General features: G+C 40.9%; 4 protein-coding genes across 4 annotated transcripts; 1 reads left to right on the plus strand and 3 right to left on the minus strand.

The window, feature by feature from the left end:
* Positions 1-3,820: 3,820 nt before the first annotated feature.
* Positions 3,821-53,721, minus strand: pdzd8 (PDZ domain containing 8). The gene is made up of 5 exons (XM_079168469.1): positions 52,764-53,721; positions 43,556-43,681; positions 34,557-34,659; positions 8,866-9,028; positions 3,821-8,760 (listed from the first exon to the last, which is right to left on the minus strand). The coding sequence occupies exons 1-5, from the start codon at positions 53,651-53,653 to the stop codon at positions 6,401-6,403; spliced, it is 3,642 nt and encodes a 1,213-aa protein (XP_079024595.1). The 5' UTR covers positions 53,654-53,721; the 3' UTR covers positions 3,821-6,400.
* Positions 53,722-56,075: 2,354 nt separating this feature from the next.
* On the plus strand, positions 56,076-72,718 carry edaradd (EDAR-associated death domain). Its single transcript, XM_079168473.1, has 6 exons — positions 56,076-56,233; positions 65,980-66,038; positions 66,446-66,488; positions 67,690-67,760; positions 70,263-70,311; positions 71,627-72,718. Exons 1-6 carry the CDS (start codon positions 56,176-56,178, stop codon positions 72,013-72,015), a joined length of 669 nt encoding a protein of 222 aa, XP_079024599.1. The 5' UTR covers positions 56,076-56,175; the 3' UTR covers positions 72,016-72,718.
* A 3,929-nt stretch (positions 72,719-76,647) lies between these two features.
* Positions 76,648-84,902, minus strand: LOC306702786 (uncharacterized protein). The gene is made up of 5 exons (XM_079168470.1): positions 84,809-84,902; positions 82,738-82,829; positions 82,527-82,644; positions 82,209-82,384; positions 76,648-80,811 (listed from the first exon to the last, which is right to left on the minus strand). Exons 2-5 carry the CDS (start codon positions 82,738-82,740, stop codon positions 77,485-77,487), a joined length of 3,624 nt encoding a protein of 1,207 aa, XP_079024596.1. The 5' UTR covers positions 82,741-82,829; positions 84,809-84,902; the 3' UTR covers positions 76,648-77,484.
* A 9,900-nt stretch (positions 84,903-94,802) lies between these two features.
* Positions 94,803-113,079, minus strand: exo1 (exonuclease 1; the record flags this gene model as incomplete). Its single annotated transcript, XM_079168471.1, has 14 exons — positions 113,021-113,079; positions 111,266-111,462; positions 108,945-109,064; positions 106,682-106,805; positions 106,031-106,168; positions 104,419-104,631; positions 102,921-103,108; positions 102,680-102,782; positions 102,376-102,589; positions 100,530-100,716; positions 98,766-99,315; positions 98,540-98,629; positions 96,921-97,102; positions 94,803-94,914 (listed from the first exon to the last, which is right to left on the minus strand). The coding sequence occupies exons 2-14, from the start codon at positions 111,424-111,426 to the stop codon at positions 94,803-94,805; spliced, it is 2,382 nt and encodes a 793-aa protein (XP_079024597.1). The 5' UTR covers positions 111,427-111,462; positions 113,021-113,079.
* Positions 113,080-113,527: the final 448 nt, after the last annotated feature.

Raw genomic sequence — 113,527 nt, forward strand, 5'->3', positions numbered from 1 at the left:
AACCAGGTTGTTCTCTGAGCCTCACTCTGCAAGGTTGTTGATTTACTTCTCATTGTTGTTTGTCATCCGGTCGATGACGGTAGTGGCATCTGCAAACTTCCCAAAAGAGTTCTCTTCATGTTTGGGCTTGCAGTGGTGGGTGTACAGCGTGAACAGGAGGGGCCTGAGTACACAGCCCTGGGGGGCTCAGGTGTTCCACTCTAGAGTGGAGGAGGTTTGGCTGCTGATACAAACAGCTTGGGGTCTGTTTGTGAGAAAGTCCAGAGAGCTAAGTTTACCAGTTCATCAGTTCAGGGCGATAATCATCTAGACTGGACATTGCAGAGGTACAGGGTCGATAGTGGCTGTCTTGAAGCAGGTGGGAACTCTCTCCTGTGACAGTGAGATGATGAACATATCAGTGGTCAGTGCTGTTGTTAGTGTTGAGGTCTCTCTCCAGTCTGCTGATACTTTAGCTTTGCTTAATTGTTGCCAGCAGTGCTGTATGCCTCCTCGTCACCTGACAACAGTGGAAGCAGCAGTAAACCGCATTTTGATTGACAGCTCGGCGGATCTACCCACTGGCTGCTGTGTGGGGGAGGTGTCAGCGTTTCTTGGCAACGTTGTCACTTCCTGTGTGTTTTTGCCCCAAGCCATCATTAATGTTATTACTGACTTGTTTCCTCTGCTATGACTAGTCCAAATGTCAGCTGTGGAAAAGGTTTGCTGCCTCGTGTGCCAAGTGTTTTGTAGTGTATTTATTGAGGTAGTTCTGCTTTGCCAGTATATATTGTATTCCATTCACATTGGCTTTCACCAATATGCATTAAAGGAATAGTTTGACATCTTGGGGAACACAGTTATTTGCTTTCTTGCTGAGAGTTAGAGGAAAAGACTGATCAACTATTCCTTTAAGTAAAGGTCCTATCATGGAATATTGTGTTTATATTCAATATTCTGACATTTACCAATCCTACCAAGAATAAAGCCTCTCAAACAGTGTCAAGACACTGAGATCTAATACTCTAGTAATTTATATTAAGGTTTTTTGTTTTTTTCAGACAATCACGACCATTTGTTCAATCTTTTTTTCTGATAACACTGACCTGAGACCTGATGATTACTAAAATACCAATATCCGCCTTATAGTTCGGTTTAGCACAGCTGATGCCACTGGTTGCCTCTTATTCTCAGAGATAAAACATTTTCAAGGCCAAAGGTTTTGATCATGTCCTTCAGTCAAATAATCACTTTTCTACAATGGATTTGGGAAAATAAATGACAACACTGACTCTGTTCACCAATCATTTTCTCTGTTAACACCACTGATACAGGTAGACTAGTCGAAGGATATAAAAAGGCAGTATATCAATCAGCATCTATTTCTCAAGTATTTACATAATATGTGTTTACCATGCCTTAAATTGTTGTTGCAGTTATTGTACAATCATTAATGAAACTCCTGAATAACTGGACAATGAAGTGCTTGACTCTCAAATGGACAGCTAAAGGGTATTTATTCAGTGTTCCTGTTTTGAAATGTCTTTAAATAATCTCAGTGGTTTACCCTCAGTGGACAGAGCCAACAATCTTTAGAACACAAAAGACACAGCAGAGGAAGCAGAGGCTTCTACGCTGCACTGGTAAAACATTGTGAACATTTTAAGATAATTATTATTAAAGTATTATAATTATTAATAATCATTCAGCTAACAAGGTGCCCTAGTAGCATCAATGTATTGTACTGTATGTTAACTGCTGTGGTCGTGATTGAGTGGAAAACAGCTATGCCGTTTTAATGTTTTTCAATTATAGAAAATGTTTTTTTTATTGTTTATTTGGCTCCGCCCCCTGAGATTCAACTCAAACCATGAGATAATTTCCCCCCCGATTACCTTTCATACATTTGTTTTTTTAAATATTCATGAAAGGTTATCAGATTCCAAATATTTGGAAAATTCTACACTAGGAACTGATTTATTGTTATAGTTTAAAGAAGGCTCCTGTAATGTATTCAATGTTTATAATATACTAATGTTTCACTGTTTTGTCACATGTAGTATTTTTTGATTTTCTCGTAAACTTGCTGATGGGTTGTGAAAACTACTTGACTGTGTTGGTAAAATAGCATCATGATTCTAAAAACACCAACTGGAGCAGTTCATCCATTAATGTGGAAGTCAACTCGCTGGTCTGAGCTGCGACTAACACTCCATCTCTTCTCATCAACCTGCTGAGTATTGTGTGGATATTCAAATGTTGTGTAGTTTTGTTCACCCAACATCTATTGCAAATATTCAAACATTCATATGTGTGCACATGTCAGTATGTGAGATTTCCTACATGTATTTCCTTGGCTGGATGTTTTTTTCTTTTTGTTACATGTGGGAACCCCATATCCTCTATTAAATGTGGTATACTCTAAAAAGAGCAGTTTTCTCCTCAAAAATGACACATGAAATGAAAAAATATAGAGACAGATGGATTTTCGGCACCGTTGCGTTTTGGTGCGTTGAAAACACGGAGCATTCAGTCCACGTTTGGTGTTAATCTAAATGCTTCTTTCTATTCTTGACATGACTGTTTGTGAACAGGAGTAACATGTACAGTTACCCATGGAAATATGAAAATGCTCAGAACATAAATGCGTTTCAGTTTGGTAACAGAAATGCTGATGTTGATTGCCTGTGCTGGGTGGTGGAAGACACAAGTTGCTGTGATGGGGAAATGTGAGAGCAGCCTGTAATCAGCCTGTCCATCTCAACACTGGGCTTCAATTACTTTGCGGATCCTCACACTATACCTTCCCTCTGTTCCACTCTTCACCCAAACAACTGTGGTTCTTACAAAATGTCATTGTATCAGATCGACACCTATGAAGGGAAATATGTCATTCTGATGCAATGTACTCAAAATATGTAAAGAAAAACAAGACACTTTCCTCCGTTTCCTCTGTAGGAGTGCACATGGCGACATCCTCTTCAAGGCCAACAGTGGAGTTATCAGTAAATGGACTGCAGTGTAGGGAGACAGGACATCCCATCTAAAGAGAGGTGATGGATCCTCGAATGAGTGACATTTCTACTTTATGTCGCTTTAAAATGAAATGTCATTGACTTAATGAAATATACTGATACCATGGTAAACAAAGATTAGAAGTTCACAAAAGGCTGTTAGTGTTAATCTCTGTCCTAATTTCACACTAGACTCATTCTGAAAGGTCACAGCTGGTGATGTACCACATTTTTAATACCGTCAACCCTTGCAGTTTTTTTAACGCAGTGCTGTTCAGTCTGAACACCTGGTGACGCATTGTTGGTTTTGGTAAGAAAAATATAGCTTTGTTCATTAAATGTGTACTATGTAGATACTAAAGAACTTTGTGTTGCTCGATGTCTGCAGAATGCAATGCACAACCACTGTGCCCCAATTACACAAATTCAGATGGACTTCTGAATGCACACTGAGGTTGTGCACATACCAGTATGTAAGTGTACATGGAAGTTACAGTACAGTGATAAATCCTTAACCAACTGAGTAAATGTGTGATCACATACTGTACACGCAAGAATGCCTCAAGTTGCAAAATAGCCATGAGCTAATATGAATTGAAAGAATTGGTTTGCCTTCCTTGTGTGTTGGTTTTATGTAAATAAAGCTCTAACTTAGATTCAGTGGTTGTCTAGTGTTAGTCCCCGTGTTTGGATGTAATAGAAGGTTCAAGTCTTGTTTGGATGATTGTGGTGGAGGTGGTTCTTGGTTACATTTGGATCACAGACTGCCTTCAAAGTTCTTCTGTGTGAGCAGATCAAACCACAAAACAGAGTGATGGGAATTCATTTGAGCTTGTTTATTTAGGTTATGTACAATAAAGCTTCATCACATGAGCCTTTTGAAAACTGTGTGCCAGTGCCTCACATACACAATGAGAAACAAACACCATCTCGACCTGCTGAAAGCCGTGGTGGGCAGTCCTATTGTAAGTGCAGTTTCAAAGGTTAGGGATGGGATGGGGGGGGGGGGGGGGGCAGAAGCATTTGTGGAAGAGCACATTGTAACAGATGCAGCAGCAAAAGCGGCACCTATCAGGCCAAAGGAGGGGTTTACGGAGTGAACGCCTCCTCTCGGGTTCTCATTGGTCCCCCTCAGGTTACACTACCAGACCGGTGGGCACACACTGTATGTGTTTAAAGAAAACGGAAGAGAAATCACAGACATGGGGATTCATTCCTGATTATCAGCTTAATTTCCTACAAAAATATTGCACAAAAATCTGGATATACAGGGACAGAGAGATTGACAAGTATAGCAGCCAGCAAGCCAATATCCACATGAGCAACATCTCTCTGACACAGACAAGAACAGGAAATGTGCGGTTGCTTCTTACAGATTACTTCTCTTGTTGCATTAGCTTGGATAAGTCCATTTGGAGTCTCCTTACATTTATGGAAAAATCTACCCCCAATATCTCAAGAAAACCGTAGTCTTAGCCCTAATGCAGTCCTTTCCCAACCCCCGGTACTGGTACCAGGCCAAGGAACACCGTCTATCGGGCTGAAAGGAAAGAAGATGATACTGCCAAAAAAAAGTATACTTTAAAAGAGATATATATCTATCTATATATAGATATATATATATAGATATATATCTCGTTTGAAGCGTACTGAAGCCTCAACTTAAATACTGTTCCACTTACTTTCAAAGCAACGTTGGCCCTTTACTTGTTTTTTAGTCCTTCCCAATTCTGACCGACTGACCAAAACCTGCTCCTGACTGCTGTTGATAGTTTTAGACTCAACATGTACTCAAAACAAACTCATTTGTACATGTGCTGGAAATATGTCATGTAAACAAAAAAAAAAGGACATCACCTCCAAATTGTTTTTGAAAATGTTCAATGTTCAATGTTCAATGTTCAATGTTCCAGGGCAGATTCTTTCAAAGATATGTAAGAGTAAGCTGTTCCCTCCTCAACGATTCTTACCATTGGTTCTCTGAAGGTGTAAACGATAAATGAACAGCATAGCATTGTGGAGCTGTAGCTGGTCATGAGAGAAACACTGTCACAGGCTACATTAATTCTTGATGGTTAGCAAGGAAATGGGGGAAGGCAGTGCCCAACAACTGTGTATGTACACAAAACACAGAAAGGGCTGAACATACATTCATTTGGGCATGAAAACAACTCATGAAGGCAAATAATCTGCACTAAATTACATCAGAGCTGCTTGAAGCATGAAAATCATCTTCATACACACACACACACACACACACACACACACACACACACACACACACACACACACACACACACACACACACACACACACACACACACACACACACACTAAACCAATTTAAATACATGTTGGGAGAATTTTTACATCATGAGAGCTCCTGGATAAGATTCATTCAGAGATTAATCAAAAAAGTCAATTATGTATCAATATGTATTTCTCACATTGCCCCCATGAAGTTTTGATTGAGTTTCAGAAGTTGATGGGATGTAAAAAATGTGACTTAGCAAGACATAACAGAAATGGTTAAGAAATGGATTAATTACAACGCAGGACAATTACCTCCTTAACCCCTCCGAGGGAAAAGACAAAACACGGGTAACATGTAAAACATGTTTGGCCTTACCAAGAGAAACAAATACACCAAAAGAAAGAGTCAAACTAGATAGAAGACTCACTCCACTAATGATTATGCAGCTGAAATCCCAAAGAGGTTAGTGAGCAGGGAGAATTCAAATATATTACTGTAAAAAACAACGAGCAAAACTAAAAATATGTATGACAGCTTGCTTAATAAAACGTAATGTCCCGTTCCACTGAGGTGGATGTCTAAGCCTGCTTTTCCCCGGTAGTATTCACACTGTTATTTACTCAAATATTTCACCTTCATATAGGTTTGTTACTCACAGGAAACAAATATTAAACAATTAATTTCCTTCCCCAAAGTTAAGATGATTCAGACGAGTGGACCACAGACATGTGTACATTTTCTTAAGTCCTTATGTCAAAGCAGTTATAGACAAGAAAGCAAACTGAATTCATTGCTTACAATGACATTTTGAAGTTGCAGAAAAACAAAACTGGAGGACACACATGCAGCACTACTAAGGGCAGATCATAGCTCTCAAGCTTCCCTTAAAAAACCAAGAGCATGGAAACGGCATCATATTGTGCAAATCAAAACACCAATAACATGAATCTTTAGGGAGGGAATTCCTTTACCCAGACTGTCTTTTTCTCGTGAAAATAAAAGACGTGTGAATCAAACACCGGACCCCAACATACCCAATATTTCAAATGGACTGCTGAAATTCCCTAATCTCCATAAACAAACTGGACACAATGTAATTTGGAGGCACGAGCCCCAAGTCCATTTTTCCTCTTCTTTCTCCTTTCTAGTCTATTTAGTGGAGTGCCTCCACACAGATCTGCTCCTCCGTAATGTCATCCAGCAGTTGCACCTCCACGGGGCTGCATATGTCACTGTCATAGACCTCTGTCCCCATCAGGGCCTCTTCCTCCAGGCCTTCTCCTTTGCCTTTAAAGCCTTGCTGCTCTGAAGGAGAGGTGCTCTCCACTGACTCCAGGTCCTCAATTCCTGCTCGGTAGTGGATCATTAGCAGTGTGAGGGCCTGGAGTCTCTCCCCAGACTTGGCCAGGGCAGTACTAATTAGGGCCTTGCGCCGGGCATCTGTGGCCTCCCTCTCCTCCAGCAGCAGGGCGTTATTGTGCTCCAGCTCCTGGTCAATTTCCTGCTGCAGCTTGTCCAGCATCAACTCAAGCTTCTGAGAGCGCTCATCTGTGGGCAGCCCCCGGTACAGGTCGCGGCCTATCTCCTTCACCGCAATGAACACACTGTCATCTAACCCACCTTCCTTGCGTACAAGTTTATTACTGCCACCACTGCCAACAGGCTGCTTTGAGGGGCTGGCACCACTCGTGTAGGTCTCAGTATCGCTGCTCTCATTGTCTGAAGTGTTAGGTGTATGCTTAGGTGAGGGCTCCACCGCTCCAGGCACCACATCAGCCACCTGCTCAACTAGCCGAGTCTTGGGCACCTGGCGGAGGTTAAGCAGGCGGGAGCTGGTGTTGATAATATGACGCGTGAGGCCAGTGGTGGCCCGGTTAATGGTGGATTTGGCTTCAGGGTCAGCTCCGCGACGTTCAGTTGCTGCCACACAGAAGGGATTTTCAGCGAGGCACTTGTCCTGGCATTTCTTGTGGCAAACGTAGGCGCAGATCATACACTGAGAGGCTGCCTTGGTCCAAACCTTCTTCTTGCAGTATTCACACCACGTGGGGTTCTGAAACTGGGTGTCCTGGAAATTGTGACGAAGCTCCGCCAACTGCATGGCGCTGTAGGACAAGTCATCGCGCTGTGCAGTGGGGATATGCTCCCTCTCCCTTAGATCCTCATCCTGGAGACTCCCCTCTCGCTCCCTTTCTGCCAGCCCTCCTGGATACTCAAAGTCACCTTCAGCTACGTAACAGAAGTTCAGAGTAACATCTCCATAACACAGCTTCTCATTGAAGCCCTTGTGGCTGCTGAGGCTCCGTAGCGCAGTGCGACTGACATTAGCTCTGGGCTCTGGAGGCCCCAACCTGAAGGTGCTCTGGTACTCAGCTGAAGATGTGGCCATACATTCCAGGGCTATATGCTCCAGCTGGAGGCTGACATGACCCAGGCACAACAAACTGCCCAGCTTAAAGGGATCTTTGCACCACAGAGCTACATTAAGGTACTTATGGTTGCCCTCTACCTCAAACAGGACAGAGGCCTTAGGCCATCGTGCTGTCTGGTTACGAAACATGGTTTCTGGGGATTCCCAGAGGGAATGGTCCTCTAGACTGTCCCGTGTGCTGCAGGAGCTCTCTGATGCTTTGTCCTTTGCATGATCAGCTTTGTTGCTGCTGGTCACAGTGGAAGGGACTGGCAGCTCATCACTGGACTCTGCCAGCCTAGTAGACTGCTTTGCCTCCACCTGTTTGACACATATTCTCTCCGTGCTGATCTTATCTTCATTGGCTCCAGTGAGAGGAGATTTTTCTGGAGATTTTTCAGTAGTGATGATGGTGTTAGTCATAGTAGGAACAACAGGGACATTAGTAGTTGTAAAAGAATCAATGCCTTCCAAAATACTGGTTTCTGAGGAGGCTGATGTCAACCGTATCTGAGGTCTTGGCGGCACTGGGGGGCGAGAAGGAGGAGGTGGGGGAGGGACAGTGGGGCGTTGCAGACCCTCCATTGGATCACTATGGGATTTATGTGGTGAGGGCTTTGGTGATTCTTTGGGCTGGGGCTTTAGTGGTGACTGGAGACCCACCAGGTTCAACTTGCGGTTAAGGATGGGTGATATGGTACCAAGGGGCTTCGAGGCCAGGTTGGCCACAGTCCTTTTGGGGCTTTGGTTTACTGTAAGTAAGGAATCCTCCTTAGTATCACTGGTATTTGTGGTGCTGCTGTTAGGGCCACCAGTCTGGCTAAGTTTGGAGTCTACAATCAACTCTTCAAACTCAGAGTCCATGTCTTTGCTGTCGGATATGTCAGAAAGGGTGGTGATGGGGGCTGGGTCTTCCTCAAAACCCCCTGGCTGCGAAATAAAACCAGTTTCCTCCAGCTGACCAAACCCCTCCTGAAGAGTCCCAAGGCTTCCAAAAGAGGAGGGAGTCTGGTGACGAACAGGTCTCTCATAAAGTACCACCACCCGCTCTCCAGCCTGCTTCAGCAGTTTGGGCACTTGAACCGAGGATGTTACTTTGACACCTGTCAAATGTTCAAGAACAGGAAAAAAAGGTTTCTATCAGTAGTGTGAAGAACAGACATTTTCGAAAGAGTTTGGCTGACTAACAATTATCAAACATTTCAAACCTCCTATGGCGATGAGACGATCACCCCTCTGTAGGTCTGCCAAGGCAGCAGGAGAGTTGGGCGTCACCGTCTCAATGCTGACATGCACCGCATCCCCCTCGCTGGCAGGAACGTGCCTGAACGTCATCCCGACGCTGCCACACGGCCCCTTGATAACCTCCGTCTGATGCATACATGTAACAAGAGAAAAGTTACGATGAAGACTGGAATTCATTTAAAGGTCATAGGCCAAGTCCATAACTTATCTACTTGATGTAGTGATGGGATTGTGGTGTGCAAGAACATGAATAATGTATTATCAAAAGCAGTACAAAGCAGCACTTATTTATCCTAATGTTTCTAACTTTATTCACATTTATGGTATATTATAGATATTAAGAACTGGAGGAGATTTGGTGAACGGTAAATTTGTATAGTGCCTTTCTAGTCTTTCGATCACTTAAAGCACTGTACATTACATTAGATGTCATCACACTCTACCCCTGAGCCATAGCAGCAGAGATCTGAGTATACTGTGTTTTGAAAGACTGTATTTGGTCCACGGGATTTCAAAAGGGTGGTTGTAACATTGTTTGTTTGGTAGTTATGATCTTCTATCATCAACTTGTACAGTTTTGTATCCACTAGGTGTAATCTATAAGGTTGTCATAAAAGTTTGGTGAATAAAGCATGGTGTACTGGTGAAGGGTTTTCCTTACATTTTGGATTATTAACGATTTGGTTTTTATTAATGAATATAAACGATTTACTTGTTTGAGATGTTTGGTAACATATCTGGGTGAGCAATGCATCAACCACAATGACTGTCCATTCACACTTTGGCTCAATTCAATGAAGATGCTAGTAAACGGAACACAGATTTAGTATTCTGACAGAAAGAGGAAGGCACATACACAGTTCCATTATTTACACATATGTCTCAAGGTTATTATTTTAGTATAATGTAATAGCTTAACCAGAACAATTTGCATTAACTTCATAGACATACCGTATGTCTTTATGAATTTCTTCATGTTAAAAGGTCTACAAACAAACAACAAGCAAATCTGTTTTGCCCAGATGCAAAATAATAAGAATGAAAATAAAGCTTGACTTGACAAATGCCTCAAGTGCAACACTGACATCTGCCTCCAGCATTTTGACTCAAACTGAAAGCAGCAATTCTGTGGTAGAAGAAAGAGCTGCAATTAAACCCTCACTCCCAGCTGCCTTAATAACAGCCACCGCACACAGTCCAAGTCATATATCCCCCCACACACCTGTTGTGATGTGGAGGTGACCTGTTTTACGCCTGACAGGTCCTCTATCAAAGGACAGCTTATTTACAGTAGCAAGACATTCGTGCGTCATATGCTGGTGATCAGCGGCGTATGGAAACCCATGCAATTTTAACTGTGATTGGGGGAAATTATCAGGAGGAAGAGGAGGAGGAGGAGGATGAAGATTGTACAGGTGTCCTGGTTTAGAAGACAGAAAGGGGGGGCCAACATGATGTGGGTAGACGGAGACGAATGACTGTAATTTCCCCTGCTGTCATTTGTTATGGTTCTGGTGGAAGGCAGTGATTGAGTTAGGACTGGCTATGAATGAGCAGATAATCTACACAAGCTGGCACATGGGATGTGGGTGGGGGTGCAAGTTCACTATAGTGTCAGTGTTCCCCAAAGGATTTTGAGATACTTTGGTAGGTGGAGTCCAGGAGGCTAGATAGAACGTTGTGCTCATAAACTGTTTAGTGTTCTTGCAGTGGTAGAATGTAACTAAGTACATTTAGGTTACTAAAGTACTGCAATTAAGTACAATTTTGAGGTACTTGTACTTTACTTGAGTATTTCCATTTTATTTTCCACTCAGAGGGAAACATTGTACCTTGAACTTCACTACAATTATTTGACAATATTAGTGACTAGTTAGGCTACTTTGCAGATTCAATAACTTAGAAATGATAAGGATGTATTCAGTAGTATATAGCCTAAATAAAGTAGTTAAAATGAGCTACAGCTTTACCAGCTGCAACATTAAAGTGACAAACACATTAATGCATCAATAATTATATTCCAATGTCATCGGCCTTCCCTAAATATAAATTGGCCATTTTGCATCATGAGTATTTATTTTTTGGCATTTTAAGTATATTTTGATGCTCATACCTTTGTTATTTTACTTAAGTAACATTCTGAATGCAGGACTTTTACTCAAACAGTATTTTTACACAACGCTCTAGTAAATAATTGAATCATAAACACATCGGTTGAATGAATATCAATGGGGATGACATGGCAAAAAAGTCAGTTAACAGTCACGCCGGGAACAGGGGGCTCCATCACTCCAAGCAGGAAGAGAAGACAAAGCAAACACTAAGTTCACGACCCCTGGAAGTGGCGAGGTCCAGGAGGAGGGTGCTGTACAGATGACTCAGCCGGGACCACGAGCCACTTTCCCAGCAGAACTAGTAGCCTAGTTATTAGACATAAAGTGACATGGCCTGGCTAAAACTATGGTTCATCTACACCTTTGTACGTGTATCATCAATGATGTGCAGGGAGAAAAAAATAACGCTTGACCAAACAATGCTGCCATGTTAAAGTTACCGGACTAAAACAAATCAGAAATCATAACAAATAAACATTGCATTCTGAAGCCTACTGGTGTGTTTCTCCAACCCAGTGTATGAATGGTTCAAATTGGTGTCAACACAAAGAAAGATTGTAATCTTCTCAAACAAATATCTTGCCTTGGATGTTGGGATTGTCTTGCTAACAAAGCCATGTAGCGTGGTAAAACATGACATTATGTTATGATTGAATGGAATGGGCCTTGTTTTTCTATTCTAAACTTCATAGTGTTTTTGTGACGCTTGTTCGTACAAATTCATCAAGCTTTCTTAACGGCCAGTGAGAATATTATGCAGTTGGTGATGTCACATTGTTGGTGCAACAATGTGACACGTACAAAGAGCCTGAGGCAGCTGTCGGAGTGAGAGCATTTTCAAATCATATATCAAACTACATAGGTTGCTATGCTGAAACATGGCAATAAAAAAATTAAAAGCAAAGCAATTTATGGTGACATTTATTCTCCACATTCATTCAGATTAAGGCATGATGATCTTTAAATCAACATGTGTTTGAGTAAAAAGGCAGACAGTCCTGGACTACTTACTAAATTATAATTTCGAGAAAATTGGTGAATATGACAAATAGTCACTTGTACAAGCCTTTTAACAACAAATCGGTTTGTATGAGTAGTTCTTGCTATCCAATGACTTTGCATGTTCTCAGATGTTTTAAGTACTCTCGTCTCGTGTTTTGAGTTTGAGAGTGAGTGAGTGAGTGAGTGAGTGAGTGAGTGAGTGAGTGAGTGAGTGAGTGAGTGAGTGAGTGAGTGAGTGAGTGAGTGAGTGAGTGAGTGAGTGTGTGTGTGTGTGTGTGTCTCAAGTTAATCTGATCTGCCCATGTTACAGCTCTTCCACGAAGACGATAACAACATTGTAGAGGCAACAGGTTGCTCTGGGGGAGAGCGTGAAGGCTGACCATTACTTAGTGTGGAGGAAGGTTCTGGTGGCAAACACTCTGAATCTCAAGGCTGTCTGCAACAACAGGAGATGACTATAACATTGACCAGGATATTGAAAGTGGAATAGCACGCTTATCCACAATATGCAACCATCAATTCAGTCAGTCTCACAGGATTATCAGTCCTACATGCAAATATTTAAAGCTCTACATTTCAATGTGTTTTTAAAACATTTACACACACGGTGTACATACACTCATGTGCCACTATATTAGGTCGAGCTGTCTTCATTGGATAGGGCCCTTTGCCCGTAGATTCAACACAGTGCTGAAAACATTGCTGAGAGAGTTTGGTCCACATTGAGATGACATCACACAGTTACAGCCGATTCGTTGACTACACACATTCATGCTGAGAATCTGCTGGACTGATATCTGGTCTGCTTTTCTCCTTACACACATTAGAGATTTAAATATGTTTCGTCAAACACAATAAGCAATTTTGGACTATTGTAAATTGTAATATGGAAGTTGCCTTTATTCTTGACTATTTTCATTATTCCATTCATTAAGTGAATTACTGTATATAATCATTAAATACTGGAAATAGTTCTGATGAAAAATGATCTCGACCATATTGTCAAGTTGGTCCTGTGGATCTAAGAATGCAACATTTTGGACTTCTAGTTTCAAACACACGGAGACTCATACAGTAGAAATATAACTCAATGGAAATTGTAATTTACTTCAACCCTATTTTTGAAACAAACTTAATCAAAATATATCAGTCTCATGTCTGGTTGGTATAGTTATTTATCCACCACATAGGTCACTGGCACATGTCAGATCCAGTGCTGAGTCGGTCAACTTCTGCTTGGCTACTCAAGATTCAGACTTTAAGATCAGTGAAATTGTGCCCATTGAGTAACAACTGCTGTAAGGTGAGTGTAGGTGATGAATATCCCTACTATCATTGGAGCAGCACTGTAGCTGTGTGTATACAGCTGCACCTCCGGCTGCAATGTGGTAATTGTGCCGATAATAGATTTACAAAGGTGAACATACGAGTCTATTCTTCTGAAGAGCAAATAATGGCAATCTCCCTTTTATGCAAACTACACCACCAATATATGCACACAGTCACAGACACTCTTATGTACCTAATTATATGTCAGTGCACACAGAACTCCAGTGAGACTACTGCTCTCCAGCAGCACCACTGGTTTCAAAGATATAAAGCTGGAGGTTTGAGCACTACAATAAACCCACCTGGGTTTTATATTCATTCTGTTGGCCATCATTCCTATCATTATTTAAGACATTTTGGGGGCATATTACGCTTTACGCGATTGTGAGAAACAGACGGGAAAGGCAGGAGAGAGAGGGGATGACAGCAAAGGGCTCTTGGCCGGACTGGGACCCAAGCAGTAGGGAGTCAGCCTTAAGGTCTACCCGTCATTCCTATCAATATAAATAGCATGTTTAATGGTGGAGAGTGTGCCCAGGAAACCATGCCTGGCAGCATAGCATAGTTTAAAAGGTCCAGAGACAGACCATGAATTTTAAAACAGAACATCACGTCTTACAACCTGAAAAAATACTTCTTTACCTAAATGTTAAATAAACTCTCTTTGTTAAAAAGTAGTCTTCCAGTGTGAAAGAAAGGAGCCTGTACAGTTTCTAAAGCCCTTAGTGACACATTTGGGATTGTAATAAAGGCCCTCTCCACTACAAGCATTTGGAGCACTTTGTATACAGGACTGCTTCAAGGAATGAGACACCCACTCAAAGGGTTGAATGTTTTATTGAAATGGGTTTGGATTTAAATTTTGGTATTGGGATATTCAAGTGGTTTTTTTTGCATTTGTTTTGGAAATAAAATGAAAGAATCCTTGAAAATGAAAGCCTTTAAACTGAAAGAGCAGTCCATCTCAGCAGAGAAGCTTCTGTCATGGGGACGAGCAGAGCAAGAGCCCTCGTCACCATTGCATAAGTCAGAGTGTTCCCCGATTCAATCCTAGCCCTAAAAATACAGACAAAATGTTTCTGTTATTTCTTGAAACTAAACTCGGAGAGATTTGCGAAACATATATTTCAGGAATATGCCACCGTAGATTTTGCAGGTTAAGCTGGAGTACTTATGGCATATGACAGAATACACTCAACATTGGACAAGGTGCAGCGCCCCTTGAGACGCCCACGGCCGACCACCTAGCCAGACCTGCCGGACCAAACGCCACCGGACTGCCGCAGGGAGGTGAGGGAGGAGAGCCGTGATGGAAGCTAAGCTAACCCAGCTAGGACCTGAGGCACTCCACTACCCAGCCTACTTGTAGCAGTCTGAGGTTCGGTCGCAGGAAAATAGGATGGATGAAATAAGACTTCTGGCTAACCCAGCGACGGGAGGCCAGTGACTATTGAGCCCACATCTTTACAAAGACCTGGATCTGATCTGATCAAGCAGCACTTGACGGACAACAGAACACAGCGCAGGACTCTGGTGGGACCAGAGGAGGTGGACTCTGTGTTTACATCATGATGCTTGGTGCTCAAACACAGTCAGAGTTGATTGACAATGTTTTCCTCATGTCGAATTATAAATGTGAAGATGTCGGCCATATTATCTGCCCAGAGAATTGTTTTTATTGCTGCCGTTTACATTCCTTATGACGCATAAAAAAAGATGCACTACAAGAACGCACCACTGTTTTAGTTTTGTCTGTCATGTTTCTCTTGTGTTGCAAATGGGCTACAACTGCATTTCATCGTACATCCCTGTGTTACATAATGACGATAAATGATCCTTGAATCCTTGAACCAGATGACTGCAGTCTTAGACTTCAGACATTAGCAAGTTAAAACTAACTGTTGAGCAGAGGTTGAAAGACAAGTTCATACAAAGGGGAGTTAAAGTATGTCAGTGTGTGCTCTTTATATTCTAGAGCTCAAACTGAACACAGAATCCCCTCAGTAGCTGCAAAATATAAAGGTTTGGAGAAGGATCAGAGGGTTTGGAAAGATTATTTAAAAAATTATTTAATAATGACAGTTTGGGAGACGAGTACCATATTTCCTTGAAGTAACAGAAACAGTAAAATAGGACTCTTTTCTTGCCTGACTTTCCTGAGAGAAAGTAGCTATGTGGGGCTTCAACAAATTGTTGTGTAGAAGAGTTCTCTCTCAGGGCTGAGCAGCAGCGACTGGACTAACCTCGTTAACATCGACTAAGACAACAAGCAGCTCTCGGTTCCTCGACTCTGATCAGGAAAGACGAACAAAGAACGTAGCAACCCTGAACTGGCCAGATGTAAATGGAGTAATTCACTATATTTCAGCAAATCCAGTCTCTTTTATCTACACTGCCACAGAGAACAAATGAAAGGTTAATATGTTCAAATGGCAGCTATCACTGCTTTAAAGTTCCCTTTTTTACCTCCGGGACCAAAACCCAGACAAGTCTTCCTTTGATCCCTGAATAAAACACTCAATGCAATAAAACCATCAATTTCCCTTTCTGTTACACTTTCACATTAATGGGCTCCCACACAAAAAATGAGATACCACACACAAATAAACTTGATGAAACGCATGGTCTACTCTGTCAAACAAGAATGAAATAAACACAATGTTTATACATACATAAAGTCCCGCTGCCCCAAAATACTCACAAGAACATTAAATGTGGATTAATCCCAAACTGAAAATAGTCCCAAACAAATCAATCTTTCCCCCTGTTTTGAGCATTGTTTGCTAAAAACTACTGTGGCCAGCTGTTTTAAGAAATTACTGAGTCTTTTTTTGAACATATATTTCTGGGGTGTGTTATTAAAATTATATTTTCCACACCCATCTTTGAACGCACCCTTTATTTTGATCTCAACCACATAACCTTGAAGTGTTGTGCCTGCATCTTGCACAGTTATGATGCTTTCACATTGACAACATTTGTCCACAGTATGAAAAACAGACGTTTTTTCATGATGACACGCAGACTCATAGGCAGAAGAAATAATAGGTTACAATCAACTTTCATGAACTATAAACACACGGTGAAAGGGTTAAAAAGTTATATGAGGAAAACATGGAGGACTACCAGACCGGACAATGCCGGTGGTAGAGACCTGTCAATCACTAACATTTCCAAATTAGAACTTAACATAAAGTACTTCTGAGGCTGATGAGAATGCCATTAGTTTTGCAGGTATTCAGTTATTAGCCAAAGTATTTCGATACTTATGATATGAACCTGATGATGGTGAAGTCACAGCATCACTCCAGTTATTACAATTTATTATCAGGAAAGTAAAAATGTCTGAAACAACCTGCATGGCAATCCACCCTGTAGCTGTCGAGACATTTAAAACCAAACAGTAAACCTCATGGTAAGCTAGAAAAGGTCAGGGGATCAAAAAAGTCAGTAGGATTCATTCTTTGGTGAAAATAAATGTCTCTGAACATAATTTGGATTTTCTAGAGAACATAAATGCGTTTGTACATAATTTCATGGCGCTCAAAGCTGTTAAAATAGTCCAGTCTCGACATGGGTTACATCCCAAATCTCTTATTTGTCATTTCCTCGCTCCTCGCTTGAACAGGAAGTTGTTCTGTGCCGCCATATTGACGGCCGCCCCAAAGCTCTTATTGCTGCTCTGAGGAGCGAGGAGGGATCTCTGAGGAGCCATGAGCAAGCACGCACGAGATCAGCCTTCCATATTATCTGGAATCTTTCATTATAAACTATAAACCCTTTTACTCCCCCCGTGAGTTTGCTTCATTCATACTGGTGCAAGAAGCACAGCAGACACTCGCCGAACAGATACGGTGTGTGGAGTGGACCAACCCGGACTCTTTGGTGATTGTCCTTGGTGACTTTAACAAAGGAAACCTCAGTCATGAACTCCCTAAATACAGACAGTTCATTAAATGCTCAACCAGAGAGGAGAACATTCTGGACCACTGCTACACCACTATCAGCGGGGCCTATCACGCCGTCCCTCGTGCTGCACTGGGACTCTCTGACCACGTCATGGTCCATCTGATTCCTGCATACAGGCAGAAAATAAAGCTCTGTAAACCTGTGGTGAGGAAATTCAAGAAGTTGACCAGTGAGGCCATGGAGGATCTTCTGGCGTGCTTGGACTGTACAGACTGGGATGTCTTCTGGACTGCTACCAACAGTCTGGATGAGTACACAGAGGCTGTGACGTCATACATCAGCTTCTGTGAGGACAGCTGTGTTCCATCAAGCACCAGGGTGAGTTATAACAACGACAAAACCCTGGTAAGCTGCAGCCACTGCCAAGGGCAGGCTGCAGCGCATCATTCGTTCTACTGAGAGGGTGATTGGCTGAAATCTGTCGTCCCTCCAGGACTTGTTCGCTTCAAGGACCCTGAAGCAAGCAAGAAAGATTGTAGCCGACCCCTCTCACCCTGGACACAAACTGTTCATGTCCCTTCCATCTGGCAGGAGGCCGAGGTCCATCAGGACCAAGACCTCACACCACACGAATCAGTTTCTTCCCGTCGGCAGTCGGGCTCATTAACAGAGCCCGGGACCCCCACTGACTGTCATCCCAAGGACAATTTCCTACCGATCACTCCCCTGCACATCCCTTCATATTTAAATACACTTGTCACATTATACTTACATTATAATTGTTTAAAGTACTGTTATCCGTTTGTCTGTGCACTTTATTTTATATTCTATTGTAAATTTTAATATGTTTCTATTTCTTGTACTGTGTTGATTGTTGTTGATTGTTTAATGTTACTGTCTAATGTTATGCACCACCGGCCATGACAAATTCCTTGTATGTGAAACATACATCGGCAATAAACGGTTCTGATTCTGAAGTGTTTTAAGTTACGACACTCCCCCTCATTGTTCGTCAGTTATGTGATTGGACGCTGCAGCCGATCGTACTGATGTGGTTTTTTTCAACATCACTGGAGTTTAATACCAGCGTGATAGACAGATCAGATTAAACTCTAGTTTTATAGTTGATTAGTTTTATGATTCACCGTCTGGTTTAAATATGTTTATTGTAGACTGAACAACAAAATTATCATTTATCATTTATTAGAAAGATTAGTCTTTTCTTGATCTGATATTTACCTCAATAACTTTTATTATGGAAACAATTAAAGTCAGAGAGCTGGAGAGAAGAAACACTTTTTACATCATGTATCATTTCATTCAGTCACATGAGGCTGATCATTCCTGAGTGTCGGGTTTGATCATTTAAGTTTAACCTGAAACATGGAGCCTAATAAATCAATTCCAGTGTTCAAGAGAAACCATAATCATATTCTGTGTTATTTAATAATGACGTCACAATCTCAAAACGTACAGACGCAAATAATTCATAAATAAGACGAACGCATTCGGCCGTAGAAATCGATCCTGCGCTCATAAACAGAACACAGTTTGTTAAAGAGGTAACAGGCTACAGAGAGAAACACCTCTAATCTGACAGTGAAGTGTCTCTATTAGTTATTAGTATTATTAGTTACTATTATTAAGTACAGTGATCATGTGTACAGACACAAACTTCTCAAAAGTCTCTTCAGCTGTTAAAGCCGACTGACACAGCTGGATCACGTGACGCAACTGAGGAAAGGACGTCTCGTGTCTCTTAAAAAATATTTCCTCGTTTCCTCTCTCCTCGCATGGAAAGGATGCAAGTGAGGGAAACAATTAAGAGACTTGGGATGTACCCACAGTGATGGGCCGGCCGACACTGCCATCCCTAGCCTGCTAGCATTGCTAAATAACATCAATTATAGAGCAGTAACCTAGCTAATCCGTATAGAGATCCAACAGAAAACTGCTACTTTCATATTTGATTTTTGGCTTACAAGGCTTTTACAATTTCACAGCTGAAATGCTGAGCTAAAAAGAAATAGCTGCCAAATTGACCTGAATGACTAGATTTGACCTGTTTTAAAAGGGCACAGTGACCTTTGACTGCCAAAATCCGATCAGCTCATCCTTGTGTCCAAGTGGATGTTTGTGCCAAATTTTAAATCTCGGTGTAAATCTCAATTTCAAATAAAGAGACGCTGTAGCATTTTCTGAACGACGATTGTCAATACATTACTTAATTTTGATGAGTTATAACTCCCAAAAGGTAAAAAAGTTTGTTAACATACAGCTGATTTTGAAACACTGCTCCTCTCCAGTATCACTATGTATCCACCAAATGTTTTCAACCAGGGTGCACCACCTGCTGGGTTCATTTTGATAAACTTGCATTGAAGCTCACACTGGTCGGCACCTCACTGTGTTTGTGCTCTCGAAGAAAGTTTGCTCTGGAAAAGTTTAATTTTAAAAATATCCTTATTCTTGTCTAGAAATCTAAAATCAGCTTATGTGAAGATGTTAAAAATGGGGTTTGTGGCCAACTGACATGTTCAGAGGTTTTTTAATATTTCACTTTTTTAAGTCACATGTCAGCAATCATTCTGCAAAATATTGCCCATAAAAATGTCCAGAGAGAAATTTAAATATTTTCTAACAATCTCAATGCAATGTGTCACATTAGATAGGTGATTTGGCAGGTGTCATAATCAATTGACTGCTCACTACACAGGAAACTACTGAGGGTCTATTGTTACAAGGAATGGTGAACATGTGAACAAAAGGACTGATTTCAGACAGTTTCCATTCCTGATAAAAAAAAAGCAGATAGCAGCTAAAAAATAACAGTACTAGGAAAACACTCTACTCATACTGTGACAGCCCATACCGGAGAGAGGTTGTGATGGCTAAGCGGAGCTTCTGTTGACCACATTCTGTTTTTTGTCTGCTGCATTCCCTGATCAAAACCAGCTCCGACTTGACACAGATTACAAATGACTAGTGAATGTGATCTAGCTTGCAGCTGTAATTGACATCCCAACGGAGTCTAAATGTAGTAAACTACCGTTGTCTATACCAACAGTTACACTTGTAAATATACAGGCGTTTTTGAGTGGAATGGGTTGTTCTGGCCTCCATGGAATAAGTCATCAGAGGGTTATGTGTATACTGAAAGCAATCTCCAGGGAGAGGCGGCTAGCTGCAGGCTGGTCTTAAACCGCTGCTTGACGGATAGCTCGGATGGAGCAGCATCTCCTGTTGCTTGGCTGAACATCCCTCTGCTCTCCAGCTGGTCTGGGAGGGTGTGTGTGAGACGGAGAGGTGGGGGGTTGAGCAAATCCTTTTCCCTGTCACTGCACCGCTTGGTAATTGAATATAATACCACATGTCAGATCGATTTGTGTATGGTTATAGGGTACAAGTCGCTGCAAGGCAAGTGCGCCGCAATTCCCTGCCACATCCAATTAGCGGCCCCAGTGGTGATGGGGGTGGAGTGGGCTGAGGGGTGGGATGCAGGGCCAGTAGCTCAGGTGTTTACATGGCTATATCAGGCTGGTTAACAGTGACGCATATTCTGTGGTATGTGTTCTCAAACACAATATCACAGACACGGGTTAAGTTACAGTATAAAGCATTGGAACATTTTAGGTCTCTTTCCTTTAAAACTATCTGGTACACAGCAGGACTATCAAGATACCATCTGGATGTTTCCATGGAATATTACTCCATTAACGCAGTGCTTGAGCCAGTGCTTGAACCAAGCACAAGTATTATCAGTACTTTACTTCAAAGAACAAAGAAGATTTCATACATGTATCTAAAAAATGAGTGAGATATTACTTAATACCTTTTTTAAAAAAAATAATCATTACATTTATACAAGAGTCACTTATGACAATTACAGATGAGGACAGCAGATATCCCGTACGTTGATCCTGTTGACGGCTATCTGTCTCACTCTGGCTGTGAGCTAACCTTACGTTAGCTAATAATATAGTTTCACTGATTGAGCAGAGGAGTAGCATCTAACGCTAGATCATTTATGGTCACTTTCCTATCTTTTAAAATACCAGAACGTCAGTTTTTCTTTGGCTCAGCAAACAGAAGCTGGCTTGCAAACATTCTCCAGATAACAGCAAACACTTTAGTCTGGTTTAGTTTTAACTCACTGAATTTATGTTAATTGATTACGCTGATAAAATCTAAAAACATGAGAAGCCTGCTTACAACATTTATCCTGCCCTTGATTTCATGGGGACTAACAGTGACAAGACATTTTATGTTTAAGGCGGTTGTTGCATTGCACACTGTGGACCGACCCCTGTTAAAGAAACTGAATACTACTCATTAGTGACCCCATCATTACTCACTTAGATTCTCTTTTCTCCATTTATGATTAACTCAATAATATGACAACATCCATGGACCACCTTTGTAGCAGTGGATTTATCAACTAAAATCACTATGAAGTTTAGTTTACACTCTCACACGCTCAATCTGAATTTTCAAGTTGCCTTTTTATCATAGGAAGCAGGTTTCAAAAGCATTAAGAACAAAGGAGTCGTCATGGAGACACAGGCTAACAAAAAGGTGCGTTGCCTAATTTGCACTTGTATAGATAGCAACAGAGGTTTGGTCGCCCACACGGTCCTTTTTTGTAGCTGTCATTGGGATCAAAAAATAACGATCTGTCATGACTATTACATCATCCTAGAGTAAGAAATGACAACTAAATTGAAAACTACAAGCATCGGTTTAGAAAGGAGAAACACATTATTTCCCTTTTTATCAAGTTGGCATTTTTAGTCTTTCCTCTCCTTTGAACACCACCGCTCGTCTGTCATGCAAACGCTATCTCCCTCCTCACTGAGCTCACCAGCTGCTGTAGACGATGAGACTGCACAAGTGAAACCCACAGGGAGAAATCTGACCACATACCATTTACTTATCAATCATTTAACATTTGCACAGCTTTACACCTAATCTCAGTCTATTGCCATGTTCACACTGCATTCGACAAAAACAACAGAACGGACAAGCGTGGCCAGCTACATTGTCGGCGAGTGACCGTTGAAGTGTCTCATTTGTTTTGTACAAATGGCACTGAGAACTGGCTAATGGTATTTTTTTTAATGGAACAGAAAAGAGTTAAACAAAAATATGATTGGAGCTCTGAAAAAAATGGAAAGCTCAACTTTGATTTGTAACCCGTTGCTGCAGCATATAGGTCTTAGTCTTTAACATCTGGTCTCTGCTGGCCCTTTAAAAACCTATGAGCTATTCAAAACAGCCGACTTACACAAACCCTCAGTGATTCAGGGAGGAAGAGCACGACAAAAAGAAATGATTTTATTTCATTTGGCTCAGCTGCTGCTCAATAGATCCTATATAATATAATTTCTGTTAAGGACAAGTACAAACAGAAAAATAGTCGTATAAAAATAAGTGACATAGTTGAAGAAAAACAGACAAGCATACGTCATGTCAGCTGTCAGATCCTTCTAGATGGAAAGAACGGGAGTTCAGAGTGATTCCACAAAGATTAGAAGATGAATTTATCGAGTGGCTTACACTGATGTCTTCCAAGGCACATACTAAAAAGGTCAAATCCCAGACAAAGTGTACATGATACTGAAATTCAATTCATTTTTGTATAGCTCAAAATCACAAATCACAAATTTGCCTCAGAGGGCTTTACAATCTGTACACATGACATCCTCTGTCCCGGAACCCTCACATCAGTACAGGACAAACTCCCCCAAAAAAACCTATTACGGGGAGAAAAGAGGAAGAGACCTCTGGGAGAGCAACAGAGGAGGATCCTCTATCAGGATGGACTGAAGTGTGATAGATGTCATGAGTACAGAATAAACAGCATAACAGAGTTACAACACATATGTTTGGTGATGCTTCATTTTTCGACTTGACAATTTCCTATGAATTTCATTCAGGGTTTCCCAGAAAGATAGAGGTACTTTGGTACCAAGTACAGGGAATATAAAGCCAGGGTTTAATTGGTACTCTTCCAAATTTGAATGATAACAATTCATCTCAAACAACCGAAGCCCTTTTCATACAGAGATTCTGTAACACTGAAGAAGATCCGCCGTTACACCAGCTTTGTTTATTCCCACTGAACCAAACATCAGCAGCATAATGTCGCCTCGGTGTGTGATTTCAGATAGCATTTTATCTTCCCCTCATAGGCTCCGGAATACAAACAGGGAGTCAATTGAAAAAGTGCGTTGGTCCAAGCATATTATTATTTACACTTTGTTAAATACTGTATCTAGATACAGGAACATGCAAAAACCGGATGTTTGAAAACTTTAATGAAGTCTGGCTAATGACTAATCAGTGTGGGCATTGTTTGGAGTTCTGTAGACCTATTTTGACACTCTGCAGTGAGTAACAGCTCATTTCTTCTCTAATGAGAGACCATGCCTGCAGGACCAGAGAAATACATTCCAAATGAAAATGGCAAGAAAACTGTAATATGGCTGTGGCTTTGCCTGTCATGCACATAGCGGCTGGTCTATTGAGTGAATTGATCCATGGAAGAAGCGATTAGAAACAAACAGCTTGTGGGACCAACCTCTCATGTCTTTAATCTGCTTTCTGCTGCGCGGCCAGCCGTTGTCAAACAGAATTAGAACAGGCCATTTAATTGGCCCGGCAAGGTGGAAACGAATGGTAAAGGTGTCACCCGCCACAAGTCAATGTGTGCATTACAAAAACGACAGAGGTGATTGGCTCCTTTAGGTACCATTTGATTATGTGCTGAATGTGGATGTTGACACGACAAACAATGCCATTGTAGCCTCGTTTATTATGTTGTTTTTTTAAGGAGAGACGAATCATAATCACATTGTCTAGTTTCCAGATTTAAAGAAATTTACAGAGCATCCAACTGTTACATTTAGTTTCCACATTCGATTTATTTAAGTTAGAATTTAATCCTATTTTTGTAAGTTTTAATTCCTAACATGAAGGTCTAAATGCCGTTTTAAATTGCATGAGATGTGTCTGTCACATCAGCATATGTAGAAAAGTCTCAATGTATTGAAAGTTGGTATTATATATATATATATCTCCTTATATTTATGTGGACAAACGTTTTATAATGAACACTGATGCATCGAGCAGTTTGACTTATTTTTTCAAATAAAAAAAAGGGTCTGTATGCATTTGAAAGTTGATTTTAAAAAATGGTTACAAAATGTATCAGGTTAGGTGATGTATACACAGTTCTTTATGCATTTACTTTTGTCTGCCTAAAGACTAGTCAAATTGAAATTAGCAAAACAATTTATTAGATTAGCCAAAGCCAGATGTTTATATTTACTATTTGATCAACTGAGTTTCCAGAAAATGTCTTGCATGATAATTTGATGTTGATAGAAAATCAAATATACCGTGATGATATTGCCCACTCCTACTGTACTTGGACTCCAAAAAGTCCTGAATGGAAAGTGAAGCTGTGGCCTCTCTGGTGCTTGAAGCACCAAATGACTCATTGTTGTAGAGAGTGTGTGTGTGTGTGTGTGTGTGTGTGTGTGTGTGTGTGTGTGTGTGTGATCGTCTTTCATCGGGTGTTCGGGGCAGATTAAAGACACCCTAAGTGGAACATCAAACAACCACTGATGGGGAAGGTGTGTGTGTGTGTGTGTGTGTGTGTGTGTGTGTGTGTGTGTGTGTGTGTGTGTGTGTGTGTGTGTGTGTGTGTGTGTGTGTGTGTGTGTGTGTGTGCGCGCGGTGCGTCAGAGATGCTAAAATCACCTGCATAAAATTGTCTGTTCTCCCTCTCCGAGCTTGACTGGTGGGGTGTGCGTGAGTGTGTTTGAAGTGAACATTGACTATAGTGAGAGAGGATCACAAATAGTGCCATGGCTGATCCTGAGGTCTTAGGTGACGGCTGTGGACTAGACTCTTGAATGGTTTCAAGATGAACTGAACAACAAAACCTCTGTAGTAATAGTTACAATATTTTGAGATTGCTGATTATTATTTATTTTTTTATCACAAACTGCTGTCCTCACACAAAAGCCAAACACTAAACGACAAGTTTCACTGCTTACTACTAAGCGTACCGATCACTCAATCAATGAAACGTGTCTCCACGCACTTTTATTTCTTCCTTTTAACCACTAAGCCTATTTTGAGCCCTCCGCTCGAACATTTCATACCCACACTCTAAGGGGCTTATCTCGCTAACTACAAGGTCTATTTGAATAATTTCAATGGAATTATAACACTAACACTTGTGATAGTTTGTTAATAAGTGTACATATCAGTGTATATATTATTGGTTAATGCTGAAGAAAAGCACTTTTATTGATTTGAAATGATGCAGTCGAAGGCTTAAACTCTCTCAAATCATATCACAACATGTCAGCAGTCATTTTAAAAAAAAAATTGGCTTTGATAGAGTGAAGTATGCCTGAGAAATCAATGCCGGTGTACAGGTCAGCTGAGGTCAGCCAACGTCAATTCTGATTTTGGAAGTAGCCGATATAGCTCTTGTATTGGACTTTTAAATACTATATAACTCTATATTTCACTTCTTTTATCACTAATAGTGTTCAATCTATCTAATACAGCAGTTTGGCATCATTTTGAGAGCCTGTGCTATATAAAAACCTGTAAAATATGGCTAATTTTCGTCAGAATTTCAGTTTTACGGGATGTATTTGAACCTAACACAGCCTGTGATTGGCCGATTTGCGCAATTCTTACAGTTCTGAGCCCGTAAGACTCTGGGCAAAATAGGCTTAGGGGTGTAGTGATTCGTTATTTGAGTTGTTTGACAGAATTTTAAGCCAATAAAATAATCGAAAACTGTGATCCGCCCCCATGGGTCAAACCCATTGGCCAAAACTGAAATTATTATTCATTCGTCATAGTACGTCGTAGAAACTCAGTTGTTTTGATGTGGTAAAGAGATAGAGCAGCAGCGATTGCAGGAAATGCATTCAAAATATTTCAGGCCGATTTTCTTCCAGAAAAACATCTAAAAGGTACGAAGCGTTTCAATATTTATGCTGTTAGGCTGTGTGTTGATCCGTGGTAGAATAATTGTAACTTTTTAACGGTGAAAAGTAGAAATATTCTGAAGCTATAGTTCGATGCAGTTTGTTGTGCTCGTGCTCCTGGATATGAAGTGTGTGTGTGAAAGTGCCGTAGATCGCGGCTGGAATCGATAACGGAGAACATTGCTCGCCTTCTCCTGGTGAGAAATAGGTGAAATTGTGGTAGTACTTGTAGTACCTTGAAGTACTTTGTGTATATATATGTTTTTGAGTGATTAAAATAGGTTACATGGTTCATTTGATCAGAATCTCTTCGTCATGTACGTTTTTTAAATATTTTAAAATATCATTTCATTCGTTCTCAAAAGTGATTTGTACTACATGTGTACACTCTTCACCCCCCCTCTAGAGCCCAATTGGGCTCCGCTCGGGATCTAAAGGTTTTAAGAAGACAGAGTGAGCAACATTGCAACCAAATTGGCAATGACTTCATTACCGCCCCCATTTCAAATGTATGGCACGGAGTGTGTGTTACTGGGGTTTAATGTCATGTGCAGTATTACTGTAGCTCACTGGATTTAGGATGATTCAAATCACAAGTGAATCTAATGTTTGGAATAAAGACCAACTTTGCGGTTGATAAAGAACAGAAAGAGTAAACTAATGCAGTAAGTACAGCCACAATCATCAATTTTCATGTGTATGAATCATTTACTGTAATCTGCCATCAGACTGTAGAATTCATTATCTAAACAATTATAAAATAAAAGTTATGAAAAGTCATCCTTACTTCAATTTTATTTTCAGATTCTTACATCTGCATAAATTGCTTCAGTCCGATTTGGTCTGGAAACTGTCATTTATGAATAGAGTCGTTTAGATAATATACTAGGATTAGAGATGCCTCCGATACAGCCTGAAATGCTGGATCAGGGATCGGTCAGTCAAAGTCAACACACTGATCTGTTATATCAGTTATCAGCTCATTTGTGCTACATAGGAACAACAACAACAACAACAACAACAACTCATGTCACTCGCTACCCGGTCCGTACATCCTGCCTGATTCCTGCTGCGCATGAGCAACTCAGGTGCTAGTGGTGAGTGTAAAGTTTACAGCTTACAATATTTTATACTTAAAAACATGTCAAACTATATTATAAAAGAAAGTGCTACGGCATTCATTCTCTGTATGTACAGTATTTGTTTTACAAAAGGTCTAACCATTCAACATTGACAGAAATCATATTTTTCCTAATCCTCGTCATCGGGGTCACCAGGTTGGATTCCGTGCAAAATCAGAAATTAGATACAAATAATTCAGGTTCCGCTGAAATACCTTCTACTCAGACTACAGCAGCCCACCATGGACAGACCCAGATCCAGCTTCTCTGCAGCCTTCTACCTACAGTCAGAGCTAAGAGCCTTGCAGCAGCGTCTCCCCCTTCAACCAGGAGCTGAGCTGAGCCTCGCTGCTCCACCGGTCCCCACTAAGAGCCAACACCGACACCATGCTGCTGGAGTTGCTGATATTGTTTGGCCCACTGGAGGGAAGGGAGGCACGGGACAACCCGGCCCAGGACTGAGCGGGGCAGACTGTCAGACCCTGCTGCAGTAGAATTTAAAGGTTTACTAAAGGGACTCACATTCATCCACAGGGACCACTAGAATCAAGACAAAACGAAAGCTCCTTGAAGTGGCTTTAATCATTTCTAATGACAAGTCCATGTCATAGAAAACTGGATTTGTCTCTGAATGAGTCTTCACTGTGCACTCTGTGCTTTGGATGAAGAAATATATTAGCACTTTTGAAATTACGCTGACAACTTACTGTATGTAAAATAAAATGCAGGCACAAGGTAGCAGCGTTCTTACTGCTGCTGTGGGCAGGAACTGAAAGACAAAGAACTTCCTTTTTGCTGAAACACATCGGTCACCCGCATTGTGTTAATATTCTCCATTTTCAAACTCTGTTGTGAAACTTGATCCAAAGCTGTTGTTAAATACTGTAATACAAATGCAAATAAATTAAAAGAAAAATGCAAATAAATTAAAAGAAAAATCTATAAATACATTAGCAAATAAATGATCTAATTCTTACAATGTTTAAATTAAATCTGTTGTAAAAAAAAAATTGTAAAAAAAAAAAACATATCAGATGTCTTCCAACTGAAGGCAAATGTCTGGCTTTAATGGTCTAACCCTTGAAAGTGCTCTCTGACAGAGACCCTAAACAGATCAAGATGTCTGTCGGGAAGACGTCCACATTTCCTGACTTGCTAATCACTGACGTTACATGTTGCTGTGGAGAAAACCCTGTGCCTGGGAACAGTCTGGGAAACTGGATGATTTTGGGCTTCGGGCCATGAGACTAATCACACACACACAACATCCAGCGGAACATTTGGCCTCATACAGCTGTAAATATACACACTCTTTTCATACAACACAAAGCCATGCACCGAGTGCAACCAACTGTTGTTACACAACAAGACGTTGAGCCGTAGTGTTCCTGCGTATGTCCCGGTCAAGCTGTCAGCAAGAATCAGCTTTCAGGGCCGACGATGGAATCGACAGGGCAGATGTGCAAACACGCCTGACAGAGCCCCCACCCCCCGACCTCAACACACCATAAATGAGTGCGTGTGCGTACACACACACACACACACACACTTACCCAGTTCACAGGTGGTCTGTGTTGTACAGACGCAAGCGCACACAGTACAATGAAGTGGCTGAAGTAAACATTGACCAATCGGAAGCGGCAGATATAAAAGGGACATCTTTATTTGCTTTGTATCATAAATATATGATGGAAAGAAGAACCCATCCACAGCTACAAGCATGGTGTCACCTCACACACACACACACACACACACACACACACACACACACACACACACACACACACACACACACACACACACACACACACACACACACACACACACACACACACACACACACACACACACACTTTTATATGCCCAAAATGTTTTTGCAAACAAAATTCTAGTCCAATTTTTTCGGACTAGTTATTCGTTTTGCCTGGAATACTGATACTTGAAAGATATCGCAATACCGTGACATTAATAGAGGAGCAATAACCCATTTATGAGCACCGATACTTTAGGAATGGCGTTTTAATAACCTATAAATTGTGTAGATCTGCGACAGCGGGAGAGAGTGTGTGCAGCGCTCTGCTTTAAAGGACAACATTGGGACTGTTGAAGTTTCCAAAGGGCCTTTATTTGGATAAACTGATCATATATTGGGAACCTAACTGGGTACTTTCTCACCTGAAATCATCATTAAATCAATAATCAATAATCATTAAAACTTAATAACAGCACTTTTAAGAGCTTAAAATGTTTTTCGTTTCAACCGGTATACCAGTTTACCAGTTTTAATTTCCCGTATGATGTGAATTTTTCACACACCGTCATACCGGTGCATGGCCGAAACAACTGCTGTCACTCTTCAACTGGCAGCAAAATATATTGTTCGCCACTAAGAGCACAACAGTCATAACTAGTTGTCTTGAGAGGGACACCTAATCATGGTTATAACTTTATAACACAACAATTAATAACCCACAACTAACGCTCTTTAACAGGGCAAAACACTACGACACAACCGTTTGTGACACATAAACAATTTGTAACACTAATAATTGTAATACATTTAATAAAATTACACCACCGAGCTGCATGCTGGGTACAGCTCGCTCGCTAGCTAGCCCGCTAGCACAAAAGTCTGCTAACAGCTGTGAGAGCCTCCGTCGCTACCGTAACGCTACATGAACAAACAGAAAAGAGCGATGCAGGATGAACAACGACAGACCGGAGATGCACCGATAGTAACGGTAACAGTAACGTTAGCACGAGTGAAACATATTAAGCCAAAGGGTCACACATCGCTTGAAGAGGCATTTGCTCGAGGCGCTGCAAATGACAAGAAAATCAAGCGGTGGAGCGACATTACGAACGCAATAACGATCCAGCTATGCAAGGACATGGTCGATTAAAACACTGGATTCAAGGTATGTTTTACCTTGAATCCAGTTTGGCTGAAGCATTGCGACAATACTTCAGCCAAACTGCTATCCCAACATTATACAAACAAACGAGCAAACCCTCTAGTAAGCAAAGTCTTTATACATGATGACATTAAAATGTTTTTATATTCTATGTACTCCTGACAGTAGAGTAAGCCACTATAAACCTATATAAAAACAAAGTCAAGGAAAATAAAAAAATACCGTGATATACTGTGAAACTGCCAGAATCTTAAAAAATACCGTGATACACATTTTTGGTCATACTGCCCAGCACTAGTGACACTACGCCGTATATTTATGCAAGCCTAAAGCATACTATATATATTTGGTTAGCAGTACAAATTAAACCCTGACATTTTGCATTAATTCATAACATACACCCGTTTTTGATAAATATCATTACACTTTCTTACAGCATTGTGACAAAGACATGAACTGAGCAGCATATTTCAAAATAATAAAGTCTGGTGGACAAACTATGTAATGGCAATACGGATTCTGAATGACCTGGAATTTCTGTCGAGACTGTTCTTCTTAGTGGCTATGTAGGCAAATACAACATATCTGCAATAAGCTAATATTGTCTGATGTATCAACCCAGCCTATTTCATTGTGTGGAAGTGTTTCCAAACAAAAAGACAGAGCAGCAAGTTTACAAGCACACAGCAGTAAACTTGACAAACATCCTGTGAACTCGAATAGCTCGTTAAGAACCAGCCTGTGTCCCTCGGGCCCATTCAAAACTGGTACTGTGACTTTCTATTCAGGGTGGAACCAGAAAGTTAACAGTGATGGGCGATGGCATGTTCAGATCCAGCAGCCAGCAGCTTCAATAGACTTCGCTACATTTCTGACAAAAATACATCGGACACAAAATCGTTCGACCGCTCAGCCGACTGGGTGTTTACATCATGATGCTTTGGTGCTCACACGTAGTCGATAGACAATGTTTCCCTGATGTTGAATTTTTAAGTTATGCCATGCTATCTTCCCGATGCATATTCCAAAAAATGCACAGCAGGAATTGTATGAGGTCATCAGCAGGCACATGACAAACCAACTGGATGTTTTTTTTTATTATAGCTGGTGATTTTATTCAAACATAACCTCTAATTCCACCAGCATGTCAACATCTCCACCAGAGGACCATGATTACATGTATATTCCTGGTAGCTACAAAGCCCTCCCCCGCCCCCACTTTGGACAATCAGATCATATTTCCCTGTTGCTGCTGCCTACATAGCCCCAGCTAATTAAACGGGCTAAACCATCAGAAGAAACTATGGTCTAAGTGTGAAGCCCCAGCTGTTCTTCAGGACTGCTTTGAATGTACAGACATGTTCAGGGATGCCGCCACCCAGGAGAAAGTCATCAATCTGGAGGATTATACACGGAATTGTATTTATATAGCACCTTTCCAGTCTTCTGACTCAAAGCACAGTAAACTACACTGTACAGTGTTTGGAGTGGAAGTGAAACTGATAACTTGGCACTCTGGGACGGAGTACCTCACTCTGCAGCTGGTTATTAGACCTCATAAAACAGACCCCATCCGCCACTCTCCATATACAATATAGTCGTTTCTTGGGTTTTTTATGTGTTTTTGTCATGTTGTAAAATCTGCAATTTATTGTGCAATGAAAATGTTTGGAAGATAGAGACATTAAACCAGCTAAAAACATGCTGAACACAGTTCCTGATAAGAGTGGCTCATCCCTTGGGAAGACAGACACATGGTACAGTGAAAAGCAGGAGCATGTGGCTCACAGTGGTTAAATTGAGGGGATATGCAAATGTCAGGAAATCCATTAACATACACGAGACAAGCGGCTGTTTTCATAAGACAAGCGAGGGAAGCTCATATCTGGCAATCATCAGGGGAAAAAGAGAGAGAGCCAGAGAGATGGTGAATTGACCTTTTCCAGATGGTATAGCCTTTAATCTGTACTACAGAGTCCTGCAGGGGACACGCAGACTGGAGAAGTCTGATAAAGCAGGCTCAAATGCCACTGTGAATCTGCATTTCTATGCCTATATTAACAAAAAAGGGATGCAAGTGCTTTGAAGTGGGTCCACTTGGAAAGGGCTGTGCTGATGTCTGTATTGGTCGAGTGTTGGGGAGGAACGGTTCACATATTCATTACTTACTGGATGCTGGCTGCACCTTACCGACCATGAGCTCAGTTCTGGAGAAATATTATTGCTAGCTACAATATTTATTCTTACACTGTTGAACGGCATGCTGGGTACTCTCTCCTTCACATGCTACAATATTGACCGACACATTTGATTGAGCGCCCTCGTTTCTCAGGGATTAAGACGCTGGACAGTCATGTCTCTATCTACCATCACCATCTAATAAAGGCATAACACGCCCCAAAATGCTTTTCAAATGTTACATAAACAACTTAAATATAAACTAATGTATGATTAAATTGATAATTGAGAAGCTATAGGTCGAATGTCTGCCTTGTTCATGACAGCCAACAATCAATTCAATGGAAATCCATCAAAGATGCAACTTGTGAGAAAACAGAAAACAATCGTCTTCCTCCACAACATTGCTCTTCAACTCACCGCTCCAGGAATTGTCAAATAAGTGTCCTGTTATTACAGAGCGTTCATGTAATAGAAACCTCTGTCTAGGCATGGGAAGATATGAAAATTGCATGTCACGATTATCCTCGCCAAAATAATTGTGATTCACATTTTCATCTTGATAATCATCCAAATATGCTTAAAACTCCTATAAATGCAGTAAAGCCTACTGGAATCCAATGTTTTTATTGCATCCCATATAAGACACATGTTTTTTTATAGTGAACACTGTTTTTAGTGAAAAACAATCAAACAATCTTAAATAAGGTAATCTTTCATTTGACATCTTCTTATCAGGGCTGTCTAACATTCAGGAGAATACAGTAAAGTTCTTCTCCGTGTGATTACTGGATCTGGAACCAGAAATATCACAGAACTACTCGATCTGTAGAAAAGGTGATAAACAATATCCATATTATGTATTTCATGTGTGAAAAGGTCCTTGTTTTTACACAATAAATAGCCAAACTGTGAGCCAACATTACAGAAACACAACTATCCTCGTGTAGTATTTGATTTCACTTGGAACCTGACCAAATGTTTCCTGACAACAATTTTACGCATAAACTTATTTGTAATATTTTTTGTTTGTATTTGCAAAGGAAATGTTAACTCTGAACTCTAGTACTACAAACAGAAACCCAGAGCACATATTTTGTAAAAGTACAATGAACTGCTGCTTTGGGATGAAAGAAGTGGAGTAGGATTATGTGCTTAGCAATGAGAGGGAGGCCTGATATTTCACTGCCCCCTGCTGGACGAGGAGCCAACGTCATTAAAAATGATATGAAAGCACAGCGCCGAACAATTACTGTTCAACACAATACAAATCTTTGAGCCATTGCAAATGCCATTCAGAAGCGTGTGGCAAGGATAGCGGCAGCATAAGGCTTTGCTGGAGCCAGAGCCGGTGATTACAGCTGACATTTCACTCTAAAACTGTCATTAGTCACTTCCAAACCAGCCTGATGCGATAGCTGTAATATCTCTAAATTGCAGCAATTAGAAAAGGTTTGCCGGAGGGGCCTGAAAATGTTCTGTCCCGCTCAAAATGTCAACAATGGGACAATCTCATCAGTGCAAGGATGATGAAAATAAGCTTGTATTAATGTGTCAATAAAACAAAGTGTCCAATATGTGTCATTAGAGGAAGCGTCTGTGTTACACTTCTGAGCGTTTGAAAAGCTCTGGTTTTGATATTCACAGCATTAATATAGCAGCAAACACTTATTATCTATGTATAGGTATAGAGGAGTAAACCTGAGCTCCCTCTGTGTTTCTCCTTGCTTTGTTCACAGTTGGCCGGATGCATGCCTTTTAGTGCATGTGCGCTCTGCACTGCTCTCCTACAGTGTAACAGCTGATAACCGTTGATGAAGTGTAGTGCCCCCCCTCAGGTGAACACTGTTAGGGTCTTTGGGGAAATGTGTAATGTTAAACATCTCTAATGACACATAAGCCAGTCCCATCTCGACACTCCATCAATGTTCAAACAAACTTTCAATCTGGTTCCTTTATTGGGTGGAACATGGTAATGCTGATTTGTATTTTCATTTCGGGTTGAGGCGGAGAGAAAGTAAAGGAGTAAAGAGAAGTAGAGTGGGATGTTAACAGGGAGGAGAACCCACCCGTTTGATGGAGCTGCGAGTCTTCTCCTTCCACTGGTGGCTGCTCAGCTCCAGAGTGCAGTGTACATAGGTTTCTCTGTCATAGGAGCCCAGGATGAACAGTCTGCAGGGACATAGAGACAACCGTGAGATTCATTTAGAAGCACCAATTAAGTCAACTCGAGGTGCAGCCGTTGCTTTGTGCTTCTTAAAAAAGAACAGTGTGTAGGATTTAGCTGCATCTAGTGGTGAGGTTGAGATTCTATCTGATTATTAAAACTGCATACCCCTCCGCTCACCCAAGCGTGTAGAGAACTACGGTGGCCTTGAGGTAACATAAAAACCCAAAAGGCTCATAGAGCCAGTGTTTGGTTTGTCCGTTCTGGGCTACTGTAGAAACATGACGGTGCAACACGACGGACTCAGTGCAGAGGACCTGCTCCCTCTGTAGATATGAAGGGCTCATTCTAAGGAAACAAAAAACATTCTTAGTTTCGGGTGATTATACACTAAAGAAAGAATATTTATGAATATTAGATAAATCCCCTTAAATGCTACATACTGTTCCTTTAAATGTTTGGTCTTAAAGGCCCTGAAAGTCCTGAGCATTGTCATATTCTCTGTCCTCTCCTCACTGGTTTGACATGGAATCAGGATTCAGCAACATTTGACTGTTATACTTCAAAAAGTACTATTGCTTCAGTAGAACCAGAGTTTGACTTTGATTGTTGCCCATTTATTAAATACAATTTAGTAAATTAATATAACTAATAATTTTAAATGTTTTCATGGGCTTTAATGCCTTTGTATGTCATATGAAAAGAACTTTGATTTGACTTTCTGTTAAAAGGAACTTTACAAATAAATTTGCATTAAACCTGTTTTTTTTAAAGTATTCTTTTCCCAAAGAAAGTTTGTTTAATTTAAAATGAAACAATTTTAAGTTTGTACTAAGAAGAATCTAAATTGTAAAGCACTAGTCTTTTATCTAGAGACCACTCTAAACACTGCAGTATAGTAATGAGACATGCAGTCGTAAAGAGGATCCGATCATATTTCACTCTTAACGCAACAACCTGAGGTTATAAAAGGCTTTATTGATCTTCATCCCCTGGAGCTTAAATCTGCCCCCGCATTATGTGAGAGGATTGATGACATTCTGCATCAATACAGGACATCATTATTTATCCTATATCCTATTTATTGCTAATCCTCAGACATCACCTGCCACTGATTTGAGACATAAAGATCAGTTTACTGGCCATTGCTCGTGCATCTCAGCACGTGGGCACTGCAGTAAAATGTCTTCTGTGGCTCTTGAGGAAGCTTTGTCAAATCTGAGAAAATATTCGTGATGCTGCCATGTCATCTCGTCATCGTTTAATCTGTCTCTTTAAGTCCAACAACTTTATGGAAGAGCAAAGCTAAATCACCATTTGTGGCCAAAAATGACCCAATTTGCAAAACAGCAACTTTCCCCATCTGTTTTCTGTCAGAAGGTTACTTTATATGTTCATCATCTGCTCATCGGTGGAAATTGTGTTGGTTAATCAATTGCATGTTTGGTCTATAAAATATCAAAAATACCCATCACAAGTTCAGAGAGCCAAGCTTGCAAGGTTTTCATTTTGAGATCTTTACATTGGAGAAGCTAGAATGAGCCATATTTTGGCATTTCTGCTTGAAGAATGACTCACAGATTTACAATTACTAAAGTTATCATTTTTTCTCATGCTTTCCTTTATAGTCCACTCCCAGCAGTCACTCCTTAATTCACCGCTGTATTAATACTGTAGTTACAAAGGATAATGCTGGACTTGAAGCAGTACACAGGACCTGCTTGTGTACTGTGACGCTGGAAAGAAAAGCTGATATATGGTTGGCTACTGCTGCCCCCTGCTGGGCAGAGGAGATCAATGCATCCAACACTGTGTGTGTCTGCAGACAGCAACTAAAGACAAAGCCATACTTCAGCAATACTGTGATACCAGTATGATCATCTTCAGTGACATGATGCTGATTTACCTCAATAAGACTAAATACTTTAACTATTTCACATTTCCTGCTAAATGGGTGGATACTTGCCTCTGCTGGACATTTACGGCATACAACAGTAAACCTCTAACAATCACTCATTGAGCTGAGGTGTGATGATCTAACTGACCACTCAAACTGTTAGGCCAGGTGGAAAACAGGCTCCGAACTTGCTTATATAGAAGAAGGTGATGTAAGAGGGTAGGGGAAGAAGAGAGTGTACGATTTTAATGGGCAGGACATGAATTTTTAATGGATGAGCCTGATCTGATCAACCACATCCAAGCATGATTCAACACACACACACACACACACACACACACACACACACACACACACACACACACACACACACACACACACACACACACACACACACACACACACACACACACACACACACACACACACACCCCATATGTCTCTCAAAGGCCGCTCTATCAGGGTGAGCCTGGGCGAATTGATTTGACTGTTTGGTCAATTAAAATGTAAACATGCCAGCTTCATCTCAGTAAGGAGAGCCTGGTGATGAAGAGGGTGGTCTGTCCAACATGATGGGGTTTGTAGATGCTAGGGTTAGAAGACAGTATATAATGGAGACTGCCATTGGCACAGAGATGATGAGGAAACAGGTCATTTCTAATCAGCATTTCCCCTCTGTAGAATACAGTGCCTTGCATAAGTATTCACCCCCCTTGGACTTTTCTACATGTTGTCATGGTATAACCCAGTGGCGGGCGTGCATTTTATACCTGGGCCTTCACTGCTGAAATACCACCTTTTAACCACATGATGGCGCCACAGCTAGGGTTATTATTCGTTTCTTGGGCTGTAACTATATAACGTTATGTATTCGTATTAAACCGTTTGGTGCGAGGCTTACAAACCGAACAATACGTTTGAATAATACTAGTGCATTTGGAAAATACAGAAGCTTAAATTGTAGGAAATATAATGTTTCCTGCGCTCACTAGGAGACAGCGGTCTGTGTGACCTCTGAACCGAAACAAAAAGAACCACAACAAAAAACAGCTGAGTCTCCGCAAGTGTTCCGGGAGCCTAGGCTAACTAGCTTAACGGGAAAACAACAGCAGCAACACGCATTCTGCTACACACTCAAGGGCCATTCAGATATTAGATGTAAAAAAACAAACCAGTTGACTTACCAAATGCTGATCACATCCTCTTTTCTTTGTTGACAAAGATTAATCCCACGGTTAAATCCCAACTCACAAATCCATTTCTCCTCCTTCAGCCATTGAGTGTTAAAAAACAAAGCTAGGTAAAAAAAAAAAAGTAAATCTACACCAAGCAAAATGCAAAAAATATCATAATTTCATTCATATCTTTCAATATGAACTCTCACTACTGACGAAGTCTCTGCTGTTAAGTTTCGTTTCATGACAGTCACGTGCTCGCCCACTGACCAATCACAGCACAGAATCTCACTGCAGCGCTGCTGCTAATGCTGACGTAGCTGTAGGCCTGCAGGCCGCTCTGGTGCGTCTAAGAAACTCAAACTAAAGATCTGATTGTTGAAGACTATGACAATCAACAATATCGTCGCCATTCACTTAAACTGCTCATGGATTCACTGGTGAGTCTGCAGGCCTGGGGCCTCTCTTCTACCTAGAGACACAGAGGTGAAATCTGATTGGATAAAAGCTCTACTTAAAACAAGCTGCACTGGAAGCAGAGCAACTGAGGAACACAGTAGCTGTGCAATGAGAAAATAAGATAATGGGAAAAATATTTTTATAAATTATGATACATGTAGTGTACTTAAGAAAAAGTATTCAATTATAAAATAGCTATAACTTTGTGATTCTGTTTAGGTCAGCAGAGAATGCTTTGCAGGCCCTGATGGCCCGCCACTGGTATAACCACAGATTCTAATTTATTTCAATGGGATTTTGTGTAATGGACCAACACAAAATAGTCCATCTGGAAGTCGGGGGAAAGTTTACATGGATTTCAAAATTATTTACAAATAAAAATCTGAAAAGTGTTGAGTGCATATGTATTCACCCCCTTTACTGTAAAAACCCCTAACAAAGATCTGGTGCGACCAATTGCCTTCACAAGTCACATTTGCAAGTCACATAATTAGTAAATAGGGTCCACATGTCTAAAATGTAATCTCAGTATAAATACACCTGTTCTGTGAAGGCCTCAGAGTTTGTTAGAGAGCATTACTGAACAAACAGCATCATGAAGACCAAGGAGCTCACCAAACCGCTCAGGGATAAAGTTGTGGCGAAGTATGAATCAGGCTTAGGTTATAAAAAAATATCCCAAGCTTTGAACATCTCACGGAGCACCATAAAATCTATCATCAGAAAATGGAAAGAATATGGCACAACCGCAAACCTACCAAGAGAAGGCCGTCCACTCAAACTGACAACCCGGACAAGGAGGAAATGAATCAGAGGAGCAACCAAGAGGCCCATGGTAACTCTGGAGGAGCTGCAAAGATCCACAGCTGAGGTGGGAGAATCTGTCCACAGGCCAACCATTAGTCGTGTACTCCACAAATCTGGCCTTTATGGAAGAGTGGCAAGAAGAAAGCCGTTGTTGAAAGTGAACCACAAGCCATGTGGGAGACACAGCAAACATGTGGAAGAAGGTGCTCTGGTCAGATGAGACCAAAATTGAACTTTTTGGCCTCAATGCAAAATGCTATGTTTGGCGGAATCCCAACACTGCCCATCACCCTGAGCACACCATCCAAACAGTGAAACATGGGGGTGGTAGCATCATGCTGTGGGGATGCTTCTCTTCAGCAGCTACAGGGAAACTGGTCAGAATTAAGGGAAATACAGGGCAATCCTTGAAGAAAATCTGATGCAGTCTGCAAAAGACTTGAGACTGGGGCGGAGGTTCATCTTCCAGCAGGACAATGGCCATAAACATACAGCCAGATCTACAACAGAATGGTTTAGATCAAAGCACGTTAATGTCTTAAAATGGCCCAGTCAAAGCCCAGACCTAGATCCAATTAAGAATCTATGGCAAGACTTGAAAATTGATGTTCACAGACGGTCTCCATCCAATCTGACTGAGCTTCAGCTGTTTTACCAAGAAGAATGGTCGAACATTTCCATCTCTAGATGCAAAGCTGGTAGAGACATACCCCAAAAGACTTGCAGCTGTAATTGCCGTGAAAGTTGTTTTTTTTTACCAAGTATTGACTCAGGGGTGAATACATATGCACTTAACACATTTCAGATTTTTATTTGTAAATAATTTTGAAATCCATGTAAACTTTCCCCCGACTTCCAGATGGACTATTTTGTGTTGGTCCATTACACAAAATCCCAATGAAATAAATTTGAATCTGTGGTTATACCACGACAAAATGTAGAAAAGTCCAAGGGGGGTGAATACTTATGCAAGGCACTGTATATATGGATGGCAGGTTCAACTAGATGTTTGTATTTTGTCATTTTCCCTTTGAAAAGTCTGCTTGGAACTCCATTTTCAAATGCTGATTCAGTAAATCACATGCTACCTTGAGATCCAGTTCAGAAGACACAGATCCAGAAGCAAAGATGCACCGATACAGATATCAGATATCTGTCTGATACTGACTCAACTAGCTGGATCTGGTGTCTGTGACAATAAGCCGTTCTGGCATCAGATTCCATTATTTTAATAAATACAAATTTGGTGCATTTATATCTTTGTATTTATTTGTTACATTGTATTTAACAAACTTAGGAAAGCAATGTTTAAGTCAAGTCTGATATAGACTTCAATATCAAAGAATGCAGCTTATTAATTAACCAACAGCATCAGGTACAGGGTATTATGGGAATAACTGGCAGGTCATATTCACTCTCACCTCAAGATATGTGAAGGAAAATGAGTTTGATGAGTAGTTTGGAGCCAAACCATGCAGTTTGACTGGAAAGCTGATACTCTAGTGGAGCTAAAGAGCCCAGTTGTATTTGCGTGATGATCGACTATTTCGAATAATACTTGAAGAAATCACAAAAATGTCAAACATTTTTCATACCAGACAGCATGTTTTTCCTCAAGTTTTTTTTTCTGGAAATTAATTTGCATGTCAGTGTAGTTTTTCGAACAGGCTTTGTCATGAGTACTTTTACACAGAACGTGAATATTCCATGTTGAAATTGAGTAGTTTTTCTTTTTTCCAGAAACAGGTTGATTTTCTGAACTTTCATACCGCAAATAAAAGGCATCAACCCATCACGTAGTGCAAATTGGACATGTTCAAATTGTTCACGACTGCAGAACTACACAGAGGCTCCGTAGTGGAAACAAAGACCTTGTTGACCTTGACAAAGGCAGTGCAGAGTCGTTGCACTCCTTCCGATCGTACCTTTCACAATAAAAGCCCTAGACATATGCACTGCGTAATTGTTTACCAAAGGCAAATTCACTCTTCACACATTTTGCTAAGAGGAAAAGTTTAAGTTATACACTATTAACCTCAAGCAGACTGCCAGAAACAGATCTGGGTCACTCGGGTCTTGGTAGGTCCTCTGCCTGCCCCAATATATTCAAACCTTTTATTGAAAACGTGTGGTACCCGTCGCAAATTTGCATCGCTGCCAGTGTGAATAGTTTCAAAGTTAATTTGCATTTTTGTATATTTGTCACGCCCCTGGCTTGTAAAGGCCTATGTTTGGTATTTTGGAAGGACTTCTGATCATTTTTATCAATTCAAACAACTCAGGAGACATACATGAGCAGGGGAATGACCATCATATACCTCCTCCATCATAATGTTCTACGCCCTTGTACACTCTAAATCAGGGGTCACTAATAGGCGGACCACGGTCCTGGGCAGTCGCCGTTGTATCCGGACCTGGACCTTCAACCAATAGATAACTGACAATTATTACATTTTGATGTAGCGCTTCTATTTTAACCGGCGCAGCTTTTCTAGTCTTTACGGCACTCGTTCAGCGGTCCAGGAAACACACCGACCCATTACACACAGACGCACGAGAGACCCAACAGTCGGAGAAGTACGTGAGTCAGAGAAGTTATTTCACATGAAGTTCTCCAAAAAGAGAAAAGTGGCCAGGGCCTTTAACCAAGAATGGACAGACTATAATATGTTCATTCAACCCAGTTTAAAAGCAGTTTGTCTCATATGTTCAGAGATCGTGGCGATTATTAAAAGCAGTAATGTGAAGCGCCACTACGAGACAAAGCACAACTCTTTTGAACAAACTTACCATCTCACATCTGACATGAAGGCACCGATAATAAATGATCAGAAACCTAACACATTAACAGAGAGCGATAGAGCTGAAACAAGTGGTTTAATAACCACAGATAAAGTCCCTGCACACTAATTTCTCTTTTTAGAAGATGAGGAGAATATAATATCGTAGCTTTTTTGATTGATATCACTTAACATCTGAATGAAATTAATATAAAGCTGCAGGATAATTTAGTTAAGTTATATTTTTCTAAAATGAAGTACTTTATTTTAAGATGAACATTTTCAAAAGCTTTCGTTATGTAATCTATTCTTTAATCCAGCCCTTATTTTACTTGAAACAAGAGGAAAAAAATGATTTATTGTTAGATTATCTATTATTTATAATTCATCCAGTTCAGTTTGAAAAACTGACAATAAATATTGTTGAGATATTATTCAATAGAACTTTCTTTATTTGATTTGACAGTCAGTTGTTGACTACATATGCAGATTTTAATACAACTGTTGGCTACTTCAAAATATATGGGACTAAATCATAGCAGAAGTTAAACATTACTGTGATGTTTAACATGAGGAAATTCTCTTTAGATTTAAATTTTAAAATATGTAATATTACATTACTTTTTATTTGAGGGTTTTAAAGGAAAGTTTAACGGTGCTAAATGCTGTCCTTTATTGACAAGAAAACCCAACTTGTTTTGGGAAAAAGTTAAACCCAAGTAAACCAGTAAACAGGTGATGGTATGATGATTGGGTATGAAAGCGACATCCTCAAAAGGCTCAGTCGTTTACAAGCAAGGACGGGCGAGGTTCACCACACTGTGAAAACCGTGTGGGCCAATGGTCCCAACTGTTAAAGAACAAAACGTTAGAACGTTTCTCAAATATGCAACCGCCAGCAGTAAGAAGCTAATGTTATGAACAACCTACACCATGGTCACGTGACTTCACGTCACCACTAAGCTAAAGGTAGACGAGAGCCTGGTGGGATGAAGTTTAGTAATCTGATTAAGCCCCTTTTCTAAATTCACCAGAGGGGTACCTAGTGATGTAATTTAAGTCGTAGAACAAACTTTAAAGTTACTTGTGTTAACCACAGAACTTATTTCACACTGACTCAATTTCAGGTTTTAGGACTCATTCCTCTAGCGCTCTATACCAAGCCACATACTGCCTGTGTTACTACAGCGTGGCTTTGTAGGTAAAATAGTGCAGGTACTAGACTGGCCTCTTTAAGTGGTGCATTATGAAGTGCAGAGTGAAAAACAACAGAGACCACAGACTGTTGAGCAACTGAGATTGTAAATAAAGCAAGAATCAGAAAGAATTTAGCTTTTTTCAAAACTTCAACAATTAGTGTCATCAGTTCCCAAATGCTTGCTGAGTGTTGTTTAAAAAGTGGTGATGTAACACAGCGGCAAACACGCACTGCAGGCATCGAATTCCAAATGGGTGTATTTACAAAAATACTACAGTTATCAACATGAAATATCTTGTCTTCGTACTGTTTTCAATTGAACAATAAATTATACATTTATTATAAATAATAAATTGCATTCAGCTTTATTCAAGCTTTGCAAAGCTGGGTTGTGGTATTGCGATGGGGGGATTGTCATTTTTAAACAATAAAAAGGCAAAATCGGAAGTACACTATTGTCTAAAATATCACAGTATGATGTAGCATTTCATTTTCCCAAAATGGAACAAAGGGGCCCCAGACTAAAACACATATCGGTATGTGGACAGCGGTGCCCCGATACATTCAGTGTGTGGGAGGTCTCACCTGCTACATTCATTGAGGGTGACTTTGAGTCGGCCTTCCACCAGCCTGCTGTCCTGGACGGACAGGTCCAAATCACAAGCCGAACCCAGCAGAGGCTGCACTTGGAACGGGAAGAAGGGCTTGTATCTGTAGAGAGAGACAGGAAACACCCTTTCAATTCAGGACCTCCACGATGGCACGGATACAAACTACCTGTATCAGAAAAGAATCTCTTAACCCTTACATACTGTTCGGGTCAATTTTGACCCGTTTTGACATTTGACAGCAGTAACAAACACCCCAATGCCATTCTTTTAGCCTGACATTATATGATGGATGGGTTCAGTACGGCATGGTTTTGCCTTTCCATACTCTTCCAACGTTTTCTCACTAAGCAAACACAGATAAGAGGAGAAAATGGAAAACTCTGAAGAGCTTTGAGAATATCAGTTGATTGTTGTCAACTGACCGGCCGATCAGTTTCATATATATATATATATGGTCCATTTTTGCAGGTCACATTTGTTTTATGCAAATATCCCCTATAGATGACAATAACAAAGTAATAGGTTGACATTTAGAAGTTTGGACAATATATACTGACTTTAGAATGGTTGATATTCTTTAGGGGGAAAAACAAGTTACTCTGGAGCCTTGCTGTCAATATACTTGATTGGAATCAGCTAAAATGGAGAGGTATAACCGAGGCTTTATTGTCCAAGAGGTCATAGAGTGTGTCATGGATGAAGACTTTTTGTAGGCCAACCCAGAAGTTAGTGTCGCCCTGGTTCCCTTGACAAAAGGCCAACGGGATGCTCTGTGGAAAACAAACATTTAAGATACAAGAAGTCAAATGTTGGCAGTCACTCAATGAACAAGATTTAATTAGATTTGAGAAACCTGTCCACCGGCTTTGAACAGTGTGAACCCACACAGTGTGGAAGGCATCAGCACTGGTTTGCAATAGGTTATTTGTGAAGAATGTAATGTGTAGGCGGGGTCACAGTGAATGCTGGCCACACTGACTACTTCTGCAGGGTGTGGTGCCCGGTGGAGAACTTTGTGTTAATGAATACAGTCATTGTAATGTATAAACATGATGTCTGAGAGCACACACCCGTCCTTTGCTATTTTGGGCTCTTGGAGCTACTGTTGTTTGCCTGAGGCTCTCGCTGTTCTAAATAGTCGACTTTGTTCAGGCAAATTATCCACATCACTGGTGAAACTGATGTTACCGTCTGTCCATTCAAATACTCTGGTGGCCACAAACACACAGTCACGGTTTTGTAAACCAAAAGGGGGTCAATTCTTACGCATAAGATCCGTTGACCAGACCCAGACAAACAATGGCCATACTACTGCATGTGAACCACCAATCTTCCAATTAGAGGACAACCCGCTCTACCGCTGAGCCACAGACGCTGAAGAAATTGGCAACGTTTCCCTTGATTCACTAAAACCTCAGCCAGTTCTAGAAATTAAAAAGAAGTATTTTTTCCACTGATATCCAAACACACTTTCCATATTGCTCTGTTAGCTACTACGATCGGATGTATTTTTGTAAACTTGGTAGAGAGCAGACGTTTGACGAGCACACAGAAGCAGCCTGAGTGTGAGGAGAAGGGCTGAAGTTGGAGCGCAGTAACAAGCACAGTTTGAGCAGAAGCTGAGCTGATCAGAGTACAAGCAGTGGCTATTTCAGTGTGAGGACAGAGTTTTGATGGAAGCATTACAAAATCTAAAGGTGAAACTAATGAGTCATGCTTTCTAATCTAAAGAGCAGGCTCTTAATTAAAGATAGCAAAAAAGCTCCATGTGAGTGCAGGATGAGTCATCGAACATTTAAAACCATTTTACAGGAGAAAAGACACAGATACCGACTTTTTTCATTTCACTGGGTCTTTATAGCAGACATTGTACCACTGAATGTTAAAAGCAGGAGGAGACATACAAATCACTTGTATATAGGTAATGGATTAAGTATTGGGCCAAACAGTGTCTAACACTTCTATAAGAACAATGTGTACTTGGCCACAATTAATGAGAAATATGACCAGTGAACTGAGAAGAGTTCAAACAGAATGACCCGCAGGAAAAGATCTGAAGTCTTTATCAAAATGACGAGCATTAAAAAGTGGCTTCTTGGCGCAGCATGCAGTCTAAAAGATGAGTATGAAGTAGTGGAAGGAGAACTTCTAGACTCTCTGTGTCATGTGGCCTCTACGGAAAACAAGTGCTGCTAATCACCTTTAGCATCTACTCTAAGTTGCATTTGAAAACTATTGATCTGATTTTTAGCACTTTTGTATCCATTGATCAAAAAGTAGCCATGTGCAGTAATATAGAAAACTGAGAATGAGACACATTTAGATTCATTGAGATGCATCGCGAATCGTTTGTAATCGCATTGTGGGAATGCGAGTGGTTCTATGCGAGTGGTTCTATGCGAGTGGTTCTATGCGAGTGGTTCTAGGCAAGTGGTTCTATGCGAGTGGTTCTATGCGAGTGGTTCTATATGTGTGAATTTTAAGAACTCACTTCCTCATTGATTATACACTTTCTGGACCCCTTGTAGGAAAAGGAAAAGGTAGTAGATATGAGACATTTAGCAGCACATACATAATATGCATAAATAGCTCAATTGTGTTCTGTTGTTGGAATTTGCGTGTATATATATATACAAATATATATATAATAAGAATAGATATGGGTAGAATAGTACCAGAACAGAAATCTTCATATAATTCCTTCGGACTTGTTTTCTCTCAATCATAACATATTGAGGACACAAAATCCACTGACTTTGTTTTTGGTCAATTCATCATTAGACTTTTACAACATCAACATGCATCATCTTTAACCATCTAACCGATTTACCAGCCCTAATCCAATGATCTGCAATCAATATAAAGTCATTTCCCTGTGTCACCGTTCACTTTCCTTTCTTGAAAAGACAGATTCGTATTTGACTGAGGGGCTGGGGGGGCTGATATAGGACATCTGGCCGTGTGGTAGACTTAACTGGCACTATTTGCCGTGACACTGCAAAAAGAGGTGAAAGTTCCATTAAAGAGCAGTTCATGTTTTTAAACCATAGTACTCCTTCCAGCTCCAGGCTATTACAGTAGTGTTGTCCTACAAACATCATCTCTGGCTCCTGGGCCGTCAGCCAAAACAAGAGCTGAACTACAGTGACAGTCCAATCAATGCACCAGTCTCCTTCCGTCTTTGGGACAAACTGAGAGGCTGCAATCAAATTAGTGAGCGACAGCAGATTAGAGTTGGGTCGATTTCTGTTTATTCACGTCCGGTCCGGACTGGTGTAGGAGCTTCAACTGGTTTGATTTTATGCAAACTGGCTGAGCCGGCATTTGTGATTATGACACATTCTGTCAAATTAAAAATATTGTTGATCAACTCTGACTAGGTATGAGCACCAAGCATGACCATAGGGCTGTCAAAACCTAAAATGACATTAAAATATTTGTACATACATTTTAGAATAATTTGAACCTATTTTTGCACATCATGTTCATGGCACTGTGGCTCAACTAGTTGCCTGGTTTCTATTTATTCCTGTCGCTCGATTTGAAAGCGCTGCGATGGACGAGGAAGAGCTGATTCCTTGTTTCCTACTTGCTGTTGGCTGTATTGCATGTAATTTCCAGTAAATATAACAGTATAAAACGTGGGGTTTTTGTTTAGAAAGTACAAGCGAGTAGCTACTGCTCACCCATCTTTTAAGTGGTTACGTCTCCAGGCGTATCTCGAGCACAGCTGATAGGTACGTGCTTTATTTACATGACGTGAAACAACTACAGACAGCAGCAGCGTTATTAGTGTTAGAAATAAGTCTGATAAACACATTTTGAGTAAGGAAAAGTTCATTTGTTCACATTATACTATATCCAGCATCCAAAGTGAGCTGCGGCAGTCATGCGGCGGCGCTCAAGCTCCGCCCCCGCTGCTACACAGAACGCGGCACATTTTGCGTGTCCCATTTTGCACCAGATTTGCCAAAGCACTCCTTTAGGTCCCCAGCAATGCGTCAAATGTGAAGTAGATCAGATGAAGGGTTCTCGAGACATGTGAAGAACACACACACACACACACACAAACACACACATGCACAGACAGATTTTGCAACACTTTCACATTCTAATAAACAGAGCACAGCCTTCCCTTCCATACTGTGCTACATTCCTGCTGATGTAAAAATATTTGCATCAAAATAAGACGGGTATTTTTTTCAAAGTGCATCTCCAGGAAGCAAGAAACAATTGTAACAAAACCGTTTACCAAAAATGAAATCAACAGAGCACTGTTGTTCTACATCCATGCTAACGTAGGAGATTTAGAGAGCATTGAGTAGTACACAGTACATTACTCTTCTACTCTGGACTGCAGCTGCAACATTCAGGAAAGTTTTCGCCGGCTGCAGGGTGGGTGCGTGCGCGCAGTGGGCAAGACAGCTCCCCAGAGGTGAAGCCAAAACATCTGGACTGTGCCCTGAAGCGCTTACTATGAGAGGAGCACACATTTTAAACAATATCGTAGCCGATCTATACCGTTTAATTGTGGGAAGTCAAAATTGTGAATGCGATGAATATTCTATTAATTGTGCGGGCCTAAAAGCTAGCACACGCACAAGCCGTTTCCCAGGCTCCTCTGCTCTCCCCTCATCTAAGCTTCTGCAATGCAGCTTCCGGATGAACACAAAACAAATTCATGGAGCTGGAATGGTGATTAGGGCAAAATAAGACCATCCCAGATTAGGCTTTCAGCATCGTATACCCCCATAGCTGAGGTTGGGACTCTACGTGGGTGCTGTAATGCCTGGATTACCTCCAGTGGGCCGCGGTCCCAGCCCTGCCCTCCACAGAACTACCATCTGTGCCACTCAGCAAATCCCAAGGTCCAGTGCTCATTCTCTGAGGCTGCTCTTCATTACATCATCTCATCACGCTCACACACTCTGCATGGTTGTGGGTGATACACACTCACACACGTTTAGAGTTCTTCTGTTTGCTGCAGATCTCTCCCAGACAACTCAAGGGCAATAAATAAGTGTTTAATAAGGCAACACGGATGCTTGGAGTTTTTTTTTTTAAATATAGGACATCAGTGTCAATGGTCAGCTATAATTGAGGCGAGTAACAAGCTTTCCTGCAGTGTTTCACCGTATAGTCGGGTCACGCCGCCTCATCGGAGATAAAGAATCCCTCCACTAATGTCATAAGAAATGATTACATTTTTCTGATATACAATTTTAAGTTTAGGGGGAAACAAGCAGAGGCCCTTCATCCCACAGTAGAAGACCACATATTCAATGGTTGAGGAGAGCGTTCAGTAACTATAGAGACGATTACTTAAGAAGATCAACGAGGTTGTTGCATTATTCAAGCATTGTGCATACGTTAGCTACTTAAGGAAAAGGTCCTCAAACTATAGTTGTCGAGCTACATTCTGTTCCGTCACTTCTTTTACACATTCAATTCAGTTCTATTTGTGTAGTAGCCCAACATCACAAACTGTCCTCAGAGGGCTTTACAATCTGTACAACATACAACATCCTGTGACCCCGCGCTGGGAAAGGAAAACCTTCAACAGGGAAATAAAAAGGAAGAAACCTCCAGGACATCAACAGACCTTGTCCCAGGGTGGACAGAAGTGCAATAGCTGTAATTAGTTCATATGAACAACATAATAAAAATGACTACATAGTCGATCTATACGACAGATATATAGCAGTAATAATAGCAGAAAGTATAGTATAAAAATGATTACTACTACAATAACAGCAGCGGTGGACAGACTAGAATGACAATGATAAGCAGTGATAGTAATGTTCAGTGATCCTTGTTATTGTAAATGAGTAAAATTAGATTAATAATGATTTGGCGTAGTGTAGCGTTATATAAACTGTAGTTATTTGGTTCATATTTGTTGCTGATTTTTCAGACTGTCTCACTATAACACCCATGGAATCTCCTTCATAACAAATATCCACAAATGTTTGTGTACTGTAACAGATCTAAGCTGCCAGTCTACCTGTGCGTGAGCAGCTTTGTGCAGCCATGTGGCAGCACTTTAGTAGCAGACTGAACATTATTCACAACCAAAGATCAACTCACAGCTGCACAGACCGACCAGAGGTGGAACAAACCAAGGACCACGGTAACGGACTTACTCCAGCAGCACTCTGGGATGTGCCCTAATGATGCGTAGACAGTATTAAGAGCATGTACTCATGTTGTAATGATACTGGCCTCTGAAGGTCCTGAGCTCCTGTCTCCCCCTCACACTGTCAATGCTTTATAGAACCTGTAAAAACAAGCAACATCGGAACATGTTGGTGACATGACATCAGCCATGAGGATGAGTAAACAGGATGTTTTTGATGAAAGGTTTAAGCTTTGTTATTGTGACAATCAGGCAGTTTTCCTATTTTTTTTTATGATATCACTGAATAAATCATCTCTTCCATCATTTGTTTAGTCATGTGCTACTGTGAATCTAACTGCTCTGTGTGTAATGATCATAATTGTTATATACATAAATGTGTGCATAACTGCTGACTGTTATGCCAGCTGGTATTTTGCATGTGATTGAAGTGAGAAGTGAATTGAACAAAACATCCACTTTGTGGTGGTATAAACTTTGACTTTTACTGAATCAATTAATAAATTATGAAAAATATTTGATTAATCTTAAAAGTTAAAGTTAAGTATTTAAAAGTTGCCACACCATATGCACCTGTAATATTAATGTGATGTATACAATACTGCATCAATAATTAGTATCAAGCAATAGTACTACGAAGTACATTTTTATTCTAATACTTTTGTAATTTCAGTTCAGTAAGATTTTGAATGCAGGACTTTTACTTTCAACAGAGAGTGGTGCTTTGGGTTGTGTGTAGCATGTCATTTCTTTTTGATTTGAACCTGTGGTTTCTTTGTGAGGTGGTTTGATATGTTTGATAGGCGTGACTCAATAGTTTCATATGTTTGGCCCAACACAATTCCATGGCTGGAAAAAAAAAGTAATGGAATGTATGATGATAAGGAAGAGCTCCTGTGCCTAGAATGAATACGGTGGTTGTTGGTGGTGTGACAGGATGTGAGGTTCTTCTCTTGGCTCTAATGTCCAATCAAACTTCTACGGCGTGCAGTTACATTTTTCAGGAGGCAATATATCACTAGGCATCAACTTAGCGCGCGGTTAATCCACCAGTGTTAGCGTCCTTTTGACGGCTCTGGTGTAGACAAAGCTAAAGTAAATCATTAAAACCATATTTGGTAGAAAGGATAAGACGTTAGACTTTAGTTTTACACCATTAAATGAACTATTGTATGTTCACAGAACGTGGTGGTGGTAAGGCTGGCTTAGATCTAACCGGACGTACGTCACCTCCAACTTCTGCATAGAGCCTACTGACTGATCTAATGTCAGTGTAGCACATCGTAATGCCATGAAAAAGAAAACTGAGTTTTTTTCTGGAAAAAACGAGGACCTCAGATCGTAAGTTTCCGTTTAGTTTAGCTTTCTCTCTCAAAAACGTTCTACTTCCCTTTTCTCTCCGTCTTCTGTTTGTCTCACTTCTTTAAACTGAATTCCCATCCCAACAAAATATGTTCTAAAACCTGTACTCAAAAACGTGATATATTTCATAATCTACCGAAATGTTGCTTGAAATGTTTCGATCATCTGTTGAAATGTGACTGCAAAGACAAGTCTCTGTGTTCAGGCAAGTCATGAGAAGATCTACGTTTAAAAAGGAACTGAAAGACATCCTGTGGATTTTTTTCATGAAAACAAAACAGTAAATTACACACAAAAAAAAACTCAACCCGAGGTCCATTTAGTAGCTTCTTTCCAGAGCTTTCAACTGCATCTCACAGTCTTCAGTATCTACATCCGCAGAACAAGACTGTGAGGTATGGTTGAAAGTTCTGAAGGACAAAACGTCAATAAGTGGACTGTGACTTAACATCATTTTTGGGTCACACTACCAGTTCCAAGGTCAATAATTAGCTTTCAATCTCCGCAAACATGGACACAAAGAAAAAAAATGGAAATCGGATCGACAGTTTGCATGACATTTGGACAAACTCATGAGCTGAGGAAGATCATTGTAATACACTTGAAAGCTCCAGAACAGATCGGACCTTGTGGTGAGATTGATTTGTGAAGAAAGATCAGGTTTACATGTCCTGTTGATTCCATCACCCAGGTCCTCCTCCTCATACACACACAGTTAAAGGACAAATATGATATATGCCATGTTGCCCTATTAAATACTAATTATAACTGTAGCACTACGCAGTGTAGTCACGGTAGAGAAATAAAGTCCCTGCATGTGGAGAAAAAAAACTCTTGATTGTTCCACAATAGAACTCAAATGGAAATGAATGAGCTATTCACTGCTATTCACTGCAAGAAATGGACAAGAGTGGGAGGCAGAGCAGCTCTAGTGACAGTTCAGACAACAAAGAATAAAAACAGAAATCCTTCATTTTTACTTCTTTTCCAATCAAATTAAGCAGTACTTTAGTTTTTCAAAGGTTTTGCCATTTGACATCGACCATTGTTCTGACAACTTGAGCTGCTCTCTCTGGATGAACTACCAGTGGAATAAAAGTGTGAAATGGGTCATGAGTTTCTTAAATGTCATTTGCAAAAATGTAAGCACTTAAAGCTGACTGAATGAACCCACTTTTGTACTTTGTTTCAGACAAATGCACTTCCAATTGTGCCCTCTGGCTCCTGCTCCTCATTCTATAAGATGGGGAAATGCTATTAATCTAATATGATGTTATTGTTACCACCAGTGGTATGGTTTTAGAGAAAAGTAGTAACAAAGTAGTAACCAGTTCGTAGTTCATTGTAATAGCCCTTAACCCACATGAGAGAAAAAGACACTTCATATTTATTTGGTAGTCATTTTACACATTGAATCTTCTCTCAAAGAAACCGGTCATTGGTTTATGTTGAATGCCAACATAACCCCGTCAATGCACTATAGAATTATTACTATTATTATCATTATTCTATTCAGGCCTTATCTCCTTATCCTTAATAATGGAGGTGTTTGTTTGCTTTTGAAATCATTCTGGTCTCTTTTAACAGCTGTTGTAGGCCTCTGTGGGTTTAACGTTTGGTGAGGACTTTGTTCAGCCCACATTGCTGAAGTGTGATCACATAAACAGTGTTTGCTGGAGTTTACCTGATCTTGTAGTTCGGTAAGGTGTGTTTCTTTTTGATCACCCGTTTCAGCTGGTTCACTATGATGGAGGTGAGCTGAGGCAGCGGCCTTCCCTCAAACTGGGACTTCACCTCAAAGTCCACCAGCGGGTCCTCGAGGAAGGAGAAGGACCAATGGGAGAAGGGCATGCGCGTGAACTGCAGCCTCAGTCTACCCACCACGCGTCTCATCTTGACGAACAGGTAGGCAGACTTCCCAAACACCAGCTCAACGTCGATGGCGAGGTGAAAGCCGCCATTGTATTCGATGTCCACCTCGAAGTCGAGTTCCTCGGGCATGCCGTCCTCGTTCAGGTGCACCGGCTTCATAAGTTTGGCCGTTTTAAAGACCGGCAGAGAATTGCCCAGGGAGATATCCCTGAGACTGAGACCCTCCAGGAGCCGACCTGCCGTCTTGGTCTGCAGCAGCTCCTCAAACTCCACCTTGATCTTTTTGGTGAGCCAGTGCCTGACTGCAGGTGTGTCTCGGAGCTCTCGGAATAGGAACAGAAATATAGCATTTAGGAAATTGCACGTTTCGGGTCTGGCCGCATCAGCGGGCTCGCTGACAGAAGGCGGTGGCGGCTGTTGTTTGGGGCTGCCGCTGCTGACAGCGGTTTCCTGGTGCCTCGCGGAGGCGGCCTCTTGCTGTTTAGTTGCGCTAACGTTCGATGCCGTGCTGTCCTGCTGCTGTTGGCCTGGTTCGGCATGTTGGGTATTAAAGTAATCCTTCAGTGCGTTCTCAGGCACTACTTTGACATACTGCACTGTCCTGCCTATGGGCTCGGGGCTTCTCCGGTATATCAACAGAAACTGTAATATCAACGTAACGACCGCCCCGGAGAACGCGGAAATCAATATTACGTAAATCATGTCGAGCGGCTGCTGTCCCGAGGAAAACGCGTTTTCATAATCAAAGGTTTAGCCGCGTTAACAAAGCAAGTTCCACCTGGTCGCTCTCAAAGCTGCCATATCATCTGCTTCTTTCCTGAGCTTCAGGCTCCTCACCTGATTGGACGAACGGATTACGTCGCTGTGCGTAATGACGGAGGCAGAATGTGTTTCTTTTGATGCGTTCATGGTATGTCGGATTTACCAGTTATCCACAAGGAAGACCGGTTTAAGTTGACCTTATCCAGGAGGATACGTCATCCGTTTACTCCAACTTGCCAAACGTGTGTGAGTGCAAGCGACTAATACTAATACTGCAGCAACTCTGTCCGATGTTCTCTAAGATGACGTTAAACAAGAGTAGAATTCATAGGTGGAAAAAACGCATTTTTGTCGCACGTTAAGTGTTTCCTGGATGATAAAGAGCTACGAGCATGTGTCACCATTTACTGCAAAATGAGCTGATTTTAATTGTTTTAACAAGTTATTTTAATGTTTGAATGATTTTCTCTCGCAAATATTGCGTTTCAAGTTATTCCATTCCATCAAACCACATATTATCAAATCAGGAAAAGTCCTCGCTATTGTGCAATACCAATGTATGACATTTAAACAAGAAACATACACAAATGTGATGAGCTTGTATGTTGTTATGTGAAATATCTATGTTTATAATGGAGACAAGAACAAGGCAATGCTTACACAGGAAACATTATAGCCTGCATTGGCTTTAGACAGAGTAAAAGTGTCTTATCCCCCTAAATCAATACACACACACACACCTCTGAACATAATGGTCCCTTATTATTTTTACTTTAATGCCTCAGTTTTACCTAAACATGTCACCATAAATCGAGTAGCAACATTTAGAGGTTGCCTTATAAATCTAAAAGGTAAATGAACACTAAACCACATAGGGCAATAAACAAGAAAACATGCATTGCCCTCTGTGGGTTCAATTTTGCAAGTCTTTTACAATTGTTATAAAACAATATTTTCCATCATGTATCAACTAAATGGCTTGTTCACTGGCAGCGAAACTTTGCCTGTGTCCATTCACAACGGGGACATAATAAAGTTGTCCAAGCCACACCAGTTGAGCCCTGTTTAGACCTCAAAGGTCATATCTTGTATCTAAATACACCTGCGTCACCATTTCTCGACCTGACCTTTACAATCAATTTTGGATCAATAGGTAGACATAGTAGAATAGCCACCATTACTTTAGAGGACATTTTACAGTCAGCCAGAAGAAAATGTGACCTTAATGTAACAACCAGCAGCTTTTGGAGGCAGTCACATGCACAGACTTTTTAAGGGACAATCAAATGTAAAAAGAGGAACCTCTTTTGGGGATAAAGAATGGTCATGTAGGCCTCACAGATGCCTCTCTGGTGTGATATTAGGACAACAATTAAGCAGGGTATTGCATTAGAGCACCAAGTCCAGCACTTTTTTTGGAAACTTGGGGGCAGCAGGTTCATAAAACATCTGAAAATCTGTGAAAAATGCACAATATCATAGAGAACAAGGTGAGGTCATCCGACGTATAGTTTTGTCTGACTACCAGTCCCAAACCCAAATATATCCAATGTATTAAGTAAGGTAACTTATATATTGCAAATTCTCACATTTTAGAACCTGGAATCAAACGTTTGGCATTTCTGCTTCATTCTAAAAAAAAGTATTTTCCATGCAGACCTACGGTTATTGTTTGCAGTAAGTAAACTGTATAAGTAGGCATCGGTCAGTTGGTGATTCATCAAATTCAACTGACTTTCTTTCCCTCAGTCATAAACCATATATATATATGTATAAAGTCAGTTGAATTTGATGAAAGGGGAAAGAAACTTTTCAAAACGTCTTACCTTTGTATTTACAAGTAGCTCACAGATGACTTTCAAAGAGAAATAGATCTTTAAAACAAGATTTTTGCGGCATTTCTATTTTCACATCTTCTATTATGAGATATAACTTTAATTTATAAAAACAAGGAGGCTGTTTTGACTTGAACTGACCAGCTGGTGGCGCTGGATGCAAGTCTAGGAATGACCAAAGTCATACTCTGGGTAACACTAAAGTTCCAAAGTTCATGGCAATACATTCAGTTTTTGTTGATATATTTATGGCCACAAGTATGTGGACAATAACGTTACACTCTGAATCAAAGTGGCGTGGCTGAAACATGTGCATTGTCAGGCCTGCTATTGGATTGAATGGTTCAAAGCTGCACTTCAAGCTGCGAGAAGGTGTGCAGCGCTTTTACGTATTCGCCCATTAACGACTTTCGAAATGAATATTATTACATTTCCGAGGGGACTTTGAAGGCGGCATTGGTCCTTGTGGGCTACCTTTTCATCACCAAGGTGTTTCATTGGTGTGAGCTGCCGCCGCTGGGCTGCTGTCGGTGCGTGTTCTGACTTCTGAGTGAAGGATTACAGTTAGTTTTGAACCTGTTAACGTTACATACGGACTTTATATTTTACCTTGATACATTCCGCTGCATGGCGGACGTCATAGATTCAACAATGAGCAGTCTGAGGGCGTTTAAGGAACCATTTGGTAAGTCAGATATTTCAGTGTCTTCATAGACTCACTATCTATATTTTGTAGTTTAAACATACAGTATGTTACAGCGTTAACTATTTTATTCAACTCCGCTTTTCATTTGTTTTACATCTTAGTGAACGTTGAAAACTGCAGGCTAACATTGAGACCTCCTAAGTGGATCTTGTCGTGCTGTATCTCGTATTGTCTTTTTTGTAAAATACAAATCATATTTTACCATTTGATTTTACCATTTGAAATATTTCATTTTATTAGCTTAATTAAGATATATATTTGTAACATTATAATTCGTTATTTTTAAATTATATTTAGTTAGTTTGAGGGAAAACAGTAGGTGTTTCCTGGTTGGCCATCTGCAACCACAACCAAGAAAGTTTCCACAATGTAAAAATTCCCTCAATCTAATTGTAACATTATACCGTTACCGTAAAGATAAGGCAGATGTGGTGATAAAGGAGGGTCGATAAAGAGTTTGTACTTAGCTATGCATAAAAAGTCCATGGTTCCCCCTACACTCAGCCCACCACGGACCTTTCTGACTAGTCATCAAATGATTTGGTGGTATCGCATTTTGATGCACATGTACGTTATTTGCACAAAGCTACAGTACTGTTGCCGTGTTTGTATACACCCACAAACAACTGAATGTGCTTGTTCAGACGTTAGCTGAATGCACGGACTGTGTGTGGAGACCATTGTGTCAATCACACTTGTTTCAAAAGCTCTTCCATACTGCCAATTATGTCATTGTTTTGGAAAATATTAAATTCATTGATCCCCTTTATTCAAAGTTTTACTAATACAGACTAAAATACACAGTCATCATTTTTTTGTAATGTGATCATACATTAATGACCACCTCAGGTCATTAAACCCCCAAATTCTCCCAAATACCTTGCTGTCCTCACTGGTAGCTACAACCCAGGTGGCAGATCCCAAACTTGTTGTCAACAGTGCCTTATAACTGGTATATAAAGCATTAGTACATTCCATTAATAAGGATATTAGTTACAACCTTTAGCTAAACCCTGCCAAAAGGGTGCTTTATTATTTCCTCCTCAGCAGAAAAGACATTGTCTGCATAGGATTCAGTGAGTCATATGAGACAACACATCTATGAGCATATGATTGTACGCTTTCTATTTTATTCTTGTTTTCAGTGACAATCGGGCAGAAGCTCTTGTCTGCTCTCCAGCATGTTGTTTTTGATAGGAGCCAAATGCATTAGTTTCTACAGTAAACTCACTACTCTGTAGGCCTTGTTCAGCTGAAGAACTTCTTTGGTACATTTTGATTGTGTTCTATACACACATTCATGTTTCCATCAAAGAAGTGTGGCTTTCCAACACCTGCAGTCAGCTCAGAAGCACACATGACCTCATGGCATGTGTATATGAATGTACTGTATCATTTCCTTTAGGTGTAACCTTTTCCTGCCTCTAGTTACCTAAACCCCTTTCACACACTGTTTGGATAATTAACACGTCTTTAGTCGCACTGCAGGTTAATGGCTGTTTGTCTGCAATCCTATATGATCCAAGTATACACTGTAGTTCCCTTCCCCACTAAACTGTAATTCATTGTAGACCTTGAGTTGATCTAAAAACTATAAGCCAGGATGTGGAGTTTTAGCTCAGTTAAAAATGGCTGCTATAATATTGAAACTGGAGATTTCAATTGGTTTAGTTGTAACTTACCTGTTTATTGGATTTTCATTTGTTTATTTGGAGACTTTATGCATGAGAAAACATTATATTCTTTTTATCAAGTGACAAAGATTGAGAACAGGGAAATTAATGGTATAGTCTGTCACCAAAATCAGTTTGCTTGTAGTAATCCAAGAGTCAACTTGCGATCAGTTTTTAGTTATTTAATAGCACGAGACTGGTTATGGACCTTTCATACCACAGCTGAGCAAAGCCAAGTCAGAAAACACACTAATGCATTTACACTAATTGCAGCTGTGACACTGGTGAGCAGATGACATGTCACCTTTCTTTTACTGACTTTTCGATGTGGCTGGAAACTGTTGGACCTCATGTGAATAGCTTTGTGCCTGCAGTTGTATGGGTTGACTAATATGATTTTTTATTGGCTCGCATTAATAGAGATATGTGTGGTTTAAAGTTGATCTCTTTACTGAAACTTGAAAGAAGTATTTTCTATCGGCTTTGTGGGTGTTTTTGAAAGGTTTGTTCACCCAAATGACACACAAACATATTTTGTCATGTATCTAGCCATGCAGATAGTTTTGGATGCTTTGTCCTGGGATTTGGGTTTTCCCCAAAACAATGAAGGGAAAGGGAAATTTGTTTGTGGTGCTCAAAGATTTGACAATAGTGCAACTATTTCTTTGGTAGAAAGTAGTTCCAGTGAAAACTATTGACACATTGTTTTGGGATTATCTTGAGTAACAGGAAAATCTGCTGAAACAGAAACAAAAAATTTAAAATGTCTAATCGTTTAATGGTTTAGTAAGTGTTTAGTTTTTATTTCCTAACTGGAACTATTTTTAAAACAGTTTAACCAATCCACCCAGCACTTCATCTTTGACTGCAGCATGGGTTGCCATATTTGATCAGGGATAGGGTTGCGTGATATGGCGGTATATAGAGTGTGATGGTAGAAATGTGTCCACCAATAGAGATTTGGCAATACTGTTTCCCCCGCGGTAGAATGTGATTCTAGCAGACATGGAGGAGAAGAGGGGAGTAGTAAATACAGAGCAGGAGGAAGCATCCCAACCATAGACTGTATATAAGAATTGGACGTTGTCACCGTGGCATCACCCATTGGTTTGTGGACTACGGTTTTGAGGTCTCGAGTTTGGCATCTTGTTCATCTCCATTTTGGTTTTTGATTGTTGCCATCTTGTTTTTATTGTGGTAGCAACCTGTCAATCACAAGGTAGTCCCGCCCTAAAGCATATGCTTTATGGTCTATTTTACTCTAAATGGACCATAATTTACGAAATGAACATGGTCAATTATAAATGGACTGTACTTGTATAGCACCTTTCTAGTCTTCCAACCACTCAAAGCTCTTTAACACAAATGTCATAATTCACCCATTCACACCCATCTACACACTGATGACAGCGGCTACCATGCGAGGTGCCACCTGTCCATCAGGCCTAAGGCACGTCCACATTACTCCGTTTCCATTTGAAAACGCATATGTTTTGCTACGTTTACACTGAGCGTCCACACTACACCAGAGTTTTAGAGCACTGTAAACGGATACGTTTGAAAACGCTCCCGAGGACGGATACGTTTCAAAACTCTGGGGTTGAGTTTTCGTGTGGACGGTCGGAAACGGATACGTTTAGAAACGATGACGCCCACACCCACGTTCGCTACTTGATTGGTTCTTAGCAGTCATGACGTCTCCTTCCCTGATTCGTCACATGTCTATCACGTGACCCTTACCCAGAAGCACACAAACGACAACATTGAATACCGATCGGCTACCAGGTTAATTCAACATGGACAACTGATTACAAGCGATGCTGACCTTGTTGTCTTTACTAACAGCTGTTGTCCAATTAAAGTCTGCATTATTACAGAGGAAGCAGCTGTTAATGGAGCGATCAGCGAGCAGCGTGTCCAGCGGCGTTATCAGACCTACAGTGCAGCCGTCTGAAGTCGCGGTTAGCAGTAAATCCTATTCAGTAGGACAGATAGTTCAGCCACCAGCAGAGCTACGAGTGAGAACAGACAACGACACCGAGGAAACGAGTGAGAGACGTGTGTTGACCACATTTATGGATCATAATCTAGCAAACTGTTACGTGTAAGTGTTGATTTTAAAGTCAATTTGATATGTGAGAGAGAGCAAGACCCGCAGCGCTGTAACTAAGTCTGAAAAATAAAACGTTTAAAACTTTCCACTAAATGTGTCTGTTTGAGTTCATAGAGGAAGATTTGAGAGATAATCTTAAGTATCAAACACGACCTTTCATTGTTAAAGACTACTTTATTACTCTGTCGTATTTTTTTTAACTAAGTAACCAATCTACTACCTGTTTACATCGACACCCACGCGCATGCGCAGTGTACGTGAAGTCACGTGATATTCGCTTTCAGCCGTTTTAGTGTGGACGGAAATCATCTCGAAAACGATACTGAGTGGACGGAGATCGTTTTTGTTTGAAAACTCTGTTTACGTTTGAAAACGGAGTAGTATGGATGTAGTATAAGATTCATACCCATTCACACACCACAGGTTTTGGGAGCAATTTTGGGGTTAAGTGTCTTGCCCAAGAACACATCGGCATGGACTAGAGGAGCCGGGGATTGAACTGCCGATCTTTTGGCCACCCCTAATCGGGGAACATGATGCTACCAAACCTGCCAACTCTTCACTGTGATGACATTACATTACAGTCATTTAGCAGACGCTTTCATCCAAAGCGACTTACAATTCAGATTCTATCACAATTCTACACCGTAGGCACAGCTACAGGAGCAAGTTTGGGGTTAAGTGTCTTGCTCAAGGACACATCGACATGCGACTAGTGGAGCCAAAACCGGGGATCGAACCCCACTTTCAGTCTTTATGCTAAGCTGAGCTAACCACATCCTGACTTCAGGATGTGGTTAGCTTCAGGATCATCAAACTTCTGATCTAACTCGCAGTGAGAAAATGAGTAAGTGTAAATCTCAAAATGTTACCCAGTGCACCTATTCAGTGGCACAGACACTACAGTACAATAAGATGTTAAAATGTTTTTGCAGAATGTTTTTATGTGACACAGATCATAGAGAAACATCCAGTGTTGTTTGGAAGATATGTCATTAAAGAGGTAATATAAGCATTAAAATACCTGTCTAATCCAAGAATATACACACGCAGTGAAAGAGAGACACTTTCAGCTATGTACCAGAGAGTTTGTACAAGGTGTGTGTCTATAGCTGCTCTCAGTCTAGACTTCACTGTGGCATGGGTCAGGTATTGGCATGCCATTCACCTCCATTCATGTGTGGAAACAAACTCATGATAAAGCAAACAGCCCACGACACAGACTGGAGACATGGGTGGTCAAAACGGAGAAAAGCTAGGTTCACCTGTGTGGAATTATGACCCTTAGCAATGTATTATGATGTGGTTTGTATTTCATCTCTTGAACTTTATCCAGAACGTGCCGGTACATGCCCCTGCATTCCCAGAGAGGGAGAAACAATGCTCAACTGATCTGGGGTTCGACTTACACTTGATAATTGGGGTAACTGGCTGTAAGTCCTAATACTTAATGCACTATATTTCAAGAAGAATACCACCCAGGGGTGCAATGTTTAGTTGTGTACTGGTAGTTTTGCATGTTTTAACATATTAACTAGAAATCACCTGCAGCTTACATTACTGCATAATTTCCCTAAAAATATGATAGCTTTATAGGTTGATTTTCTACAACCATTACTTTACTGAAACCCTGCTTGAGATAGGTAACCCATTACAGTGAGCAACTGCTTGCCTTTACATTACAATTGTATTATGTGGTAATACTATTTTAAACTTGGACAGTTTTTGAAAGCTTTCTTTTTAGGAATTTTAAGGTTCGTCTGCTGCTTTTATACCACAAGGACTGTTTTTCAGACAAATATTTGATAACAAATCGAACAATTCATTGATTAATAGAGAATTGAATTGACTTTTTAATAAAAAATATTCATCAAAGCCCTTAAGTTTTTATCTGTGCCTCTATGTACCAATAACTACCATCTCAGTTTTTTACGGATTCAGTTGAAAAATGTAGGTTATTGAAGTCAGAGATTACATTTTCATGGTAGCAAAAAGGGGCTGAGGTCATCCAGGCCAGTGTCCCAGAAGCCATTGAGTCCACATCGGACAATTTCACATTTCACCCAATGCCATCATTCAGTGCCAACCAAGAAGCATCATGCCCTTTATGTAGTGAGGTAGAAATAAAGGGTGTGGAGTAACACATACTGCCAATAACAAAATGGAAAACGAACACAAGTGTGTAGTATGTTCAGCGTGTCAGTCAGCCATGAATTATCGATTCAACACTCATACACCCCCATAACTAATAGAGACTAATATAGACCACAGAAAGACTGAAAGCAACTTTGGAGCAAAGTGCAACATGTCAATATTTCCTAGTACACTTGTGTAGGCTGGTCTACAAAACTGTGGTGGAGGGGATTTACCTTTAATTTCCTCTGTAGTGGATTACACCGTCTGTCACCACCTGTGTTCTCTGCTGTTAAAAAAAGTGCAACGGTTTAATTCCATTATGAGAAATCCACTGATACGACAAGATAAGACAGTGGAAGTACACCTAATAAATCATGTAGAGATGTATCTCACTGGCAGCCAGGAAATGCAGCACCATACACTGGAAAATACCACTTTGACATGTTAGGCCGACAGTAGCGTGTGTGTGTGTGTGTGTGTGTGTGTGTGTGTGTGTGTGTGTGTGTGTGTGTGTGTGTGTGTGTGAGTGTGCGTGTGTGCGTGCGTGTGTGCGTGCGTGCGTGCGTGCGTGCGTGCGTGCGTGCGTGCGTGCGTGTGCGTGTGCGTGTATGTGTGTGTGTTTGAAAAGGCACATTAATGATGCACATGTGCCAGTAGAAAGTTCACTGTCTGGGTCATGACGGGTGCTCATGTATGTAGGAGGCTTTTCATAGTTACAACTAAAACAGTTGTCTTTCTCATTTCTCCCTTGAAGTACTGTGTTTAGAGCATTTTGCCAACCAGCTTTTCAAAATATCAACATTTGTGGGGGATTTCCATCTGTTCTGTAAACTACTACACTTTGAACATTTACTTTCTATGAATGTGGTTGCATTTGAGCAGATAAGGTCACGATATTGTAACCCTAGTTCTATAAGCACAGAGGGAGCCTTCTACTTGACTCTATGGGTAACTCTCCTCCAATCACGAGCATGTATCAGCCCACTGAAACTTGCATTAGCGTAGTCAGTTAATCGGTTTGTGTACTGCAAGCATATTCTGTGTATTGAAGCCACCTCAACCTGAAAGTATACACCTTTAACGCTGGTGAACCAATCGCCCCGCTGAACCAGTTCCAGTGACTTTTTGATTCTTTACATATGCACTGTCTTGCCACACATGTGGGAGCCCACGATGGCTAGAAACATCACATGGCCCACGGTTGTTGCAATGCCCTAAATCAGAATATTCAATTGGCCGAATCTACGGTCTAAAATGTCAGTCTGAGATAGCGCGGGGGGATAGCGATGATATACGGGGACTAAGACGACGTCGATCACGAGCTCCGGCTTGCTCTCATTGCAGTGAAGCATCGCATTGAAGCGTCGGAAGTAATCCCACTGCCGCTGGCATGGAGTTTTTGGCAGCGCTCGGCAGGCTCTATGCAGAGCCACTCGAGGCAGGTGTCGTGAAGATCTGTCAGGACATGACGGGAACTGACAAGGTTCTTTAAACAACGATTTTGTCTGTGGAGGTAGGCACTCAGTGGGCAAAAAAGGAAGTGAAAAAGCATAGCCTAGCAGCGGGTGTGATTGCTCATATACCGTGCGCTTTTTCGGGTTGGCTCGTCCTGATTGCGCGGTTATGCTTATGCACATTTGCGGTGGCCGAATGTGTGCAGAGCCTTTGTGAGTTCGAACCTCTGCTTTGGGAAATGCAGCAGATTTGCTATTTTCTTCAAGACGTTTCCCCTTTTGTGTATGTATTATCAAATGTACTGTAGTTTTAGTGGAACATACTGTAGCTTAACATTGCCCCAGTAAATCTTACCAATGTCCCCTTAAAATGTTGCCCAGTAGAACAAATAAATGCACAGATGCATAACCTTGTTAGGTTTTATAGAAGTGGTTCAAAATCTTTACTCTGAGGACAATCCAAAAAAATCTGTACTGAAGAGTGTTTTGATTTCAGACGAAAATCAAATGAGTACTTGTCATCCATTGTTTCTTGCCACACTTATTATTTCAGACTGCCTGTAGCTATTCTTCATACAACATTTCCCCATTTCTAACTATAAAGTAAGGAATCTGTCTTTATGAATCCCTACAAGCAAAACATCCGCTCCGAACAAGCAAGTTGTTGCTCCTCAATAACATTAGCATTTTCTTTTCTTCCATCAGACATTTATAGTATATTGCACCATACAGAAACATCGACAACAACTGCAGTTGGGGTAGCAATTAAAAGATAAGTCTTGTTTTATGCCATATTTGTCTCATTGTCAACAAATCCCATGAAAAGGCCCAAAACCAATAATGTCTTATTTCACCTCAGGCTTATTCTTTGGTATCTCATGATTTTATTTGATTTTGATTCTTGGGCTCACGATTGGATTCAAAATTGATTCTCAACTCAAAACCAATTATCGATTCAGTGCTAATTTCAGGATCAGTTCCTGTGTGGTGTGTGCTGATAGTTTTTGTATTTGAAAAAGTTATTTCAACTGATTCCAATAATAGAAACACACTAGGACAAAATGGAAACATTTATTCATGCTTTTTACAAACATTTTTGTATTTCTCAAATCTCAATTCAAGGTATTACATTTCTTTGAAGTGTCACTGTAAAAATGTGTGATTTTTCAACAAGTCACAACTTGGACTTGATGTGTAGGATAACAATCCATCAGTAGCAATATCTGGGTTCTTTTAATAAATAAAAAAAGATCTTCGTAAGCTGTACATTTTGAAGTTTTTGGCCCATTTGTTTTTATATCCAGTATTTAGTATACTAAAGGCATAAACTGTAGGACGGTGTATGAGGGTTTGATCCAAAGTAAATTACAGTGTGTGAGTGGCTCCTTATTGTGTTTGAAAGAGTTGATGGAGCTCTATGGCACAGAGGAAGAAGATTATCAGGCTTTGATACTCACACAAGACTCCATTAACTGTTGGTTTGATCTATTAATTGGATTAAAAAATATAGAATATCCTATATAATCATAATAATCCTTTAAAGGTTCCCTGTGGTGTGTGACCTTTAGTGGGGCAATAGAGCAATGTTTTTATGTGTGTGTCTCCTTAGCAGTGATACACAGGCTGCTTACACGGTCTCTGTGACCTACAGACATGACTGCTCTCTCTCAAGTGAACAACACCTTGAAAGCTGCATGGAGGAAATGGCCTGCTTACACCTGGTCACTTAATCCTAATTCTAGTATCCATGCAAAATAAAGTTTCATCGTCATAGAGTGTAACCCAAGAAAGGCCAGATGAGTTCTTTATTTGGAGCCCTTTGGATACAATGGCTTCACAGTGATGTGGACTGATGAAGGCCCACATAGCCCCACCCCGGGGCTGAAAAGCTGCCTTTGTGCTGCTCCCAACTCATCCGTGAATGTGCTTGTTAGAAATATTCCTTTTCAGTGCTGAAGGCATTTCACTTAAAGGTTTTCCATGTTGGAACAGTTGTTTCATTGTTCCTAAGAACGTTAATGCACTAAAACCTGGTTTGCTTTTGGAGGGTAAACACAAGACTGCAAGACTGACATAAATCAATATCAGGAAAAAATCTTCCTGCTTTTACAAATGACAGTTTACCTCCTGTTAATGCTCATGATGTGTCATTACTACCCAGTTCTACTGCCTACATTAACTTGTCCAACACGTCACACTCACTACTAGAATATACTCGTTGACTGGAGGAAGTGGTTTTTCTGTGCATCTCCCCCGTTGATAGTTTGGTGATAAGTAGGAAGAGGATGAAAAGAGTAGAGGTGACAGCATGTAGATGCGATATTGAAGCATTTCCTTTCTTTGTAACAGACAGAAGCAGCTCTGAACCTGTGGAGGACACAGACACCACCAGCTTTGTGGCAGAATTTGTAAGCACCTTTTCTTTGATCTTTCCTCCACTCATGTTGTTTAGCTGCCTCATTGTCTTGACTTGTCTTCTCTCCAGTTTGCTTAGCACTGATTTTTCATTGTTCCTCCTCAGAAAGCAGTCTTACAGTAATCTGCTAAGAAATGTACCATAACTGAACACACTGTGCTGTGATTGGTAGAGCCCGAGGGCTCACTGAAGAACAGGTTGCAGCAGGCTGTTCTCTATCTTTGCACACTAGAGTCATGTTCTTCCACAGGCACAGACCACATCTTGAATGTTGCTGCAGTCTTATGAACAGACTGACAATAAAGCCCTGAAGAAAAGGGTTCACGAAGCAGGTTTCTCTCCTAAGCTTTATTCATGTTCTCCCTAATGTTATCGTGTCTGCCCTTGTCTCTCCCACAGTCCCTGGAGGCCAATTATCCAGTGCAGGTGACAGATCCTAATGGTAAATAAGGGTCAAACCACAATGGTCCCTTTTACAGAGCATATCATACACACTGTACATTCTCAAGTAAAAGTCAGAGTGGCCAGCACAAACAGAAAAGAGCATGGTAAAAAACACATGGGGGGGTGGGGGTGGAATAACCTTTATTATAAACTCAACATTATGTATTGCCACAGCACTAACTCCATCATACATCTATCCATCCATCTAATAGTTTCTAGTTGCTTTTTTCAATCCCTGGAAGGCTTTTATTGTGAAACATTTTTGCAGGAAGTGTTGAGCTTCATTGTTGAGAGATTAACAGCGATGAAAAACTGCCAAAATGGAAGTGACTTGATAAAGATTAGTGTTCTTGTAAAAAGGTGTTGAGTTTGTGTCAAATAAAACTTGAAACTTGAGTTGTGTTTCAGCAGCCAGGTTAAAAACATGACAAACAAACAAGGTGTGCAATAACTATAACGTGACAAAAAATACAAATAGAAAACAATGACTGAGACTAAAACTAGGTATGACATGGAGGAATGTTGAGTTAGCATCAACATCTAATTGAAACAGGAACAGAAAACAGTCCTCTGAGATAACTATAGTAAAATATGTGAATGAAACACAGGAACCTGTGTCTAATTTACAGCTCTACCAAATGACAACCCTGTTTTCTCCAAATATTAGTTCCCATACAACTAAAGTGCATTCTGAATTGTGTTTCTAGGGGAACTTCTCTCAGATTACGGTCGCAGTTTTAAACACGTGAATTTAAACAAAACTAATTGGTTATATTTAGCAAAAACAACATGATTTGTTTCGAATAAGAATGTTTGCTTCATTATTTAAGTTAATAACTGTAAATTAAAATAAGTGAACTTTGACTTTTGATTTCACCCAGGACACTAACAGCAGTGTCCTGGGTAAAAGTCCTGTGTTGACTCCATCCAGACACCCTCTTCATGTAGACTATGATTAGAAACACATTTGTGATATGTGAAAAACAAACGTAAATGACAGTTAATGAGAATGTGATTTTTAGGAGAAAGGCCTCTCTGCTGTTGGATAAACTGAGACCAGGCCTCTATTTCAGAATTGTCAGTACTTTTTAAGCTGTCTTCTGGTATTGTGGAGAAAGTTCAAACATATTTAGCAGTGGTTATTAGTATTCCTGCAGTGTTTTATTTCATCCGAATACACTGTAATGTGTCCCATGCAGATGCTGTGACACTTCACCTGAGCTCCATGCCCTCTGGATTCCTGAGCCCCTCCTCAGACAGAATAAGACAGGTCAGTGCGGGTGCCTTTGATGCAACCTGTGTTTGAAAGTCCCTTATCGTCATCTTTCACAGAGACATCACTAAAACAATATAGATTTACACAGAATGATGTTACACAAGTGACAAAAAAGCTTAATGTCTAGCTTCTCAGGCCCCCTGATCTTCCTCTCTCGTCTTCTTTCTTAAAGGTCAGGTAGTTTAATGCTGTTGAATATTTAACCACAAACTGTGGGAAGCAAGCACGCTTTATTATCATGAAGAGCAACATGATCTATTTAAAATACTGAATGTATCAGTAGTTTTGTAGATGCTCTTATTTCCTTTGAGGTTAATTTTAAAAAGTGAATTGGTTGAGAAGGTCCGATGAATCACACTGTTCCATTCAAATTGACCACCAATGCGCGTTTATCCTGCGTCACTATCCAACTTTCACATCATTTCTCCAACAAACTTAATCCAGTCTTTCCCCAAATATTTGAATGAGTGTGGAAAAAAGTTTGAAGTGGTTGTTTGATTTATAAGACAAGTGAAAAGTCTGAAAACCGTGACTTATGCAGAAAATATTATACAATGCACATACGTTTTAGGCCTATCCAGTGGCAGTTATAGATAGGCATTAAACAGAATAGTCAACAAGATACATCTGCATAATAAACAGCCAATGAGATTAGAAAGATTCACACTAGCAGCAACAAACAACCAATAAAGATGTTTCTTAGTCCCCTGGGGTTCTTAACAAAAACATGTCTAACAATTATTTCAGTAAAATCAGTCAGTTTATATCTATGTATAACTGCCACCCACGTGTGATCTGATGTCTAACAATTAGTATGCTGAGCAAGAACTCGGCCTCAAAAGTCTGTGCATTAAATAATATATTAGTGTATTCTCCAAATATATGACCGCCATCAACCATTCACCAATCACTATCATTACTTTGCGTCTGTTGATGCAGATTTGGATCTAAATGCATATAAACCTTTTTTTCTACCGAGGCAGAGGTGCACTCAGTGGGTACTTCCCCCTTTAGGCGGTGAGCATACAGGATGTGGTTTTGTCCCACTGAACTGAAGGTGCAGGAACACAGAAGGCAGAAAGAGTGTTAACGACATTCTCTCTCGTGCAGCTTTCTAAGAGACAACATTGTTCAAAAATAAACTTGTAAGGAAATGTAAATGTTAGCAGTGGGACTTGAAAAGAGAATTGGTTCATTCCACTCTGTCCAATCACCACTACAATGTATACATCCCCCCAGGCATAGTGTCTTGATTCTCTGCCTTGATGTGCCGTTGTGTGCAACGTGGCTTTTGTTGAGGCATGTTTAACTAAACGCATCCACAGTTTGAGGCACATAACTTGTGTAAGTGGAGACATGCACCTACCACAACCAAACGCATACAAAAACTGGAGAAAGCCCTGCTGTTCCAAAACCAATATAATGTGACAGCAGCCTACTACTGAAGATAGTCAAATTAGCCGGATGTCAACAAGGAAAAACAGCTGATTTGTCTGTTTATGAAGTTTTGAAAATGTAACCAATAAACCAAACAGTTTTGTGGAGCTTTCAGGTGAATTCTACAGCGTTTTCCACTTCACAATATTAGACCTATATCTTATTCCAAAACTTTAAGGGAGTAGAACCAGAATAGATGGTAAAAGGAGGGAAATACAGTATATACCCACAATATATTATATAATATCAATATAAAGTTAAATATTAAGGCCTATTCTCAATCATACAGAATCAAAGCCAGCAGGTGCTCTGCAGATTTACAGATACATATTTAACTTAAAAACAAACAATGAACACATTTAAATACACTAATATGTTGAATTTGTTTCTTTCATTGTCTTACAAGTCAAAATTTACTTTTAATTTGTACAATAACAACTAAAACATAAATGTTGCTGTTGATGTGTGGAGAGAGCATAGACGTAATTTAAGAAGTGACACAAGAGGGGCGCTTCCATTAACTTTCATGATGTGAAAACACACAGTGAAAGGCTTAAAGTTCTAAGATGAGAACACAGACAAATCCCAGACCGGACACCGCCGTGGTAGAGACTTGTCAATCACTGTGTAGCCCCGCCCTAAAGCGTCCTCTGCTTTATGGTCTGTGTGACTCTAAATGGACCATCATTTACTAAATGAACATCATGCTGTATTGAAGAAGACTTGAAACTAGAGATTGAGACCATAAACTCATGTTTACAATGTTTACTGAGGTAATAAATCAAGAGAGAAGTAGAGTCATTTTCTCATAGACGTCTATACAACCAGAGAATGAATGCAAGTTCAAGGCACTTCTGCATTGACTTATCTTCCTTTTATATTTACATTGTCATACTAACTTATGTATAATTTGCTGGTGTGTAAAGGATGTGTGTGAGGACAATAGTGACTGTTTCTAATGTCTTCATATTGCAGTAGAGTTTGAGCATATGAACGAAAACCAGTAAACAGGATGTGATGTAACTAGTATTAATCATTTGTGTTTCTCTTTTATTGTAGCCAGTTCAAGATGTTGAAGAATGCACCTGTCCAACATCTACATCACCAGGTATATTAATCTGTTGTAATGTTAGTAAAATCGTGACTTAATCCTTCTGAATTAAAAATGCCTTCATTTCTTATTGGATTTTTAACTTGCCCAAAAATATTCACAGCATCATCAGCCTTATCAATGCAAGGACATTTCATTTTTAAAACATACTGAATTTGTTAGCTGTGAAATAACAGCAACAGTTGTTTTTTTAACATTTTGTAGGTGGAATAAATATTAGGGCAACAACTGCTTTACACAAATGCACAGCCAGAAAATTACACAGTTTAATAATTTGACATAGTGAGCAATTTCACATTTCTCTCAGTTTCTCAGTCTGACACTCTCGCTAGTGTGACAGTCAGTGTCTATATGTGGACTTATGGTGGATGTGTCCTTTTATGGGTCCTCATAGTGTCCCCACTGGGCACAGAGGTGTCTAATAAAGTCTTTCTTCAAAAGGCAGACGTTCAAATTCCACAGTTTCTATCTTCTTTAAAATAGATGACTTCTGCCAACTATAAGCAAATGAAGACACAGTACTGAGCCCTCCAATCCATTGTTGTTAATGTAGACACACGGAAGGCACGTTTAACAGCGTTACCAGGTGACTATTTTTCAGGCACCCTGAGATAAAAAGCTGCGCACGCGGCATGAGGAACAACCCATTACAGCTGGCAGATATCTTTTCTTTCTTTCATTAATGTCAGTCTGCATTAAATACATGGAAGATGAGTTGATCATTTTAGTGCGGGCTACCCCGACTATTCCACCTCGTCACAACATCCGGTTGCAAGGTCGCCCAAACTGACAGACAAATCAAGCAGTAAAGCTACTGTGAGCGATTGACAGGGCTGGAAATCCAATTATCTCTGTTTTGACTTTGTTTAGTTTAATCAGCGAGGCTTACTGCGGCATCATCGTTATCACATTGGGCAGGTTAGGGTTGCATAGTAATGGCAGGAGCGCAACCTCCCCAAGCACCTTGGATAAAATGATTAAAGTGGAAAGGCCAGCGCTATTGATGTGACAGCACCCTACACATGTTAACAGGAACAGTATAGTTAAAACTATATATCTGATAGTTGACAATAGCTACAGGTGGGAGACATGGGGGGGACCACGAGGTCACAGGGACACCCAAAATGGCCATACTTTACAATAGCCTTCAGGTGGCAGATAGTCTAAGTGACTGAATAAATGAATTCAGAAATTAATGAAACTTTAGTTGAGATATTTATTCCATTTCAGATTTTATGTCAATATACTGTAATTTGCAATGTACACATTCTCTTGTGCTAACTTAATCTTCCTTGTCCATCTCTGAGCTTAGACTACCCCAAAGAACTGCAGTTACTAAGCAGCCCCTGTGAAAAGTGCTGCTGCCCAGCACCTCCTCCCAAGATAAGTGATCTCATGAACGACAAAGATCTCCTGGACTTATTGCGACTCAAGCTGGATCCAAATCACTGCACCATCAAAAACTGGAAGAACTTTGCAAGTCGCTGGGGGATGAGCTACGATGAACTGACCCTCCTGGAGCACCGGACCCAGGGCTCCTTGTCCCACAGCCCCACCCAGGAGTTCCTGCTGCGCTACAACCAGAAGACGGTCACTGAGCTCACCGAACTTTGCCGCATCTACCAGCGCATCGATGTGCTACGACTGCTGCAGAGCTGGATAGAGAAAGACTGGCCGTCACGCTGGCAACAGGCTCATTAACTCCCTATATATTTTCCTTTGGTCAGGGTTGTACTTGTTAGGGATTTACTACGTAAGCTTTTCATCATTAGTAACTTTAGTAAGTGATCTTAAGAAAAAGATAAAACAATGACCAACAGACAGTACAGACAGAATAGCACTTACAAGACTTACAGCTGATTAACAGTTTTTTGGGGGGGTTTTAGCCATGCTAGCCGTCTGGCTCTATGGCAATGTTGTTTTGTCTGATGGCCAATCTGTTGTTCTGTCGGTTGTTCCACCACTTTGGTCCCTGGTTATTTAACTGTTAGATGGAGCACACAAACATTTTGTACAAATATTCATGATTTTAATTACCTGAATTTCTCCATTTGGGATCAATAAAGGCTTATCTGGTCCCCAGGGCATGAATCCTATAACTTTGGGGAGCTCCTTACTTTTCCTATAGCGCTATCAGCAGGTCAAGGTTTACTCTTATCCAGTGTTATAGCTCAACGTTCACTACATGGATTGGTACATGTTTTTCTACATTCATGGTTCCTAGATAATGTATCCTAATGACTGGTGATCTCCTGACTAGCACAACCAAAAGGTTGACATTTATAGTTTTGAGCGTAATGTCAAAAAAACTATTGGATGGTTTGCCAAGAAATTTGGTGCAGGCATTCATGTTTACCTCGGGATGAATTGTAATAAATGTGGGGATCCTCTGCTTTTTTCTGAAGCACCATCATCAAATTTGAATTTGTCTAATACTCTGCTTTTTTACAAATTTTTTGCTGAAGTCAAACTCCCATCAGCCTCAGCTGTACTTTATGTTTTGTGTTATTAGCATTCGAACATGCCAATTTAAGATGGTAAACATAGTAAAAACTATACCTGCTAAACATTGGCATGTTAGCATCTTCAACATGTGCATGTTAGCATGCTGATGTTAGCATTTAGATCAAGTATTCATAGAATCAGAATCAGAACCGTTTATTGCCATGGTATGTTGAACGTACAAGGAATTTGACATGACGGGAGGTGCATAACATTTAACAATCAACAACAATCAACACAGTGCAAAGTAGAAACATATTACAATTTACAGAAAGATATAAAATTAAGTAAAATATAAAATAAAGTGAAATATAAAATAAAGTGCACAAACGAACAGATAACAGGACTATAAACAACGAACAGATAACAGGACTGCATTCTTCCGGAAATCCACAACCATCTCCACTGTCTTTAGAGCGTTGAGCTCGAAGTTGTTCAGATGGTCACCAGATGATCAGTCTCCCACCTGTAGGCGGACTCATCCCCACCAGAGATGAGTCCAATGAGGGTGGTGTCATCCGCAAACTTCAGGAGCTTGACGGACTGGTGACTGGAGGTGCAGCTGTTCGTGTACAGGGAGAAGAGAAGAGGGGAAAGAACGCAGCCTTGTGGGGAACCGGTGCTGATGGTCTGAGAGGCTGAGACGTGCTTTCCCAGCTTCACGCTTCCTGTCAGACAGGAAGTTTGTGATCCACTTGAAGGTGGAGTCGGGCACGAGCAGCTGGGAGAGCTTCTCATGCAGCAAAGACGGGATAATGGTGTTAAAGGCAGAGCTGAAGTCCACAAACAGGATCCTGGCGTAGGTTCCTGGGGGTCCAGATGCTGATGGATGAAGTGAAGGGCCAAGTTGACTGCGTCATCTACAGACCTGTTGGCTCTGTAGGCGAACTGCAGGGGGTCCAGGAGTGGGTCAGTGAGGGTTTTTAGGTGGGACAGAACGAGGCGCTCAAAAGACTTCATGACCACAGAGGTCAGGGGGACGGGCCTGTAGTCATTGAGTCCTGTGATCCTTGTTTTTTTGGGGACGGGGATGATGGTGGAGGCCTTGGAGCAGGCTGGTACGTGGCATGTCTCTAGGGAGTTGTTGAAGATGTCTGTAAACACTGGAGACAGCTGATCAGCACAATGATTCAGGGTGGAGGGTGAGACAGAGTCCGGGCCGGCTGCTTTGTGGGGGTTTTGTCTTTTAAAAAGCCTGTTGACGTCTCTCCAGAATAGAGAGAGTTGTCACTGGGGAGGGGGGTGGGGGGGACACTTGGACGGGTGGTACAGAGGCATGGGCCCCTGCTGGGCTGGGGGAGGGGGGGCTGGTGGTCTGGGGCTGGTTGATGGAGCTGTGGGGGATGGAGTCAGGACTGTCCCATTGTCTTTCAAATCTACAGTAGAACTCGTTCAGCTTGTCTGCCAGGCGGAGGTCATTCATAGAGTGGGGGGTTTTAGGTTTGTAGTTGGTGATCTGTCTGAGGCCTCTCCAGACAGAAGCAGAGTCACTTGCTGAGAGCTGGTGTTGCAGTTTCTCAGAGTACAGTCGTTTAGTTGTTTAGTCGCCTTACTAAACCTGTATTTTGTCTCTTACAAGTCCTTGTCCCCACTCCTAAATGCCTGTTCCTTGTGCAGCCTTAGCTGTCTGAGTTCTGCTGTAAACCAGGGTTTGTCGTTGTTATAACTCACCCTGGTGCTTGATGGAACACAGCTGTCCTCACAGAAGCTGATGTATGACGTCACAGCCTCTGTGTACTCATCCAGACTGTTGGTAGCAGTCCAGAAGACATCCCAGTCTGTACAGTCCAAGCACGCCAGAAGATCCTCCATAGCCTCACTGGTCAACTTCTTGAATTTCCTCACCACAGGTTTACAGAGCTTTATTTTCTGCCTGTATGCAGGAATCAGATGGACCATGACGTGGTCAGAGAGTCCCAGTGCAGCACGAGGGACGGCGTGATAGGCCCCGCTGATAGTGGTGTAGCAGTGGTCCAGAATGTTCTCCTCTCTGGTTGAGCATTTAATGAACTGTCTGTATTTAGGGAGTTCATGACTGAGGTTTCCTTTGTTAAAGTCACCAAGGACAATCAGTCTGGGTTGTTCCGTTCCACACACAGTATCTGGTCGGCGAGCGCGCGCTGTCCCTCCTGCACGTTGCCCTGTGGCGGAATGTAAACGGCGACCAGTATGAATGAAGCGAACTCGCGGCGGAGTAAAAGGCTTTACAGTTTATGATAAAAGATCCAGATCAGGAGAACAGTGCTGCAGAACCACTGTCACATCGTTACACCAGCCACTGTTGGTATAAAAACAGATTCCTCCACCCTTCGATTTGCCGGAGAGCTCCGTGTCGCGATCCGCTCTGAACAGCTGGAAGCCAGCCAGCTGGAGCCCCGAATCCGGTATCGATCCACAGAGCCAGGTCTCAGTGAAGCACAAAACGGAGGATGAAGAAGAGTCTGTCTCTCCCCACCAATAGCTGAAGTTCGTCCAGTTTGTTGCACAGTGAGCGGACGTTGGGGAGAAATATGTCCGGCAGCGGTGAAATCCACGTGTTTTATTAAGTATGTTGTTTTATATTTGGAATTAACACTCATGCTCATACAACATAGGCCATGTTAGCAGGATATATGTCACAACCTCTGAGTGATAATGGCATGTCTTATATACATGTTCTATTGTTGCATCCAGTGTGGTGCTGGCAGTGGAATGGAGCTAAGTGAACAATATATCAGAGGAAGATTCTACTCACAACTATAATAATTATTTCATAGATATCTCCTTTATTTGGTCTAATCAAATTACTTAAATTTGCAAACCAAACTACAGTTAAAACTTTTGCTCACTTCAATGTTATTTGTTATTCAGTTTTTTATTTTATTAAAGCTCCTTGATTCACAAATAATTTCCAATATGGTTCTTGGAAAGAAATATGTAATAAGGTACTATTGGAATAGAGACGGTGTTCAGTTGGTACACTTCCAATGTATGTGTTAGGTAAATAAATTTAATCAGAGCTTTATGTGCTAATTCGCGGAGTTGCGAGTTACAGGTTATGAAGGTTTAAAACTCCAAGCGGGGCGCTCTAGCACTCGCCTGTACAAAGGAATGAGAAAACTGTAACTCTGAAGGACACGCTTGGGCAACTATACACTGATATCAAATAGTGGGGTAAACTGCCAGCTGAGAACAGTACGTACCACAGCTTGAGATAGCAAAACATAGACGCCACACTTTGGAGCCTGTTAGGCTAGGCTTTCACAACATACACACACACTGATGACGCATCGAAGGAGGATCCCGGACGAGAGCCGGTGCGAGCGGATATGCTCAGTGCTCCAACCAGGCCGTCGCTCTGCTAAAATCGATCCCGCCTGCACCTTGACTTTGACCAATGGCTCCTTTAAGGAGAACCAACAAAACTTAATGCGCTTCCGTGTCTAGGCGCCTTTTTACGTTGCTCTCAATCGGAGAGGAACGGTTAGGACCGTGCACGTTTAACTGCTCGGCTAATATCTCTGTGATAAATAAAACTATTGCTTGAATTTAAGTAAACGCCTCGAACTCAATTCGTTAAGTTGTTTTTACACAACATATGCTATTCCATCCTACAGAACATTTTATTCAGCATACAGTAGGTTAGCTGAAAAAGTTGTTAAATAAATAAGCATTCAGATAATTTTTCAAATTCTAAGTATTTTTTTTCATGCATATCCTAGAAATTTCTTAGATAAATACGGATTTGTAAATGAATAAGTTGTAAAGCATCTTATTCATTTTCATACATTCATTTACTTACAAACCAACAGATCATCAGTTTTATTATTAAAAGAAAGAATCACAAGCATATTGAATTAGTCGAGTTATTTATTGAACAAAAATATCCACAAACACATTCACCCAATTCTCTTATCAAGTAAAGATTTTAAGGTAAAGAAATGCACTTATTAGAAACTTAAACAGCTTAATGTGATCACATGCAATACTGAGGCAGTTATGTAATAAGTAACTTACTTCCAAATCAACAATGTTGGGAAAAAAAAGCTTATATAAATAACAAGAACATACACAGTTTATAACAACATGTTTTTTCACTTTGCTACCCAAAGTTTGCTACTGACGTATCCATACAAGACGGATACTGTAGCTGGTAGTGATGCGTGGGTCAACCCGCGGGTCGGGAGAGTTCGGGCCAAGCTTATTGGAAAATATCATGAGTTCAGGCTGGTGGGTATAAGAACTGAGAAAGGAGTGTTCTAAGTAAGGTATTAATAACTTAGAAAAAAACATTGTGTGAAATAGTCCACCTCTTCTTCCCCACTCTGTTTCGCACTCTCAAACACAGACACACACCATAAACTGCAGTGCTCATGTCCGCTTGTCTCTGTCCTTGTCTCAGACCTCAGTCCTAACAATTGTGCTAGGCTATAATACATAAAGTTGCCGGTTTGCGGGTCAGGTAGGGCGGTGCAAATTGGCTCTCATAACGGGTCCGATGGGTGCTGACCGACACATTACTGGTAGCTAGCATTATTTGCAGAAAACTGTGGCAAGAGTAAATTAAACAGTTAATATATGTAATGGTCACAAACTAAGGCAAATAATTGGTTACGTTACATGTATTTACAATGTTTCCGGGCTGAAGCTTTACTTATCAGGTAAGCCTAACAGGAATCTGTCAGCATCTCAATCCTTGATATTAAGGCCAAGCATATTGGAGAGGCTCAATGACAATTTTTCATTTTCATCTGATGGCGAAATTTCAGGGGCAACCAGGCCCAGTACAGACTCTGGCTTTTCTACTTTGAAAGTACCTCCTCTCACCAAAGAAGAATCTGCATCTGTAGAGGTGACATCAAGACTCGGGGCAGAGCGCTTCAGATCGATATCTGTTTTCGCTTCAGTTGGTGAGTGGTTAGCTGAGTGTGTTTTTTCCTTTGACTTTTTCAGTCTCTCCATAATGTCAATCTTTCCTCCTGTTTTTGTTGAAGCATTTACTATTGGCAAGCGGATCCCTTTGCTGACGACATAATCTTTTGCCTCTGTGTCAAGTTTTGATAAGCTTAAAATATCCTCAATTCCTCCCATACCATCAAGGCTGTTCCTGGGTAGTTTGTGGGTTTTGAATACAGGAGTGTCCAACTCAGCATTAGACACATCAGTTTCAGAGTCATCATCACTTCCTTCTTCATTGGTTACTGAACCAGACTTTAATCCCCATTTGAAGGGCCGTCTTGTCTTCACTTCAGGAGCAGAGAGACTTACATCAGGTGAACGGATCCCTCCTTTAACACTGGAAGCTTTGACCTTCACATCAGGTGAGAATTCAAGATTTGGAACTTCAGGTCTTTCGATTGCTCCCATAGGAGTGCCTATGTTGACCTTTGGTGCCTTGATTCCAGCCTCCATTGAAGGATGAACCCTGGGAACTTCTAATTCAGGACTTGAAAGACCAAATTTAGGAAGCTTGAAATGCGGAAAATTAAAGTCACCCAGATGTGAATCAATATCTAGATCTGGTGTTTTTAACTGCGCGTCAGGTCCTTTGACTTTTGGCAACTTGGTGTCTATGTTTGGTGCTGAGAGGTTTCCAGAAATCTTTGTGTTGGGTGCAGAAAGGTCAATATCTGTCTTAAGATCAGCATCAAGATCTAGATCTGGAGTACTGAGATCTCCTTTAATAGAAGAAAGATTCAGGTTAGGTGCTTTGACATCAGCTGTTGGCAATTTAAGATTTACATCAGGAAGATTGACATTGTCAGCATCAACATTGAGATTAGGTTCTTTTACTCTTGGCCCTGACCAGCCAAACTTTGGAAGATTTATTTTGGGTAGCTTTAATTTTCCAGCTGAGGCATCAACCTCTGGAGTTTGAAGGTCTATATCAGGACCTCTCAGATCAGCCTTTGGTACATCAATGTCAAGATCTGGTGCATCAAAACCCATTTTTGGTGCAGACAAGGTGAAATCTGATCCTTTGAGGCCTACATTAGGTGCAACCACATTGCCTTTAGGTAAGTCAATGTCTGGGTTGATATCTGGACCATTAAGATCCATATTCACATCAAATGCCTTGAGGTCCATGTCTGGTACCTTCACATCAGCATCAATGTCACCCTTTGGACCCTTCAGTGTACCAAATTTGGGTTTCTTGAAGTTGAACCATTTCAATTTTCCAGAATCGTCAAAATCTGGAGCATTAATGTCTAACTCTGGGCCTTTCAGGTCAGCTTTGGGTAAGTTTAGATTAACATCTGGTGCATTTATCTCACCATCAATCTTTGGAGCTGTGAGACTCAAGTCAGGGGCATCTAGATTTGCATCTGGGCCATCAATCTTAGGACCTGAGACTGACCACTTTGGCTTTTTCATAGTAGGCCATTTGAACTTCTCAGATTGGCCCTCAATGTCTACATTTGGTGCTTTAACATTAACATCAGCTCTGGGTAAATTCATATCAACATCGGGTCCATCAAGTGATGCTTTAGGAAAGAGATTGAGGTCAGGTGTTTTTACATCAGCATCGAGGTCAACATCTGGGCTTTTCACCTTTGGCCCAGAAAGCAGAAACTTGGGTTTTTTGAGTGTTGGGAACCTGATTTTGCCAACATCAGCTTTGGGTAAATTCAGATCAACATCTGGTGTGCTTATTTCCCCATCAATTTTAGGAACCGAGAGATCCACATCTGGTGAGTTCAGATCTGCACTAAGGTCCATATCAGCATTGGGGCCATGAAGTTTGGGTTTTTTCCACTTCAGATGAGGCCAGTTAATTTTCTTGTCAATGTCAAGATCTGGGGCCTGAACATCTACATTGGGACTGTTAAGGTCAACTTTAGGGAGATTCAGCTCAGTATTCGGTCCATTAATGCCACCCTCAATCTTTGGAGTTGAGAAATTTAAATTGGGTGTGTTTAGGTCTGCATCTATGTCTAAGTCTGCTTTTGGGCCTTGAAGTTTGGGCTTCTTCCATTTCCGGTGAGGCCAGTTGATTTTACCAGATGTCGGCTCTACATCAATGTTTGGGGTTTGCATGTTTAGCTCAGCCTTTGGCAAATTAATGTCAACACCCTCCACTTTTGGAAGAGAGGGATCTACATATGGTGTGTTCAGATCTAAGTCCAGATCAGCTTTTGGGCCATGAAGTTTGGGTTTTTTCCAATTAAAATGAGGCCAGTTGATTCTGCCAGATGGGGTATCAATGTCCCCATTGAGATTTGGGGTTTGAACATCTAGATCAGGGCTTTTGATGTCAGCTTTGGGAAAGTTGATGTCAACATCTGGTGCACTTAGATCCCCATCGATCTTTGGTGTGGTGAGGCTGAAATCAGGTGCAGACAGGTCAGCATTTAAGTCGGCATCTGGTCCTTTAACTTTGGGACCTTTCCAATTCAGATGGGGCCATTTGATTCTGCTTGAGGGTGCCTCAATATCAGCATTTGGGGTTTCTAAATGTATGTCAGGACCATTCAAATCCACTTTTGGCCTATTCAGGTCCAAATCTGGACTTTTAAGATCTAATTTTGGGGCTGACAGATTGAGATTTGGTGTCTCTAGATTTCCACTGACGGAAGGGAGATCGAAATCACCAGAAACATCCATGTCTGCTTTTGGTGTATTAATTTGAGGAAGATTGAAGTGTGGCATTGAGAATTTTGGGGCCTTGTATTTCAGGTTGCCTGTCTTGATTCCTGGTTTCTCGATGTCGAGTGAGGCATTGGGGGTGTTGAGCTTGGGAGTTGAGACACTGACATTAGGTGCTTTGAGGGTGCCATCTAGGTCTCCTTTTACATCTGGTCCAGTCAGTCCCAGTGAAGGCATTTTGAACTTGGCACCGGCATCAGCTGAGGGCTTATTTAGACTGAAACTGGGAAGATCTCCATTGAGAGTGGGACCACCTAGTTCACCCCCCAAGCCCTGTGCAGCATTTAGCTTTCCTCTCAGGCCATCAAGGGAAACAACGGGTGCCTTAGCTGAGGCATCCAGTGACAGATCCTTTTTTAAGTTGAGCATCTGTTGGTAATGGAGGGATAAACAAATTAGGTTAACATTGATTAAAGCTCTTCAGTGTCATTAATAAGTTATAACAAGCTTATATTTTTATCATTAGTAATGCCTTCCAATACCCAGTTCTAAACTGTAACCGATAAGACAGTAGTAAATACCAGAAGTACCGACATGGTCCGGCGTTAACGGTTCTGCTATTGGTACTTTTGAAGTTACGGAGTAAGATCACCGCGCAAAAAAGGCAGCGTTCAAACCTCTTCTCTCTGTCTCTCTGCTTTACTCTGACACACACACACACACACACACACACACACACACACACACACACACACACACACACACACACACTGACTCCGGCTCAGTACAGCGTGAGACACACACCATGGCAGAGAGAAGAAAAAGATCCAAAGTGTGGCTACGTTCTATATTTCAGTAGATACTGAGAACGCTCGTTGTCACACATGCAATAACACCCTCACAAGTAAGTGAAGTAACACCAGCAGTTTATCACAACATTTGGCCAACAAGCAGAATATAAATGTGCAGAAATGTTCAGTTTTCTACTGTTTGTGGAGCAGCCGTCTATCCTCGTCCACTGCAGCAAGCGTTAGCGATACCATACGGAGTTTGAGCATAACAACAGGCTAATCAATGAAAGCTAATCACTCAGCTAATTGTTTAGCTGCGAATGTATTTTAAGGATTTGGGAACTTCTTGTAGATTGTCGGGCTGAGGCTGCAGCCATGACCCAGCATTGGCATTGAAATAGTATAGTCAACAATAGTGAGTTATTGAAGCATTTCTGATGTTGCTGTTCAAGAAAGACTATTTATTTACATAAGAATATTGAAGCAATGTTGATTCTTTTTTAATTAATTGTCATTTTTCCTCACAAAATAATCAAAAAGAACCGATAAGAGAACCAAACCGATAAGCAGTATTGATAATAGTACTAGTATCGATAAAATCCTAACGATACCCATCCCTAGTTATCATTAGCACTGTGTTGGAGAACTACTGTTGCTATTAATATAATTTTTTCCAATTTAATTGTTTAAAAAAAATGTGCAAAGGAAGCATTTGTCATGGGTTTTAGGTATTTTTGAAGAGCCCTAACAGAAACTAACATCATATCAGTGAGGATGACTTTGACTAGATTGATACTTGTCTATAGCTCATACAACAGTCTGCTCACATCAGACTTGGTCACCTCACCCAAATAACAAAGACATTTATTTTTCTATCTTACCTCTTGGGGTATATAGCCTGCATATAGTTTTGATTTTATATCCCATAGTTTAAAGGTATCCATTTTTATTGGAACTACTTTTGAAACACAATCCCACAACAAGGGTTAAGTCTTTCTTTTTTAATTTGGGTGAATCAAACCGTGCGAATATTACCTTTGCCGGGTCTTTGAGACCTAATCCAAAGGAGCCAAGGTCAGCGCTGGCGCCCAGCTGCTTCTTTGTCAGAACCTTCATGTTGCTATCATATGGCTCCAGGACCTTCAGGATCTTCAGCACTTCATTTTTGTTGAGGTGGTCTAGGTGTATAGTAGCTGCAGCAATCTCATCCCCTGGAAGAAGTAGAAACAACTCATCAAAAACAGCATGTTTCTATCTTTTCCATAAATCCTTTACCTACAGATACTGTTGAGATTTCCAAAACTGCAGCAAGAACACCATTTGAGTTTCAATATGTACTTGTTTTTCTCTTACCTGCTTTTAAGCCACTCCTTGCAGCGAGTGTGTCATCTGTGATTCCAGTAATGACGACTCCTTTCTCAGAGTCACCTAGGACCAGACTTTCTGAGAAACATCTACTCTTGTCCCCGTTCTATGTTTAAAAGTGGTTCACAGTACACAAGATGAGACATTCACATTTTAGCAACATTTATTTTATGACAGTCATATGTACTTATTTTCTTACCATATTTCTTAGTTGTATTTACATCCACATATCCTGGAATGTTTTACCAAAACACAAGAAACCATGGAAACACCACACCACAGCAAAGTTATCTGTAAAACACCAGAGAAAAGCAAATGTATTTGATGTTAATATAACTTAAATCAGTGCATAACTATATCATGTACCTTGTGGAAGATTAAAATGCAGGGAAGAATGCAGAATTGAACAAATAGTCATTGTCTCTGTGTAAAATCCATATCATTTTTCATGAAAATCCTTTCCCTCCTTTATTTAGAGTCCTTGCCAAGAATAGAGAAAGCAACATGGTTTTCACGCTATTTATAAAGCACCAGTTTAGGTTTCCAGTATGTAATCAATTACCAAAAATATCCACTATGAATATGAAGGAAATTAATGTTGACAGCTATCTAAAGTCTTGACCATGAAGATGACAACAGTACAAACATAATCATCAAAAGTCATAGTGTGAATGTAGCAGAAGATCTTTATTATAGATTTGGAAATGATTTCCATCAGCTGTCTGTAGCTCTCACTAGAGCCAGTTCATGCGTCTACCCACACATCCCTGCCAGTGCCCTGGGCTCTTCACCTGTCTTTAGCAACTCTTTCATTTTCTGACCCTGACTGACAGAGAAACAACGACGCCCACACACCAGATCACGTCACACTTCAGGAATCCAAAGCTTCTGCCAGGTTTGTTCATGGGGAATGTATGCATCTAAACCGGTTGGTTAGGATGCATTCTGACTAAAACGCCACACCACTCAGGCATACACAGTCCTCCCTTCAACCACACCCCAACATCTCCACATGTAACTGCTCATGTAATTCACTTGCATAGCATAGTCGCATAAATAATGGCAGATAAGGCTTTACATTTAGTAATAGTGGTTGTGAAACAAGTCCTAAAAAAGGAGAATCAAGGATGTTTTGTTCCACCAAGATCCAGACTGTCCAATAATGCTAAAAAAAAACTTGGAGTTAATAGGTCAACACCCATCAGTGTTTATGCAACATGAAGAGACACTCCGCCAAAAGCTAATTATCATTCTGTTTAAATACTTAAAATCAACAGCTTTATGTGCAATTAGAGGCCTTAAGTGAACGAATTAGTAACCTGTTGACAGGTACGCTCAGTGCATTTTTGTAAGAATATATAGAATGAAAGCTCAAAATACACATCAGGGGACTGAGCTTATTAGAGCAACACTGATCACAATCACTGATGTTACTGCACAGATGTCCTTGATTTCCAAAGCTGAAAGAAATATTGAAAAGCGACAGAACTGCACAGTGGCCTCAGACTCTATGCATACTTTTACAAACCAGAAATCTGCCAATCAAAGGAAACAAGAAAGGCAAGAAAGTCACAAGAGATTAATTAAAGTGTGGTTAATATGTGCATTCTTTAAAACAGGGTGGCAACATCAACACTGATACCAACCACATTGACTCACAGCAGGGTGTGAGTCAGATGACGGCAGACTATGGTATGTCCCAGTCAGTCACACTGACAGCAGCACTTATTAGCGATACTGAATATAACATTTGATATACTGTGTATTCTTTTATATCTGTGTATTTTATTTTGAATCCTCACTTGTTGTTAATGCCAGAAATCACAACATATTTCTAAAGATCTTGACTTTGCAACAAGGCCTGGGATTTTTTTTAATATACAATTCAAAAGGACACATTTTGAAATGATTATAAGGCAATATTGATTCCAATATATGTCAAGAATAAGAATCTAGAACTTTACACTTTGATAAGATTCCTTTAGACCACGAAAGTATACTTGCACCAAGTCACAAAGTCATTTTTCAGTTGCAGTTTTTTTCCTAGAGCAACACAGCATAAATGCTCTGAAGAAGATAATAATGTATAAAAATACATCAAATTCATAATCATAATGCACAAGCTTTCTATGTATAGATTGTATTTTCTTAAGTCACTAACAACTTACTTTTTAAGAACTCATTTTAGCAAATGTTGCCCCAAATGATCTCATCATGGGGTCTCATATCAAGCAAAAAGAGGCCAGAGAGAACAGATTTGATAGACTCACCGTATGCTGCTTCCAGAGACGCCTCTAGTTAAGGAAAGCCCGGGGAGAGATATTGCCTCCTCAGATTGTCACTGCAGTTCTGACAGGCAAGACAGGATGGATCTGCCAGTTAACTGCCTATAAGCTTAAAAGCAAACCAGGAGAACAGGTTAGGCCGCATCAGTACCGCCTCTTCTAGCGCCCCCTTTTCCCCTTACAACACACACCCACATGCCTCGCATTCAAACTATGTCACAGAGTCTTTCGTAGGCTTTTCGGCAGCCGAAACCTGACTAGATAGCACAAGAGAGAAACACCACTCCTTCTTAACAGGACTAACCAGGTTTGCAAAGAAATAACGCATAGCAACACTCTCATACACAGAAACTTGGCTCACAATCACTTTTCGGCATTTCTGCTTTGATGAAGCCTTCGCACTCAAATTGTGTGGGTCTTGGGGGTCTTTTGATACTTTTGCAGAGCAGGGCCACAGAAGGAAAACTATAAATATCAAGGCCACTAATTTTCTGGTAATTTGTGCACAAAAGTTATAATTAGCTACCTCATTTTAATTAGGTCATTCTCACATTTTGCATAATTTGTGACGAATAATGATTTTTTCACTTTGGCATGCACAAAGCCAAGTCATGCATTGCAGCCGCCACCTGCTGAAGGCACTTGTCATTAGTTCTGGCTCTGGCTAGAGACTCTTTAATGAAGCTTTGTTTTAGTTATAGGATGAGTTATCAACACATGTTAACAACAGTTGCTTTGCAAGACATTATTGTTAGTAGCTGTCTGTATAGTTCAGGGGAAGGATCTGGAAAACATCATGGATGTAAGTGTTTGGATTGGAGTTAGTGTGTTGTGATGGAACTCTGTATCCACACTCATGCACATGTATGAACCAAAAAGTGGGAGCAATATAATTGGATTGAGGATTCCGGTCTTATGTGCACAAATTAATAAATTGTGGCCTCAAATGTACGTATATGTTGTTCTCTTTGACCAATGCCAGGCTCCTAGTTAAAGGATTGTAACACTGTTTCTGCATAATTTTTTCAATTACAATACAAAGTTATTGATTTTTTACTTTCCTATTAGGAATAAAACAATATTTTCATTATTCCAAGCTACAGTAGTTTTGATTTGTTTTGGTATGTTATTGCTCTTGTTGTGTGTACAGACTTTACAGTCAACCAACACATTACCACACTAGCATTTCATAACAATAACAATGTGTCTCATTTTCATACCATAGTAATAAGAATATAAACCAATGGCTATCAGTTGTTTTTAAACGCACTGAAAAAAAACTAAAAACACTATAGCTCACTTTGAAAAGCAGCAACTTTAAATAAAACTGTTCAGCAATACTAATATGTGGGTAAAACTAATAGTGCTTGAATTACTGATTACACATTAATTAGAAATACATTCTGTTGGTGAATAAATATTAGAATTTGATTTGATTCCTAACAAATCTGCATGTACCATTAGATCTTTTACGGCATGTCTAAGATAGATACTAGTTCCTGATTGGATGGTGGCTGGGACAGGACAAACACCTTTACCTATATTCTAAATATAGTGATGCAGTATTACATAAACCAATAGCAATAACATTGAAACTTCCCACATCAGTAACCAGTGAAACAATGGTGGAATGTACCATTCGTAGTCAAGTTCATTTCCTTCAGAACTTAAGTACTACGTTACTTGGGATTTAATGGTACTTTATTAACTCTACTCCATTTACATTTCAGGAGGAAATATCACACTTTGTACTCGACAGTAAAAACAGAAAATGAAGGATCCATCTTTATAAAATACAGATGAACTACTTTTTATTGGTTTAAACTACCCAGTTGAAGTATAAAATCAGCTCTAGCTCTACTCCAACAGCAGCTGCTTACATTTAACACATCATGATAATGATTCAATAACAGGAGCCATTCTACATAATGAATACTTTTACTTTAAATACCGTACCTATATCTGACCTTTAGTTGAGTACAATTGTGAATGCAAAACTTTAACCTGTGATGTGTTTATGAGTGACTGACTGACTTACCAACTGTGCAACTCAGTAATTTCACTTAATGGGTAACTTTGATATTTTCCAAACTGGACCCTATTTTCCGATGTTTCTGTGTCTAACTGACAAATGGGGAACAATGTAAAATGGTCGTGCACATCTAAAGCCAGTGTATGTAGGTGCTGGACCGATAGAAGAGAGGAATGAAAACATAAATAAAGGTCCGCATACTGTAGCTTCTTAAGTGCAATCAATTAGCACATGCACAAGTGACGTTTCTTCTGAAGGCTGAAGTAGAGCATCTGCTCCAAACATATTGTGGATGTGCAAATTAATTACAAGGAGAGCTACAGTGTGCCGACCTTTATTTATGATTCAATAAGTGACTAATGGGGGCGACAATGTTTTACATTGTTCCTGTATTGAAGGAAAACGCTGCAGACAACTCCCACTTAGCGACTGTTATGTAATCGCTCAGGGCAACTCCTCACCGTCAATGTAAGTCCACTGAAAGAGCTTGTTTTCACTACTGACAGCCTCAGATTGTTATTGTATGTGTCTGACAACATTATGGAAGGAACCCTACGGAGAAACTAAACCTTTTTCTTTTACTGTGAAATTATTTTGAAGATATTATTGCTTCAATATTCTCCTTACTAAGATGCATACCAAGGGATGCAGTATGAGTCACTACCCAACCCTTCCAACCAATTAACACGATGTCTATTACAACGTGTACAGAAGAGACTAAGGAGGGTGTTGTCAGTGTAAGACAAAGACAATAGCTAAACGATGAGCAATATAGATGCATCGAGGGACGACAAGGGAGTAAGCTGGTGAGTGAGATTCCAACTTTATGTGAAGTGCTTTCTGGTACAACGACTTGCGAAACGAAGGATGTCTAAAATAAAATAAAATACTAAATGATGTAACTGGAGCCGGTCCCAGCTGGCATTAGGCAAAGGCAGGGTTCATCCTGGACAGGTATAGAGAGAGAAACAACCATTCACGCTCACAGCCACACCTACGGGCAATATAGAGACCTCAATTAACCTAAGCTGCATGTCTTTGGACTGGAGATTCTGGAGAAAAACATGCTGCAATGGGGAAAACATGCACAGAAGGCCCGTCTAGCCAGGGAATCGACCAGGGCCCCTATTGCTGTGAGAACTACAGGTACCTCAAAAACAAATGCGTCACACTTAGTACAATCAGAGCAGCAGAGGCCAATATGCTCAGGTTTAATAAGGTCAAGCTCCAAACACTGGATACCATACGATAAAACCAAAAGCTTCTCTTAGTCTGTGTTTCTGTGGAAGAGATGCATACAGTACATCCTCCATCTGTGTCCCCACTCCCCACACCAACAGTAGAGTGACCAGTGACAGGGAAACTGCCTCATACTGGACTCTGAGAATATGTTTCCATTGTTGCCATTATTGACTTGACTTCAAATACAGTATGAAGATATTGCTTGTACTTGAAGTCATGATATTTGACCAGAGTTCATTCAGTTTACTAATTAATTGAGTAGAAAGATCTACCATTGAACACATCCAATGAACCACCAAAGTCCTTCAGAACACATTACTCAAGCAGGATGAGGACGAAGCTCATCGTCATCCTCATCTCCCGGTTGCAGCTGTACGTGTTGGAGGATGGAGCTTTGTAACGATCCTATTTCCATATGTATGTCCACATGAGCTTTGATAGGCAAATGAATGATGGGCCTACATGCGTTTTGGGCTGACAGAACTGTCTTTTTCTTCTTTCTTTTTTTAGTCTGACCGGCCCATAAAACAGGTAGAACGATCAAATGTCTTTTACTCTGAAATGACACTGGGTTGTCCCGATCTCACCTCCCCTTGAGAGCAGAGCCTTCATTAAACAGCGCATCTGCAAAAAAGGGATAAAATAAAAGACAGGTCACTATAGCAGAATGGACTGAGCATCACCCCCGACTTCAGACCTTTTCAGAGACTTGTTGTTTGGAGTGAACCCAGTCAGCGTCTCTCTCACTCCTCTCTTGCTGTGTGCATGCAGAAGGAGTGAGTTACTATGGTTACGGGCATCGGCCCCGCAAGATGATTTTGTTGTAATGTAAGCCTATATGATGCTCTGCTGAAAGCTTCATACGTGTACATTTGTGTGTGTGCGTGTGCATGTGTGTGTGACACACAAGATACAGCAGGAAGAGTGGAGGAGAAAAGGCAGAGCGTACAGGTCTAGGTGGAGAAAACACAGCTCAGTCTTTCCCTGTCCCCCCTGAATACACTGCACAAGTGCATCATCGCTATCAACTCTTTAAGCTTCTCACAGCGGCCTTTCTGAAAAGGTGTAAACACAAACTACCTTTCGACATGTTGTACACGCCAGCAGAAACCGGCCAGTACCCCTATGGCACCACTGGCCACATCTGTATTCAATCTGCAGGACAGAGAGCAGGACTCTGGTGGGACGAGATGAGGTGGACTCTGTTTCCATCAATGATGCTTGGTGCTCCAACACAGTCAAAGCTGATTCACGTTTCATTTTTTTATGTTAAGATATCAGCCATATTAATTACATTACATTACAGTCATTTAGCAGACGCTTTTATCCAAAGCGACATACAGTTCAGATTATATCACATTCCCCAGTGAATTGTTGTGTTGCCACTGTTTATGCAAATTCAAAAAATGCAGAGAAATGCATTATTGTTTCTTTAGTCATTTTTTCTTGTTAAGCAAATTGGCTGCAACTGGATTTCATTGTGCAAACCTGTGTTGCATAATGACAATGCATTGTCCTTGAATCTTGATTATTAATTCACAGTGATTACTGTCCATGATTTCACCAGCTTTATTCCCAGCAGCTGGGGCATGGATACTGTTGTACTGAGCTCAGTATGAAGCCCTGGTACAGGCACAGAGAGAGAATCTGTTACATGTGTAAATAGATAGAAAGTTATGATGGAAGCTGCTGAAGTTACTTGAGATTTCTCGAATAAAACAAATCTAATTCTCCAAGAATTTCTGCATAAACTGAGACACAAGAATGGTTTCTTGTGTCATTAACCTAATTAGAACCATAATGGGAGTTTATAACTCAAAGAAGTATAGAATCATATCGACTATATATCAACATCTAATGGAACAATTAGGAAATACAACATTTTATGTAAAACTGAAATGGGAACAAGAACTCCTCGCGTACTTGGAGAGAACACTGTTGGAAGAATGTCATCAAATTTTCTATTACTCCCCAAATGACAAACAAATGTCTGTCTATTGTCCAACCATGTTGGAGGAAATGTGGGGCAGTAAATGTAGACCACTCCCATGTATTTTGGCTATGGCCGGAAATTGTACAGTTTTGGGGAAATGTCCATATGGTTATAGTCCAAGTTCTGGGCTATGACATAAGTCATGTATGTTTCTCTACTTTGGTAACATGACAGCAGACACTGTGTTAAGAGAAGACGAGGATCTGCTGAACATTTTGCTCACAGCTTGTAAGAAGGCTATCACGAAGAGATGGCACAAGGCAGAACCACCATCACAAGATGAAGGGCTGAAAATGAAATGTATGATATGGAACTGTTACCTCACAGAATAAGAGCTGAAGTGGAGCGATGTCGTGAGAAGTGGGAGAAATGGACGATGTTTACATGTCAACGATAACACAACCTGAATACCTCACAGGAGTTATCATGTTTTTGAAGAGACAGAGCAATCCAAATGTTTTATTTTATTTGTTTGTGTGTATGTGTTGTCTGTCTGTGGTGAAAAGGCAAAAAATAAAGTGTGAAAAAAAAGAGACTGGTTTCTTAAGCTCCAGATTGTCAGCATTCCCCTTCGATTTACATTTGAGACTATCTTGGTGAGATTTGTTGAAATCAGATTTACACAGATTCACTGTCAAATAAACTAAAAGTTACAGTACTTTGTGAGTGAGGGGTTGATGGTGATTTTGTTCGTACATGTCTCTTAGCCAACGGCTGCTTTTTGTGAAGTCAGATAGAAAACAGGAATTCCTCGATTCATGTTTCATTCACTGCCTCAGTTTCAGGTCCAAACTTGTGCTTTTTAATGAATACCTGTGGAACTGGTAAAACCAAGATGCACACATAAACACCTCCTCTACTGTAACAACAGCACACATGTTATGTCTGCAATAGTCAACATAACTGGTATGTTGCAGGTGATGCGGCAGAGGATTTTGTTGTCCGGCCGGTGAACAGCATTCCCCTCATTACTGGCCTTATTCTCAGTTCAAAGCAAAATTCCTCATTTATCAGTACTGAGCTGCAGCCTCCAGCTCAGTACTGATAAATGAAGAATTTTGCTGTGTACGTGTCAATTGTGGGTGTATTCCGCAACTCAGGTGCTGTGTTGTGTTCTCAACTGCAATGACAAAGATGTTTTTAATTGGGCCTGACTCGTGACTCTGACTGGCCTCTTAGGTATCGTAGCATTGAGAGCCGTCCAACATGCCACAACATGATTTCTCAGAAACCATTCAAACTAGTGGCCATAATATAAAGCTATAAGGTGGTTACATTAGCAGGAGAGTCCTGTTTCTATGTTGAGTAACAGTGAAGATAAAGTAAGAACAATTTAAAGAGCCAGCAGGAGTCTCTCCCACTCTGTGAAACCAGAATGTGTGTTTTGTTTCACACTAAAGAAGTCACATTGACATTTATAAATGATACTAAAAAAGGCTTTGAAACAACAGTTACAGCTTCATGTTAGCAAATGCAATATACTGTCACTACAAATGAACAGTTTGCAGAATTAATAAAAACAAAAATATCAAGTAATAAAACATTTAGAGACATATTATTTGATTTCTTTTTTTCTGAAAGTAAGGAGTGTTTCTTTTCCTTTTTATTGTGCAAAACAACATAGTTTTAGCTCTAAGGTCTCGATTCAAATAGAGCAGTCTGAGAAGGGGAGAATACTCCTGAGTGGAACAACTCACAATCAATGTGTACGAGGTCATAAGTACATCCCTTCACAGTTATATTGTACGATGTCTCCAAACCGACCCTTACTCCTCATTATTGAAGCCGTTCCTCAAACAAGGTTTGTGTAAGGTCAGACAAATCAAGCAAATGACAACATGTATTTCAGAACCAGTGCCTCAGTGCTGTAAAGACCCACAGGTCCCAAACTGGGACTGAACTGTTTCAGTCAAGGAGCACAAGGTTACTTTTGCAGAAATACGGCAAAATAATCAATGCAAATATACGGTAGGTGTGTGTTTACCACATACGGAGTCTGGATACTTTGACTATTCGGAGCATTAAACTAGCGTAGACAGTGCTGTATTATTACAGCACCAGCTCTGCATTAAAGGGATCAACGTGTAGGTGTGCAGAGCAGCAGGTGAACCTGACGGTATCGGCCCCGGACTCAGAAACAAAACTGACAATAAATGTAACAATGTTAATTATTAGTTCTGAAGACGCTGTTTTTATTAGATTACCTGAACTCTTTTCTAACTCAGTCCTGACAGTTTAAGAGAACCTCTTGTGTGTTTGACTTTAACTCCTTCAGAAAACCAGTTTGTTTGGAAGCAGGGTGGAAATAAAGTGCTCAGATTCCAACAGATCTGTGCTTCCTGAATTGAGACGTGTCAGATTTCACCAAACAATTCAAGCTTTACAATCAGGATTAGAAATTGTCTAATTGTTCGGTATGTACGTACAGCCTTTTGTCAACTTTAGTCAGCAAAAGTTATATGATGACGAACTAATTGATAAATGATTGATTTTGGATAGTTTGACTTTGATTTTCTTGTAACAAAAAAGTGTCAATCGGCAGAGTAGGTGTTGATACAGTCTCTGCTCATGTCATGTGTTTGAACTGGAATGCTGTGAAACTGCATTCCTACCACACTAGTGTGCAGAGTAGAGACACATTAAGCACAGACTTCTGTCTAAACTCACTAAACACTGTTGGATGCACCGAACATCTAAAGTAACCAATTACGTACGCACACTGTACTTCAGTATGATTCCATACTCCATTCCACACATTCTGCATCTATTACACAGCAGAAGCTTTACCTCCATAAGCTTTCCAAACAAGGCTGGATAATTGTAAATCTAACTTCATCATATCTGCACAAGCACGAAGAAGTAAAAGTTTACGTGAACCAACCCTGGAACATGAAATATTTACTGGTAATTCATCCACATGTTAAATATTTGTCTCCCTGTTTGTAACAGTAACACCTAACTGTAGATTTCTGATTGGAATACATGTGACCTAAATATTGCATGTTCCCATTTGAATAACACCTGCAGTCCATCTGAGGCCTAATAAACCTCGAATTCCCATACTGAGCAACAATGTCCTCTGCTCTGCTTTAATTGCAGACAAACACGTCTAGGTGGCATTTGCAGAAATAACTGAACTGTAAGTTTTTTGTTTTTTTAACTGATCTAAGAACTTGTTTACGTCTGTCTTGACTAAAATAGCGTTTGTCTGTGATTACCATTTTTCATACTTGTGGTACCCTGCATACGTCATGTGTTCAGGCAGAACAAGTAGATATAATGTGATTAAAGACAAAAACACCTCACTGTGTCTTCCCCGATTCTTAGCAGTGTTGTGTTCTGGCTAGGAACACGTGTCAAGGCTACAGCAGTCAGTCGGGCCACTGTCTCTTGTGCAATAAATCAAGCAGGTTGAAAGTGAAGCATCCCTGGTATTTGGATTAGCTCAGGTATTCTGCCCCACAGCAACTCTCTTCCATCCATCTCCTCTGACACCTGCTAAAGAAATTCTCGTCAAGAGTGGGATTACAAAATTGAAACGACACAACACTGACTTCCCTGCAGCAACCATTACGGAAGAGAGGTCAACCTGTTGTACTGCTCAGCTGTCGCTCCTTCCATTGTGTACATTAGAACTCCCAAATCCTCAAATCTCACTAGAGATATATAGAAAGTTGTTACAGTTTAGATTTAAAAATGAACGGGGGGGGGGGGGGGGGGGGGGGGTCATTTGAAGTAGTCAAAACCAAAAACATGTTAATGTTTCCAACTGGTTGTTGCAGGTTATATAAATTACAGCCAGTTAGGAGTGAATTAAGCATAAACCTTTTCTAGAAATTATCAAATAAATGAACATTGTATTTGTTCAATTAGCAGGAGGCCTATAGTTTTTACAACATAGCCCTTTATGTTGCAAAATGAATACAAAATGTATAATTAAACTGTTAACTGGTTTAAAAAAAAGACAAAAACACTGCAACATAAAATGATAATTTTCTTCTGCCGTTTTAAGTCTTTGGGCCTTTAAAAATGATTGAAATAAAACAATCTGAAAAGGGAAATACTCCTTATTGGAACTGCTTACTCACTAACATGCAGAATGTGTAGAGAGGTCATAAATAACAACAGCTTAGCATGAGATTAAACAAGTTGATCGACTCAGGTAGTCAGGGGTCCACATAGACCCAAACTGCAAGTAGGCTGACAACACCAGACCGGAGGTCAGCTTTTTTTCGCTCTCCAATGACACTACTCAAGGTGGGTGAAGGCACACACTCAATCTGATATTGTTGGATTGAGAGAAGGTATTCTGTTCCACACACTAAAAAGCATGCGCTCAGGCCGACAGGTCAAGATACTGGACACTGTTCTGAAGACGTAGGAAGCCAGACGTCTCATCGCCACATTCCTCAGCTGGCATGTGGGTCGGACCTTTTCCGTAAACACTCAAGTATGCACTGTGCATTTCTACTAGGCGACACATTCTTTGGCTGGTGTGTTGACGCAACAGACAACAAGATGTGATGCAACTCCACTTCATGCAACTTAAGTCTAGTTAGGAAACTCGACACCACACACAAGATACATTTGCATTAGAAGACGGTTGCTTTATTTAAAACTGTACATTAAGAAAAACAGGTTCATGAGAAATCAACGTTTTAAACATACATGGTATGTTTAAAAGCTTCACTCCCATACACATACTATGCCCATCAGAAGCTGGTGATAAAGGTAATGTCCGTCTGAGGAGAGCTGGCCGGCAGGTTGTCTTTGACAGGAGACATGGGCTCTCCTTTCTTACGCGCACTAATCTTCTGGGAATCTCTGAAAAACACAAATGCGGTTTTAGAACTGCTCTATTTAAAACAATCACCGGTTAAAGTTACTGGCATTACAGCCGTGATGTCACCATGACAGTTAGTTTACACTATTGTCCATATCTAAGTGGGAGTTAGTCAAAGGTTTAAACCGCTTCCTCTGTCCTACCGTGACAATGGTTTTATTATCTTCACTGGGAGATGATGAGATAGGCAGTGTGTGCATGAGTGTCTGTCCACGGCTAATCTCGCATACCGCCGCTCAAAACCGCATATTTTGGGTGCTTATTTATTGCTGCATGCTCAAAGACGTCTCGTAATTGCAATGGCTCACACTTTATCAAAACACCTTTTATTGCCTCTTTGATACTGCCATTGATTGATGGCTGACCTCTAGCTCCTCACTCATTACTCTTCACCGGCGGGGGGAGCAGCTTAAGAGCTGCTCTGCCTCTCTCTGCAGCCAGAGACACAGAGGGAGAAAGCAGTTTACTCAGTAGACTTCAAGCCTAAAGAAATGCTTCAAGTCACAGGAAATGCCCGTGATGCTGCGCTGATGCGCGTCAGCACACACCCTGTGCAGACGGCTGGTTAGATGTATTTGTACTACTTGGCATCTTCATAAAGGGTTTATAAAGTCATTAGGATGGTCTAAATGCTTGTTTTTGAATGAAGAGCGTTTTATGACACTTTACAGCCCATTGGTTGTGTACATCCCTGGTTGTTACTTGGCTCACTTTTATTGCTGCATATGGTGTGTTTGGCTAACTGCTGATGGAACTAACAGTACACACACACACACTGATGTACCTCTTTGCAACTTAGCCGCTGCTACGCGGGCAGACAGCGTGGTGAGGCTGGGTATGGTTTGAAAATGTTTGATACGTACAGATACCTTGAATTCCATACTGATGGCACAACAGTACTTTTTCTGATACTTTGTGTGAATGAAAACCTCATAGCCTTACCAGTAGCCCAGCTATGTTACTATAAATGACTACAGCTCTTGTCACTATGTGTAAAATTGTTTATTATGTAAACATTCCATTTCCTTGAAATGATGTAAACAGTCTGAGGTATTAGTTCATTGCAAAGCCAACATGTTGACAACATAAAAAGAAAAACAATTTAACATTAAGGCCACAAAATTCTGAACACACAGAGGCGTTTACGCTCCACGGGCAGTTTGTTGCAGTATTCTGTGAAATGCCAGCGGCCGGACAAACGCCATAAACCTCCCACCTCAATACTAGGGAGGGATCGTAATTTACTGTAAACTCATATCTCATATTCATGGACTACTTTATTGCCTTTAGAAAAGCCCTGCACAGAAAGAAGTCAAGCATTAAATGCATTATAAAGAAACAAAAAAGGTTAAATATCCTCTATTTGATTTGGCTGCAAAATATTTACACGGATGTAGATTTATTTTTTTAGTTTCTCCAGCACTTAAAAACTATTTGTAAGATCTTCAGACAATTAGTTACTAAAATTCGGAGGTGCACGACCAAGTGTCGAGACAACTTGCAGAGCCTTCACACACTCATTTCCTGGAGCGCCCACCTCACGCCTGCTTCACTGCGGGCGAGTAAAATCAAGCTTTGCGACACCAATAGTTTTGGAGTGAGGCTGAATTCATTCAATCACACAATACAGTGGTGGTTGTTGCAGATACACACTTTCTACTTTATATTGTAGTTTGATTTTCTTATAGTATGATAGTTTACCAAAGCTGCGTGGGTAAAATGCAGCCTCAGCCCCAGCAGTAGGATTGTGTCTGTCTTTGACACTTGCACTACGTTCCGTTCAAAATAAATGTAAAGAAACAGATCCTTATGCATGCGTTGTTTTCCCACTGAACCACACTGAACCCAGACTGGGAACCTTTACACCCCTTCTCACAACTGCATAACAAAGCGCTTACTCTTTTAACATTATTATAACATTGGAACTTGTAACTAGTGTAGTGTATTCTATCAATAATTATATCTCTTTACAGAGTTTCCCTTTTACTTTTTGAAGCTGAAATTCTTCCAAAGGCTGCTGATGGTGGCCTGGACCCCAGGGTTGTTTTCATTATTGGAGGAAGAACACACAGACTTTCTCCTCAGTCCACTGGCCCTGGCCGGGCCCAGTGTTCGCACCTTTGCTGCTTGACCCTGGCTGCTGGACTTTGGCTTCGACAGACCTGAAACCTGGAGGGACAAAGACCATGTATGTGACACAAGAATAACCACAGAGGAAAATATATTTCAAAACCCTGAATAAATAAACAATGAGATGATAAAATCATTACACTAAGTTGATCGCCATTATTGCAGCGGCATCTCTCTGCAATACGTGCATGTTTGAATGCAGGCTGTCCTAAGAAGTGTAAAATGTTCTACTTTAAGACACGGTGGTCCCACAGAATAAATGAACTCAACCAACAAACTGTTGCATTATTGTGAAATAAAACGTTAGTTGCTCTAACTAGGGCAACCTAATGACCACCGACGAGTTTTCGTTGCATGTCATATCCCTCAGTCTGCCATTGTCTACTGTTCAATATTGACAAAGATGTCAGAAAAATAGAAATGTAATGATTTAATGATACATTTCTTTTGATACTGACTTAACACAAACAGAAATGTAGTTTCTTGAGTTTGTAATTGGTGAGAGAGTGAGAAAGAGAACGGAAAAACTAAAGAGGGAGGTAGTTCTCACGTAGTTAAACTTCCATTCTTTCCCCTCCTGCTCTCATTTACACTACATGAAATACAAGTTGGTAATCAGTTCGCCTCGGTTTTGGTAGGTGTATATTTGAACCTAAGACAGAGCCAGGCTAGCTGTTTCGCAGTTTAGTCTTTATGCTAAGCTAGGCTAACCACATCTTGCCTTCAATACTGTACCTAACACACAGACATGATTGATATCATCTTCTCATCTAATGCAACAGGAGAACACATGTCATTCTAGAGCCTGGTCCCTGCTCACTGGCTGCTTCTTGAGAGCAAAAGATATCATATGTGAGATGACATGGCTCGACAATCACAGAACATGTAGATGTTGTATGTAAAATGTGTTTAGCTTTACTGAATTACTGTATATTGAGAAATTACAATGTGCTTTATTTTCAGAATTTACAGCCCTGTGTCCGGAGCCTTTAATGGTTATATGACTTCTTCTCCTTAGTTAAATGATGGTTAGTCTGACTTAATATGGGACACTGTGGGTATAAGCCAATTGCCAATTGGTCGCCTATTTCAGCCAGCACTGTTCTCCCCTTTTACTATCACTATATTTTGCACGGGCTCGGTCGCTGAATCCCGTGTTCAGCACCGCTCAAGATGATTGTGATTGGTTAGAGATATACGAACAAGCAATAGCATTTTTTGGATGGTAATATTAGCTAATTTGCTTGTCACTGTGGAAATCATTACCAGCACATTTCCCATGCTGCCAAGGGACATTAAACACTATGCCAATGAAATGCAGTGGAGATTTACAGCTCCGTGAGGCAGGCTGACACAACCCTCCTCCACGGTCTAATGGTAAAGAAACTATGGGACAACTCAGAGACTTTGAAGAATAATGAACTAAGATTTAACCAAATATCCACAACGTTGGACGTAACTTAGGCACAAACCCACCTTTGATCTCAGCGTGCCAGGTTTCCGATATGCTTCTGTTGAGTGTGTGGGAATCTGCTCTGGCTCAGAATCTTTGCTTGAATTACTTTCCTGAGGAAGTAAATGAAAGACATGTAAGAACTCATGAACCATGACACTCTGATGATGATGTGCCTGTGAAGGCTGACCCAACCACAAGGGATGTAAAAACATTTATAAAGGCGGTGGAGGATTTGTAGGAACACACAGTTGCAGCATCCTCCTGGTAGGAGGAGGAGAAGCTGTCGGTGAGGACTTTCTCTTTGTGGCCAGAAGTGAGGTAAGGCTGGGACTGGGAGAAGTAGGCACTGTCCTGCGAGGGAGGTGAATCTTGGAGGTCATTATTTTTCACGGGTTCTCCATCAGTGGAGGACAGATGTGGGGGTGACATGTTTCCGGGGGGTCTGTGGGTCTTTGTGGACAAGGAAAAACTCTCCTTCTTATACTGAAACTGCTGCAGGGCGGACAGGCCTGACATGGACTTAGGCGTTTTCAATTGTTCAGCCGTGGAGGAGCTGCCTGACCACTGAAACAGCCTGGGGCCCTGACCGACTGAACTGGGGGATGTGGTGCTAGGTGATGCAGGCGGGCTGGGGGTGTCCACCGATGGAATGTCTGGACCATCACTGTCCTTGGTCTGGGAGCTGGGAGAATAGTCCTGAGTGGGACTCCCTGCTCGGTTCTCTTCATCCTGAGGTAAATCCTCCTGAGCAGACATCTTAGTGCTCAGACTGGCTGAACTGGAACCGCTGAAGAATCTACATGTGGAAATAAACACAACCACATCAGGATAACATACAGTGTTGTGCAAGATGGCGCTGCTCGAGCGACAGCCTGTTGCAGAAGCTTGTGTAACGTCCTGTGTATTTTGTTGTATTCAATTGCCTTGTTTTTACATTATTTTAGCTCATATTGTTAATATGGATATGGTGTGGTTTCAACACTTTGGAGGAACAGGATCAGGAACTGAGCTGTGAGAGTCTGACCATTTTATCTGCGTAGGGAGTTCATGCTCTCTGTTATTGGTAACATCCCACCATCAGCCGCCCACTCCGTCATCGCTAAACCAAAGACTCAACACCCCAATGCTTTTATTACCATTTCAGGAGACCTAAACTAAGCCCCGACCCTCCCGGGAAGATTGAATCACGACCTGGTACTTCTTAACTCCCTGTGACCAAGAGGACAGTCAAGCGGTGGTCACAGGATGCTACTGAGGCACTTTCGGGATGTTTTCAAGCAACCGATTGGGATGCGCTCTGCGAGTCTACAAGCAGAAGGTGAAACATAAGCTCCAACAGAACACTCTCAGAGAGATGTGTTCTGGGATGAAACACACTACGGGGTTTAAGGACAAGAACAAAAACAGGGCAGCTTGAGCAGAGTGTAGGTGGAGCCAGAATAATTCTCTGAAAACATTAACAAAACTTGCTAGCCAGTGTTAATTGAGTGTTGAGTGTCACTTGCGTAAGTTAACATTAACCAACAGGACCATATTAGCCAACTCAAACTCTGCTGGCAAACTACTTCACCAGGAGAGCAAACAGAAGCTCCAGAGAGGACAGCAGGCTAGTCAGCTAGCTCCAGCCTGCTCTCGTCCCGGCAAAGTAGTCTCCTAGCGGCGAAGAGTAAGGCTTCCGCTGGCCATGCTGTTGGGCTCAACTTCTGTAATAAGCTATTAACCTGGCCAAATTAGTTAAACAACTTAATGCTTCACCCACTAACTCTTGTCACATCGTAAGCACATTCCTAACGCCAGATACAGTAAGTGACAATTTTGTCCAGATCATTTTCTGTAAGCAGTGTCGCATGAAAGCATGATGGAATTATCAAGTTAGCTAAGGTAGCCAGCGGTCTGCTGGTGAGCTTGCTAATTGTGTTGCTTGCCATAAAGTACTCCATGGTAACCATATGTTTCTAGATTAGTAATCAATGATTCTGATAAGGAGCTGATCATTAGGTGTGATGTCACCTGCTGCATGTGGCCTGGCTGTCCTCCTCAGCTTCCTGGTTCCTCCTCTGCAGCAGGGTTGCAAAGCGGTTGCGTGGCCGAAGCGGACTGGTTAATGTTGGCTTGTCTGGATGCTGGTCTGACCTGGACCGCTTGTGACTGGAGGACGAGTACTGCTGGAGCACATCCTGATCTGATACACTACAGTCTATGGGAGGAAAAAGATAAATACAGTCCAGATTTTATAAGCTAGGAACTGCTGCTGTTATTATTTGCTTTAGTATATCCATTCTGATTTGTATTCCCGAGCTAGTATTTTGCTGCCACAGTGACTCTGTTTCCTAAAGGACCAATAACATGCAGATAATTCAAGTTCATAAAAGGAGGACTGGATTGGGTGAAACTGTAAAACCAATTCTATCACCACAATCTAAAGTAAACTAAACCGCAATACACTCAACATCGGCTTAATGCGGTTATGATGAATCTATAGTATTTATTTATTATTTGTTTCCATTTTATTTCATCTATTTCTTTTGAACTTTTCCATGGTTTCCTTGTTTTTGCTTTATGCCTGCAAACTATCTTTGAAAGCATATTTTTTCAAACTCCTACAGACAAAAAAACAGTTAGTTGAAAAGGACAAATCTAAACAAAAGGCACAACAAAACAGCCTAGACTAGTCAATAAGTCAAATTTCTATCAGTACATGTTCTGTAAGAAATAAATCCTGTTTTTAATCAATACTAGAGCAGTGCCCGTTTGGTACTATCAATACTAGAGCAGTGCCCGTTTGGTACTATCAATACTAGAGCAGTGCCCGTTTGGTACTATCAATACTAGAGCAGTGCCCGTTTGGTACTATCAATACTAGAGCAGTGCCCGTTTGGTACTGGCTGACTGCTTGGCTCCTGGTTGTCATCGTCACTCATTGCTCGTTGACTCCAGGGAAGTGAAGAGGAATTTGGTTACTTGTTAAAAATGTACCGCTTAACCGATGATCAGAATTTTGACAGATTATTCTATAATTTAAGCAGTTCAAAGAAAATGTCAAATTAAAAAGCTGAAAGGAGAATAGCTGGTCCACCTTAAGAAGGTCAGCCCACCTTAAGTGAGCCTGAGCCGAAGTTGTTGCTAACCCCCTTCCCTTTAATCAGCAGTTAGCTGGCAAGGGAGACAATAATTTAGCATTGAGGAGTTGTCGGATTTATTAAACGACAAATAAACTGAACATACACTTCACTGATACATTCACAGCTTTAACGTTACCGACAGCTTCACTCATCGTCACACTCTTTCTCTATGCAGAACTTGCAACACACGGGGAAACCCTGACCGAGTGTACCAAGCAGACACACAGCTGACAACATGGCAACTTAATTAATTGCAGTGGAGACTTACTGACAAAGTGGCTGCATTTGTCCACGACGACACACATAACATTGTGGCCACTAACTCTCCCAGACGGGTGACCTGGGGATTTAACCGGTTTGTGCATCAGGTTATCGGGGAAGCTGGGCGGCTTGTTAAGCACATCAACCACAGAGCCCTGCATGCAAGTGACTGATCTTGACGGTTAATGATACATACAGAGATTCCTTGCTTCAGAGTTGGATATTATCAGATTACCAAAAGCCCATTCATATCCTGTACAGATGAGCAGTGGGGACCAACTAAGAAATCTGGAGATGTTCAAACCTAAACCTTGTCCTTAAATTGTTCCACAGCCTAACTTGCTATGATCATCAGCCGTCATCAACCAATCAGATATTTGCGCTGAAGTCGACTTCTTTACTGACGGGGTAAAATGGGTATATTAGTGTTAAAAAGCATGCAGCTATCTAAACACTGCATGTTAATAGCTCACCTTCTCGTGGTCTCTTCACCTGCAGCTCTCTGGAGGACAGCCTCAGACCGACCAAACTGATGATTCTCTCCTTCCCCCTGGTGGAGGGAAGCCTGTCAGGGGAGGCAGCGGACAGGGGCGGGGCAACTGCTGCTGGCTTTAAGCCTCCACTCCAGACACTAGGCCCATTGGGGGCTGGGGAGTGGTTCCAGCTGCGACTGCGTGGTTTAGAAAGCTAAAAGGGACATTTGCAAAGTTGTTCTAAATTAAATAACACACTTAGTTAAAGGAGACCTGATTATCAAAATTGGCTGTGATCTGACACCTGTGGAATGGATTTGTCTGGGCTGAAGTCATCTATCCTCTCCATGGTGTTGATGTCAAGGTTTCCCAAGGCCATCTGCAACCCTTTGTCATCTCCTAGATTTCTGGATTCAATGTCATCAAGGACAAAATACTTTGCAAGGAACTTACAATTTCCCTTTTCTAAATAATATGAAACCAAATAGTTTCCACTGTTGAAAAAGGAGACACTACATACGATGTGACTCAGGGCAGGAGGATACAGTCCAGCGTAGCTGAGGGTGGCCGGGTCGATGTGCTCTGGGTACGGGTTGAGAGGTACGACCTTCCTCCTGACAGGATCAAACACCAGCTGGTAGAGGAAGGTGTTATTGGCTCGGACGAATCCCTCAATGTACTGCTCAGGGATGACTAGATTCATCTTCAGATATTGGCCCATCTTTCTGATCACCTGACAGGGCAGCAAAAGCTCTCAATAAACCGTCTGCCACTGGGCCACTGGACCACTGCTGCAAGCTTTTACCAACTTAATGCTCGACATCGGTGCCACCGGGTACGATTCCGGCAAAATCAGACTAAATCATGCAGGTTCACCAAAACCTCAGCTCAGACTGCAGCGGTGCCCCCAGCAGCAACCGGCCCACTGCGGACTAATCCAGATCCGGCTCCTGCCCGGAGCAGAGCTTTGCTGCTCCGCCAGTCTCTGCTGGGAGCAAATACAGACACCACGCTGCTGGAGGCCTAGCCCGTATTGCAGCGTGTGACAGACCGTCAGATCCTGCTGCAGTAAAATTAATAAAATATGAAATTTTCTAAACAGACTCTGGGGCTCAGAAACACTACCGTTTTGTAAGGGATTGCCAAAATCAACACAAAATGAAAGCTCCACGTAGTAGCTTTAATATATAATCATAAATGTCATTTGTTTAGTCTGTCTTCAATTAGTTGTATTATTATATTCTAAACATTTATTGAATTAGTGGTATAAATAAAAGACGGGGTAAGCAAAGAATCATTTATTGAGTCAATTGTATGGTTCTTTTTTTATTAGACCTATCTGATATATTTAGATTCAATGTTTCTCTTCATAACAGAGTTTGGAAGTCAAAGGTTTGTAGTAAAACATGTTTGTTTTGTTTTGTTTTTTAAAGTGAGTCTGAGCAGTGGACACTGTGGCCACAAACAAGAATTTGGGGATAATGGTTCAAATCAAAATGTACTGCGACGGCTGGTGTTGCGACCAGCAAACATTACTGTCAGAGTTCAAACACTGAACGGACTCAAATAGAGGATTTTTAGCAGCACTCCGGAGGAGCAAGTAGAGCAGAGTCAGAATTCTGACTGGCTTGTTTTAAACGCAGATGAAAACTGATATATCTCCATGACTACTGAGCAATTTGGAATATGGTTGAAAGGTCTAGAAAAAGTTAGTAAATGGTAAGTGTCATGCTCAAAAGTCCTTAATGTCAATTATAGAACAATTTAGCTTATGAATTTAACTTTATGCTATATAGTCTCACTTTAAATCTGTTGCACCCCTTTTTCCACAAGCTGATCTGAGAGACGCTGGAGGGTTGTTTTCCAGACTTTAGTCAGATGAGTTAAACGTACTTTCCCCAGAAGCAGGTTTGGTGTACGGCATACGCTTCTATGTTGATCCATCAATCTTAAAAGTGAGAGACCTCTGGAATCACAACTTCAAATAGTAGTAACCTTGTAAGATGCATAATCCAACTTCATCATCTCACCATCTGGTCTCACCTTGAGGATATCAGGGTCTTTGGCCAGTCGCAGCAGTTTGCAGGCTTTGCCTAGGCCGATGCCATGAAGGGAGGCCAGATAGTCGCATCCAGAGAGGATGCACATGTAGCGAAACTTCTCCTCTGTGAAAATGTTCCCCAGAGAGCGACAGCGGCCCATGTTGCTTTGGTCTATCTCCAGGCCGTTGCCCTGCTTGTCCATCTTGAGGATCACCTGCATGATTGGGAAAGACGAATGATTTAGAAGTTGGTGGCAATGTAAGAGCAGTGGTAGTACTACATGAGGCTATGTTTAAGGTCTGGTTTGCTGCAAACAGGATCAACACTGTAGTGTGCGATTGTGTTGTTTCACTGTCTAACGCAGATCTGATATAGTCTGTCATTTGTCTCTCTCATTGGACAGCCAACTTACTTGTTGTTCTTACCGAAGAACACAAAATAAGCACTAATACCTTTCTCTGCCCATGCAAACTTTTATCTGGTTTGAATGATGACAACGACCAATAACATTACCCTTCTCCAGAGAACCATCAGGGCCCTGTTCTTCAAAGGCAGCTTAACTAACAAGCTGATATCAGGCTAAATAATCCGGTTCATTCTCATCCTGCTAATTTGGTTGATTGCCAGCAGTTTGAGAATTGATTTGTAAATCATGGATGGAGTTATCTTGGGTAGCAGTGTGCTCTTATTGTGAAATAAAGACAAAATGAGTGGAGAGCTGGTCATGTGATTGTGATTTCATGAAGTAGGTGAACTGAGAACAGTCAATAAATCTAATTTTATACGCGTTCCTGAATTGTTGCTGGTGGCTTTTTGATCTACATTGTGCGCCACAATATATCCACATCACTGTTAAACAGTTAGATATTAAGAGTGAATGTGCTCCAACTGCAAGTGATGGTCTGGTGCATGATTGCTGAGGCTCTCCCTATGGACTAGCAAGTGAATCATAAGCCCGTTTGAAAATGAAACCTTAAAAGCAGCTTTAAAATTGCATAAACAATCATTTTAGCAAATTGAGCTAAATGACAAATTCCTATTTAAATGTCAAATGAAATGCCATATGTTCTGGCTCCATCGGTCTTTTAACATTTAGAACCTTGCAGTTGGGTCGAGTCTTTTCTCTCAGTTTCTATAACTCCATTCCGTTTTGGTTCACAAACTTTATTCATGGTTACATTTGATTTAGTTTTAACATGTTTAGGTGAGCTTTTGTTGTGAAAATGTAATTCTGATAATTAACGGTGGTGGTAAATGGACCGTACTTGTATAGAGCTGTTCTAGTCTTTCCGACCACTCAAAGCGCTTTAACGCTGCATGTCATCATTCACCCATTCATACACCGATGGAAGGGGCTGAGTGACAACATCAACACTCTCTTTATTAAACTACTTCATGTATGTCTTTCACAGCAACACATCTGGGTCATGGTCCAGCTGACTGTCAATAAGCATGCACTTTTGCAGATTTAGGCTTACGGACGTGTTTCTATGGCAATGGCTACAGATGGATTTTCAACCAGTTTCAACACGCTAATATGAGAACTATCCCCGTACAAAGAATGGTTTTCTCCATGGAGCTGGAGCTGGATCCCTGGATCTAGTACTCCATACCTTTTTGCATCCGAATGCCAGCAGGTCAGAGTCTTCTGTGATGACAGCCTGGGCCAAACCACATTTAGTGAGGTACGCTAACTGAGCATCAGCTTCATATGGAGCCACAACACAGTCCACTCCTCTCGCCCTGGCAGCCTGGTTTAAAAAAAGAACACAAAAAACATTTTCTACACGACTACACCAACATCACTGGATGTAACCACTAAGAATAAAAGAACGTTTCAGAGAAACAAAGAAAGCAAAGCATGTAACTGTGGGGTCTAAATGCCCAAATTAAATATTCTCATAGCCTTTCTAATGTTGGCAGGGTTGACATGCAACCTGGAAGAGAAACGGTAGAGGGCTCTACTGGGTCTGGTTCAAAAGTAGTTTAGCTGACTTCACTGACTTCACAGCCCTGAAGCTAAGGACATTGGAGCAGAAATGAGGCGCGTTGCCCTTCATTTCAATCACAGTGAGCTTTGTTGTTTGGTCATCAACACTCAGTTTACATTCATGCTGTTGCTCTGTGTAAAATGATGCAGTTAAAATACAAAAATTAAAAGTGCTGTCATTTGACTGACAAAATGCGAGTGGATTCTGGTTCTTCTTGACTAAAAGGCACGCATACCATTGACTTCAGCCTGGCAGGAGATAGTGAGTCCTCACCTTAATAAGGTTATGAGCCATGGCCGGGGTGATGTTAACACAGCGGGTAAAACAGTCTCTGGCCTCCGACAGTTTGCCTTCACGTAGTAGCTGTCGGCCTTTCTGAAGGTTGCCTTCTCTACGCCTGAAAAGTACATAAATGAAACATGTATTTATTTGTGGAGGGGCTGTCTGGTCCCACCTGGTCTGTACATTCCTCTCTGCACCTTCACACATAACAATGTTGCTCTGTAGGAATGGAGTCCTTCCAACAGGCCAAGCTTTGTCTGAGCGTGTTTGTTACCAGGTATGAAAAACACTGGATGATCGTGTGCATTCAGTTCTTCTCAGATGACAATGCAGCTTCAGTGTCTGTTATGGTCACAAATGGTTTCTTTCTTCATACAAGATTCTCTGCAGGGTTTGTTTCTGTGTGAGTGATCTGCTACTGTATATCCTTTTCCCAGCTTTGGCCTCAGTATTTATTAGTTTTCAACCAGATACGCTCAGTCCACAAAAGGCCAGTTTGTAGCTACTCTAACTATATGAATGAGATTTATTTGATGAATCTCTCAATTCTTTTTTTTTTAGCAATCCTATAATGGTTTGCTCTCTGAAATTAAAACATGTCCAGTTCCTCAGAGTCCAAGGAAACAGCTTCAAATTCTTTGATGTATCCGACCAGCAGTCCAGAACCCAAAGATCTTTGGTTTACAATGATATAACACAGAGAAAGGCAGCAAATCCTTAGTTGAGATGTTGTTCAGCGGTTTTTGCTTGATGAATGACTTAAATTGTAAAACAACTACAAAAGAAATTTCTGTTGATTGAGAAATAATCAATCACCCAACAGTATCAGCACTGATGTGATCCAGTGGTGAAGCTCCTCCCAATAGAGGGTAAGGCCCAATCCCAATGTCCCCCCTAAACCCTCAAACCCTGAACCCTCAAGGACTTACTGACGTCACCTGGTGAGTGGTTGAGTGTGAGAGGCTGTGAGGGCTTGAGATGGTGTAAATAGGAATGGGACAGCACTTTGCTGCATCATATCACGTTACCATGAAAACGACAACAAATATGATGTATAATTGTGTATTTATTTTATACTTTGTACTCCCTGATTTGAACGTCTTCAGGATCTTTCCTCACAAGATAAGTAACTTCATATAATCTATTTACTCGTTTTTGTCAAAACAGCTTCAATGACAAAATCAAATATTTGATGAATAAATAAATAAATAAATATTCTCTGGTTTATTTTTTGTTCCATCTTTACCCCTTAATGTTTCTGTGTAAATGTAATACTCCAGAGTGAACACACTGAGCCGTCCTCTTTGTTTACGTCTCCATGATTCCACTGGTTACCCCGTGTTTAACGTCACATTGCAAGGATTTGTGGGTAATTCCCGTAGGCTACGGAAAGGGTTCATAAAGGGCTCAAAATGTCTACGAGAGAGCCCTCAAACACTTGATAATTTGACAGTGGGACATCCCTAAACCCTCACGGACTTCGCGGTCTGTAAGGGAGGACATTGGGATTGGGCCAAAGCAGTGCTTCCCTCTCTTTATAGAAAATGGCCACCATAGTATAAAGCGTACCATGTATGTAGTCTGAGCTGAGCTCTGTTTTATGATTCAATGTTTCCTACTTTCTTTGTAAGTACCATGTATAACATGGCATCACATTATATGGAAACAATTAGTTTAATTCTTTCACTTTGTTGAAAAAGCGGTGGAATTCTCTCCGATGTGTTAACAGTGCTGCCGTGTTTTGTTTTGTTTCTGACTGAACTATTGCTGCTGCTTTATTTTGCCTGAAGAACCAGTGTCTCCCGGGTAGATGCTATTAAGGTTATGATGAATAACTTTCTGTTATCTTCAGAGTCCAGAGGACATTCAGATAAAAGGGAAAACATCTTCAACCACTGAACAATCAGTCCATCAACTTGATTAAAACACAGTCATTCTGTTTCAGATGTACCAACCAATGAGATTTATGCATTTTATCTGCTGGTCTATTGTGCCGGTTTCCAAGTAACGTCATCAGTGCACACAGGGTCGAAAACAAACGACAATGACTGACAGCTTATAAAGAGATCAACTTGAGGAGAATATGTTTAAGAGGAAAAGCGGTTTGCACACTGTGGATAATTAGCTGTTAGCTCCAGCTATCTGGTCAAGCCATACATGTTCTATGGTGCATAGTACACCGTATAATATGCTGTCCATGAAATGTATGTGTCGTGCATCTATACACTCGTGCACAATAAAGGTAAATACTCACTCTCTGCGAGCCCTCTCCACTTCTTTTTTTGAAGGCAGATTGCGTCCATCAAACACCAGAATTGGTTTGACACTGAAGGCCAACAGCATTTCCACAAATTTCATGCAGTACCACACATACCTAGGATTGAAAAAAATAAAAATGCCAATATCAGTTCTGGACATTCAAACCTCACTGCCAAATTACTGTTAGTGACATTGACACAATAGATAAATAGTTGTAAACATTTTCTATTTTGCTGTATTTGAGCTGGTCAGGATAGACAGTTACCTGGTTTCATTGCAGTATGCTTAATTAGGGCCATAAACGACTGCAGTCAGCTGATTGTAGGGCTGCAACTAACGATTATTTTAATAATCGATTAATCTGTCGATTATTTGTTCGATTAATCGATGAATCGGATTAAAAAAAACTACAAACTAAAAAGCATTAATTTCCAACCCTTTATTCAAAAACAGAACTGACAGGGCAAATTCACAGTGCAAAGAATCTTCAGAAAGTGCACAAACAGGTTGCTCGAACATCCCTGAGCTGTGAAAGTAATAATTAAAAAAAATAGACTAATATCAGGAGTGGGGTTCAGCGGGTTACCCACGCCTCTCAGTGAAGGGTAGACACACACTGATCCACTCAGTGTGGCGCGCGTGCAGCCCCGGACATCTCAGGGCATCACAGACCTGTTGTTGCTCAGTCTCGTGCGGCTGAACGCCACTTGTCCCTCTAAGAAGTTGAACGCTGACCGCACGGGGCCGCGTAACTAGTCAGCATGCCGGAGTCTCGTTCGGTATCGGAATTAACCAGACAAATCGCTCCACCAACTAAGAACGGCCATGCACCATGCGTCCCTCTTAATCATGGACCCAGTTCAGAGAAAAACCCACAAAATAGAACCGTAGTCCTATTCCATTATTCCTAGCTGCTTTATTCAGGCGACTGGGCCTGCTGTGAACACTCAAACATCTCTGCCACTTATTGGGTGACCAGGGACGTGCGGTCAGGTAAGGCAGGGGAGGCTGAGCCTCCTTTTTATAGTCAAAATCGCTGAATGTGCTCATGTCCTGTTCAAACAGAGAGGAGACACGCGAGGTGAGGCAGCGAAGAGCTGTGCCTCACCTCAGATTGCGCAATCCCTAACAAACTGGGTTAAACGCGTGCCTTTTGCTTTCTCATTGTTTGTCACCACTGTAATATTTGTAGACACTTGTATTATAAGTCCTTTCTTTCCATAGAATAGGTCATGTATTGTATTTCACGTGTGTGTAGAACATATTTAGTCTTGCTGATCTGACAGAAACCGCAGTGAAGAAGCACAGAGGGGAGCAAACAGTACCTCTGCCTCACTGAAGGGGGCGCGCGAGAGCCCACGGGTCAGGTTCATGCTTGTAGTGCCGTTACTCTTCTTCTACACTTTTCTTCTTCTATTTTGCTTGCAAATGTTGAAGATTAAATATCTAAGCTTTAACAATTCTAAAAAAACAGGGAAATATGACCAAATCAACAGCAATTCAACCTGTGTTTGTTGTTCTCTTTATAAATCCGTGGTTGTTACACAGATTTTCGCGGGTGGCTCGCGAGCGCTCCGCGTCTGAAAACAGGTTGGTGGGGCAGGTCACAGATCGCGGAGCAGACGCTCCCGGTGCAATCAAATATGTACCTTACCAATGTGTGTAAAGAATGCTGATATGAAATATGAAAAAACAACCAGTAGTCAATGTGCAAGTTGCCAATTGAATGGTGATTTAAGGTTTGGGTATTGGGTTCATATATTTGTAAATCTGACTCTGAAATAGTCAGTGCCTCACCAGCCACTAGTGACTAACCTCACTACACTTCACTGAGTGGCGTAATAATCGCGCGACACAACGAATCGATAATGAAATTCGTTGCCAACTCTTTTAATAATCGATTTTTATCGATTTTATCGATTCGTTGTTGCCGCCCTAGCTGATTGGTTCAAAGATATGACATGCTGCCTGTGCTGGTTGGATCATTTGGTTCAAGCTGTGAAGCCTTGAGAGCACACTAGTCTTTACCGTGCTTAACCTGCTTACTGTTCTTGCTGTGTTTATCGTGCCTGTATAGTACGTTTAACATATTTTGTTACCAAATTATATTTTGGCTTTGAAAAAAAGGGTTTTTTGTAAACATCTGAAAAGAAGAACAGGGGCTATGAGTGCCATTCAAGCATATCAACTATATGCTTGGACCCCACTGCAATAAGTGGACATTGTCAAGAAATAGGCAGAACCCCACTGACAATTACAGAATATTAACAGATTTCTGAGCACATTTTCTTTTTTTAGAATAATAAAAATGCTTACTGGTCAGTTGGTTCTCCTTTTGCAAGTTTCTCAGCACATGAAAATGCTCCTTTATGCAGCCAACAGTATGTGTCCACAGCCACGGTCTGGCCTTTGTATTTCTTCACATTGATGGGCTCTGCAGCATCTTTGATGAACTGCAGGAGTCCAGAGATTCCCATTTCCAGCTGCTGATATGAGCCACGCTGATTCTGCAGCTGTAAAACAATCAGGAAAATACTGATTAAAAACAACTGCTCACACTTTCGGTGAGAAAAAGGTATATCCACAACAACACCTGCATACAGGAGTTCCATTTCCACACATGCTAACAATGTTGACTCTGGATTTCTTGTTTTTGCATGTTGCCATCCAGGCCCTCGTGTGACTGTGTTGTCCAGCCCTTCAGATGTGTGACTCTCTGCAAAGGCAATCTCATCTTATGGCTTTGTCTCTTTTTGATTACTTTAGGGCAACGTATACCTTTTTCATTAGATTGACACAGTGGAGAGGTGACAGGAAATTTAGAGGGAGAGAGATGAGGAATGACATGCAGCTAAAGTCCCCAGCTGGAATCAAACCGGAGACATTGTGGTTCATTGCATGTTCTCCCGTTAGTGAAAAGAAACTAGGTTTGACAATTGATTTGTCACATTTAGAGGCAAAATCTGTTGTCCAAATACAAAAGTGGAACCTGTTGTCGAATTTTAGTATTATGACATTGCATGCTACAATATACAATATATCAATATCTTCTGCTGCTGTTGACGGCCAGTTTAGATAGGCAATATCTGTAAACACAATTATATATTTTTAAAAGCTGCGTACATTTCTGTATCTATTCCTCATTTTTATTTAGTATATTTATTATATCACCAAAAACTTCTAATCTGAGCCATCAGCTGAGTTGAAGTTGGTGAGAAGATGATTTCATGCTGTGCACTGAGCTCATCCTCGGACATGTGCGCCTCTAGGTGCCGTGACCATCCTGTGTGACCAACAGCTTCCATGTCAAAAAAACAGGGTTCACAAAGAACTACTTGATCCTTTGTTTCTGCTTAATGGCAGTGACTACATAGGACTACAGTATCACTGAGAATGCAGCTCTCTAATGGAGATGGAATCCTGTTGTACTTACCGCAGCGTTACAATCTGAAGTTACACTTTGCTGTAACGTTACTTCTCGTAGAACGGAAATACCACGCTAACCTATTTCACCACTTCAGACCGCAGCGTTATATTAAGCACCCTCTGATGCGGAGTGCACCCAACATATCTAATTCCCACCGCCAGGGTGAACGCTTTATCGGTTAATCCTGCTGTATTCATCCACCAAAACACAATAGATTGCTAAAGCTAGCTAACACCAAACACTATTTAAAATGGATAGTAAGACCTGTTTGGGGAAGATATGACCGCCGAATTTAGCTCAAAACCTCAAGAAAGTATAAATGCCATCGTATTATGTAATAAAACCTGCATATGCTTAAGCAAGTCAACATTAAATTGAAAGTTAATATAATGTTCGTAATCTGTAAAGAAAGTACCCGGATCAAATGTTAAACAGGTGACATTATCGTTATTGTCCTTACAGCTGAAAATTAATTGAACGGCATCTGTTATCTCATAAATTAACGTTAACTTAACTGAAAAAGGTGGACAGTTTCTTCGCTTCCATAGCGCTGACTGTGGCTGCAACCCATGTCAAAGATGACACACACTGACCTAAACAACACGCAAAAGCAATATAATGACGAATGTCGAAGTAAAACTTACTTATTTCCTGATAATTCGACTCATACAGGCAGCTTGACAAGGAAGGAGTTGGAGCGAGTTTAGTTTTAGCGGCAAAAGAAGGATTTCAGTGTGATCTGCTGCTATTGGCCAGATGACCGGAGGGGGGGGGGGGGCTTAACGGTAGGAAATGAGATGCGCTCCAAAACCTCACCGCTACACCCCGTTAACATGTTTATATAGTTGATGTACTACCAACCTGTGCTTTGTTTACTTTGGTTCAACCCCCACACCAGCTTCTGCTGCCTGGCCATCAACTGGTAGAGATTAAATGGCATACCTCTCCCCGCTCATGTGTAACAAGTACAGCTCCCCACACTCGCCTCTTCAAATGAGGCACGCCGGTGCTGCTGCCGAGTTCTCTCAATAGTCGGCTGCGGGCGGAAGGCGTGGCTGACGGGCTGCGAGATTGTAGGCCCAAGTGTGAGGGACTATAAGGGGTTGAAATTGTTTAAATATGAATGGGACAGCACTTTGCTGCAAAATATC

This window comes from Pholis gunnellus, assembly GCF_910591455.1.
Source record: "Pholis gunnellus genome assembly, chromosome: 11".
NCBI lineage: Eukaryota > Metazoa > Chordata > Actinopteri > Perciformes > Pholidae > Pholis > Pholis gunnellus.

Coding starts and splice junctions, on each gene's coding strand:
- pdzd8 (XM_079168469.1), bottom strand. CDS start 53,653: ATGATTTACGTAATATTGATTTCCGCGTTCTCCGGGGCGGTCGTTACG. Junction 43,682..52,763: donor TTACCGAACTACAAGATCAG/GTAAACTCCAGC, acceptor CTCTCTCTACAG/ATACAAGCCCTTCTTCCCGT. Junction 8,761..8,865: donor TCGTCTCATCGCCATAGGAG/GTTTGAAATGTT, acceptor AACATTTGACAG/GTGTCAAAGTAACATCCTCG.
- edaradd (XM_079168473.1), top strand. CDS start 56,176: ATGGCGGACGTCATAGATTCAACAATGAGCAGTCTGAGGGCGTTTAAG. Junction 66,039..66,445: donor CCAGCTTTGTGGCAGAATTT/GTAAGCACCTTT, acceptor TCTCTCCCACAG/TCCCTGGAGGCCAATTATCC. Junction 67,761..70,262: donor CCTCAGACAGAATAAGACAG/GTCAGTGCGGGT, acceptor CTTTTATTGTAG/CCAGTTCAAGATGTTGAAGA.
- LOC306702786 (XM_079168470.1), bottom strand. Junction 82,385..82,526: donor AAGGAGTGGCTTAAAAGCAG/GTAAGAGAAAAA, acceptor TACTTCTTCCAG/GGGATGAGATTGCTGCAGCT. Junction 80,812..82,208: donor GTCTCAAAGACCCGGCAAAG/GTAATATTCGCA, acceptor CATTACCAACAG/ATGCTCAACTTAAAAAAGGA.